We start from the raw sequence: 140,095 nt of genomic DNA, 5'->3' as shown, positions 1-140,095 counted from the left end.
CCTCCACGGCATCCAAAAGGCATTCCAGTGTTGCGTCACTGAACCTGGGGGCTGCAGTCTTTTTGCCTTTTGTTGACATCCTCCCTGCAGCAGTTATGGACTGGAAGCTTTGAGATGTGTGCACGCAGCTGGTCTTTAAAAATGGCGCCCGGCGTGATGAATTGGCACGGTGATGGAGTGGCGAATGAGAGCCCGCCCGCCATGGAAATGGCGTGTTTCCTTGGACGGCATAACTAATGCGGCGGGTTTGGGACGATACGGCACGAAAACCCACCATTCCTGCCGGCGGGTAACACATTGCTTCACCCTCCCGCTACCGCATTTAGGGTGGAATTGTCCCTGATTTACAAACTCCTGGGAAGGGGGAGTTATCTTATAAGGAAAGGTTGGACATGCTGGGCCTATGTCCATTGGAGTTTAGAAGGATAGGAGCTGATCTTATTGATGCATATAAGACGCTGAGGGGACTTTACAGGGTGGATGCTCAAAGGATATTTCCCCTTGTGGGAGAGACTAGAACTGGGGGGCACAGCTTTAAAAAATAAAGGGTCTCCCATTAAGACGGAGATAAGGAGAACTTTTTGTCTCGTAGAGGGTGGTACTCTGCCCAGAGAATGGTGGAGGCAGGGCCATTGAATATTGTCATGGCCATTTTGGAGAGAGGCTGAATTAGATAGATTCTTGACGAACAAGGGAGCCAAAGGTTATGGGGGAAGGCGTAAATGTGGAGTTGAAGCCAAAGGCCTACTCCTGCTCCTAATTTGCATGTTCGTATATGTAGCTCAGCTGGCTAAAATAAAAGTTTAATAAAAAATACTGCCGTTGCTGGAAATTGGAAATGTGAACTGTAAAAGCTGGAAGCAGACCTGGCAGTGTCTGTGGTGAAAGAAACTGAGATAACGTTTCAATTTCAACATGACTCTTCTTTCAGAAACGTCTTGCCTTTTCTTTTTTTCAGCACCTTGGGTAATTTTCCAATACACTGGGAGATCCCCAGGTCGCCCAGAGCAGGTTCAAAAACACCAAGAAAGAATTTCACCCAGGGGCAGGGCAAAGGCGCTAGGATCAACAACTGGATCCCCTGTAGTTGGATTTTAGGTTTAAGGCTGCTTGTGTTCGGGTCACTGTTCAATGGAGTCAGCAAAAACTCCATCAAGTCCTTTTTATGCTTAACTTCCTGAATTTCAGCATAATGCAGGAAAGCTATAGTCAGAACAATAAGGCGTGACTAATTGTTTACCATGGATTCACAACGACCACAGAGAAGGACGAGTTTGGGTGTTTTCAGTTTAACATTGACATAGTTGCCAAAAAAATAAATAAAAACAAAAAAAAAGCAATAGTTTCCATGAAGCGATATTAACACTCCCTGGAGAGGTGAGCTGAAAGGTTACAAACGGTTTTTTAAAAATTCTTTCATGTGGGATGTGGGCTTCACTGGCTGGGCCAGTATTTATTGCCCATCCCTAATTGCCCTTGAGAAGGTGGTGGTGAGCCGCGTTCTTGAACCGCTGAAGTCCATGTGGTGTGGGTACACACACAGTGCTGTTAGGGAGGGAGATCCAGGATTTTGACCCAGCGACAGTGGAGGAATGGCCGATGTATTTCCAAGTCTGGATGGCAAGTGACTTGGAGTAGAACTTCCAGGTGGTGGTGTTCCTATGTATCTGCTGCCCTTGTCCTTCTAGATTGTAGTGGTCATGGGTTCGGAATGCGCTGTCGAAGGAACCTTGGCGAATTGACTGGTCGGATGGGTGAACCTGCAAGTCGCTGGTTCTTTGTTAATGCTCCGCTGTTTCTGCAGATTCATGGGACAAGGTGGCTCTTGTCAGTGGGTCCATCAGTACATGGCGGCTGCATAGATCATACACTGGAAAGCGTATCAGCGTATTATATTTATAAACATGAGGCTGTTAGGAATTAATAGAAAGAGGCTGGACCGCTTTTAGACTTTAGAACTATATTTCGAACTGCAATCAATTCTAAACAGGTCCTGGAAATGTTGGATGGAACTGAAATTACTGAACAGATGAAATGGATGTTTCCAACACTGAGACTGATTTTTTTGAGGTTCTCGTATCAAAGCTCCAAGAAGCCTGTTTGAGCTGCATCAACAATTTTAAAAGAATGGTAAAGAACTTTATGGGTAAATGATTTCCTGACCTTTCTAACGGTGGGAGAGGCCAGATGTGGGAGTGTGGAAGTTCTGATCGGAGCGGGGGAGAAAAAAAGATCAAATTCAGAGGTTTGATCGAGATGGTCGAAACAGGATTCTCCCGCAGGGAATGGTTCAAAGGACAGAGTTTAATAACGGAATAAATATGGATTTTGAGGGCAAGATGCTTATCACAAAATGTCCGAGAGTCATGAAGTGAAACAGCATTGACAGAGGCCATTTGGCCCATAGTACATGTGCTAACTCTTTGGTGGAACTATCAACTTAGCCCCACTTCCCCGCTCTGTCTCTATAACCCTGTATTTTTCTCCCTTTCAAGTAGCTGTCAATTCCCTTTTGAACGTTACTGTTGAATTTAATCCCCCAGCCTGTGTTTTGCAAATTATAAGAACGCATTGCACCATGTTTTGTTTCCTCATTTCACTCCGAGTCCTTTTCGCAGTGACATTAAATCTATGCCCTCTTATTGCCAATCCTTTGGGCCATGGGATCAGTTACTGCTTTTTTACTCTATTAAAACTATTCATGATTTTGAAGACCCACTATCAATTGTCTCCTTAACCTCCCCTGGCCAAAGGAGAATAACCCCAGCTTCTCCAATCTGCCTATATCACTGAAGACCCTCACTCTGCCCAATTCCAATAAGTTGTCTCTGCATCCTCCTCAACACCTTGAAACCTCCGTTACAAGTGTGGTGCTCAGGATGGAACACAGTATTCTAGTTGAGGCCCAACTGGCATTTAATCAAGTTTAGCACAACTTCTTTGATCTTTTAATATACGGCTCTTATTAATGCAAGCATCAAATATGCTTTTTTTTCAAAAAAAACATTATTTTATTAACTTATGCAACCGCCTTGAACTATTTGTTTACATTCACCCCAGCTTTCTCGTATCATTTAAACTTCTGCCATTTATTTCACATTGCATCATCTCATTCCTCCTACCAAAATGTATCACTTCACATTTGTGTTAACTTTCATCTGCTGTGGCTCTGTCCATTTCACCAGTCTGTCTCTTTTCTTTTGAAGCCTGTTACCTTCTCATGGTTGACTACATTTTCAAGTTTTATATTACAGTATCTGCAAACTTTCAAATTATGTCATTCAAGCACAGCTTTTTAACTTTTTCTCTAGCTCCTGAAACTCTGATGACACACCCTCAATCCCCTCCATCCTGTGTCACTGGTTCCAACATCCACTATGATTTGTGGCTGTTTCCTTTTGCCCCTGAAACTGTTTTGGGCCCTCTGGGTGATATCCAATGCAGTTGCAGGAATGCTTGTTCATCTCCATGCCATTCGAATTCCCTACAACCATTACATTCCTAAACTTGGAATTATATCCCCGTTCCTTCACTGTTGTTGGGTCAAAATCTTGGAACTCCCTCCCTAACAGCACTGTGGGTCTACCTACACCACAGGGACTGCAGTGGTTCAAGAAGGCAGCTCACCGCCACCTTCTCAATGTCAATTAGGGATGGGAAATAAATGCTGGCCTAGCCAGTGACACCCACATCCCTTAAGTGAATAAAAAAACATTGCTGAGTGCCCCTTTCCCATGGTCCTTTGTTACACAATGCCATGTAGAATAGGATACAGGAAGAAATAAATGGGGCATGTTAAAACAGTGTCACAATAATAATGGTGGACTTTAATCGACATGTAGATTCGATGAATCAGATTGGCAAAGGTAGACTGGTAATTGAACTCATAGAGTGTATGTGGGACAATCTCTTAGAGCAGTACGTTCTAGAGCCAACCAGTGAGCAGGTATTCTAGATCTGGTAATGAGCAATGAGACAGGATTAATCAGTAACCTCATGTTAAAGGAGCTGCCAGGTAACAGAGATCACAATATGATAGAATTTTATGTTCAGTTGGAAGGAGTTTCAGTTTGGGCCTAGGACTAGTGTTTTAAGCCTGAATAATAGTAATTTTAAGAGTATGAATGCAGAGTTAACTAAAGTGAACTGGGAAATGAGTTTAGAAGGAAGGACAGTCGAGTTGCAGTGGCAGACTTTTAAGGAGATATTTAATAACTTTCAGCAAATATTTATCCCAGTGAGAAAGAAGGACTCTTTGAGAAGGATGCATCATCCATGGATCATCCTAAAAAAGTTCAGGATCGTATCAAGTTGAACAAAACATTGTATAAATCTGCAAAGGTTAGTGGTAGGTCAGAAGATTGGTCAGATTTTAAGAACCAACAGAGAATGACTAAAAAAATAAAGAGGGAGAAAGTAGAGTATGAGAGAAAGCTAGGTAATAATATAAAAACAGATAGAAAGCGAGTTTGGACAAGTATTTGAAGAGGAGAAAAGTAACTAAAGCAAGTGTTGGTTTTCTAGAAATTGAGTCTGGAGAATTAATAATGGAAAACAAGGAAATGGTGTGGGCATTGAACAGGTATTTTGTGTCTGTCTTCACTGTAAAAGACTTAGAAAACTTCCCAAAGATACTTGGAAATCAAAAGGTGAACAGGAGGGAGTAACTTAAAACAATCACCATCACTAGGGAAAAGGTGCTGGGAAAATTTTTATACCTAAAGGCTGACATGTCCCCAGGATTAGACAACCTTCATCCTAGAGTTTTAAAAGAAGTGACTGCAGAAATAATATATGCATTGGTTATAATCTTCCAAAATTCCTTAGATTCTGTTAGGGTCTGAGTGGCTTTGAAAACAGGTAATGTTTTATTTAAGAAGGGAGGGAGACAGAAAGCAGGAAACTACAGGCCAGTTTGCCTAACATCTGTATTAGTAAATGGCTAGAATGCATTATTAAGGATGTCATAACAGGATACTTAGAAAATCATAATGTGACCAGGCAGAGTGGCTTTGTGAAGGGGAAATCCTGTTTAACTAATTTATTTTTTGAGGAAGTAATGAGCAAGGTGGATAAAGGGGAACCTGGTGCAGTTGGATTTCCAAAAGGCATTTGATAAGGTGCCACATCAAATGTTACTACACAAGATAAGAGAACATGGTGTTGGGGGTAAGATATTAGCATGGATAAAGGATTGGTTCACTAACAGGAAACAGAGAGTAGGCATAAATGGGTCTTTTTCGGGTTGGCAAGATGTGATGAGTGCTGCAGGGATCAATGCTGAGGACTCTCCAATTTACAATCTACCTCGATAATTTGGATGATGGGACCAACTGTATGGTAGCTAAATTTGCCAATGCGTCCAAGACAGGTAAGAAGATAAGTTGACATGAGGAAGCCGAGAGGGAGTCTACAGAGAGATATAGACAGGTTAAGCGAGTGGGCAAAAAATTGGCAGATGGTGTATAATGTGGGAAAGTGTGAACTTGTCAACTTTGGCAGGAAGAATAAAAAAAGTATACTATTTAAATGGAGAAAGATTGCATAGCTCAGTGGTACAGGGGGATCTGGGTGTCCTGGTACATGAATCACAAAAAAGTTAGTATGCAGGTACAGGAAGTGATTAAGAAGGCAAATGGAAGTTGGTGTTTATTGCAAGGGAAATGGAATATGAAAGTAGGGAGGTTTTGCCCTAGAAGTGCAGGGCATTGGTGAGACCACAACTGAAATACTGTGTGCAGTTTTGGTCTCCTTATTTGAAAACAGACATAATTGCATTAGTAGCAGTAACAGAAGGTTCACTGGACGCATTCCTGGGATGAAGGTCTTATCCTACGAAGACAGTTTGAACAGATCAGGCATATACCCATTAGAGTTTAGGAGAGGTAATCTTATTAAAATATGTAAGACTCTGAGGGAACTTGACAGGTTAGATACCAGGAGGATGTGTTCACTTTGTGGGATGACTAGAAATAGGGGATACAGTTTAAGAATAAGGTGTCTTCCATTTAAGGCTGAGATGAGCAGATTGTTTTTTCTCTCCGAGTGTCATTTTCTTTCAGTGAGTGGCATTTTCTTCCCCATGGAGCAATGGAGGCTGGCTCATTGAATCTATTCAAGGCTGAGTTCAACAGCTTTTTGCTAGACAAAGGAGTGAAGGGATTTTGGGAGTTGACAGGAAAAGTGGAGTTGAAACCACAACCAGATCAGCCATGATCTTATTGGATAGCAAAGTGGGAACGATGGGCTGAATGGCCTACTCCTGCTGCTAAGTTCTGTGTTCCTACCTGGTCATTATCACCTTGGTGCCTGGTCAAGCAATGCCACAATTTTAAAATTCTCATCCTTGCTTTCAAGTCCCTCCATGCCCTGGCCCCTTCCCTATCTCTGTATTCTCCTCCTGCCCAGCAATACACTGAAATATCCCCACTCCTCTAATTCCAGCGTTTTGAGCATCCTCAGTTTTAATCATTGCATCATGAGGGCCTGTGCCTTAGGTTATCTAGGCTCTAATCTCTGGCATATCCTCCCTACACCTCTCCTCCTCTACACCTTGCTTCCCTCGTTTACGTGCTTTTCTGAAACCTACCTTATTAACTAAGCTTTTGGCCATCTGCCCTAGATGTCCTCCTGTTTTATGGTGTCAAAATTTGCTTCAAAATGTTCCTGTGAATTACCCTGGGAAGTTTTATTATGGTAGAAGTGCTCTCGAATTGCAAGTTGTTGCTGTTGTTTGTGGGAATTTAACGTGTGATAATTGGCTGCTGCATTCCCCTCCATTCACTAATATTTCATTGGCCATAAGGTCAAGAGGTTGCGAAAGTCATTACGTGCAAGACGTTATTTTTAACATCTCCTAACATCCTCTAACTTCTAATTTTACAAACAGGAAACAGAATCAGTGAGTGATTGACTCAGGAATATTATTATCTCTCAGCTGACACGCCTGACAGAATGTGCTGCTTACTTTGGCTGTCCCTTGTACTGAGTTACTTGATAGAAGTTAACAAGGGTGAGTATTGGCTCTGGGATAAAAGAACTGCTTTTAGTTGTAAGAGTTACATTACGTGGTTGCATTATGAATATTTCCTTTTGTACTGAGATGGTGTTCAGAGAGATACTGAATTACAATACAATTCACAGGATGTGGTTGTTGCTTTCAGGGCCTTTCCTTAATTGCCGTCATGAGCTGCCTTCTTGAATGGCTGCAGTCCGTGTGCCGCAATGCTATTAGACAGGGGCTTCTAGGTTTTTGACCCAGTGACAGTGAAGGAACGGCGATATATTTCCAAGTCAGGATGGTGTGTGGCTTGGAGGGGGACTTGCAGGTGGTGGTGTTCCCATGTATCTGCTGCCTTTGTCTTTCTAGATGGTGGAAGTCACAGCTTTGGAAGGTGCTCTCGAGCCTTGGCAAGTTGCTGCAATGCATCTTGTATATGGTATGCGATGCTGCCACTGTGCGTCAGAGATGGAGGGAGTGAATGTGGATGGGGTGCCAATCAAGTGAGCTGCTTTGTCCTGAATGGTGTTGAGCTTCTTGAATGTTGTTGGAGCTGCACTAACCTGGGCAAGTGGAGAGTATTCCATCGCACTCCTGACTTGTGCTTTTTAAAATGTCACGTTGTTTTCTACATTACTAACTCTTTTCTGGGAAATTTCATTATATTTTTCTCAAAGTGAGTGTGGGATAGATATGTTTACATTTCTACCGATCTTGTCTCTTTGCTTGGCCTCAGTTGGTGTGGGTTGTGTTTTACATCTCTGCCAGAGCCTGTGTCAGTGTCACTCATGGTCTTAACATGGCCTTGAAACAAGCTCTGCAAGTGAGCACCCAGACCTATCCAGGTACTTGTGTTGGAGGCAATGATGAGGCTGAACGCCTCAGTGAAACCCAGCACATCACCTCCTGCATCTCTGACACTGGCGATGCAACACAGGGTGATAGTAAATACCCCTGAACACTCTGGAGTGGGGTGGGTAGGGAAGTGCAGGGTTGCAGTTCCAGAATGGAAGCTCCAGAAAGCATGAGTTTGTTTGAATGAGATCCACAGAATGAGGAAGGACTAACTTTGGGGAAAGTTGTTTCGCAATGACAAAGTAACAGTCAACAGTTTGTAACAATGCAGCACTAAGCATATAGAGAACAGAAGCAAGGATATTATGGTAAATCTTTATGAATCACTGATTAGGTCACAGCTGGAGCATTGTGTCCAATTCAGGGCGCCACAATTTAGGAAGGATGTTTGGGCCGAGGAGAGAGAGAGCGAGAGTGCAGAGGAGATTTACGAGAATGGTGTGAGGATTGAGGAACTTCTGTTTTATGGAGAAACTGGAAGAACTGGCATTGTTGTCCTGAGAGCAGAGATGGTTTAGGAGAGATTTAATTGAGGTGTTAAAAGGGATTTGGGAGAATTGATAGGAATAAACTCTTTCCAGTGGTGGGAGGATGTAGATTTAAGGTAATTGGCAAAAAACACAATGGAGTGATGAGGAAACATTTACATATGCAGTGACTTGCCACCTTCTGGATTGCAGTGCCTGAAAGAATGGTAGACGCAAATTCAATTGCACCAGCATTAAACCTGCCACATGAATAAACTCTTGAGAAGGATTGAAGCTGCAACGTAGAATAAAACTTTGCAGGTCGAATAGTCACATTTTCCACTCACTGATATTATTTGATAGGAAATCGTGGGCTATGCTCCAGGATCTTTTCCATTCACCTTTCTGCTGCTAATGAGGCCATCCAGTGATTTAGTACTTGGGGAAAGTAAACTCAACACTTCGCAACTCAGTTACACAGTGGCAATGTGAACTGGTGGACATTTTACTCTCATCAATGTCATAACAAGTCCCCTTAGGCTGTGTTTCTGTACATTCATTACTTGTATTATTTCATTCATATAAGCAAGATCTACTCTCAGCACATGGAACAATACTAAACACTCACTCTACACTGTACAGAGGCTGGGTTAACCATTGCTTCAACTGTATTATTTTTCATAGGCCAAGAGGAAATGGAAGTTTACCGTGCCTCTGGGAGCTCCATGTTCTTCCCCGGAGTGCCTGAAGATGACCGGGATCTGGCAAAGTTTTTCCAATGGGAGGTCTGCAGGGGAAATGCAGAGAATGAAACCACAACGGGAGTGGTGCAGTTTCAGGCAGGGGATACAAAACCTTCCTTATTGAAAAAGTACATCGGTCGCCTTGCCTTCTTCCCATCTAATGGATCCTTTGTCCTTCATAACTTAACTTCTTCAGACGAGGGTATTTATACGCTTTTCATTAATCTACGAAAAGCCATTGCCCAAACTGTGCGGCTACAGATAACAGGTATGTTTCCCTTATGGGTTTGTGTAGCAATGATTTGTATCATGGCAAAGTACATGATCCCTACTCTCCTGGGCTTTAGTGGCTGAAAAACCTGGGACAGCAATGGTGGAATTTCCCAAATGGCTGTCCCAAGCTGTACCTGGGAAAAGTGAAGAGCAAAGTCCTGATAGTAGTCAAAGTCCAAACCAATCAGATGCTGAAAAAGGTGGAAAGAGATTTTCCCCTTCACTCCAATGTCTGATTCTGGAATCTGACTGTATTTATACAAGAACTTCAGTGCCTGGGAAAAGCAAATCCACTTCACCCTTAATGCTACGTTGCATAGCATATGTGACCTAAAGGCTTTCAATTTAATAGGTGCTTCACTGTCAATGAGAGCACAGGGTGCTAATTTGGGAGCACTGGCTCCCAAAAGCCATATTCATGAGTCAGCTTGAGATTAGTGACAATATATTAATGAAATATTTTGCTATCAGTGACATAGAAACTAAAGTAGATAAGGAAAAGGGTAAAAGGGGAGGAGGCGCCTTAGTAATTAAGGATGAAATCACTTCAGTGATAAGAGAGGATATAATGAGAGATAAGCACACACCCTGGGATAGATCCCTTCCCCAGTACAGCCCTCACCCTACAGCCTCCCTCCTCACCTGAGGCCACTTCTCCCCCTTCCCCAAGCAAGGCTTAGCCCTGCAGCCGTACAAAGCCACCCCCACCTTATGGCTGATCTGGTAGGTAGAGACCTGCCCATGAGCACCCCCTAAAAGTGATGAGCAGCTGTCTGCGGAGTCTGGCGCTGATGACCGCGAGTGCTGCCTGAAACCAGGTAGGCAAACAAACCTCAATGTCCGGAGTGAAGATGCAGGTCGCTTATGTACAGTTGTGAAACATGTCAGCGTGGTGAACAATCCAGCGTGGAGGGATGATTCTGGCGGGCTAGCCGTATAATGAGATGCAGATGTATTACAATGAGTTTCCCGACATCTGACAGTAGGAAATGCGACCCACTGAAGACGCCGATCTCAATCCGGTTTCACGACGTCATAAAACCGATTTTTGGCCTTCTCGTCATTTTGTCCACTCACGCTGCCGAACACGTCCGACACCAGAGGGCACAGAAAATTCTGCCTCTTGCAAAACTATCACTCAGAAAGGCACAGAGGAATCAAGAACAGTCAGCATTGATTTGTTAAGGGAAGATCATGACTGACTAATTTCATTGGATTTTTTGAGGCAGTAACGAGGAGGATTGATGAAGGTAGTACATGGATTTTAGCCAGGCTTTTGAAAAGATCCCACATGGCAGACTGATTAAGAAAATAAAAGCCCATGGGATCCAGGGGGATGTAGCAAGCTGGATACAAAATTGGCTCAGTGGCAGGAAACAAAGGGGAATTGTGGATGGATGTTTTTGTGACTGAAAGGCTGTTTCCAGTGGGATTCCGCAGGGCTTAGCACTAGGACCCCTGCTTTTTGTAAATGTGGAATCAAGAAGTTTGCAGGCACCACAAAAATTGGCTGCACAGTTGATAGCAAGGAGGATTGCTGTAGACTGCAGGAAGATATCAATGGACTGGTCAGGTGGGCAGAAAAGTGGCAAATGGAACTCAACCCAGAGAAGTGTGAGGTGATGCATTTCAAACAAAGCAAAATAATACACAATAACTGGGAGGATACTGAGATTTGTAGAGGAAGTGTGGGACCTTGGAGCGCACATCCACAAATCCCTGAAGGTAGCAGGACAGGTCGATAAATTGGTTAAAAAGACAGTATTAAACAGCATAACATTAATTAGGTCACAGCATGAGTACTGTGTGCATTCTGGTCACCTCATTACAGAAAAGATGTCATTGCACTAGAGAGGGTACGGAGGAGATTTACCAGGACTACCTCAGGATAACCGAGGAGGTTGCCAGGACTAGAAAATGCAGCAATGAGGAAAGATTGAATAGGCTGGGGTTGTTTTCTTTGGAATAGAGGAGACTGAGGGGAGATTTGATTGAGATGTACAAATTGTGAGGGGCTTGGATAGAGTGGATGGGAAGGGCCTATTTCCCTTAGCAGAGGTCAGTGACTTGGGGGGCATAGATTTAAAATGATTGGTAGAAGGATTAGAGGGGAGCTGGGGAAAAATGTTGTCACCCAAACTGTAATAGGGGCCTGGAACTCACTGCCTGAGAGGTAAAAAACCTCAACTCATTTCAAGGGCATCTGGTCACACACCTGAAGCCCTGTAACCTCCAGGGCTACTGATCAAATGTTGGAAAATGGGATTAGGCTGGGTGGCTAATTCTTTGGCCGGTTTAGACATGATGAGCATGATGTGGCCTCCTTCTGTGCCACAAATCTTTCTACATTTTCTAAATACCAGAAAAGGACGAATGTGCAGGGTTGTGGGGAGAGGGCTGGGAACATGAATTGCTCCTCAGAAGAAACAGCCTGGACACGATGGGCCAAATGGCCATCACCTTTCTTGAAATGATTTCATGATTCTGAGTGAAATTAAGAACTACTTCTTCAAGCAAAGGGTGGTGGAAGTTTTGAACTCTCTTCCAAACGGACTCTCTGACAAACGGTCAGCTGTAAATTTTAAATCTGAGATTGATGAGTTTTCATCAGCCACACGATATGGGGCAAAGCTGGGTAAATGCAGTTTAGTCAGAGAGCAGCCAGAGTCTTCTTGAATGGTGGAACTGGCTTCAGGGGCTAAATGGCTTCCTCCTGTTCCTGGCCCCTCAAAACTGTTTTGCCATTCAGTGAGATCATGGCTGATCTGTGATTCCAAATTCTATATTTTTCATGGAATATGGGCATGGGCATCATTGGTAAAACCAGCACTTATTGCCCATCGCTTCCTGCTGAGTGGCTTGCTACAGCATTTCAGAAAGCAGTCAAGATTCAACCACATTGCTGTGGGGGTCTGGAGTCACATGTCAGGCAGACCAGGGGAAATTAGTGAGCCAAATGTTTTTTTTAAATGACAATTGGCAATGGTTTCCTGGTCCCATTACTGAGAGTAACTTTCAATTCCAGTTTTTATTAATTGAATTCTATCAGCTGCCATGATTGTATTTGAGCCCATGTCTTATATTAGGCTGGGTCCCTGGTTCAGTAGTCCAGTGATGTCACCACTACACCACCATCTCCCCACCTTTAGACTATCTCCCTTAATACCCTTGGTTAACAAAAATCTATTAATCTTGGACTTTTAATTAACAATTGACCTGACATCAGCTCCATTTCTGGAAGCAAGATCCAAACTTCAACCAGCCTTTCTGTATAGAAGTGTTTCCTAAATTTACTCCTGAGAGTCTTTAATTTTTAGGCTAAGTCCCCTAATTCTTTCTTGCCCAATCAGCAGAAATAGTTTCCCTCCAAATCTATCTTATCAGTGATATTAATGAGAGATACCACTAATGATATGTTAATGAGACAGTTTGATATCAGTAATTATGAATTAATGACTCTATCAGCAATTATACATTAATGTATTAGCCTGCTATCAGAGTCAGTACATTAGTGTGTCTGCCTGATATCCATGACAATACAATGATGAATCAATAGAAATTAATTTATTTCAATCAACAGCTTAACCCTTTAACATAAAATGGTTTAACCCTCTTGCAAAATTATCAAGTTACGGAATATCTGGCAGACAGATTATTGCAAAATGAAACAGAAAGTGCTAGAAATACCCAGCAAGTCTGGCATCTTACGTGGAGAGAGAAACAAAGTCAATATTTTGAGTCGAATATGAGTCTTCAGGGATTTAAGTAATGGCACAGCAGCGCATTGCTGAAGGAGCGCTATATTGTTGAAGGTGCCATTTTCCTAATGACACTCATTAAGCTATGGCTGCTCTAGTGGTTTAGGTGGAGACTGAAGACCCCTATTACACTTTACAGAGAAGAGCAGAAAATTCTTCTGTTGTCCTGGTTAACATTCTTCTAACTCCTTTAAAGTCACATCGACTGGCCATTCATTACATTCCTATTTGTGACAAAACTGTGGACAAAATCACTACCACGTTCATCACACAACAGCTGCACTTTAAAATGGCTGTGAAACACGTTGGGACATGCTGTGTGTGCCATAAGGTGCTGTGCAAACATGGGTCCTTTCTTTTGCTGCCATGTTGTACGGGGCGATTTCATTGCAAATAAAGATTTTAATATCAGTTCTTTAATCAGTAATTTTCCCCTTCAGATCAGCTGTCGAAAGCTTCGATATTAAGCAACTCCAGCTCCTTCGCTTCCACCATCAGTCTGACCTGTGATGTTTCTGGAAAACCTCATGGGTATCAATGACAGAAAGACGGAAAGGAAATCTCTCGGCCTCACCAGCTAATGAACAGGATACAGAAGCCTCATCATCCCGAGCGCTAGGAAAGGTGATTGTGGGACGTACACCTGCATCGCAATCAACCCCGTCAGCTTCACACAGGCAGATTACACAATAACTATTTATGGTGAGCTTGATTTACGGATGGCACTTTGAAGGTGAAGTTTGAGACGTCTTTCTACTTGCTATTGGTGAGTTTTCTAAATCAGCCAGTACAAATTAGCGCTGCAGCAGAGAATACTGAGCAGAATAAAGGTATATGTTAAAATAAATTATAAAAGGTTTTGAAAAGAGTGAAGAAGTAAAACATTTTTAAAACGATGTCGAGATTTAATGCTTTGGTACACCCTGGGAGCACATATCAGATTGAAACTAATGGTAAAATTGGCTTTGGGCAACATCGTGGATCAGGCAGTGGTGAATTGGCTTACAACCCACCTTCTTTTCCATGCACTTCAATAAAAACAGGATTTAAGCTGTAGTATAAATGGGTCACTGATTAACCTTGGCCCATTTGCCTTCCCGCCCAAGGCCTTTGTACTTCCCCGCGCGCCAGAGACTGTAAAAACATGTAACAGTTTGGGATAACTGAGTGACTTCCCAAGCCATTCAGAGTCAACCACCTTGCAGTCACAGGTAGGCCAGACAGCAGATTCCCTTCCCTCGAGAGCATTTTAATCCACTGGTTACATGGTCATCGTTACTAGGACTGGCTTTTACTTCCAGCTGTATTAATTATTCATCTTTAAATTTCATCAGATGGCATGGTGTGATTTGAACTAAACCACACCCCCCCCCCGCCCCCCCCTCCTCCTCCTCCAACATTTGCCTGGGTTTCTTGATTACTAGCCCAGTGTCATTACCACTATGCCACAATACCTTGGGTGCTTGGCTTGTGCAATTTCAAGATGTTCTCTCCTTTCACTTAAAGGTTCAGAGAAATGGACAGGTTCCCTTCGCAGCCTGTGTTCCTCTATTCTCCCCCACCTAACTTTCCTGTACGTGCAAATGATTCAATATTCTCATGCGGAGGAACAGTGGGATCTACTGTCATGGATTTATAGCTATGCTCACACTCAACCCTGGACCAAAATGCCATGTTTTCCCAGTTAACTAATAACGTTCCAATAACGTCACCTTTGAAAGCACAAGAGGCATTTTTTATTAGTCACGTAGCAAATTTTCACCTCTTCCATTCTACGAGTACAGTCTCATCCCTTTGTAAACGCGCACTATGCAGTGCTTATTTTAATCAGGGTGTGCTCCAGTCTCATTCATTGAAAACCCAGACTAATAATCAAAGCATTCATTCCACAGTTCTGCATCCCATGGATAACTAGGCCTCTGCATCCTGAGACAGGCTCCCGGTGGAGGAGGACCCCTCATTGATGAATATTTTTCTATAGCACGTTTTAACGTGTATTTTGATTGTATCCAAAGAATCATGGGACTGTCGGCAACAAAATTGGCTTTACGTTGCTGCGCACTTTAACCCTTTCCTTAAGTGTCATCTGTGCCTCAGTGAGTTGCCACTTCCGTCAGAAGCTTATAAATTACTTTCCAGAGTCCTGAGCGCTTAATCCAGACTGACACTCTAGTGCAGTAGCGAGGGCGTGTTGCACTGTTGGAGGTGCCCGTTTTTGCCAGGCATTGACTGAGGCCCTGTCTTGCCTTTGCAGGTGGATGTAAAAGATCACACGACACTATTTCAAAAAAGAGTTCTTTCCTTTGCCCTTGCCTTTGGGCGGAGTTTTATGGCCCCTCCCACTGGCGGGGTTTTCCAGTCTTGCTGGAGTCAATGGACTTTTGAATGGCTCGTCGCATTTTACGCGCCCCCCAACCACCCACCCACCCCAAGACCGGACCGTCAAATTCAGCCCTATATTTATTACATTATCAACTTCACTAAAAACAGATTACCTGTTCATTGTCACATCGCTGTTTGTGGGAGTTTGCTGTGTGCCAATTGGCTGCGATGTTTCCTACAATAAAACAGCGGCTACACTCAAAAGTACTTCACAGGCTGCATTTCAATTTGGGATGTCCGAAGGCTCTTTCTTTTTTCTCTTAGACCATAAGACCATAAGATATAGGAGCAGAAAATAGGCCATTCGGTCCATCGAGTCTGCTCCACCATTCAATCATGGCTGATAAGTTTCTCAACACCATTCTCTCACCTTCTCCCCATAACCTTTGATCCCCTTACCAATCAAGAACCTATATATCTCGGTCATAAATACACTCAAAGACCTGGCCTCCAGAGCCTTCTGTGGCAATGAATTCCATAGATCCACCACTCTCTGACTAAAGAAGTTTCTCCTAATCTCTGTTCTAAAAGGTCTTCCCTTTACTCTGAGGCTGTGCCCTCGGGTCCTAGTCTCTCCTACTAATGGAAATGTCTTCCCCACGTCCACTCTATCCAGGCCTTTCAGTATTCTGTAAGTTTCAATCAGATCCCGCCTCATCCTTCTAATCTCCATCGAGTGTAGACCCAGAGTCCTCAAACGTTCCTCATATGTTAAGCCTTTCATTCCTGGGATTGTTCTCGTGAACCTCCTCTGGACCCTCTCCAGGGCCAGAACATCCTTCCTGAGATACGGGGCCCAAAATTGCTCCCAATATTCTAAATGTGGTCTGACCAGAGCCTTATAAAGCCTCAGCAGCACATCCCTGCTATTATATTCTAGTCCTCTCGAAATAATTGCCAACATTGCATTTGTCTTCCTAACTACCGACTCAACCTGCAAGTTCACCTTAAGAGAATCCTGGACTACGACTCCCAAGTCCCTTTGCACTCCAGATTTCTGAATTCTTTCCCCTTTTAGAAAATTGTCTATGCCTCTATTCTTTCTACCAAAGTGCATGACCTCACACTTCCCCACATTGTATTCCATCTGCCACTTCTTTGCCCATTCTCCTATCCTGTCTGAATCCTTCTGCAGCCTCCCTGACTCCTCAATGCTACCTGTCCCTCTACCTATCTTTATATCAGCTGCAAACTTAGCCAGAATGCCCTCAGTTCCTTCATGTAGATCATTAATGTGTAAAGTGAAAAGTTGTGGTCCCAACACTGACCCCTGTGGAACTCCACTAGTCAAAGGCCACCATCCGGAGAAGGACCCCCTTATCCCCACTCTCTGCCTCCTGCCAGACAGCCAATCTTCTATCCATGCTAGTACCTTGCCTCCAACATCATGGGCTCTTATCTTACTGAGCAGCCTCCTGTGCGGCACCTTGTCAAAGGCCTTCTGGAAGTCCAAGTAGATAACATCCATTGGCTCTCCTTTGTCTAACCTACTCGTTACCTGCTCAAAGAATTCTAACAGATTTGTCAGGCATGACCTCCCCTTGATGAAACCATGCTGACTTTGCCCTATTTTACCATGCACTTCCAAGTATTCTGAAATCTCATCCTTAATAATGGACTCTAAAATCTTATCAACGACTGAGTTCAGGCTAATCGGCCTGTAATTTCCCATCTTTTGCCTCACTCCCTTCTTAAATAGGGGGGTTACACTAGCGATTTTCCAGTCCTCTGGGACCCTCCCTGACTCCAGTGATTCTTGAAAGATCACCACTAACGCCTCCACTATCTCTTCAGCTATCTCCTTCGGATCTCTGGGGTGTAATTCATCTGGTCCAGGTGATTTATCCACCTTCGGACCTTTCAGTTTTCCTAGCACCTTCTCCTTGGTAATGGCCACCATACTCACCTCTGCCCCCGGACTCTCTTGACCTTTGGGGATGTTACTCGTTTGTTCCACCGTGAAGACTGATGCAAACTATTTATTCAGTTCCTCCGCCATTTCTTTGTTCCCCACTACTAGTTCGCCAGTGTCATTTTCCAGCGGCCCAATGTCCACTTTTGCCTCTCTCTTACCCTTTATATATCTAAAAAAACCTCTTGTAATCTCCTTTTATATTACTGGCTAGTTTACCCTCATATTTAATCTTCTCCCTCCTTATTTATTTTTTAGTTGTCCTCTGTTGGTCTTTGTGGGCTTCCCAATCGCCTGGTTTCCCGCTACTCTTCGCCGCATTGTATACTTTCTCTTTAGCTTTTATGCTGTCCCTGACTTCCCTTGACAGCCATGGTTGCCTCGTCCTCCCTTTCGTATGCTTCTTCTTGCTAGGGATGAATTTTTGCTGTGTCACCCAAATTACTTCCAGAAATTCCTGCCATTGCTGTTCCACTGTCTTTCCTACTAGGCTCATCTACCAGCCAATTCTGGCCAGCTCCTCCCTCATGCCTCTGTAGTTGCCTTTATTCAACTGTAATACCGTTACTTCTGATTCCAGCTTTTTCCTCTCAAATTGCAGGGTAAATTCTATCATATTATGGTCACTTCCTCTTAAGGGCTCCTTCACCTTAAGCTCACTTATCAAATCTGCCTCATTACAGATTTGAGAGAGAGGAGACTGGGCAGAAACGGTGCTCAGGTCTAAGAGGCTCCTGGCCAGGGTGCTCACCAAATGCACCTTACATTTTTTCTGCAATTTAAAATGCCACCGATGATTCTACAATGTTTACTTGCTGAGGCTTACAAGTCACCTTGCTCAACAAATACCAAATATTACATGTCATTACTTGACCATGTTTACCCATTAATTCAACCAGATCAGTTTTCAATGTTTTTGGATTGAATTACTTGGGTGGGGGTGGGGTGATGGTGGTGGTGGAGGTGGAATTATCTATACAGTCAGGCTTTCTTTAAAATCGGAGTGTGCTACTCGTAAGACTTGCGTCTCAGTTTCAGAATGGACGGCGGGACAATGATGTGACAAAAATGAAGCTTCCTGGGCAAAGGCAAAGGATTTCAAAAGCTAGGCCCGTGTTCCCGTGGAGTAGTTTTATTCAGGACTACTGACTGTCCCTCAGAGGCGGACTGACTGTGGGGAAATTTCCACCAGTGCCTCTCGAAATGCTGAATGCCTGCATCTTAATGTTGCCCCTTCCTGGGCTCTGCACCCATCCACTGATCCTTCCATCGCAGCCTCATCTTTGACTGCTTTCTCTGGCCCCATGTAACCGCACCCTCCCCCATTGTTTCAGTGATCAACACGCGCCTCTGCTCTGGTGATACACCCCCCAGGAAAATGTTAACAGAGGCTGTGGAGAGTGCACCAACACGTGTTAAGGGTACTAAGGGCAGGCTGACTGTCCTTGGTTGTGCCAATGCAGCCGGCAGACACAAATGCAAATTGGCTGCAATTGGGAAGTGCAAATGTCGCAGATGCTTCGAGAGGATTTGGACATTACCTGTTCACTATTCTGCCAATGAGGGTAACCAGGGACATGTTTTCTGATTGGTTTCACAACCACTTTGTACCAGAGGCACGTTGGGTCGCTGTGAAATCATGTTGCTCCCGGACAATGGTTAAGCACATCCTCCTGCTGAACTCCTGGTGAAGAACAATGTTTTCGCTGTTTACTTTCCCCCCAAAGTAACGTCATTAACTCAGTCAATGGACCAAGGCAATTTTCGGTTCATGAAATGTAAATATAAAGATTCCTCCTTGAATAGTATATTTGGCGCTATGACAGAGGCCTGGGGGGTGGAAGGCTTCCAAAAGGAGTTTACAGTTTTTTCGAAATTCATTCACGTGATGTAGGTATTGTTGATTAGACCAGCATTTATTGACCTTGTTCAGGGTCACATGTAGGCCAGGTGACGACAGCAGAATTGCTTCCCTAAAGGACCTTAGTAAACCAGATGGGTTTTTACAGCATTCAGCAATGGCTGAATTGTTAAAAGTTAAATTCCACATTTTGATCGAATTCAAATTTCACCATCTGTCTTGGTGGGATTATGACCTGGGTCCCCAGAGCATTACCCTCGGTCACTAGAGTATTAGTCCAGTGACAATACCACGATGCCACCAGCTCCCCCTGACACCATCTACGCATCTGCTAATGTGTGGTGCTTTGTTGATAAAGACACTGACCAACACTTGTAAAAACTTCGACCTGCAGCAGTGTTCATCGAAATGATAATATTGACAAAGACTTTGAAGATTTTCCGGTGACCAAGGGAAAAAAATCTGGTAAACTAACTCCTTGATTGCTCAAGATGCATATGAATGGAATGTGTGAATATACTGGAGGCTGAAAATATTGAAGAATTATTTAACACAGTTAACAGTGCTCCCAAAGTGCATCCTTCGACTGACAGGGAGATTGTAGGAATGGTGCTACATCAAGATCAACTGTATAAAAACAGTGTTGATGAATGAACCCAGTAGAGAAAGTGCCCATAGACAATATTATTAAGATGTGTGACAGGTTGATAGAGGCACTCGAACAACGTGCAATTATAAGTGAGCAAGAAATAACGTCAATCAAATGACAAACTTATGAAAGAAAAGCCAATGTTGATGAGGCAAATGAAGCTGGGGGAACTATTCAAGAATGCCTCCCAGGAGAGAACGTCGATATTCTGAACCCTCTCGTACAAGCAGAATTGCAGACGGTGCCATGGGCGAGTATAATTACAGGTAGCCTGCATTTGTTATTCAGTGATACATTTAACTTTTCTAGCCATTTTATTCCATTTAGGCTTGGACTATTGTGATGTATGTAGGCCCAGTCCTATATGTGGTATCCCGAAAATCGATATGATCTGAAATCCGAAACGCGATTGGCCCCGAGGATTTCGGATAACAGATACTCAACCTGTAGAATATTGCGTAATGAAATTCTAGCTACGCTAGAGATGAATGATTTGAAATACCACACAGTAGAAAATAAAATGCCCACTGCCCACCGGCAGAAATATTTTTCACTTAAAAATCATAGCTTTAGTGATTTTTGGGTACTCAAAAAATTAATATGCAGGAAAATGACGTAATAATAGGTTTAGAAATGATATGGTCAACATATTTTATTGGAGCTCTGCACCTCAGAATTTGGCAGTACACCCTTGAAGCAGAGAGCATTAGGCCTTTATGGGTCACAGGTAATAGTCGTGAAGACGGCCAGTTGTGGTTGTAAAACAGAGCAGGAATGGAGGAGTTTAACAAGACGGGTGTATAGTTCACCCGAAAGTTAGGTGGCTCAGTCCTAGGTCTATTCTGACTTTGTACCCTTTCTGTTAGGATTGAACCATCTCAAATCAACAGATGTTCCAGGTCGATAGCATACGAATGATTAAATTATGCAAAAATGTAATGGGATAGACAGCAGCAGGTTATTTGCAGTGAACGGTAAACACAAAGGACCATAGGTACAATATAAAATGTATGAGATTTGGAACAGTAATCAAGAGAAACTTCTCTATGCAGAACGGTGAGGCTCTGGAATTCACTTCCGGGGTTGGAACAAAACGTTCCATCGTGACAAGGGGTTTACCCAGGTCAGGCCTCAGCCCAATCATTTTTCGCCAAGATTTGATGCATTGATTCAAGCTAAGAGATGTCAGAGATGAATTTCAGTGCTGGTGTGATATAGTTATGAATGCCATATGTCTCAGTGATTAGCTGCTGGAATCAAACAGCCTGTTCCTTTGGTTGTTCATAATAGGCAGAGTACGGACCGTACGCAACCAGCCCACACTTGCAAAACTGTCCGATGTGATTCCGTGATTGGGCAGCACTTACTGAACAATCCTGAGTGTGCTAATAGCTACACTAACAACCAGTTTACATGAACAATCGAGCTCATATTGTGGCTCATTTATGTTTGTTAAAAGCAACACATTTTCACATATAGAAATCTGTTCTCTGCAAACAAAAGGAATAAGTTCAAGCTTTGCGCTTTTCTGAATTACCCGGCAGCTTGGGGAGCTGATAGTTCCCTGTTGCTTTCTCAGAGACAATGGGCAGAATTGTCCCAGATTTGCACCAAGTGCGGTAGCAGGAGGAAAAAACAATGTTTTACCTGCCAGCGGCAATGGTGGCTTCTTATCACATATCATCCCAAACTTGCCACTTTTAACTATGCATTCCCGGGAAACATGCCATTTCGATTGTGGGTGGGTATTGATGCGCCCGCCACGCCATCACCTCACCGCTTCATCACACCAGTTGCCACATTCAAAGTACAGCCACACGCATATCTCTCAGTGCTTCCAGCCCAGGACAGCTGCAAGTAAGACCTGGGCCTGAAAGGCAAGAAGACTGCAGCCCCCAGGTTTAGTGATGCGTCTCTCGAGCGTCTTTTGGACGCCGTGGGGGCCCGCTGTGATGTACTCTACCTCCACTCCGGCCACAGGAAGGGCAGCAACATTACCACCTCTTCCCCTGTGGTATAATTGTTTTGGCTGTTTGAAATTTGGCATTCTTGAGTATGTCCTGAGGAGTGTAAGACAAAAGGCTTCAGTAATATTCAAGATGCCAATTATTGCAGAGCAGTAACAGTAGTAATTCAAATCTAAATAAATACCAATATAGTTTAAATTTCATTTCTATTTTAATAACTTTTGCCAAGATATTGGATCAGGCCCACCAAAGAAAGTGAGTTTGACATCCTAGTTTAAGATTTAAGTTTTGTAATTGTTTGTTTAAATCATCGAAGCAGCGTGTTTCCCGGGAATGCATAGTTAAACGCGGAAAGTTTGGGATGATATGGGATAAAAAGCCACCTTTGCGGCGGCAGATGACACATTGTTTTTCCCTCCTGCCACCGTACTTAGTGAAAATCTGGGACAATCCTGCCCATTGGCTTGGTGGACAATGGCCCTGGTGATCAGAGTCCGTGCTGCACAGAAGAGGTTGGCCATCCAATGCAGATAAAGGATAAATGCTCTCACCCGTACCGCCAGGGTATGGCAACCATCTCATTGCTCTAAAGTCACAAACTCAACCCCATCATTCATGCACTGGCATCTCACTCACTGCCAGCTGAAGGGACACCACCACTCGCCCTTTCACACACACCCTCACATCTCCATCTGGCCTCATCTTCTCTGGAGACTGCTTCCTCAGCCCTCACCATCTTGAGTCACTTGCACAGTTCAACTGGTGCCCCCACACAAACCCTGGCATACCCACCACTTCCCCAGTACAGGTCTCACCCTGCACCCTCTTCCCCTGTGGTATAATTGTTATGATTGTTTGAAATTTGGCATCCTTGAGTTTCTCCTGAGGAGTGTAAGATGAAGGGTTTCAGTAATATTCAAGATGCCAATTATTGCAGCGCAACAGTAATAATTCAAATCTAAATGTAAATAAGTACCAATCTAGTTCAAATTTCTATTTTAATAACTTTTGCCAAGATATTGGATCAGGCCCACCAAAGAAAGTGAGTTTGACATCTTAGTTTAAGTTTAAGTTTTGTATTTGTTTGTTAAATCTGTGAATATATAATTTTATTTTCATTTATCATATATCAGTTCATTGAGTGCAATGTTGTGCTAATTGTTTAGTTCTGAAATCTTAATTCAGGGAAGAGGCATTTACTGACCTATCAGCCTCCATCTTCCATTAATTTAGCGATGGAAGAAATAAAAATGGCTCATTTATAAAATGTATTTCGCAGCTTCAGTGCTTCCAAAGTGCTTGACAGCCAATGAAATACTTTTGAAATGTAGTCACTGTTGTGATGCAAGAAGCTCAGTCGACCTTGGGCAGGATTTTCCCGTTGGCGAGCGGGCGGAGCTCCCGATGTCACCGCACCCCATTTAAATTTTCAGGTAGCCGGGGGCTCAGCACAATCAGCTGCACACCCGCCGACCTGTCAATGGCAAATTGAGGCCATTGACAGAGTAATTAAACTAATTAATGGACCTGCCCATCCAACATTAAGGCTGGCGAGCAGGCCAGAAGGCCCGGCGGGAAATAGAAAAAACATGAAACCTCATCCACGGGCGGGATACGGTTGCATGTAGGTTTTAAAAAATGCTATTAAAGTTTTTAAAAAAAATTATGGACATGCCCCAATTCATGTGACATTGTCACATGAGGGGACACATCAGGATTTTTTTTCTATTTTTAATGTCGGAGAATGGCGGGGGGGGTGGATAAGGAGGTCGGGGAATGGGGGGTAAAGAGGTCAGGGGATGGGGGTGAGGAGGAGGGGGGATGGGAGTGAGGAGGGGAGATGGGGTGAGCAGGAGGGGGAATGACGGTAAGCAGAAGGGGGGACGGGGTAAGGAAGAAGAGGGCATGCGGGGTAAGGAGCAGGGGAGATCTGGGTTAGGAGGGGAATGGCGTGAGGAGGAGGAGGTATGAGGGTGGGGAGATGGGGGATTGGGGGTGAGAAGGAGTGGGATGAGGTTGAGGAGGTGGGGGATGGGGATGTGGAGGATGTTGAATGAGGGATAGGGGAATGGGTGGGTGAGGAAGGGGAATGGGTGGGTGAGGAGGAGGGGGAATGGGTGGGTGATAAGGAGGGGGAATGGGTGGGTGATAAGGAGGGGGAATGGGTGGGTGAGGAGGAGGGGGAATGGGTGGGTGAGGAGGAGGGGGATGGGGTAAGAAGGAAGGGAATGGGAGATCAAGAGGAAGGGGCATGGTGAGGGTAAGGAGGAGGGTGCGATGGGGAGCTGAGGAGGAGGGGGATTCTGGGGGCTGACGAGGGGGAGGTTGAGAAAAGGGGGATGGGGTGAGGAAGAGGGAGGAGGGGGATGGTATAAAGGGAGATGGGGTGAGGTGGAGGGAGGAGGGGGGAGGGGAAAGGAGGAGGGGTGAATGGTCGCTTAGGAGGAGGGGAAGGGGTTGAGGAGGAGGTGAGTTGGGGTGTTGCGGAGACAAATCAAGGAAAATTAGCGAGAAATACAAAGCAATTGACAAGAAACTATTTGGTATATAATAAATTGGACTTGGTTATAAAAATTACACTTTTAAAATTTGCAGATGATATTAAACTTGGCTGCAGGCTAAATAGTGAAGAGAAGAGTAGTTGACTTCAGAAGCATATGGACTGGTGAAATGGACAGGCTCAAGGCAAATGAGATTTAATGTGGATAAGTGTGAAGTGATGCATTTCCATAGTGGAAAGATGGAGAGACATCATAACCTCAATGGACTTATTTGGACATGGCCGGTCTTAATGTTGGTTGACTGCCTGGGGAGAGCCTGATAATACTGAAAACAACCTCTGCAAAGAATTTGGCTAACTCCAAAATCTGCTTCCAACTCACACTAGTGCCAGTTAAACAAAACAAACTTCAGGTTTCTGAACACATGGATAACACTCAAGACCCTGTTAACTCACATCAGTGGTGAGCAGTCAACAGTTGTAGCTTAGAAAATCACATTAGTGATTGAATATGGGTGAGGACAGACTATCTTCACTTGTGACCCTGTCTATCGAAAATGATGTGATTCAAAATATCTTGGTGAACAAGGTTTTTTTGAAATGGGTGTTATTATTTATTAGTTCAGTGTGTAATGTGTAGATTATTTGCCACTTAAGTGCAATGTTATTCTTATAATTCAGATAATAAACAATCGTAGAGAAACTTCCGAGATTGCAGTTTTCTTTCTGAAACTATCACCAAACACTACTATAATCAACTCAAAGGGCATCAAAATACATATTTGTCCAGGCCATCATTTTCCTAAAGGAACATAGGAACAGCAGAGGGGTTATTTAGCCCCTTGAAACTGTTCTGTCATTCAGTGAGATCATAGCTGAGCTTCGATCTAACTCCATATACATGCCTTTTCCCTTATCCCTTTGCTGACAAATATCTATCTCTGACTTGAAATTCAGAATTGATCTAGCATCGATTGCCGTTTGGGGAAGAGAGTTGCAGACTTCTACCAGTCTTTTTATCTTGAAATATTTCCTAATTTCAATCCTGTAAGGCCTGGCTCTATTTTCCTGAATAACTTCCAGAATTTCTTACTTTATTATTTAGTCCTTCCCGCTCCTCTAATACCCTTTCTCATTCATCCTCAATGTACACATATCTATCTCTAGATACTCATCATCATTCCCACACTCATCACTACTCACAGCCAGAATCTACCTGCACCTTCCCAACAGCAAGTTTGTCCTCACGACGTTCTCTAGCTTCTGAACTTCTACCTCTTCCATGACTGGATCTTCTGTATTAGGCATTAGTGTGTGATTTGATGAAATGGTGAGGAGATTCAAGAGGCTTAAAGGCCGACTCCTGTTTCTGTAGCTTCCCATTGTTTTGGCTTTACCAGGGTCTTTACAAGTGTTCTCCCTGTCGTCAGTGCATCCTCTATTATTTTATGTGTTTGGTTTGCCGCTGCACTTATTTGTGTTTCCGCTGACTCTGTCTGTTAGTAAAAATCAATATTGAATACCAGCCCGTCCACTGAACTTTTACACAGTTAGTCCTGTATTATTCACTCTCCTTTTCTAATTAGCTTTTCAATCACTTCCTTCTATTAGTTCACGTCCACTCCTGTCTAAGACACAAAGCTCTCCCTTCAGGTTCTTTGCAGCTGAGATCAGCAATTTGCTCATCATTTTACTATTAACTCTTGTGCTCTTTCCTGCTGGAAAATCAAAGCTTTTTTAGTCTATTTTTGGACTTTCATCAGTCTACAATGTGTTAACATTTGAATTTTGTATGTTCCAGGACAGTACATCTGATGACATGCTCTCGAAAAATTACTGAGCAACATTATGAAGTGTTTGTTTCAGGTTCTGTGATGAAATATATCTCATTTACATAATAAGTGAAAAAGTCTGTCAGCCAATCAAAGCAGAAGGCCATCTGTCTCTGGGAGCATTTAATGGATGCACCCAGGATGGAGAATGGAGTGATGTATTAGACCTTCTCAAAACTGGTGTGGAGATATTTTGCTGTTTGCTTAATTAACCCACAAACTCCTCAAGTGTGCACATCTACCAAATGCCATATGTAGGTGATGTGGGAGTGACTGCCCTTGACATCGAGGCGGCATTTGACTGAGTGTGGCATCAAGGATCCCTAGAAAAACTGGAGTCAATGGGAGTCAGGGGGAAAATGCTCCACTGGTTGGAGTAATACCCAGCACAAAGGAAGATATTTGTGGTTGTTGGGAGGCCAGTCATCTCAGCTCCAGGGCATGATTGCAGGAGTTCCTTAGGATAGTATCCTAGGCCAAACCATCTTCAGCTGCTCCATCAATCTACTTCCTTCCATCATAAGGTCAGAAGTGGGGATGTCCGCTGATGATTGCACAATGTTCAGCACCATTCATGACTTCTCAGACACTGGAGAAGTCCATGTCCAAATGCAGCATGGCCTGGACAATATCCAGGCTTGTGCTGACAACTGGCAAGTAACATTTGCACCACACAAATGGCAGGCAATGACCATCTCCAACAAGAGAGAATCGAAGCAACATCCCTTGATGTTCAATGGCATTACCATCACTGAATTACCCACTATTAACACCCTGGGGGTTAACATTAACCAGAAACTTAATTGGACCAGCCATATAAATAATGTGGCTAGAAGGGCAGTTAAGAGACTAGGAATCCTGCGATGAGTAACTCATCTCCTGACTCCCCAAAGCCTGTCCACCATCTTCAAGGCACAAGTCAGGAGTTTGATGGAGTGCGACCCACTAGCCTGGATGAGTGCAGCTCCCACAACACTCAAGAAGCTTGACATCATCCAGGACAAAGTGGCCTGCTTGATTGACCCCGCATCCATAAATATTCAGTCCTTCCAACACCGACGCACATTAGCAGCAGTGTGTACCAACTTCAAGATGTACTACCAAGGCTCCTTAGACTGCACCATCTAATCCCATGAACACTACCATCTAGAAGGGCAAGGGCAGCAGATAGTTTGGAACACAACCACCTGGATGTTCCCCTCCAATTCACTCACCATCATGACTTGGAAATATATCGCCATTCCTTAACTGTCGGTGGGTCAAAATCCTAGAAGCACTGTGGCTGTACCTGCACCACATGGACAACAGCGGTTCAATAAAACAGCTCACACACCAACTTCGCAAGGGCAGCTAGGGATGGGTAATAAATGCTGCCCCAGACAGCGAAGCCCATATCACCTGAATGAATGAAAAAAGTAAATATTATTCATACTGACCTAAAATGAAAAAAAAAAATGGTGGCTTTTATTTGTCTGCTTCATGGCTTTGAATGCAAATAATAATGAAAAATATTTTAGAAGAAAGACAGGAAATAAATATTTTTGTCTCAGCAATTGATCAGCCAGTTACAGTGAAGGATCATTCGATTAGTTCATGTTATGAGAAAGGGTTGTCCGATGATAAAAGGCTCATTAAATTAGACCTATACTGTCTGGAGTTTAGAAGAATGAGAGATGATCTCACTGAAACAGACAAGATTCTGGGCTGGGAATCTAGATCATGGGACACAGTCTCAGCGTAAAGGGTATATCATTTAGGACTGAGATGAGAAACGTACAACATATAATTCAGGAGCAGGAGTAGGCCAGTCAGACCCTCAAGCCTGCTCTGTCACTCAATGAGATTATGGCTGATCTGATTGTGGCTCAACTCCACACCCCGATATCCTTTTACTCCCTTGTTGGTCCAGACTCTATTTATCTCTGCCTTAAAAAATATTCAATGACCCTGCCTCCACTGCTCTCTGCAGAAGTTAATTCCAAAGAAGAGCAAGCCTCTGAGAAAAAGTTTCTCCTTGTCTCAGTCTTAAATGGCAGACCCTTTATTTTAAAATTGTAGCCCTTGGTTCAAATCGCGCACATAAGGGGAAACATCCTTTCAACATCCACCTTGTCAAGTCCCCTCAGGATCTTATGTTCTTCAATAGCATCACCTCTCATTCTTCTAAACTCCAGTTGATACAGGCCCAACCTGCTCAACCTTTCCTGCCAAGATTACTCCCACTCCACCTCCCCAGCCCCAGGTAGCAGTTGAGTGAACCTTCTCTGTCCTGCACCTGCATTTATATTCTTTCTTACGTAAGGGGGCCGAAACTGTACACAATACATCGGATGTAGTCTGACCAGTACCCTGCACAACTGGAGTAAAACATCTTCACTATTATATTCCATCTCCCTTGTAATAAATGCTAGCATTCCATTTGCCTCCCTAATCACTGCTGCGCCCACATACTCACAGGACACCCTTTGCGTCTCAGAGTTCTGCAATCTCTCAGCATTTAAATAATGTACTGCTTTCCTATTCTTCTGAAAAAGTGAATAAGTTCACATTTTGTCACTCCAATTTTTTGTCAACACACTTAACCCATCTATGTGTCTTTGCTGGCTTCTTATGTCATCTTCACAACTCACTTTCCCATCTTTGTGTTATCAGCAAATTTAGCAATCACACATTCAGTCCTTTCAACCAAGTCATTGATATAAATTGTAAACAGTGGATGCCCCAGCACTGATCCCTATGGCACTCCACTCGCCACATCTTGCCAACTCGAAAATGACCCACTATGCCTGCTCTCCGCTTCCTGTTAGCTATCTAATCTTCTACCCTTGCTAATATATTACGCCCGACACCATGAGAAATTTCTTCACTCATAGGATTGTGATGATTTGCAATTCTCTACACCAGAAGGTTGTGGAATCAGTGAATGTATTTAATACTAAGGACAGATTTTTGATCTCTCCAGGAATCACGGCATATGGGGAGTGGGCAGGAAAGTGGAGATGATGCAGAATATCAGCGATGATCATATTGAATGATGGAGCAGTGTTTGGGCCCTATCGTCTACCCCTGCTCATGGTTCTTGTGTTCTTCTGGCCTAATCAAATCAATTCATTAATAAGAAACACTGATCTCAATCATTAAGCTTGTCACAGTGGGTTCTTAAATGGCTTAAGACAGGAAATTTAACACAGACCGATGTTCACAACTGATTTGTCAAATGACGTTTGAGTGATAATAGAGAAAAAAAACTTATAACATGAAATATTTGCACTTGTATTATTAAAGAGTAAGAAACGGATATGAAGGGTGTGGAATTTGAGGAAAGTTGAAAGCATTTGACAACGAAATGAGGAAAATCAGAAAGTAATGGTTCATGTGTGGAATGTGTTTTTAAAACCTATAGGAGAGAGAGATTAGAGATGTTAAATTATAATTTTCCCATCAATGTGATGTAAGAGGTTGACTGATACATTTTCACCGAAAGGAAGGATTACGTTCAAGTGCTCAACGGTGGAGTTTCCCAACGCCTGTCCTTTATTACTGTGAGGCCTTGGAGAGGCTTCTGGAATGTAATTAAACATCAAGCCCTCTTTCTCGAGCAAGTGCTGCTTTTACTGTATATTTTAATAACAGTGCTTGGCAGCAAAGGTATTGCACTGATTCATCTCAAACACGCTGATGCCCACCACCTTCCGCCAGTGGCGCAACATTACAGGCAGAAAGGTCACCGGGTTCCTACAGTTCACAGCTCATTCTACCCAGTAAGTTCCTCTCTACAATTGAGCTTTTATTTAGTTCTCCTCTACCCCTCCTTCTCGCCCCGAGCCCAAAAGAGGTCCTCGCTGTTCTTCCAGTTCCTCGTTCCGGGTTTACACCCGGAATGTTAACCTGGCTTCTCTCTCCACCTGTGACTGAGACCGACACCCATCAGTTTACAGCAGGCAGGAGGCAGGGAGACGGTGTGAAATTATGGGGTCGTCTTGTTAGTGACCTTAAATACCACGGAATGCCAGCGGTGTGGAATTTTCCTGTTGTTATTCCATCCCGGACTGAAGAAGGGAAAGGTTCTCACAGTGAAAGTGTGGGTGAAAGTGTGCAGATGGGACACGTTGTCCACATTGTAAAACTACATTGTCCATCCTCATAGTCCAGGAAAACCCCGATTTTCCGGGGATTCACTCTCGGGGTGAAGGGGGTCGATGAGTGGATGGTTGCGCCAAAATAACCAGCTCCTGGTTCGAGCCACACAATCCAGCATCCAGTTTCAAGTCTCTGGTTGATCACCTTTTTTACTGCTGGCAGACTCTTCGACCATTGACAGACCCCACCAAGTCATGTTTCCCACCTTCACCTCCCAGCAATGTCTCCTTTATGTAAATTGCCCCAATCGCAGGACGCAGCCCCAGATGTCAAACTTGTCCGTGCTGCCGTTTGTCTCCGAGCCTCACACTGGTCCGGTTCTCAGGCAGGATAAGCCGGGGATTCGCTGTGTTCAGATCCAGAGTCGGAGAGGCTGGAGCTGGGGGATAGTTAAAATAACACAGTCAGTGATTTAATTTCCTGCTGTGTTTTATTTGAATGCTTTCCTTTTAAAGATCTCACTCAGGTTGCAGTTTAAATTCTTGGAATTTGCTGTTACCTGAGATTTTACACCCTGGGTGTCTGGAGATAAAGACCTGAAATTCACTGGAAACATTGGGTGGACGGGCGGGCTGCGGAGTGTGGGAGAGTGTGGTTGGAGGGCGAGAGTGCTCAGTGGGGAAGGCAAACTGCATGATGATTGGGTAAGGGGTAAGTACATTGCGGCAAGGGGAGAGTGAGCAGGGGTAAGGAGGATGGTGCAGGGAAAAGTCCATGGGGGGCAGGGTAGAATAAGTAAGGTGGGGGTGTAGAGTGCCCAGGGCGTGGGAGGTGGGAGAGATTGCACATTTGGAGTTGGTGCGAAGTGGTGGTGGAGAGTTTGCAGGGGGAGCAGAGTTGAGAATGGTTGAGTGCGGGGGTCGATGTTTGGCAGTGCACAGGGATTGGGAGAGTGCAACGGTGGAGAGGAGAGGGAACGGCTGAGATAGAAAAGGGCAAAATAAAGTATGAGCCCGGGAGTGTGCAATGTGAAATGAGCTACTGATTTGCGAAGGCACATGTTGCTTTACCACTTCGGCGAATTTAACCTGCAATCTCTGGAGGCATGACTAGGGTGTCACTCATTAATGCTTTTGAGGTGAGGAGAGGGAGAAATTCACAACATCAGAGCGAAGGGAAGGAAAAAAGGAAAAAGGGAGGTGGTGAACGAATGGAGAAATGAAGAAATCCAAAATCACCCTAAGAAACTAAATTTTAAAAAAAACACTCAGCAGAGGAGATTGGAAAGACGGGATACACCATGTACTCCAGAGAATGTCCCAGACACTCTTAGTTTGATCATAACCAGCAGTGCGATTCCAGATTGAATAGGACGGCAAGGGTTTGGTTCAGTCAGTGACAGTCAGAGTCAGACACCGTGGACATGGAGGGGATGGAGAATCGGTAAGGACTTTGTAAGGTAATAACTTAAATCTTCTCAATACTCATTTGAAAGAAATTCCGATTCCTACATAACTGGATTCCAAATAAGCTGCTTGAAAACCAACTGGTGGTGGAAGGTCCAAGACAGGTCGTGGAGAGGTAGAGTTGGTTGTCATTGAAAACTGACCCTGTTTCTGTGGATTAGGTTGACCTGGGCAACATGTGGATGAGTAATAGAGAGAAGAAAAGAATAAATCCTGGGGAGATTCCGGATACAGTGCTGAGGGGGGAAGAGAAACTATTGCTGCAGAAACTCTTCTGTTGATCAAATTGGCAAATGTGGAACCAAATCAATACAGTCACACTGACAATTGAGGAGAGACATTGGAGGAGAATGGTGATGATGAGCATGTCAATGGTTACAGGATGGTCCAAAAGGATGATGAGGTGTAATGCGCTATACTCGCTGTCATAATACATGTTATTTGTGACAATTATTAGACCCACTGACGCTCTGATGGATGAAAATCCTGTTGTTGGTTTAAACATGTAACTGCTGGAAAATGGACATGGATTTCAGAAGTGAGCACACATTCAAGGACTTTGTTAAGGTAAGGTTGGAGATCAAGTGCAAGAACAGCGATTGATGGTCGGTATTTTTGAAATGGGCCTTATGAAAGTGGGGGAATTTGAAAATTAGCTGGACAGGAAGTGAGGAGATGCCCCCATCTACATTGTGAGCTAACATGGGAACAGGACGGGAAGTTGGATAGCAGCAGTTCAGTGGGAATGTGCTTAATGGAGCTCGGAGGAGGGTCCAGAAGAGGATACAATCTCAGTAAAAAGCTGCAACAAATACAGAGATCACAGTACAACTGGAATTCAGCTCAGATGAAAGCCAATTCCTGACCAGAACCCAGAAAAGTAGCAGAGTGAAGCTCAGAGACCAGCTGTGCAGTGAAGTATTGTTCTGACCAGGAATTTATAACAAATGACGTTAAACTTGAAGCGATTGAGTGGAAGAGCAGAGTCACCGTAGCCAGTCAACATTGGGGGTGATATTGGAAATTGGTGAGGACGCAAAACAGTAGAATCACATTTTTTCAATTGTTCATGGGATGTGGGTCTGGAGTCACATGTAGGCCAGACCAGGTAAGGACGGCAGATTACCTTCTCTAAAGGGGCATTAGTGAATCAGATGAGTTTTTAAAACAATCGGAAATGGGGCAATGTAATAGTCATCATCAGACTTTTAATTCCAGATTTTTATTGAATTTAAATTTCACCAGCTGACGTGGTGGAATTCGAAACTGACTCCCCAGAGTATAACCCTGGGTCTCTGGAATACTAGTCCAGTTACAGTACCACAATGCCACCTTTCACTCCCTTCCTATCTGCCTTCTCCACTCCCCTCCCCTCCTCCTTTCACTAACAGGGTGGATATTATGTTTTGTTCAAGTCAGTGAAAGTGAATATGGGTCGGAGAGCAGATCAGCTAACCAATTGGGTACGGTCTGTATTGACCACCAACCTAAACCCATTTATCTGGCTGGAGCATTTCTCAGCAGGGCGGCACAGTCCAAATGGCTCAGGGATTCCGGAGTTCAGGAAATCTAATGGGGGCAGCGTTCCAGCCATTGAAAAGAGCAGAGGTTCAAACACAGAACAGACAGAGGAGAGGATGGACAATGTGTTCTGTACCTAGATTTACCTTGTAGCTTAGGCTTTGTAGCCGGAGCTAAACTGTAACAACCATTAGGGGCATGAATCTTAAACGGTGCAGGAGAGGAGACTGGGGCTCCATTCTGCAGCCCGGATTCTGATTGGATATCAACTTGTGACAATATGCTTTGCAAAGAGAACAGTGGAGTGAGAATAAAATAAAAATATCAAAAGATTGATCCGAATTATGCCGCTTTTTTCCAATAGGGATATTGGTTTAAAATATCAGAACAGAGATAGATGTGTATTTAATTGGTGAACTAAGAACTGTAAATAACTGAAACCAGATCAGTGAAAGTGGGTGACAGTCTAGGTTGAAGTGAATGACGCTGAGTGTCCTGTTCAATCAATATTTATCTCTCAAACAACATCACAGAAACAGATTATCTGGTCATTATTACATCTGTAGATTATAGATTGCCTGTTGTGTTTCCTATATTGCAACAGTTAACAGACTTTGTAAACAACTCACTGGCTGTAAAGTGCTCTGGGATGTCATGTGGTCGCAAAAGGCGCTGTAGAAATGTAAAGTTATTTATTTTTGTTCTCTTTATTGACAATTTGTGCCCAGGAGATGCATGAATTATCCTGCCTGCTGCTGGCTGCTCCTCACCTTTCCACAACCCCGATATACTGCATTCACCACCTCCCCAACCAACGCCACTCCCACCCTACACACACTTTAAATACCTCCTACTCACTTTCACTGCTGCAAGAGCTGCTGGGTTTTTCCAGCACTTTCTGTTTTTATTACAAGGAGACCTCAGCTTAACTTCGGAAATATTCTCTTTCTGTTTTGTTGCCGTTTACAGAACGGCCGATGTATTTTTTTGTGTGAGATTCTATTGAAGACTTCAATCGATCCTCGGATTGAGAAAGACAATCACAGAATGAAAGTGTTTCTGAAAACATGTGAGTGAATCTCTTGTTGATTGTACCTTGTAGATCTCAACAGCTTCATTGATCAGCAGGAGATGGTGCGACTCGTGATTCTGTTGGTCTCTCCCAGCAGGACATGTCTTGTCAGTTTCACAAAACAGCTTCACTTCTTCCCGATGATCCTCATGTTTAATTTCCTTGTCGCGTCCAGATTGAATTTTCCAGATTTTTTCAGCTGAATCACCATGGTGCCCAGTTCTAAACTCTTAAATCAGATGAAACATCCTTCCAGCATCTACCATGACAAAGCTCTTAACAATTTTAAATGCTGCAATGAGACAAGCTTTCATTCTCCTCATCTCTACGGATTACATGCTAGATTTACACAAACTCTCCGCATAGAAATCCCCCATCAATTAGTTTCATGAAACTTCTTTCCACTCCCTCTATAATAAGCTTATCCTACGATAGTTAAGGAGACCAAGACTGTACACTGTTCCAGTTGACGACTCGCCAAGCCCCTGTATAATTACTGTAAGACTGCTTTACTCTTATACTCTAATCCCTTTGGAATAGAGCGAAAGGCAGGAGTTAACAGTGACCTGATTCGGGGATTAAAAAATATAAGGAAAAGCTTTAGGTGGAAAACACGAGGCTCATAATGACTTTTATTGGCACACGTGTCTCTGTGCTTGTCTGTAGAGTCTAAGGATGGCTGTACAGAGAGTTGACCGTCACATAATTTGCTCCGTAGAGTGAACCCCATTGCGATATTCACTCGAGTACCAGACAAACCAGAAGTGTAGAAGATTGGGAGTTCATCACCACCATCTTCTCAAGGGTAATTAGGGGTGGGCAATAAATGCTGGCCTAGCCAGAGAACCGCACATCGCATGATTGAATTAAAGAAACTGACATCTAAACAAGAGGTTTGACACCATACTGACAGTGATTGTGTCTATTTCCTGAGTTCTTCAATCACTTGGTCCCACCATTACTGAACTTAAATCGTTCTGTTTGAACTACACCGTCTTGATGTCAACCATGTTCTTGAGGCTGAAGTTAAAGTCAGTTAAATACTACAGTATATATCAAAGGTTAGACATTAATGGAAAATCATGCTGATTATATCTATCCCACATAATTGTGGATTTCAGTGTGGGGCTGCCCAGTTAAACTTTCCCAATGATGGTCACGGAACATACAACCAAACAAGGGGATTGGATGAATTCAATTTGAGAAGGTGGTATCGATTAGATTTGAGTAGCAGAATACATGATAATCATTGTATGATCCAGCACAGAAGGAGCCCAATCGATCGATATGGCACATAATTTCCACGCACACACAAACCAATAAATTGGTACTAATATAATTTTATGCTATTGCTATGTTGCCATTAAAATTTCGAGCACTTCCATTTGCCAACTGTGTAAACTTGTAAGCTTGAGGCCTTCTGATCAAGGTCCCCATCCTTAAATAAATCTAAATGCCTATAAAGCATCTTTCTTGTCCAGGGAATTTTTGTACAGTTTTCTACTGATACTTTGATGTTTAATACTGAAAAAATATGTGCGATTTGGCTGGGAGAGAGTTTCAATTTGTATTAATTGGAGCTGTTATAATTTAAAATACTGTGGCTGGATTAACCCTGCTGTACTGCAATTACATACCAGCAACAGTCTAGAAGCTAGAAGTAATAAAGCTGCTACACCTTCTGAGACCTAACTTCTGTATTTTAACCTTGTAATTTGGATATTTTATTTTATTGAAGCTTTTGCTTACTTTACTCCACTTGTAGCCTTCCTTTGCAAAGTCACATTATCAGACTTTCTACAAAAGAAGAAAGCAAAATTACAATGCACTCCTGTTCTTTATAGTTGGATGATCAGCCATGATCATAATGAATGGCGGAGAAGGCTCGAAGGGCCGAATGGCCTACTCCTGCTCCCATTTTCTATGTTTCTATGATCCGAGGTGCCTGTGAACCTTTAAAGACAGCCCCCACTTCTCGGGTCCTTTTTCTTTCCTGCAGCACCGAGCTTCAGTCAGCAGGTGGCAGCGGTGCACTTTGTATCAATGAAAAACTTGCGTACATTCAGAGTCTCAAGCCATCCCAGAAACTAATGCGGTCCACAGTGAATTACTCACAAGCGCACATTCACCCGTCACAGTAAAATCCCACAAAATGCCCTCTGATAACGATACTCAATGATAATCTTCAGTAATCCTGCAAATAAAAAAATCTGACACCATAAATTCACAGCAAGCACTTAAATGGCTCGTAGCAAGGTGCAAAGTGCATATGGCAAATACTGCTGCCACCGAACACTGGTGGTGAAGGGGGGTGAATGTTTAAGGTAGTGGATGGGCAGTCGATAAGGCGGGCTGCGTTGTTCTGGATGATGCCGAGTTTCGTGAGTGTGGTTTGAGCTGCGCTTTACCAGGCAAGTGGAGAGTGTTCCTTCACACTCTTGACAAAAAACTAGCATGCAGATGCAGCAAGAAATTGGGAAGGTAAATGCATGCTGGCCTTCATCGCGAGGAATACAGGAGTAAGGATGTCTTGCTGCAGTCATGCAGAGCCTTGCTGAGACTTCACCTGTAGTAATGTGCACAGTTTTGGTCCTCTCATCTAAAGAGGAATATACTCGCTACAGAAGTAGTGCAGCGGAGCTTCACTATATTAATCCTGGAGGGATTGTTTTATGAGGAGAGATTGAGGAGACGGTCTGTATTCTCTAGAGATTCAAAGAATAAGGGGTGACCTCATTGAAACTTACAAAATTCTTACAAGGTGTGATAGGGTGGATGTAGATAAAATGCTCCCCCTGACTGGTGAGTCTAGATCCAGGGGAGATAATTTCAAGATAAGAGGTAGACTATTTAAGGTTGAGATGAGGAGGAATTTCTTCATTCAGAGGGTGGTAAATCTTTGGAATTCTCTACCCCAGAGGGCTGTGGAAACTCAATCATCAAGCATGTGCAAGACAGAGATCGACAGATTTCTTGAGACCAATGTCATCAAAGAATATGGAGTTATTGCGGGGGAGTGGCATTGAAATAGATGATCAGCCATGATCTAATTGAATGGCAGAGCAGGCTCGACAAGCCAAATGGCCTCCTCCCGTTCCTGTGTTCTTAGGCTCATAAGCTGGTTCCAGAGCACGTGTTAATGGTTACAGCAGAACGGTGGTTAAAATCTGAAATTCCTGAATTCAATGCTGAGGCTGAAAGGCTGTAAAGGGCAGGATGGCAACATTCCTAATTCCTGTCAGGAACAACTAACACTACATTCCCTGCGGCTGTTTGAAAGGGAGTCGTGTAGGTTTCATTTCAGAAACGAAGACAACAGTTAACAGTGGAGTCAGTAAAAGAGGAGTAATAATTACATAAGAACACACTTTAGAATGAAAATACAAGGTTCATGGACGATTTTACTGGGTTAAACGGACCCTATGGTCCTTTGTGGAGTCTAACAAGTTCCGTAGAGAGAGTTTAATGTCCAACATTTCATCCCGCAGAATGGATCCCATTGTGATATTCACCAGATGAACCGACAAACCAGGAGTTCAGTAGATTGGGGTTGATCTGCACAAACCAGAGTCTTGATATCAAGACTGACTCCGATGCTGTTCAGCTCCGGAGATCTCCAATCACTTGTTTCCCACCATTACTGTTTTTAAATCCCTCTGTTAGCGCAGCAATGCCAGGATGACAACCATGTTGGTTTATATAGCCGATTTCAAAACCAGCTAAATACTGCAGCATATATCACATTAATGCAAAATCTTAATTCGTAAATATTTCCCGGATAATTGTGGATATTAATGTGACATTCTCCAGCTAATCTTTCCCACTAACACCCCTGGGAACAAATCACGAAGCAATGAGATTGATTGAATCGACTTTGAGAATCTGAATTTGATCGGATCCAAGTCTAAGAATGCTTGAAAGTTGCAACCTCATACAACACAGAAGGAAACCACTCAGCCTTTCGAACCTATGAACCTTCAAAAACCATACTCAGCAATTCTTGGGCCGCTTTGAATGCTCAAATCTTTCATTCAGCACTGAAATTCTGTCAGAAAATAAAAACAGAAATTTCCTGGAAAAACTCAGCAGGTCTGGCAGCATTTGTGGAGAGAGAAGGAGAGTTAACATTTCGAAATTGCACTTTGGTGCTGCTTTGGGCTGCAGTAGAGTGCTTAAGTTGGAGTTTAGTGACTGAGGGAGAGCGGTGAGCAAGGGAATTAGGTGATCCTTTGAGGACTGTGTGTACATTCAGGTAAGTATTTACTACTTTTAACACTTATAGTTTTCAAAGTCTTATTTTGTGGTTCATCGTTTGTAAGGGCTATATTCTGTAACAACGAGGAGCGGAGAATAAGTAACCGAGAGTAATTGATATATCTGGTATTAAGTATAAGGTACAATTTAATTTAAAGTGGTAAGTCATGGCAGGAGAGCTCAAAGCCGTGGTTGCTCCTCCTGCTCCATGTGGGAAGCTGGGAACATTTCCTGTGCCCGGGACCAGCATGTGTGCGGGAAGTGTCTCCAGCTGCAGCTCCTGGAAGCCCAGGTTTCGGAGCTTGAGCGGCGGCTGGGGACACTTTGGAGCATCCGCAAGGTGGCGAGTATTGTGGATCGCATATATAGAGAGGTGGTCACACCGCAGGCTAAGAGTCCACAGGCTGGAAGGGACTGGTTGACCACCTGGCAGAGCAAGAGGATTAGGCAGGCAGTGCAGGAATGTCCTGTGGCTATACCTCTGCAAAACATATATACAACTTTGGATACTGTTGGGGGAATGGCCTCTCACGGGAAAGCAGCAACAGCCAAATTCGTTGCACCACACTTGGCTCTGCTGAACAGGGAAGGAGGAAAAAGTGTGGGAGTGCAATAATTTTAGGCGATTCAATAGTGAGGGGAATGGACAGGTGTTTTTTTGGCCACAAACGAGACTCCAGGACGGTTTGTTGCCTCCCTGGTGCTAGGGTGAAGGATGTCTCAGAATGGCTACAGGACATTCTGAAGGGAAAGGGTGAACAGCCAGTGGTCATGATAAATATTGGTACAAACGACATAGGTAAAAAAAAAGGTTGAGGTCCTAAAAGTAGAATATAGGAGAGTTCTGAAGTAATTTGAAAAGTCGGACCTCAAAGGTTGTGATCTTAGGACTGCTACCAGTGCCACGTGCTAGCCAGAGTAGAAATAGCAGGATATTTCGAATGAATACGTGGCTGAGGTGATGGTGTGAGGAGGAGTGTTTCACATTCTTGGGACATTGGGTCCGGTTCTGGGGCACGTGGGGCCAGTACAAACTGGACAGGTAGCACCTGGGCAGGACCGGGACTGATGTCCTGGGGGGAATATTAGCAAGAGTGGTTGGGTAGTGTTTAAACTAAAATATCAAGGGGATGGGAACCTATGCAAGGAGTCAGAGGAGGGGGGATTATGGACAATAACAAAAGACAGAAAGGGGAATAAGAAAAGAGATAGAGAAATCAATGGCAAGAATCAAGCAGGGCCTCAGTGAAAAATAATGGGAATGGGACAAGTAATGTTAAAAAGATAAGACTTAAGGTTTTGTGCCTTAACACAAGAAGCATTCGCAATAAAGTGGGTCAATTAATTAATAGATGTAAACAGGTATGATATAGTCGTGATTTCGGAGACATGGCTGCACGGTGGACAGGGATGGGACCTGAACATCCAGGGGTATTTAGGAGGGACAGACAAAAATAAAAAGATGGTGGAGTTGCATTGCTGGTTAAAGAGGAAATTAATGCAATAGTGAGGGGAGATATTAGCTCCAACGATGTGGAACCTGTATGTGTAGAGCTGAGAAACGCTAAGGGGCAAAGAACGTTGGTAGGGTTTTTATATAGATCCCCAAATTGAAGCGGTGATGTTGGGACTAGCATTAAACAGGAAATTAGAGAGGCATGCAATAAAGGAACGTCTGTAATTATGGATGACTTTAATCTGCATTTAGATTGGGCCAACCAAATTAGTAACAATTCCATAGAGGAGGAATTCCCGGCGTGTATTTGGGATGGTTTTCTAGATCAATACGTTGAGGAACCAACTAGAGAACAGGCCATCCTAGGCATGGTATTCTGTAATGAGAAAGGAATTATTGGCAATCTAGTTGTGCGATGCTCCTTGGGGATGCGTGACCATAATATGATAGAATTCCTCATCAAGCTGGAGAGTGATGTAGCTGAGTCTGAGACTAGGGTCCAGAATCTCAATAAAGGAAACTACGATGGTATGAGACGTAAGTTGGCTCTGATTGATTGGGAAAACTTACTTAAAGGGATGATGGTGGATAGGTAATGACAAATATTCAAAGAGCGCATGGGTGAACTGCAAGAATTTTTTTATTCCTAAACAAAAACAAAAATACCTGCAAAAACTCAGCAGGTCTGACAGCATCTGTGGAGAGGAACACAGTTAACGCTTCAAGTCCACATGGCTCTTCATCAGAACTAAGGAAAAATAGAAAAGAGGTGAAATATAAGCTGGTTTGGGGGTGGGGTTGGGGGGCGGGGGTGGGGGGTGGGGTGGGGACAGGTAGAGCTGGATAGAGGGCCAGTGATAGGTGGAGATAACCAAAAGATGTCATAGACAAAAGAACAAAGGGGTGTTGACGGTGGTGATATTTGCTAAGAAATGTGCGAATGGTTAAATTAAGGGTAGAAAGCAGGGCGATCAAGTGACAGAAAACCCGAGTGGGGGTGGGGTGGGGGTAAGGGATCGAAATAGGCTAAAAGGTAGAGGTAAAATAATGGATGGAAATACATTTTAAAATAATTGAGGTCGAGACAGACTAGATGCAGGAAGGATGTTCTCGATGGTGGGGGAGTCCAGGATCAGGGGTCACAGTCTGAGGATACCGGGTAGACCATTTAGGACTGAGATGAGGATGAATTTCTTCACTCAGGGAGTGGTGAGCCTGTGGAATTCGCTACCATAGAAAGCAGTTGAGGCCAAAACATTGTATGTTTTCTAGAAGGAGTAAGATATAGCTCAATACCCGACAGGGATCCAAGGATATGGGGAGAAAGTGGGAGCAGGCTATTGAGTTGGATGATCAGCCATGATCATAATGAATGGCGGAGCATTCTCGAAGGGTCCAATGGCCTACTCCTGCTCCTACTTTCTATGTTTCTTTGTTTACTAGGCTCTTCTTCGGAACTGATATTCTGTTAGCAGGTGGCAGTGCTGCACTTTGTATGAATAAAAGAGACGATCACACAGAGTCTGAACCCATCCCAGAAACTGACTGCACCCGAAATTCATTACTCGCAAGTGCAGTAACCGCCGTTTTTCAGGGAAATGAATGAGTCATATTACACCCAGCACGACCCTACAGAAAGGAAATTAGATGAATTACAGGTTAATCTGTCCTTGGTGGCGTTGGTTGAGATAGGAATGTTGTCCAGGGCACCGGGAGAACTTCCCTGCTCCACTTTACCGTGGGATCTGAAACTCCCACTTGAGGCCTTGGTTGAGTGTCTCATTGGAAGGTCTCAGGCTGTCGGAGGGGGACAGGAAAAGGATTGGAACGTTCAGCCGCCTGAATCCCTTCCACCTTTCGATTAGATATGACTGACATGTACCTCAACTCCATTTATCCGCCTCAGCTCCGTATGTTTTGATACCCTGGAAAATTACATTATTCCCAGTATTCCCCCTTAAAGGAGAGACAATTCCACATTTCCCCGACACTTGGAGGCGAAAAGTTGCTTCGAGATTTCACTCCTGAATGGCCTCGGTCAAATTTTAATGATGATGACAGAACTCTCCTCATGTTGATGATGGGTGAAAGTATTTTCCAAAATCGAGTCGAATTCCGACCGGTGGGGAGGAATGTCTCCAATGACAGAAACTTCCCAGGTTTTCCCATCGTTGAAATGAATGTCAGTAATTTCCGCTGGGCTGTGTAAGGGGTGTTCATGTCCCCCAGGCCAGATTGTCCTTTCTGTGCCTCACACAGGAGCTGTTTAACACCCAGACAGTGACATTAAAATCCAATGTTCAATACTGTCAAATGTATGAAACATTTTGCGCTAGAATATCAGACAATATCTCTGCAATAAAACAAGACATTTTTTTTTTCCAATCGACATTGATCTCTCCACTTCCCCTCTGCCGCCTTAACTCTTTGGCCAGAATTTTTCCGTCGGCGAGTTGGGGGCGGGTCCCGCTCGCCCATCGAGGGCTAAATTCTGACCTATATTTTTCCAACTTTACTGAATTGTCTGTTTATAATCCTGATGTATCTCAAAACTTTAATAGCCTGTGGTTTTCCTTTCTGGCGGAGCACGTGTGTCGGGGGAAGCTCTTCAAGTTTAACCCCAAAAGGATGCCGTTTGATCCCCTCCCATTTTCCATTGGCCTGTCCCACAGCCCTGCCCCCACACCCTGTGATGTCCTTCCTCTTTATCAAGGACTGGGAGGGCAGCACTGCCTGAGACATGAATGCACAGAGCTCAAAATCCCCGAGGCGGAGTTTGAATATCTTTTTTTCTATTTCCGAAACTAAATCTTATTTTCTCAAGCACTTACAAAGAAACTCCAAATACATTCTGCATAAAAACATATTTCAAGCCTCCTTGTTAATGCATTAATGCTCTCGACCTCAGCCGCATCATGTGGCAGCGAGTTACACATTGTGACCAATCGCCAGATGGACAAATTCTCCCTAATAATGGGGGAAATAAGTCACCCCAAAGCTTTCCTGCATCAGTTGAGGTGTCCCTGGGAAGGATCCATGAAGCACAGAGGCCTGTGCTACAGAGTTACCTGGGAGGAGACGCCCTCGCCAGTAAATCCGCTGCTTCATCTCTCCACACTCCTGCAAAGAAACATTCCGGAAACAAGTGAAAAATATCTAATTTTAGTGCCATCTGTCAGCTGTGGCTCGTTGGTAGCTTATTTACCTCTGAATCAGAAAGTGGTGGGATCGCGTCTCATTCCAGATGCTTCGGTACAGAACTCAGACTTGTTCTCATGTTGACTGATGTATTTTCCAACGTGACACCAGTGACTCCCCTTCTAAAGTACTTCCTCTGCTTCAAAGCGCGTTGGGGCGTCCAGCGGCTGCGAAAGGCGCTATTAAAACATAAGATTTTCTTTTATTAAATATAAAGTAACTTGACAGGTCGAACCCTCTAAATTCTCTGTAACTATCTCTCGATATGCTTTCTTGAAGTTATGGTACTTTTTGCCTTAGTGTGAGCGACTGCAATCAGGAATGCATTTTAAGGATCTGGATCTCACAACTTGTTTCACCAGAGGGTTTGTAATCGGCAGCGAGTTCAGACTGGAGAGAAGTGCAATGGAATCTCGATTCCACCGATTTCCCCCTCCTCTCTCCCTCCCTCTCTCTCTTTCTCTCTCCACTGTCAACATTCCCTGGAGCCCAACCCGCCCTCGACAGGTTTCAATTATTCCCCTCCGTGCTTCAACTCTGCTTTTCCCCCTTTAGACTGGGCGTGTTATGTTTACTGTCCTGTGTGAAAGTCGCGAGGACTTAGACTACGAAGGAATAATAATTCCCTGAGGATCGAAGTGAACGTTATAAGAAATAAGCTGAACTGAGGGTGTGCGGCAGCAACATCGAAACTGAAAGCGGTTTGAATCAGGAAGTGCTGAGTGTGAACATGGCTTTCAGAAAACAGGTCCAGAGTTTGACCGAGGAGGCAATTTGTTCCATTTGCCTTGATTTCTTCACTGATCCGGTTTCACTGCAGTGTGGACACAACTTCTGCCGCTCCTGTATCACCCAGTGTTGGGAAAAGAAGGAGAAAAACTCCTGCCCGGAATGTAGAGAGGAGTTTCCAGAAAGAAACCTCAGGGCGAATCGGGCCTTAGCGAATCTGGCCGAGAAAGTTCGAAAATTAAAGCTGGATCTGAAAGAGAAGGAAAGCAAACTTCACTGTGAGAAACACCAGGAAGAACTGAAGCTGTTTTGTGAAACTGACAAGAAATTGATCTGTGTGATTTGTAGAGATTCGCGGGAACACAAATCTCACAACTTCCTACCGATTAAAGAAGCTGTTGAAATCTACAAGGTAAAAGGGGATATATTTTCTAAGTTGATAGTTATATCATATTTTCATGGTCTAACACTTCAATTCTGTGATTTTCTCTCCCAATCCCAGGGTCAGCTGAAATCTTCCTTAGATTCTCTCACACAGAAGAAATCGGCGGTTCTAGAAACGGAACAGAAACAGAAGCGGAAGATTTCCGAAGTCAGGGTAAGGTCTCCCTGTGCTGGTTTTCTGGGATCTCGGTCAGTTTTGCTCCCTTTATCGCGGGACATTAATTATGTTTCACATTTCATTTGGTAGGAACAGTCGAGCAGTCTGCAGACCCACATCACATCCGAGTTCACTAAAATGCATCAGATTCTCACTGAGAAAGAGCAGCGACTACTCAGAGATCTCAGGGAAGAAGAGGAGAGGATTCTAGAAAGAATGGAGAAAAACCTTCGAGAGATTGAGGAGAATTTAAATTCTATTGAAGAGAAGCTCTCAAAGTTGCAGAAACAGACGGAGCAAAAGGTCGAGTTGATATTTTTAAAGGTGAGGGAATATATTGCGGGTCAGTTCAATGAAACTTCACAGTCACAAAATAACTGATAACTGTGGAATAAATATCGAATTTACTGAATAAATAAAAACTGAGTTAAGCACATTTCTGCGGTCTCCCCGAAATAATCGGCTTCCACATTGCCTGCAGATTCCCGAGAATACCTGTAACCTCCAGAGAATCAGTTTTCTTGATCTTCACACTTGCTTTGTGATTATTTCCGCGTTGCCAAGTTTAATTTTCACCTGGACCGCCCATTGTAATCCAGTTCCAGTTCATGTTGTGAGTGTGTGGGTGTGTCTGGTACGGTGTGTGAGAGTCACTGTGTCTGTGAGCGGGACTGATGTTGAGTTCCAGTTTATTTGACTCTCCACAACCTTCCTGCCAAAATGCATCACTTTACACTTCCGTGTTGAATCTAACATGCTCTGAGTCTGCTCATTTCACCAGCCGCCCTGTTTATGTCCTCCTGAAATGTGTGCGGTTCTGGGTACCTCTTAACAGAAAAGTAATTGAATTAGAGAGGGTACAGAGGAGATTTACAAGGATGTTACTAGGACTAGAAAATTGCAGCTATGAGGAAAGATTGGAAAGGCTGGGGTTGTTCTCCCTGGGACAGAGGAGACTGAGAGGAGATTTGAGATAAACCGAATTGTGAGGGGCCTGATAGAGTGGGTGGGGAAGGGCCTATTTACTTAGCAGAGAGGTCAGTGACCAGGGGGCACAGATTTAAAGTGCATAGAAAGATGAGAGGGAAGATGATGAAAAACCTTTACACCCAGGCGGTTATGGGATCTGGAACTCACTGCAGAAACCCTCAGCTCATTTACAAGCTGTCTGGATATTGACATGAAGTGCTGTAAACTGCAGGGCTGGGGATCAAATGATGCAAAGTGCGATGAGGCTGGGTGGCTTGTTTTTCATCTGGCGCAGACAGGATGGGCCGACTGGCCTCTTTCTGTGCCATAAACTTTCTATGATTCTAAATCTGTTACTGTTCTCCTCACTGTTCGTGATTCATTTATTTCAGGAGGAAGCTTGTCGGAAGAGAAGGTAGGACATGTTTTCTGCTGAAACTCTGCACAATTTGGTAAAATAACTCAGAAAGGTTTTGTTATGAATTTCTTTTCTACTTACAATCGCAACATTAAAGTGCCGTTCATCGGGCGACAATAACTCTGCTTATGGTTTAAGCACTAGTCTTTTATTTTGTTGACATGTTTTATTGCAGATATTAAATTAGATTTCTTATAACTGGTCCGCATGATTGTATTAAATTGCAAGATGCCATGCAGTCCTGAAGTGCTCACTTGCAGGCTGCAGACTGCTGTTAGTGCGGCTGTGGCCTTCCGACTGACCCCGAGAGAGCCACACCGTCCATGTTTCCATGGTGTCGACCATCCATGTCCCTGCAAGGCTCCAGACCAAACCGAGACAGTCACATGTTAAGTGGGAACAGGTTTTGTTTTTATTCCAGTATAGAACCTTGACCTGTATCCTTAACACCGACAAGACAGACCCAGCAGAGGTGGCGGCACTGTGGTATAAAATTTGGAGGGAGTTGCCCTGGGAGTACTTAACATCGACTCAGAACCCGATGAAGTTTCATGGCATCGGGTGAAATATGGGCAAGGAAACATACTGATGATGACCACGTAGCAACCCGTTTGCCAACACCCTCCCCCCACCCCTCCCTCACATACTCTTTGGCTGATGAATCAGTACTCTTCCATGTTGAACGCCACTTGGAAGAAGCACTGAGAGTGGCAAGGGTGCAGGATATACACTGGATCGGGCACTTCAATGACCATCACCAAGAGTGACTCGTTAATGGAACTCCCTCCCTAACAGCACTGTGGCTGTACCTACACCACATGGCATGCAGCAGTTCAAGAAGTCAGCTCACCACCAACTTTTCAAGGGCAATTAGTGATGGGCAGTAAATGCTGGCCTAGCCAGCGATGCCCACATCTCATGAATGATTTTTTCATAAAGCCCCACTACTGGCCGAGCTGGCTATGTCCCAAAGGACATAGCTGCTAGACTGGGTATGTGGCAGGTGATGAGGTAACCAACAAGAGGATAAAAACGTACTTGATCTCATCGTCACCAATCTGCCTACCGCACATGCATCTGTTTATGACTGCAGCAGTAGGAGGGACCACTGCACAGTCCTTGTGGAGATGAACTCCTGCCTTCAGATTGATGATACCCTCATTCAAAATTGGGCATCCATGAGGCGCTGCTGGCCATCAGCAGCAGCAGATTTGTACTAAACCACACTCTGCGACCTTATGGCTCAGCATATCCTGCACTCGACTATTATCTCCAAGGCAGGGAATTAACCCTGGTTGAATAAGAGTGCAAGAGGGCATGCCGGAAGCAGGACTATGCATGCCTAAAAATGAGGTGTCAACATGGTGAAGCTACAACCCAGGGCTCCTTGCATGTCAAACAGCGGAAGCAGCAATGGATAGACAGAGATAAGTGATCTCACAACCAATGGATCAGATCAAAGCTTTGCAGTCCTGCTACATCCAGCGTTGCATGGCGGTGGACAATTAATCGACTAACGTAAGGAGAAGAGTCCACAAATACCCCACCCTCAATGATGGGGAGCCCAGCGCATCAGTGCAAATGATTAAGGCTGAAGTATTTGCAACCATCTTCAGCAAGATGTGCCCAGTGGATGACCCATCTCGCCCTTCTCCAGAAGTCCGCAGCATCACCGATGCCTGTCTTCAGCCAATTTGATTCACTCCACGTAATATTAAGAAATGGCTGAAGGCACTGGATACTGCAAAGGCCATGGGGCTTGACAATATTCTGGCCATAGTACTAAAGGCTTGTGCTCCAGGACTTATCGCACCCCTAGCGAAGCTGTTCCAGTACAACTGGCATGTACCCGGCAATGTGGAAAATTGCTCAGGTATATCATGTACACAAAAAGCAGGACAAATCTAACCTGGCCAAGTACTGCCTCGTAGGTCTACTCTCGATCATCAGTGAAGTGACGGAAGGGGTCTTCAACATTGCTATCAAATGGCACTTACTAAGCAATAACCTTCTCACTGACGCTCAGTTTGGGTTCTGCCAGGGTTGCTCAGCTCCTGACCTCATTTTAATCTTGGTTCAAGCATGGACAGCAGAGCTGAACTCCAGAGGTGAGGTGAGAGTGACTGAACATTACATAATTTGACCGAGTGTGGCATCAAGGAACCCTAGCAAAACTGGAGTCAATAGTAATCGGAGGAAAACTCTCCACTGGTTTGAGTCATAACTATCTCAAAAGAAGATGCTAGTGGTTGTTGGAGGTCAATTATCTCATTTCCAGGAAATCACTGTAGGAGTTCTTCAGGGCACTGTCTTATGCCCAACCATCTTCAACTGCTTCATCATTGACCTTCCGTCCGTCATAAGTGGTCAGAAGTGGGGACTTTCGCTGATGATTGCATTATGTTCAGCACCATTTGTTACTCCTCAGATACTGAAGCACTCCATGTCCAAATGCAGCAAGACCTAAACAATATCCAGGCTTGGGCTGACAACTGGCGAGTAACATTTTCCCCACACAAGTGCCAGGCAATGGCTATCGCCAGCATGAGAGAATCTAACCATCGCCACTTGATATTCCGTCACTTGCTATTACCATTACAGAATCCCCCACTATCAACATCCTGAGGGATACCATTGAGCACAAACTGAACTGGACTAACCATATAAATACAATGGCTATAAGCACAGGTCAGAGGCTAGGAATCCTGCGATGAGTAACTCAGCCTGCCCATCACCTACAAGCCACATTTCAGGAGCATGAAGAACTTTCCACTTGCCTGGATGAGTGCGGCTCCGCTAACATTCAAAAAGTTTGACATCATCCAGGACAATGCAGCCCACTTGACTGACACCCCATCCACAATCATTAACTCTCTCCACCACCAACGAACAGTGGCAGCAGTGTGTACCATCTACTAGATGCACTGCAGGAACTCACCATGCCTCCTTAGACAACACCTTCCAAATCCATGACTGCTACCATCTAGAAAGACACGTGCAGAAGATGTGTGGGAGCACCACTAATTGGAAGCTCCCCTCCAAGCCACTCACCATCCTGACTTAGAACTATATCATTATTCCTTCACTGCCACTGGATCAAATTCCTGGAACGCCCTCTCTTACAGCACTGTGGGTGTACCTAGACCACTTGGACTGCAGGGGTTCAAGAAGGCAGCTCACAACCACCTTCTAAAGGGACAGTTAGTGATTGGCAATAAATGCTGGGCTATCCAGCGAAGCCCACTCCATGTGAATGAATGAAAAAGATCAACGCAATAGCAGAAACGTGCTTTAAGATATAAAGCAATATTTGCACCAAAACAAAAGGAGATATTAATACCAAAGATGAGGTACATTTTAAAATGTCTTAAAGGAAGAAAGAGAAATAGAGAGGCAGAAAGGTTTAGAGAAGGAATTTCAGAGCTCAGGGCCTCGGCAGATGAAGGTCCAGCTGCCAATGGTGAAGTGATTAAAATCAGGGATATGCAATTGGCCAGAAGTAGAGGAGAGCAGGTGTCTCGGAGAGTTGGGTTGATGTTTTCAACCTTTGCTTTTATTCTACAAGCTTTGTTTGTAATAGAGCAAGTGGACAGGCTAAATGTTCATCTTTTCCTGTGATCTGTGATATACAAGCAACTAATTTGTTATCAGGCTGTGGGCCTTCTGCAGGACATGAGTGTTTCCATCCTCTGCCCTTGCGTTTCCAAGTTATCTTTTGCTCAGTTATAGAGAGAAATTTCACTTTCTATCACATTTGTTCTAATATTAAAAATGCTGAAAGATATGCATTTTGGGGTAGCTTCACCATTTAAATCATGTCTAAAATGCTCAAATGGGATGAATTTATAGCATTAATTCTTTGATATTTACAGGATTAGTGATGACACTCCGAAACTCTCAGTAGCAGATGTTGCAGACCTGTCTATCAGAAAGTTCATAGGACCTTTACAGTACAGAGCTTGGTGGGAAATGATCAATTCCATTGACCCTGGTAAAACTTTTATATTAATTTTCCTAACTATAATTCCAGTTGTGATGGAAATAAATGAGCTCCAAAGTTCCAGGGGTGTGAGGGAAACAGGAAATCCAACGTTCCTCCAGTGAGGGGTTGTGGTCGTATGATCATCATAAGATTATAAGAAATAGGAGCAGCAGGAGGCCTTTTGGCCCATTAAACCTGTCCCGCCATTTGATAAGATCATGGCTCATCTAACTGTGGCTTTAACTGCCCTTTTTCCCTGTTCCCTATAGCCCTTAACTCCACTGTCGTTCAAAATTATGTCTAATTCAGCCCTGAGTCTATACAACAGTCTCTTCTCCATTGCTGTATGTGGAACAGAATTCCAAAGGCCAACATCCCTCAAAGAGAAGAAATTCCTTCTCATCTCTATCTCAAAAGGGAGACAGACCCCTGATTTATAAACCATGTCCACTGCTTCTAGATACCCCCACAAGAGGAATCATCCTCCCACTATCAACACTATCAAGCTCCCTCAGAATCACATATGTTTCACTAAGATCACCTCTAATTTTTCTAAACTTCAAGAGTATAGGGTTAAATGTCTCAACCTTTCTTCATCAGACAACTCCTTCATCCAGGAATCAGCCTAGCGAACCTTCCCTGAACTGCTTCGAAGACATAAATATAACTCCCTTAAGTAAGGAAATGAAAACTGTGAAGTGAAAGTCAACATTGTCCCAGAGGACCATTGGCTGCGCTCTCATTAGAGAGAGACGACTGGTGGTGAGTTTAACCTGAGGGTCACCACACCTCAGGTGTGGGGTGAGGTTGAAAAGGCAGGGCCTTCATGGATGTTCAAAACCTCTCCACACATGAACAATTCCTCCCCCTCCCCCACTCTTTAGGTTAAAGTCCTCTCCACAGACCTAGTTGTACAATTTGCCAGGACACTGGTTCCAGCGTGGTTCAAGTGAAGGCCATTCTAATAGTTTCACTCACTTTTTCCCCAGCGTTGGTGCCAGTGCCCCATGAATTGAAACACATTTTTCCAACACCAATCTTTGAGCCACACATCCAATTCTCTGATCGTATTCACTCCATGCCAATCAGCTGATGCCTCAGGCAGAGATTATTACCTTTGAATTTAGTGCCTAACTGCACATACTCTCTCAGTAGAACCTCTTTCTTAGTCCTATCAATATAAGTATCCACGGGGACTATAAGAACTGGATGCTTTTCCTCCCACTCCAAGTTCCTCGCCAGCCCTGAGAGGATTACTTTGACTCTGGCACAGGACATGCAACACAGCCTTTGGAATGCATGCACTTGCCTGAAGTGAAGAGTTTCTATCCCCCTAACTAACCTGTCCCCTACTACAATGACATTCCTTTTTGCATTTGGATAGCTTCCTGCACCACTGTGCCATAGTCAGTTTGCTCATCCTCCCTGCATTCATGCTCTCGTCCACATGAGGTGCCAGGGCTTTGAATCTGTTGGGCAATTGCAAAGGCTGGACTTTCTAACCTGACTTTCTTCCCTTTCCCTGACCACTGAACAAATCGGAATGCCTAAGGGTGTCACTGCCTCCTGGAACAAAATGTGCTGGTAACTTTACCCCTCTCCAGTGCATTGCACTGTCCAAATCACGGATTCCAGTGGATCAGCTCGGAGCTGAGGTTCCTCAAGCTGCAGACACTTACTGCAGATGTGTTTGCCGTGAATCAGACGGGTAGCCTCTGGTTCCCACCTGCTGCAACTGCAACACATCACCTGTCCATCTTTATTTCATTTTTATCTAACTGATTCGATTTCAAGTGGCTCTGGTGGAACGCAAACAGAGGATTATAAGCATTTTATTGCTGTGTAAGTGCCACTTGATGTCATTGTCAACATCACATTCTACAACTTGCCTGAAGATTGAGAGTAGGCTGTTGGACCATTGATTGTCTGCATTGTATTTGTCCTGCTTTTTGTCGGCAGGATATACTTGGGCAATTTCCCACATTGTCGAGCAGATGGCTGTGTTGTAAGTCGACTGGAACAATTTGTGTCACTAATTTCAGAGTTAAAATCTTCAGTACTACAGCTGGGATGTTGTTAGTGTCCATTGCCTTTGCTGTATCCAGTGAGTTCATCCCTTACTTGTGATCATGTGCAGTCAGTTGCCTCAGCTGAAGACTGGCATCTATGACATTGGTAACGTTGGAAGGAGACCAAGATGGATCATCAAGGTTTTTGTTTCTCCTGCAGCTGTTGCCCTGATGTGAGATGTGGTGGTTGCCACGAGTACTCAATCAGTGTTAAATCTGCTATGTGAGTGGCACGGATGCAGTTTTAAGGCTAAGAGACTGAAGCTCTACGCTGTCTTCTTAACAGTAGAAAATCAGAGGCTGCACATTATTCTTGACTGCAAGAGGGATTTGGGTGTAATATTAACGAGATGTTTGTGCATTTGCCTAAATCCTTTGTCGACCGCACATGGAGACTTTGGTGGCGTGCTCATCTACTTTATCTCCATTATCAAAGGTGGCAGTAGGCCTCACATAAAAGGTTTGCAACCATAGAATGATAGAAAAGTTACGGCACAGTAAGAGGCCATTCAGGCCATTGTGCCTGCACCAGCCAAAGAAAAAAGAAACTAGCCGCTCATTTTAATCCCAATTTCCAGCTCCTGGTACATAGCTGTGCAGTTTACAACACTTCAGGTGCAGATCCAGGTACCTTTCAAATGAGTTGAGTATTTCAGCCTAAATCACCAACCAGGCCAAGACTTCCAGATGCCCATCACCCTCTGGGTGCAAAATATTTTCCTCATTTCCCCTCTAATCCTTTTACCATTCACTGTAAATCTGTGCCCTGTGGTAACCAGCATCTGATACAGTTCCATCACAACGTCCTTGCCTTGGACTTAAATACCTCATCCAATAAAGAAAAGCATTCCATATGCTTTCTAGACCACTGTACCCACTTGTACTGCCACCTTCCAGGATATGCGGCATGCACGCCAACGTCTCTCACTTCCTCAGCCCCACCTCAAATGCATCACTCACACTTATCCGGATTGAATTCAATTTTTCCACTCAACAAAACCATTGATATAATTCTGGAGATAACAGCTACCCTCTTCACTTCCAACTACAGGGAAAATGTTTGTGTCATCAGCAAATTTCCCAATCATACCTCCCACATTTACGCCCAAACCATGAATATATGCAACAAGCAGCAAGGACTCCAACACTGAGCCCTGTCAATCACCACTGGAAACCATTTTCCATTTGTAAAAATATCTATCGACCATGACCTTTTGTTTCCTGTTGCTGAGCCAATTTTGGATCCAACTCGCCTCCTTCCCTGTGACCCATATGATCTCACTTTCCTGACCAGTCTGCCATGTGGGACCTTGTCAAATGCATCACTAAAATCCACGTGGACAATGTCTGCTCCACTACCCTCATCAATCCTCCTTGTTGGTTCCTCAAAAATTTCAATTAAGTTAGTAAGACATGATCTTCCCCTACAAAACCATGCTGGCTATCCCAGATCAATCAATGCCTTTCTAAGTGACACTTTATCCTGCCTCTCAGAATTGATTCCAATAATTTGCCCACAACTGAAGTCAGGCTGACCAGCCTATCATTTTCTTGCCAATCCCTCACAACCTTTTTAAATAATGGTACAATGTTCAAAGACCTCCAACCATCTGGTACCTCACCTGTCTCTAGTGAGGATTGGAACATAATCCTCAGGGCATCCATTATTTCCTCCCTGGCTTCGTTTAACAACCCGGGATACAATCCATGTGGTCCTGGTTATACATCCACGTTCAAGGATGTCAGTTCCTCCATTACTTCCTCTCTCACTATACTTATTTTATCTAATATTTCACACTACTCCTCTTGAACTAGAATGTTTGCATCATCCCTCTCTTTAGTGAAGACTGAGACAAAGTACGCATTGAGAACCCTGCCCACGTCCTCAGCATCAACGCACAGGTTACCATGTACATCTCTGATAGGCCCTACCCTTCCTCTAGTTATTCTTTTGCTCTTAATGTACTGGCAAATCTCCTTAGGGTTTTATATGATTTTACCTGCCAACATTTTTGCAAATCCTCGCTTTGCTTTCCTAATTTACATATTTACTTCACCCATGTACTTTCTATACTCCTCTAGACTTGCTTTTTGTGACTGCCATGAGACTTCTTTTTTTGCTTCATCTTGACCTGTCTGCTTCTGTGTAACCTGGGGGCTCTAGATTTGTCAGTATTACCATTCGTTTTATGGGGACATGTCTCCACTGTGCCCATAGAATCTTGCTTTTGAATAACCCCCACTGATTTGACAACATTTTCCCGTCTAATAACTCTACCCAATCCACTTTCGCCAATTAACCTCTCAGCTTTGTAAAAGTTGTCTCCCCCCAATTTAGAACTTTTATCCCTGCTTTCTATTTGCCCTTTTCCATAATGGTGTTAAAGCTAACTGTCTTATGGTCAGTATCTTCAAAATGGTCACCCACTGCTACTTCATCCACTTGCCCAGGTTCATTGATAAGACTAAATCTAGAATTGCGCCCCCTCACGTTGGGCTTGTTATATGCTGGCTAAGAAAGTTCTCTTGAATGCAGTTCAAGAATTTTGTGCCCTCTGTGCCCTTCACACTGTTTGCATCCCAATTCATATTAGGGTAGCTAAAGCCTCCAAATATTGCCATCCTATTGTTTTTGCACTTAGAAATTTGCCTACATATTTGCCCCATTCCACCATTTGGGGGCCTGAGTACACTCCTAGTAGTGTGCCTGCCCCTTTTTAATTTCTGAGCTCCACCCATAGGGCCTTATTTGATGCTTCATTTTGGATGTCATCCCTCCTTTCAGCTGTCATTGATTCTTTAACCGATAATGCTATACCCCCACCTTTTTTATCCCCCTCTCTACCCTGCCTGAAAACTCTATATCCAGGGATGGTAATCTGCAATTTTTGCCCCTCCGTATGCCAGGTTTCTGTTATTGCGATGATATCATGCTGCCATGTGTCTAACCAAAGTGCATTGGATATCATTGAAGGATCGTTGCTTGTTTAGAGCACGAGGAGAGGGAGTGTCGATTGGACCTGTGCTGAGGACTGTGAGGAGATCCATGTGAATGATCAGCAGCTTTAACTGTCCTGTGCAGGGTCCATGCAGGAAAGAAGTTTTCCCTGGCTGTGGGTGCCACAATGACAGATCACGGTCTTCCACTTAAGCTAAAGTCCATCTGAGACTCAGACTTGTAGGGGTCTCTGTGACTGGAGGGTCAGGGGCCTTCCACCTCAGCAAAGCATAGTGCAGGTGAGGCACTCAGTGAGTGGACTACAAAGTAACCCCTAAACTTGTTGGCATGATAAACATGTCAAGGGATATGCGATTATGATGTGTGAGTGGTGACCGGGGTGGGGGGGCAGGAACATGATAATCTCTCATCAATATGCAAGGAGCAGCGATTTATAGGGGTCAAACGTTCTCATGTTGCTCCTCCCTGTCTGGTTATGGTTGAAAGAGCTCTCTGCTAGGTCGGCTCCCCTTTGAGAGCAGGTGTCAGGGTTAGCAAGAACCGGCCTCAGGGAAGTCAAGATGGCGGCCATTGGCCTGACCACAGGTGTATCACAGGCGGTGCTCTTATCCACAAATGGGTGAAAGGCAATGCTGGAGGTGGCTTCGTAGATCCCGGGATCTATCTGCCAGCTTCTCCACAATGAGCTGCGGCCACAAGGGCTTGGAGGGAATCCAATGCTGGTGGCGTTGAAGGTCACCCCCGCCTTGAACTTCTTTAATAATGGACCCATCTAGGGCTTCACTTGGGACCAATGCGTCAGCTTTCAGTCAGTGACACACAAGTGTATTCAGAATGCCCAATCAGGATAGTGCATCTCTGGAAAGTTTAGATTTGACATTCCTTCCAATCTGTCGTGTTCAGGACGTTGTCAGTGCATTGCTGAAATCACAATTCTACTTACAGGTGCCTGAGGTTGCAGGAGATGGTGCAGATCCTAATAAGCGCATTTGGCGCCAGGGTTCAGCATTTTATTATAGTTGAGCACATGCAAGGCTCAAACCAACTGCAGGGAAGATGTCACTACTGCAATTTAATTCTGCTCTCATAAATAAAGGTACATTTGAGAAACCTATGGTCAGTAAACAAGAAGGTGCTGGGGCCTTCCAGCCTCCAAAGGATAGAAAACCAAAAAGTTCAACAAATGTCCCGGAAGCTTACTCTGCCTGGAATCTGGTAACTATCAGATTGGTATGGGCCTGTCTACCACATCATATTCCAGCTATAGCCTCTGCATGTGGTTTGGCCACATCCTGGCCCTCCCATCCCCTTCATTGTCCTTCTCATCGGAGCAGACATTTTGTTTCCCCATGTCTCGCTCAGGCAACACATCCCCCTTTTGTATCACGAGGCTGTGCAGGGTGCAGCAGACAATGATGATCTGAGACATTCTCAGTATGGGAAAGCACTGCCTGAGCCATCCAAACATCTGAACCTCATCTTTAGGAGCTCAATCACCTGCTCAGTCAGGGACCTGGTGGGGGTATAGCCATCATTGTATCTCCTCAGCAGTACTCTGCGGGTGGTGAACTGGCATCATCAGTCATTTTTGCTGGGGGTATCCCTTGTCCCTGAGGATCCTGCCCGGCAATCACCGAGATAGTTCCTTTAATACCCTCCACTACCCTCGAGTCCCTACAGAGAGACCATTGCCTTGGTAACATAGAAAGACTAAACACATGAGCCCTTGTCAGGCATGACCATTCAGCTGGGGGGAAGGATTTTTGGAGTCATGAGTTGGCCACCACCCGTGCTCCTTGGAGGCTTCCACCCCTCGCTCTCCATTCATCCCTGCCTCTGACTGCAGCTGATGGCGAATGGACAGAATAAAAGGAAGCTCCATACCTTGCTGGGATCTCGATGTGATGAGATGGGCATAAACCTGCTGATGTGTAGGCTTCACCATAGAGGGGAGAACACGACTGAACATGGATGACATCCAGTTACCTCATAATTATTAGGGTGTTCCTTTCGTCGGCCATTTCTGCTGACCTTGAGCACCACCCACCAAAAAGACCTTGCTCCCACTTCGAGGCATCTTACTTACTGACTAACTGCGTGGTCAACGTCAGATTTGAAGAATGGTGAGTGTCACTTTCCAAACTTCATCCACCAACTTCTACCCTTCCCCCTGCCACCCACCAACTTCCCCCCATCACATTAACCCACCCAATATCAGCTTTCCACTCCCCTCTGTCACCCTTGAACCTCCCTTCGTTCCACTGGGCATTATTCTGATCCACTGCCACATGCTCTCCCGACCCTGAGATCTAATGAGTACAGGCCCAACCTAAACAACCCCTCAAAACATTTATTAACCAAACATGCAATAATATACACTTCCAACACCAGTTGTTCAGTGAGATCCGCATGTCGGAGCCCATTCCCACGTGGTCACTCTGCTGAATGACTTCTCCTGCACGACTTCCTGTGACTGACCACGTCACGCTTTCCTGGCTGTCCTTGTGGCTGTGGCTTTATATCCCTTTCTGACCCTGGTCCCTTGATATATAAGTTAATACCTTGATTCGGGTCATCCAATTGTGTTTCATGCCTTATCAATCCCTCCACCTGCATGTGGTCATTTTCTGCTCTCAGCAGGGGATATCTCCAGGTGTATGCCAGCTATGGATGTAATATCTGTATCTTGAAAAGGCAGTAAGAAAGCTATTCACACATATCCAGAGAGGCCATTGTCTATGAAAGTTGCTGTAGACGGAGTGCCTGTTGGTGAGCCATCACTTCAATGACATGTCCTGAAATGTCTGTGTGTTTAGTTAAAACTGTCTTTATTTTTAAACAGTTGAAAAAGAGTTTCAGAAAGAGTAAACCTTGTTTGGATGGTAACGCAATATGTGAAAATCAGACAGTAAATCAGTAACCCAGCTTACATCGTGCTCAATATCAATCTCCATCGGAGTTAATGGATACAGATATTGAGAGGAATGTGTTCCGAGCTGCTACTTCAGTGTTGTCCAAGTCACACAACCGTCCATGACAAATTTCACCCCATGTGTCTCTATGTCACCTTGGAGCATCTGTTGGTGACTCTTGATCACCTTCTGGATTAGAAAATCAGGATAGTGAACTTGTCCCTCGTGTGCAAGTGCACGGGTATAGAAAGGAGCAGTTTCAGGTGCAGTGTTTGCACCGATGAGCACTTCAAATAGGCCTCTGGAGGAGTAATTTCTGCATTTCTGGGCACCACACTTTGGGAAGGATGTCAAGTCCTTGGAGAGGGTGCAGGGGGCACTTACCAGCACAACAGCACTGATGAGGGACTTCAGTTTACAGGGTAGTTGGATAAGCTGGTAACGTTGGATAAGTTGGATAAGCTTCTCTAGGACAGAGAAGTTTAAAGGGAGATTTAATGCAGGAATTTCAATTATGAGGGCTTAATTGAGCAGATCAGGAGAATCTGTTTACTCTGGTAAGTGTGTCTGTAACTAAAGGTTAAGATTTAAAATAATCACCAAAAGAATTAGAGGGGTAATGAGCAAAAATGAAATCTCACAGACTATGTTCATGATCTGCAATTCATTGTCTGAAAATGTGGATTTCATAGGAACTTTCAAAAATGAATTGAACATGTTCTCAAATGGACTAATATGCAGGGTTCCGGGCAAAAAGCTGGACTAGACGATTAAATTGGACAGCCTGAACAAGTACGATGGACTGAATGGCCTCCTTCTGCGCGAGAAGATTCCGTTATCTAGTCCAACTCATAATTGGGCTCGGATGTTTTTAAGGGACTAGGACAGTTACGAAAACAGGCGTTAGGCGCCATCCATCTGCTAATGTTGGTGCTGTTTTGGAGTCTGTCCAACAATTGGGATGTCCTGAGACTCAAGCCCTGAGCCTTGGGTTTCCTGGACATGGATGTGGGCGACAGTGAAAAGCTGAGCACATTTATTTTCCTGATAACAATATGGAGATGGGGGAGGCAGCAGTCTTTTTCTCAGCTCCTCAATGCTCCTGTCCACGCTGGATGACACAATGCCCACCCCCCTCCCACTGCTGCCTGGCTCCTTCACACTCTACGCTCACCCACCCACTGTCTCCCCAATATCACCCACCCAAATCTGCACTTGCTCCTCCCGCATCTCTGCTCTCTCCCCTCCCCCACTCTCTATACTCACCACCCACTCCCTCTACCCACCCCCCCAGTCCTCCCTTCCTCGATTTCTTGCTCCCATGCTCCCTCTGCCTCCCCCCACCCCCACCCTGTACATTTTCCTCACAACCTCCTTCCTGCTTTCTCTCTCATCTCACTTTCCTGGTCCCCTGCTCCCCGCCACCTCCCTTCCCGTTGCCTTTGTTCTCTCCCTCCGCCCATTCCTACACATACTCCACTCCCCATCCTTCCCCTCTCTCACTCACTTACCTCCAGTCAGTCTTCCCTCCCCATTCCGCACTTCTTCCCTCATCTCGGTCCGATACTCTCCCTGTCCTCCCTGTCCCGCACACTGTCCCTCGCAATCCCTCCTCCTTTCCCTTCAGCTTTCTTTCTCCCCTCCCCATCCCATGCTCTCTCTCCGCTCCACCTCCCAACCTCACTCCCCTCCCCCTTCCACCATCTCAGCCCTCCCCTTCCACCATTGTCACTGTCCCCTCCAGCTAACTCTGGCTCCACTCTGTCCACTCACTGACCACACCCCCACCCCTCCCAATCTTTCACTCCTTCATCACCCTTTCTCCCTCCCCTCCCCCTCCCTCTCCCCTCTCTATATTCACACGTTTTTTTTTCTCTCTCTCTCCCAATCCCGCTCCTGTGTTTGGGTTGCTGAGCTGTAACTAGTGGAGTGACACAGGGATGATCGCTGGGAACTCAACTATTTACAATCTATATCAATGACTTGGATGAAGGGACCGAATGTCTGGTAGTTAAATTTGTTCATGACACAAAGATATTAGGAATTTAACTTGTTAAGAGCACATGAAGAGTCTACAAAAGGATTTAGATAGATTAATTGATAGTTAATTTAGCGGGTGGATTATAATGTCCAAATTCATCAACTTGTCCACTTGGCAGGAAGAATATCAAGGCAATGTATTATTTTAATAGAGAGGATGATTAAACCTATATTGTTAGAGTTCTGACTGTGTATTTTCGGTGTGGAGCGATTGTAAGTTCACACCTGTGGGAATAACCTTTGTGTTGTCTGGAGATTGTAACATTTAAGGTTCAGAATGTCCCAAGGGTTGATACATTCAGTTCCTGTCTCAGGGCAAGGGGGCTGAACCCTGCTGGGAGATCACAGGTTAACAGGTGAATTCAAAGGTCAGTTAACAACCATTTGTGTTCATTTGTATTGAGTTTAAAGAGTTGGGAGCAGCAGTTGGTGCAGCAGCTCAGCTGAGGAGCTGGGACCGTGCCTGTGTTGAGATGCTGGAGTGGAACTGCTGTCGGCATGTTATAATTTGCCTTACAAACTACCAGGAGATGCAGGAACAGGCCAAGATCTTTCATTAGTGATTCAAGTGTATGCAGGGAGAGACAGCGTTGGGCAGTCCAAGACCGAGCTGTGCAGATTACAGCGAAATCTTGTTTTTATACACAATTAGTCACAGACTCGTAATCTAATCTTGTCAATTCACAATCACATGCTTAAAGAGGCCTTCGGCTTTTGTCACTTATTTCCCGTGTGTACAGACACTCGACATTGTTCTGATCCTCGCAAGACCACCATCTCTTGCTGATTGTCCAGGAGTCTGTGCCTCCTGACTTCAATGCCCACTCACTCCCTGAACTTGTTCTTTGTTCTCCTGCCTTGCCCATCTCCTTTCTTATTCTGTCTGAAACACATATGCTATTCTCCCGTTCTGCTTATATTTTATTGTTACTAACAGGCAATTCTAACTAAAATTGTTTAACCCTTTCAAGATACTGGAGTAGAACTGCTCTTGGCAGGAGTAGATCGTCCAGCCCTTCCTCTGGCATTCAATGAAATCATGGCTGATTCTCTACTTCAACACCATTTTCCTGCTCTATCCCCTTATCCATTGATGTTTTTAATATGTAGAAAACTATCCATCTCAGTCTTGCGCTTACCCAATGACTGAGCCTCCACAACCGTCTGGGACAGAAACTTACAAAGATTCATCACCCTCTGAGTGAAGAAATTCCTCCTCATCTTGGCCTTAAATGACCTGCCCCTTAATCTGAAACTGTGTCCCCTGGTTCTCGACCGCCCCACCACCGCAACCAGCGAAACATCCTTTCTGCATTTATCCTGTCAAGTCCTGTTAGAATTTTGTATGTTTGAATGAGATCACCTTTCATTTTTCTAAACTCCAGAGAGCAAAGGACCCGTCTATTTAATCTTTGCTCACAGGACTGAAAGGTCCGAGGAATACACTGGTACAAAATTTCAACACTCGGAGTCCAGATGCAATATTCAAGTGGTTCCTTTATTACACATGTGGGCAGCTAACGCTGGGCAATCCAGGCGCTTCTCCACCGAGATTCAACTGAGCACAGTTAATATATTTTTTACTACCAGTTACAACTTAATGGTGCTAGTTAGACAAATGCCACAACACAATAATCTGATCATTGTGTTCTTGTACAGTAATTGCAGTGCAGATACTGGGCATTGTCCTTTTGGGAGAGAACAAAGAATGTGCGTTTGTTCTAGACAAAAGGTTTATGGGGGCTGACTGGGTGTGGTTCAAGGCTATCAGACGGTGTTAAATGGCCTTCCCCATGTTTTGATCCAGTCATCCTGAGTCCCTGCCCATGTGTGTCTCCCATTTCCTAATTGCAAATTTACAGCTGAACCCTTTGTACAAGTTTTTAGCTTTCATGTAAGGCTGTGATTGTCTGTGTATGCTTTGGAAACCTAGATGCTGGTCCTAGCTGGCACTTTAAAATAAATCCAAATTTTCTGCATCTTCAGGACAATCCCTCCATTCCAGGAATTTATTTGTGAACCTTCATTACACTCAGTCTATGGCAAATATACCTTTCCTCATGTTCGGAGACCAAAGCTGCACATATTAGTCCAGATGCAGTCTCACCAAGGCTATATATAATTGTAGTAAGACACCTTTACTCCTGTAACCAAATCATCTTGCAATAAAGGCCAACATAGCATTTGCCTTCTAAATTCCTTGCTGTACCGGCTTTCAGTGACTCATGAACATGGACACATAAGTCCCTTTTATGCTTGACATTTCCCAGCCTCTCTCCATTTAAGAAATACCCTACATTTCGGTTTTTCCCACAAAAGTGGATATACTCACATTTCTCCACCTTGAATTCCATCTGCCACATTTTTGTCCACTCATGAACATGGACACATAAGTCCCTTTTATGCTTAACATTTCCCAGCCTCTCTCCATTTAAGAAATACCCTACATTTCGGTTTTTCCCACAAAAGTGGATATCCTCACATTTCTCCACCTTGAATTCCATCTGCCACAGTTTCGCCCACTCACTGAGCCTCTCCAAATCTCCTTCAATCATCTCTGCATCCTGCTCACAACTGACACTTCCATCTGCAAACTTGGAAATATTACATTTAATCCCAACATCCAAATCATTGATATGGATTGTGAATATCTGGGGCCCAAGCACTGACCCTTGCGATACCCCACTAGTCACAGCCTGTCCACCTGGAAATGACCAATTTATTTCTACTCTGTGTTTTCTGTTCATAAACCAGTTCTCAATCCATGCCAGTAAATTCCACCGAATTGCATTTGCTCTGATTTTGTTTGCAAACCTCTGGTGTGGGACCGTATCTAAAGCTTTCTGAAAACCTGAATAAATGACATCCTCCAGTTACCCCTTCCCTATTCTCGTAGTTACATCCTCCAAAAACTCCAACAGGGGTTTGTTAAACGTGATTTCCCTTTCATCAAGTCCATGTTGATTCTGCCCAAGCTTCCCATTATTTCTCAGTGTCCTGTTATCACATCCTTTATTTTAGGCTCTAGCATTGCCCCTACGACTGATGTTAGGCTAACAGGTCTGTAATTCCCTGTTTTCTCTCTTCCTCATTTCTTAAATAGTGGGGTTACATTTGCCACCTTCCAATCTGCAGGAACAATTCCAGAGCGTCTCATATTTTGAAAGTTGACCACCAATGCACCGACTTTCTCTACAGCCACCTCATTCAACATTCTGGGATGTAGATCATCAGGTCCAGGGGATTTATCTCCTTTAAGTCCCATTAATTTCTCTTGTACTTTTTTTTTAACTAAAAATATTGTGTTGCAGTTCCTTGTTGATATTTGTCCTTTGATCCTCCATTATTCCGGGGGGTTTTTAATGGTGATAATTGACATTTGGGCAGATTCTGAGCAGGTTCATGTGATTTGCCTTGCTCGTCTCTGTCATTAAACATGTGGTTTGTGGTGTGTTCGACCGCAGTTTTCCTGTTAATTAATGTTTACCTCATGTTAATTCTTTATGATAGAATATAAGAGATAATATTATCTGTTTGCATTGTTGACTCTTGTTTAGTAAAATTCTTCTGTTTGTTTCAAAGCATGGAATCTTATGGATTTATCCTGTTAGTAAGCAACTGGGATTTCAAATTTGGTCGACTAACATAAAAAAGTTAATGGTCACTAAGCAGATCATAACCAAATTTGAGGGTCTTGCCTGGGACTGTAACACATTTTGGGGTCTGGCCTCGCAATGTACCAAGGGAGACAGCAGAACTCTACAGTAGAGAGGGATCTGGACAATCTGGTACATGAATCACAAAAATTAATTGCAGGTACAGCAAGTGATTAGTAAGGTAACTGGAATGTTCATGTTTATTGCAAGTGGAATCGAGTATTAAACTATGCAATTGTTGCTACAGCTGTACAGGATCTTAGTGAGACTGCATCTGAAGTCTGTGTACCATTTTGCTCTCCTTACTTAAGAAATGAGATACTTACATAAGACGCAGTTCAGAGAAGATTTGCTCGACTGATTCTTGGGATGAATGGATTATCTTATGATAAAAGGTTGAACAGGTTTGGCCTTTACTCATTGGAGTTTAGAAGGATAAGAGGTGATCTTACTGAAACATGTAAGACGCTGAGGGGATTTGACAAGGTGGATGCCAAGAGGACATTTACCTTGGAGAGGCATCTGGAACTAGGGGGCAGTTTTAAAATTAGGAGTCTCCCATTTAAGACTGAGATGAGGAGAATTTGTTTTCTGTCAGAGGGTGGTTAGTGTTTGGAATTCTCTTCCCCGGTGAGCAGTGGAGGCTGGGTCATTGAATATATCCAATCAGATCAGCCATTATCGACCGAATGGCCTACCCCTGCTCCTAATCATAGCGTTCTTGTAATTTAATTTCCTTTGGTACCTTACAGGATCAGATTGTAAACAATCTGTGTGGTGACATTTTCATACCTGTTTCGCAGAAGTATCACTCCCCACCTACTCTCTCCAGCTCTCTTTCTCTCCAGCCTGCTGTTTCCTCCCCGCTTTCTCCCAAACTTAATCTTTCCCCTTCCCGCTCTCCTTCTCACAATCTCTCTTCCCTCTCTCATACTCTCTCTCTCCCTGCGTCACTATATCTTTCCACACCCTGTCACTCATGCTCTCCCGTCCTTACGCTCTCCCTCTTCTCCCCCATCCTTCTCTCCACCCACACTTTCTCACTCCCCTTGTCCCCACACTCTCTCACTCACCTCCCACTCTCCCTTTCTCTTTGCCTCTTTAACTTCTGCGCTCATTATTACCTCTGCCCTTCCCACAATCTTTCTCTCTCCCCTTCCACACACACTCTCCCTCTTCCTGCCATGCACTCACCCTCTCAACAATGCTCCTGCTCGATCTAATATCAGTCCCTCCCGCCCTCTACCTCCATTCCCCACCCATTGTCCCTGTCAGGCCCATTTCGCCCTCTCTTCCACCGATCCAGGCACTCTCTCTCCTTCCCCCTTTCCTCATCATTCCGCTATACCTCTCCCACGCCCTCCCCTCCTCCCACGCTCTCCCTTTCCTCTTCTGCACTTTCGCCCCTCCCCTTTCTGCTTTCGTTCACATTCTCAGCAGTCTCCCACTCTCTCTGAGACCTTCACATTCTCTCTCCCACCCTTGTAAGCCCTCCCCTTCTCTCTTTTTCACTCTGCCCGATTTGCGTTCACCCTCCAGTTCTTGCTCACTCTCTCTCACACCTTTAAACTCTCCCTGCCCCCTGCACTCTCTACCTCTCCATCTTGTTCTCCCTCTCACACCATCACACTCTCCCTGCCCCCCTGCACTCTCTACCCCTCCATCTCGTTCTCTCTCTCACACCATCTCACTCTCCCTGCCCCCTGCACTCTCTACCCCTCCATCTCTCTCTCACATCTACCCTCTCTCCCAGCCACCCTGCACTCTAGACCCCTCCATCTCACTTTCACCCTCGCACTCTCCCTGCCCCCTGCACTCTCTACCCCTTCATCTCACTCTCACATCCGCACACATTTCCTACCATCCCCTGCTCTCTTTACTCCACCCTCTCTTTCTTACCCACTCTCCCAATCTCTGTCATGCTGGTCTCTCTCTCTCCTGCTCCCATGTTCTCAAACCCTCCTGCTCTCACTCTCTGCCACCTCTTCCTCTCCATCAGTCCACCAACACTCTCCCTCTCCACGTTCCTGCTCCCTCCTCTGCTGCCATTTTCTCTCCCCAACTTCACCTCCCCCCTCCATCTCTTTCCAGCTCCCTCTCCCCCTCTCTCTTTCTCTCTCCCCACCTCCTTCTCTCTCTCTCTCCCGCTTCCTCTCCCCGCCTCCCTCTCTCTCTCTCTCCCCGCCTCCCTCTCTCTCTCTCTCTCTCTTCCACTTCCTCTCCCCCTCTCCCCCTCCGGGCTCCTTCCTCACACTCTCTCCCCCTCCCCAGCCCCTCTCTCTAAATCATTGACTGTGTTATTTTAACTTTCCCCCAGCTCCAGCCTCTCTGACTCTGGATCTGAACACAGCGAATCCCCGGCTCATCCTGTCTGAGGACCGGACCAGTGTGAGACAAGGAGGCAAACGGCAGCGGCTCCCTGACACCCCGGAGAGGTTTGATCCCTGGGAATGTGTCCTGGGATCAGAGGGATTCACATCAGGGAGACATTACTGGGAGGTGGAGGTGGGGGAGAAGACTCGGTGGGGGCTCGGAGTGGCCCGAGAGTCTGTGAACAGGAAAGGGGGAATCTCCCTGATCCCCGAGTCCGGATTGTGGGTTGTGGGGCTGGTTCCCGGATTTGGTTATTTTGCCGCCACCTCCCCCTCACGGACCCCCCTCACCCCGAGTGTGAATCCCCGGAAGATCGGGGTTTTCCTGGACTATGAGGGTGGACAGGTGTCATTTTACAATGCGGACAACATGTCCCATCTCCACACTTTTACCCACACTTTCACTGGGAGAATCTTTCCCATTTTCCGCCCGGGATGGAATGACGACGGGAAAAACTCGGCCCCGTTGAGAATCTGCGGGATTCAAGGTCACTAACAGATCCATCCCATAATTTCACACCGGCTCCCTGCCTCCTGCCAGCTGTAAACTGATGGGTGTGGGTCTCAGTCACAGGTGGAGAGAGAAGCCAGGTTAACATTCCGGGTATAAACCCTGTGTGGGAACTGGGAACTGAAAGATCAGCGAGGACCTCTGTAGGGCTGGGGGAAAGAAGGAGGGGGAGAGAAGAAACAAATAGAAGCTCAATTGTAGAGAGGAACTTACTGGGTAGAATGAGCTGTGAACTGCAGGAACCCGGTGACCTTCCTGCCTGTAATGTTGCTCCACAGGCGGAAGGTGGTGGGACATCAGCTTGTTTGAGATGAATCAGTTCAGTGATTCTCAAACTGGGGTCCGGGGAGTCTTTCCCGGGGGTCCAGGAAATAATTTCTCCAGAGGGTGGGAGAGAGAGAGAAAAGCACAAGAGGGTGAGGAAGTGAAGTGGGGGAAATAACAAGCTCCCCGCTTTGTATAAATTCCCAGGAGTGAGTGTTATTCCTGCATGAGCAGCTGTCAAGATTTCCAACCACAAACCTCCCGAATTCTCTCCCTTCTTCACGGTGATGGACATTTCGGCTGTCATGGTTTTCAGCGGTGAGTCTGATATTTCCTTTCGGTAGGAGGGGAGGTGGAAGTCCAGCTGCTGCTGTGATACTCGTCCGTCTTCAATTTGGACTCAGTGAGCAAGTGCCGTTATCATGCTGTCTGGCCTGCTGAGTATTTCCATCATTTTCTGTTTATATTAATCTCTTATTGGTTTGTTTCTTGTAACCGCGATAAAACTGTTATCTTGACTTTCTTCAAACTCTCACCATGTTTCAATAACACTGAGAAACTGGACTCGGTTGGTACACGCCTGTAAATATTGCCCAGACTGTCAAATTCAAGTGGGTACTCTGTAATAAAATTGGAGGGGTGTTTCCGGTTTGTTTTACACTAAAATGTGAACGTGCTTTGAGACTGTTTGAGCATGTAAATGATGTGACACTGTTGTGAATACTGATGTGATAGTCTGTCTGTATTGAACGTGATGTGTGAACTGATCGGGTATGTATGCCATTAACAGGCAGTGTTAACCACGTGAAAAGTAGTTCAGTTGCTGCATTATAATGTTTGTCATGGGCTTTCTCTTGTACTGACGCACCTTTGAGTGCAACATGATCATTTGAATATCATTGCAATTTCTGTGATGGTCATTTTGAAATGTTCTTTCAGATATTTTAGGAATAAAGTATACTTTGCAAAAAGAAGTGGAGTCACAGTTATCATTTATCTGTGGTTTGTCTGCTCTGTCTCATCACTTTCCCCGTCAGTGAAATAGTCCTTAAATAACTAGTATGTAGTTACATATTTTATTAAAAACATTATTAAGTCTCTCTGTACATGTAACCTGTTCATATTATCATTTTTATATAGAATTATAATTTACATTGGAAGTCCATGATTACATTTGTAAATTTGTTCTTCAACCAAAAGAACCTGAAAACGAGTGGAATAGAAGCAGTTTTCTAAAAAAAGGACACAGTTCATCATTAAATCTGAGAAGCAGAAACTAAACATGTTGTTTGTTTTATTTACAAATTGTTCCAGAGTCTGGATTCTTACAGCCCCCATTCCAAATTTACCTGGATGATTTGAAGAGCTTCTGGCTGGATTAAATGGAGTGACTGTTGCCTGTAAATTGTTCGGAAGTTTACTCTGGTACTTCAGCCATCACTACTGTGGATAGGGACCTGAGATGGGCAGTGGGAATGCCAGCCTGCTTCAGGTGGGAAGCAATGCAAAATCATAAAATCACAATGCACAGACTGTGGTCAGTCAGCCCTCTCTGTATAGAGAGGCACTCTGATAGAGCTATTCAACTGGTCCCAGTCCAGTTCCTTTTCCCCCACAGCCAATCCCTTTTTGAAAGTTAGTTTTGAATATTGTTTCCACCACACTGGCAGGCAGTAAATTCCAGATAATAACTGGCTGCGGGAAAATCTGTATTCATCTCACTCTGGATTTTTTTTAAACAATACCTTACATCTGTATCCTTTGGTTGCTGAACCTTCTGCCACTGGAAACAGTTTCTCCCTATTTTCTCAAAACCTTTCATGATTTTGAACTTCTCTATTAAATTTTCCATTAAAGTTCCCTGCAGAGACACTGGTCATAATCTTCCAATCCCCTTAGGTAGAGGAGAGGAGCCAGAGGACTGGAGATATGTAAATGTTTCATCCTTGTTCAGAAACGGTCTAAGAATAAATCCAGCCTCTCCAGGTAAGACAGTTTAACCCCTGTGCTGGGAAAGCTTTTAGAAGTGATAACCTTGGACACAGTTAAAAAACACGTAGACAATTGTGTGGAGTACTTAAGGAAAGCCAGCCCGGATTTCTCAAAAGAAATGTGTCCAACCAACTTGACTGAGTTTTCTAATGTGGTAACAGGTAGGATTGATAGGGTAACATGGCTAATGTGCTATTTCTAGACTTCCAAAAAGGCATTTGAAAAAAGTCACATAATATGCTAACACGAAAATTTGAAGCCCGTGGGATAAAATGGGCAGTGACAGTATGAATATGAATTTGCCTCAGCAGCAGAAACAGGTATGGTGAATGGTTATTTTTCAGACTGGAGTAGTTTTACAGTGTTGTTCCCAAGAGGTCGGTGTTATGACAAGGCAGATGATGTGTGCCGGGCGGACCACATCCACACGGGAAACTTGGTCACTCTATCACAATGATTTTACAATTTGTATTTATTACGAGAAGATGTGTGCACTAAATTCAGAAATAATGTGTCCACTAAGACTTTAGAGATCTTAAAAATGAAATTAGAGTATTTATTAACAAAATAAAAGATTTTAAACACATAAATCAGACTACAAATTACTTACTCCTATACCAACTCCTAACATTCCTAATATTAACCTGATTCCCAGCTACACATCCCCCTTTAAGGCAACAGAACAAAACAGATTTTAGAATTTAAAAAAACCAGCAAGTTAACACAGTACCCACTAGACAGTGGAATTCCAAATGGCCTCCCCAACTTCAGTTACTTTACATAGCAGACTTATGCACAAATGGCTGGGGGCTTCTTGAAGGCAGGAATGTGAGCGGTGAGTAGGATGTTTAGAGGCTTCAAGGCAATTTAGACGAATTGAGTGATTGGGAAAATATATGTCAGATGTAGTATAATGTGGATAAGTGTGAAGTTAACCACTTCCCTAGGAAAAACAGAATGACAGAATATTTTTTAAATGGTGTCAGATTGGGAAATGTTGATGTACAAAAGGACCTGGGTGTCCTTGCATACCAATCACTGAAAGCAAGCATGCATGTGCAGCAAGCAGTTGCAAGAGGACTTCAGTACAGGGGTAAGTATGTATTCCTGCAGCTATACAGGGCCTTGGTGAGACCACAACTGGAGTATTGTGTGCAGTTTTGATCTCCTGAGCGGAGAAAGAAAACTTGCCATACAGGCAGTGCAGCGAAGGTTCACCAGACTGATTCCTGGGAATACCGTATGAAAAGACATTGGGTCGAGTGGGCCTGTATTCACACGAGTTTAGAAGAATGAGAGGGGATCTCATCGAAACATGTAAAATTCTGACTGGGCTGGACAGGCTGGATACAGGGATGATGTTTCCTCTGGCTGCGAGGTCTAGAACAAGGGTTCTCAATCTTAGGATGCAGGGTATGCCATCTAGGACTGAAATGAGGAGAAACCTCTTTGCACAGAGGGTGGTGAATTCTCTACCACCGAGGGCTGTGAAGGCCAATTCACTGAATATGTTGAAGAAGGAATTAGATAGACATCTGGACACTAAAGTCGTCAAAGGGGCTGGGGAGAGATCTGGACTATGACGTTGAGATTGAGGATCAGCCATGATCATATTGAATGGTGGAGGAGGCTCGAAGGGCGAATGAGCTACTCCTGCTTCTATTTTTCTATGTTTTTCCACTCCTGTTAGATCTTACATGGCCCTCTCCTCACATAGCCTTTCATTCTCCTTTAATTTTCCCTTTGATATGTAAATTCAACTGTTTGATATTACTCTGAAACGTTAAACTCTGAAAAGGAAGGTAAAAAACAAAATATTTTTCAGGCACATAAATAAAAATAGGAAGGCTGGGATGGAAATAGGACCATTAAGGGATAGATAGGATAATGCCACAGATAAGGATAGAGACAGGGCAGAAATATTAAATGATTACTCGACCCCTCAGGCTGTATGGCTCACAATGAATGTATGTAGTGAATACTAAATGTATCATGATTGTATTGAAGCACCTCAGAGTGCAACATGATGTAGGTTGATAACTCCAATACCATTGCACTGTCTGACTGTCATGACCAGGTTGAAATGATTGTAATATTCATGGATTGTATTGAAACACCTCATGATCCATGTGTTAAAGTTGAATCTGATTGCACTTTTTGTGATGGCGATTTAGAAATGTTTGTAATGTGCTTTCAGATATTTTATGAATAAAGTATATTTTTCTAAGTAAATTAAATGATTATTTAATTTCAGTATTTAACAGGGAGCTAGAACAGGTAGACATGATATTGATTAATAATCTAAGTCTTCAAGTAAGTGCAATTAAAATAAGCGAAAAGGGATCGAATCAAACTCAAAGAGGATAAAACCCTGGCCCAGAAGTTTCACGCCCAGACATTTAAAGTAAATCTAGGGAATAGATAGCAGAGGTATTACTGCAGATTCAAAATATTTTTTTGAGGAAAAGGTGTAGTGCTAGAGGACTGGCGGATAGCGAATGTAATTCCTGTTCTTAAAAAGGCAGGACAGAATGTGACTAGGGAATAGTCGATCAGTCAGCTTAATGTTGGTGCTAGAAGAAATAATGTAATCCCTACTAGAGACAGGAAGAGCTTCGAACAAAAAAAAAGAATCATGAGCATGGATTTCAAAAGGGAAAATCTTTCTTGACCAAAGTAATGAAATTTTAGGAGGAGGTAACAGAGACAGTAGACAATGGTAATGTAGTAGATGCAATTTACCTGGATTTTCAAAAGGCCTTTGACAATGCCTCTTACAATAGGCTACTGAATAAAGTCAGAAAATATGGAGGTCAGGGGAGAAGGGAAGAATGGATTGCTAGCAGGTAGTAAGCAGAGGGCAGTTATTCAGAGTGGCAGAAAGTGGGAAATAGTATTTGACAAGGATCAGTATTGGCCCCACTGCAGTTGATAATTTGCATTAATATTTTGAACTTCAGAATCAGAAACACAATTTATAAATGGATGACGTGTCTTTATATGTGCATGTGTGCATACGTGTGTGTCTGTGTGCACGCGCGTGCGCGCGCATATATGCGTCTGTGTACGTGTGTCTGTGAGAGAAACAATTAGTCAGTCAGTCAATACTGGGGAGGGAAAGGCTGAAGAGAAACAAACCAACCAGGAGGGCTTCTTTTTGAAGGGATCAAATTGATAATTAGGGAAGTTAAACTAAATTTATTTCAAACTTTGGTTAGATCATACTTACAGTACTGCACGTGGCTCTGGTCAATTTATTATTAAAAATGAGAGAGGAACTGGGGAGAGTGCAGAGAGGATTTAAAATTTCTGCCATTTCCGCCAACTCCAGCATGATGCCACCACCAAAGACATCCTCCCTCCACCCACCCTGACGACATTCCGTAGGGACTGTTCCCTCCGGGACACCTTGGTCCAGTCCTCCATGACTCCCAACACCTTAACCCTCCTCCCATGGCACCTTCCCATACAATCACAGAAGGTGCAATGCCTGTCCCTTTTGTCCCCCCCACTCCTCACCGTCCAAGGGCCCAAATACTCCTTTCAAGTGAAGCAGTGCTTCACTTGCATTTTCCTCAATTTGGTCTACTGCATTCGCTGCTCCCAATGATGTCACATCTACAATGGAGATACCAAACGCCGACTGGGTGACAGCTTTGTGGAACACCTTCAGTCTGTCTGCAGACAAGACCCAGAACTTTCTGTCGCTAGCCATTTCAACACACCATCCCACTCTCATGCCCACATGTCCATCATGGGCCTGCTGCAATGTTCCAGTGAAGCTCAACGCAAAATTGAGGAACAGCGCCTCATCTTCCGACTAGGCACTTTACAGCCTTCCGGACTTAACAAGGAGTTCAACCACTTCAGATCATGAACTCGCTCCTCCATCCTTACCCATTTTAATCCCCTTTTCCCCAAATATCTAATTTTAAATTTTAATTTATATACATTCATTTTTTCCTACCCATTACTATTATTATTTAAAAAATTTATTTCCATTCATTGTTTTATCCCCACCTTTTAGCCTATTTTGATCTTTTCGCCCACACCATCACCCCACCCCCCCACCCCACCCCCATTAGGGCCAAATGTAACTTGCTTATCCTGCTTTCTTTCATTAATGCCACCATTAGCACTTCCTTTAGCCAGTATTAAGACCATAAACACCCCATTTGAAATTTTGTTTATGACATCTATTGCAATACCTCCTTTGCCTCCACCTATCACTGACCTACTATCCAGCTTCATCTGTCTCACCCCCTTAAACAGTATATATTTCACCACATTTCTACTTCTCTTCAGTTATGAAGAAATGTCACCATGGACTCGAAACGTTAACTCTATCCTTCTCTCCACAGAAGCTGGCAGACTTGCTGAGTTTTTCCAGCAATTTTTGTTTTTATTAACCAAAATGAACGTTAATCCTACAGAAAGTGAGTCTGGGGAATTAATAATAGAAAATAATGAGATGGCAGATGAATGGAACCGACATATTGCATTAACCTTCACTATTGAGGATATAAGTAACCTCCCAGAAATCACTGTATCTCAGGAAATGGAGGGGAGTGAGGAACTCAGGAAAATTACAATCACCAGGGAAGTGGTATTGAGCAAACAGTTGGAGCTGCGGTCTGACAAATCCCCGGACCCTGTGGATTTCATCCTAGGGTCTTAAAAGAAGTGACTAGTGAGATAGTTGATGCATTGGTTGGTGGGGTGGGTGGGGGAGATGAACAGAAGGGAAGGTCTCTGATAAAATAGAAAACAGGACAGATTAAATGCTGCAAAGTGTCTTTACGAAGTAAGTCTGGAATGAGATGCAGTGGTTTCTGTCGAGTTTCTTCCTGAGCAGTTCAGTGACACAGGACCCTGTGCTCTACAGGTTGTTCCCAGGGACGCACACCGAGATAAACATCAATTCCTGTTCGACAGGTACTAGAAACTGTACTACTATTGTTTTCAAAATATGAACTTTATTCATAAAGTTAAGGTAAATTACATGACAGTTCCAATTTGACATCACATAAAGTGCAACACAGATCTATTTTGTTTAATGCAGCCTATGACATTCTGAGATACTTCAGCACGCTCACAAACAGATTACAAATAGATTTACAATTCTCGTTTCATATCAAACATTCCCTGGTACGTTGTCTGGGGAAAAGAAAATTAAATGACAGGACAGAAAATAATTGAGGGGAAAATGCACAAACATTGAGGAAAACCAGACACTGAGTATCACTCACCTGTACATCATGTGACACAGCGCTCTCTCCCCCTCATTCACTTTGTGAACCACATAGGGACACCCGGCAGACACAGCCTGTGCTGATGGGGAGCCTTGCTCGCCTGTACACATACATTATCTTGTACTCCATGTCGGTGATTTTACAATGATATAAAGGCATCAATTGCACATAAGTGATTGTGTAAATATGCTGTGGGTTCATTTATTGAGGCGAGGAACATGGGGACAGATATACATGGCTAGAAACATTGAAGGCATCAGCAGCAGAACTGTCTGTTGTGTGCTCTGCTCACTATCAAAAGTGAAACTAAAGCTAGATTGCATGACACACTTCCCTTCTAGCGATGATAGGCAGCTATCTCGTAAAGACATATTACAGCATTCCCCCTTTTTAAAGGTACTTTAACCCCTTCCAAAGAAGTGTAACTACTTACAATACTTGTTCATGTTTAGTTACCTAATGGTATAACATGAGCGTATCGAACGGATGAATCTATGAGTCCCTGAAGGGTAAAGGCAATCTGCTGGTACGCCCAGATCCTATGATGGTAACTTTATCTGGAGGTGTATTTAATTGCTCACAGTGACCTGCGGGATTGTCAGACTTGCATTTTGTATTTTGGTTTCATTAGGGATCTTTTCCTAAATGCAATATGAATGTACGGTGGTTGAGGAACTGGAATAGATCTGATTTCTCCTCAGCTACGTCTCACCATTGTGCCTTTTTGTGTCATGACTTCATAGGACCCTGGTTCTGAACCAATCTTTGACGCGTCGGCTGGTTGCCACGTACCCTTCTGTGGGCCCCTGGACGTGAACTTGTCCCAACTGTAAACTTGGCAGTTCTGTACCCACATTTTTATCAAGACATTGGCCGTCTTCTCTTGCAGTTTTAAAAGTTGCTCTCTAGTCTTTTAGACAGTAGAATGGGTAAGAGTCCGTAAATTGGTATGCACTGGACGGCCAAACAAGATCTGTGCCAGTTACAGAATAATTCCACTTAAAGGTGTCACTCTTGGATGTAACATTGCAATGGGCAGATCTTGCTTGGTCTGTCTACATTTGAGAATTAGGGATTTCACTGTGCAAATCATTCATTCATCTGGGCCATTAGATAAAGCTAATATCAGGTCATAAAGATTCCAGTTTGATGAGCTGCCTGCCTTTAGAAATGACTTACCGGGAGGTGCCTGACTTATCCCAATATGGCCAAAATGATCTTATGTGCTCGTGGAGGTACTGAATTGAATCAGGCCATCCGTTTTGCACAGTTTCTGTAGTGTCAACTTTCACCATTTCTTCTTGTAGCTGCTAGCATTTGTTTTGCACAAAATGTTCTGGATCAATTCACAGACTTGCAGACTTGTTCTGGATCAATTGACAGACTTGCATTCTCCTGCAAGCATAATGTTGCAGCTCACTTTTAATTGACAATTATGTCTAAACATCCTGGATATTTCGATTTTAGTTCATGAACTGAGGTGACAGGCGTAGTTTCTGAGTTTGATCTGCCTTGTGAGGTCTGATTGATTCCATGGATTGTTGCTAGTGTGTGGTCATGGCATGCTGGTACACCTATGGACTCAGGGCCTTTAGTCTCCATGATGTAGAACATCTGTGTCACCAGGAGGATTGACTGTACTTACAGTCCAGGAGTATGATCCTGCACATGGAATTCGTGAGTTGTTGTATGCTGAGTGTTTCACAGCAGTGGGTTTTGCCATGTCTACAGATATGTGTCTTTTAGAATTAGTAGGGGTAGCATGTTGGCACTTGCCCCTGTGTCAATCTTGACCAAGAATGAATCCTTACCAACTTTCTTAGGGCAGCTAATTCAAATCTTGGCAAACACTTCAGATGGAGAGATGGCATCAATGCTTTCCACAAGATTGACGGTGTGAAATAGGTGCTCTTCACTCTCCATCTCATTGTGCACATCGTCATTTTCTTGTTTGTCAATCACTTCGTGTATATGTTTCTGGCGGGATACCAGCTGGCCATCCTCATTGCTGAAAAGTACCTGTTGCATGCAGGTTGTTTGGATCAGCGCACGGCTCTTTGTAGCTGCATCAGCCTTTGCTCAAGTGTACAGCCTCTGCCAACGGCCCTTTCTACACCACATGCCTTACAGAATCAATGAAAAGTTGAGCATTACCTTGGTGCATGCAGAAGGCTACACCCTCCACATGTCCTGCTAGGTTTGGGTTTCCTAGTGAGTGCTTCAACAACTGGGTTGTACTTTGGACCTGTAAGTTTCATCAAACTGTGAGGATCGCTTCGTACTTACATCCGTCCTCTTCAGCCGCTCTTGAATGCTACACCTTTTTGGCTTGTCTAACAGAACTTCCTGGAATCCTTCCATGGGAGTGGATGTGATCAACAACTCAACAATTCTGCCTGCTAGCTCTGCATTTGAAAATCACAGAACGTACCCTTTTCTCTGCACCTGCTGATGAAGTGGTCTATGGATTCTGTAAATAAAACAAAAATAGCCGGAAAAACTTAACAGGTCAGACAGCATCGACGAAGTTGAATACAGTTGTAGTGTCGAGTCCATATGACTCTTCATCAGAACTAAAGAAAAATAGAAATGAGGTGAAATATAAGCTGGTTGATGGGGGTGGGACAGGTGAAGCTGGATAGAGGGCCATTGACAGGTGGAGGCAAAGAAGAGATTGCCAAACATGTCATAGACAAAGGGACAAAGGATTTTTATGGTAATGATATTATCTAAGGAATGTGCTAATGGTGACATTAAGGGTAGAAAGCAAGACGAGGAAGTGACAAATGGCCCGAGTGGGGGTGGGGTGAGGGGAAGGGATCGAAATAGGCTAAAAGCTGGAGATAAAACAATGGATGGGAATAAATTTACCATTAATAGAAATTGGTGGGAAAAGGAAAATATACTTAAAAAAATATATTTTAAAAATGACAAATTATTAGAAAAAAGGGGGATCGGAAAGGGGCTGAGGATGGAGGACAGAGGTCATGCGCTGAAGTTGTTGAACTCAATGTTAGGCCCGGAAGGTTGAAAAGTGCCTAATCGGAAGATGAGGTGCTGTTCCTCCAGTTTGCGTTGAGCTTCACTGGAACATTGCAGCAGGCCAGGGACGGATATTTGGGCATGGAGGGTGTTGTCGAAATGACATGAACTCTAATTGATGAAGCCAGAAGTTGAACCTGATTCTGCACCAGTCACCCAATATCTTTCGGGGATCCTTTAGCTCTTCTGCTGTTGATCCTGACGTGTTCAGCCTGTGTAGACCGACAATAACATTATCTTGCCCCCTCACATTCTGTGAACCAGATGCTGATCAAAAGGGAATTGAATAAATAATAAAAGAAAAATGAAAAATATCATTTCAGGAGCCGATTTGGCATTGGGATTTAAAAGCCTAAAGACATTTTAGAAGCAGCTCGCTGCTGCAATGGAGGACTCATTTATTTCTGGGTGAATGAATTTAAAAAGCGTCTCTTCCTCAAAACCGTTTCTCTTGCTTATGCCACCCTCTGCTGGCTGTTGGACGTTAGTACACAAGCATAGAGGAAATCATGATAAATGCAGTGAGTGCAGAGCGACCTCAAATGCCAATGTTAAAATAAAAGCAAAACACTGCGGATGTTGACGATCTTGGACTTCGAAACGTTAACACTGTTTGCTTCTCCACATACATGTGTCCTTTATGTGTTAATTTTTCGAGTACTTTGTAGAACATGCAACAGCGGTCTCTGTTGGTGAACAAATATGTTACAGTAAATTCTGACATTAATTAGTTAATCAGAGGAGAGCGCAAATGCAGTCCTCCAGCTCACACAAATTTTACAGTCGAGAATCCCGCATTTGGAGACATCGCAGGTGTCAGCACACTCGAAGTGCAATGGGCTGACCTCGTCCTGTGAGAACCATCTCTTTTTTGGACAAATATACTTTATTCATTAAATATCTGGAAGAACATTACAAAACATTTCTAAATCGCCATCACAAAAAGTGTATCAAATTCAACTTTTAGACATGGATCACGAGCTGCTTCAATACAATCAATGAATATTACAGTCATTTCAATATGGTCATTACAGACAGTCAGACAGTGCAATGATATTGGAGTTATCAACATACATCCTGTTGCACTCTGAGGTGCTTCAATACAATTATGATACATTTAGTATTCACTGCATACGTTCAATGTGAGCCGTACAGCCCAAGGGATCTATACAATTCCCAGTCTCTCGGTGCACTATGGCAGAAAGGTCTTAGTCAGCGACCTTTCCCCATTGGGCCTTTGCAGCGGCTGCCCCAAGCTTTAGTGCGTCTCTCTGCACATAGCCCTGGGACCTTGGAATGTGCCAGTCTGCAACACACGGTCGGGGACAACTATGCACTGGAAGACCAACAAGCTTCGTGCAGACCAAAGAGTGTCTTTCACCGAGTTGATGATCCTCCAGCTGCAGTTGGTGATTGTCTCGGTGTGTATCCCTGGGAACAGCCCTGAGAGCACAGAGTCCTGTGTCACAGCACTGCTCGGGATGACCTCGGCAAAAACTACGGCATCTCTCTCCAGACCTTCTTTGCAAAGGCACAATCCACAAGGAGGTGAACAAAAGCCTCCTGCCCGCCACACCCACCCCCCCCCCCCCCCCACCCCACCACCACACAGCCACCTCGAGGGCAAGTTGCAGAGAGGGTGAGATTCTTGGCCTGTAGGAAGGATCTGACGGGGAGGCACCTTGGTGCCTGTTGGAAAGTTCTGGCGATGAGGCATTCTGCCAAATGACTTTGACAGTCTGCTCGGGGAACCATCGGACAGGATCCAACATCTCCTTTTCCTGCAGGGCCTCTAAAACATTACGTGCCGACCACTGCCTGATGGAATTGTGGTCAAAGGAGTTTCTCTGCATCAATTTTTCCACAAGGGACAGGTGGTACGGCACGGTCTAACTACTTGGAGCATTCCGCGGCAGCGTAGCCAGACCCATCCTTCGCAACACGGGGGACAGGTAGAACCTCAGCAAGGAGTGACACTTGGTGTTTGCGTACTGAGGGTCTACGCACCGCTTGATGCATCCACACACAAAGGTGGCCATCATGATGAAGGTGATGTTGGGCACGTTTTTTCCCCATTATCTAGAGGCTTGTACATCGCATCCCTGTGGACACGATCCATTATCGAACTCCAGATAAAGCGAAAGATGGCTCGGGTGATCGCCATCGCTCAGGAGTCTGGAATGGGCCAGGCCTGCGACACGTACAGCAACAGCGAGAGTGTCTCACACCTGATGACCAGGTACTTACCTGAAATGGAGAGGGAGAGTTGCTGCCACATGCCCAGTTTTCTTTCCACCATAGACACTCGCTCCTTCCAGTTTCTAACACATGCCCCGTTCCCTCCGAACCATATCCCCAGCACCTTCAGGCCGTCTGACCTGACGGTGAAGGGGACAAAGGATCAGTCAGCCCAATTCCCAAAGAACATGGCCTCACTATTCCCATGATTTACCCTGGCTCCCAAGGCCAGTTCAAACTGGTCGCAGATGTTTATCAGTCTGCGCACCGACAGCAGATCCAAGCAGAAGACGGTGACATCGTCCATGTACAGGGAGTCTTTGACCTGAGTGCCTCCACTGCCTGGGATCGTCACTCCTCTTATGCCCTGATGGACTCAGCAAATGGTTCTATGCAACACACAAACAGAACAGGGGAGAGAGGGAAGCCCTGCCTGACTCCAGATTTAATTGGAAAGCTTTCTGATTACCACCCATTGACTTGAGACTGCGCTACTGATGTTAGTGTAGAGCAGTTGGATCCAGTTGCGGAATCCCTCCCCAAACCCCATTTTGGAAAGCACATCCACCATGTAGGTGTGTGATATTCTGTCAAAGGCCTTCTCCTGATCCAGGCTGATGAGGCAGGTATCCACACCCCTGTCCTGCACATAGGTAATCGTATCCCTGAGCAGTGCAAGGCTGACTGAGATCTTCCTGCCGGGCACAGTGCAGGTCTGGTCAGGGTGGATCACCAACTCCAGAGCAGACTTGGCCCGATTGGCGATGACCTTGGATAGAATCTTATAGTCCACTTTCAACAGTGAGAGGGGTCGCCAATTTGTAATTTCCTCCCTTTCCCCCTTGTGCTTGTAGATGAGGGTGATGATGCCTTTCCTCATGGATTCTGACACACTACCAGCCAGGAGCATACTCTCGTACACTTCTAGCAGGTCTGGGCTGATCCAGTCCCACAGAGCCGAATACAACTCAGCCGGTAAGCCATTGCTTCCGGGAGTCGTACACTTCTCGAAGGACTCAAGGGCCTTAGTCAGTTCGTCAGGTAATAGCGGTTTGTCCAGGCTCTCCCGCTTGGAGCAACAGTTAGAACTTGGTGGTTGGGGTAAGGTTGCTGAGGAAGTTTTTGGAGTCACAAAGATGTTGTTTATTGTAAAAGCTAAATACAGCTCTGAAGAAGGGTCATAGAGACTCGAAACATTAACTCTGTCTGTCTCTCCACAGATGCTGCCAGGCTTGCTGAGATTTTCCAGCATTTTCTGTTGTTTCTGATGTAGTTTTTTGTCTCCAGGAGAGGTGATTAGAGCCCTGGGGAGCATCCAAGCAGAGAATTAAAAGGTCCATTATTGGGGTTTATGTGGGGGTTATTGGTTTTCAGGATAATGTTAGTGGGGAAACAGGGGTGGTTATTGGGGTTCCGGGTAATGTTAGTGGGGACTGGGCGATTATTGAGGTTCAGGGTAATGTTATTGGGGGCAGGGGCTATTGGGGTTCAGGAAAATATTTTTGGGGGCACTGGTGGATTATTGGTGTTCAGGGTAATGTTAGTGGGTAGAGGGGGTTATTGGTGTTTAAGATAATGTTAGTGGGGGCGGGGAATTATTGGGGTTCAGGGTAATGTTGTTGGGATGGGGGGTTATTAGGGTTCAGGATAATGGTATTGGGGGCACCGGGGTATTACTGAGATTTAGGATAATGTTCCTGGGGACACCGGGGTATTATTGGGGTTCAGGATAATGTTAGTGGGGACACGGCAGGGGGTTTATTTGACATCACGGTGTGGTCGTGGGCGTGATGGGGTGTGAGGCAGACTCGCTCGAACTCACTGAGGGAATGCTGCCTGCACTATGGATATTCCCCATTTGGTGGCGTCACTCCCTCACCTCTCAGGCTGACTCCTCATTCTGCTCTCTCCAAAACTCAGGCATCTTCACTGCAAAACAGTCCTGAGCTGTTCCCAAGGCATTCTCAACGCTTCACTCAGTTTGTCTCCTTCAATATTTTTTTTTCAAAAAGAGAAGTCTTTTTCTCCCTTCCTTTCTGTCCCACCCCTCTGTGCCGCCCAAATTTCTCTTTGAATTGCTGGGTGGCCCTGGGGTTAACCCCCACTGGTTTTGAGGTTAGGTTGGAGAAGCTAGGCTTGTTCTCCCTGGAGCAAAGGTGGTGGGTCTAATAGAGGTGGACAAGATTATGACAGGTTTAGATAAGTTAGGCAAAGGAAGGCCGCTGCCATTAGCTCCCATATACAAGGACTAGTGTCTGTAAGTGTGGCGGGAAGCAGAGACAGAGATTCCGTTTGACTGGGGATCTGACAGGCCACTCACTTCGTTCCCCTGTAGACTAGTGAGGACGGGGATGATGTGTAACAGGGACTTGGCAAGAGATGGGATATATGCTGTAGCGTTACAGATGAATTGAAGTTTATGTTTGGCAGTGGGCGGGTTACTGGCGATGGGAACATTGGAATAGTCAGGACTGGAGTCAGAGTGATGGCTGAGTGTGTCAGTCAGGCTGAAGTCTGGGCAAAGCTGGACAATGTTACAGGAATGGAGTTTTTGTGATCACAGGGTCAGCAGTTCATTTCCGGGTTGGAGCATCATCGATATGTGTGAAAGACAGCGCACTGATTAACTAGCCTAACATAGTGCAAATTAATAATGTTGTCTTATCTCTTTGTTCATTATCTCCCATTTAACCAGTGTCAAAACTTGTACAGAATCCAAAAGTGCTGTATCCTCAAGAACATTTCCCTTGCATGAAAACAGGTTTTGGAACTTATGGTGTAAACAAAAATCTTCACTTGGAAGCATATACTTACGCAAAGACATGTGGCAGGTCAGAATATTGGAAAGAATATAAAGAACAGCAAAAATGACAAAAAAAATAATGAGGAGGGAAAAATTAGAGTTTGAGGGAAAGCTCGCTAGTAATATAAAGACATATAGTTAGAATTTCTATAGACATTTAATTAAAAGAGTTTAGAAAGTGAGTGTTGGTCCATTAGAGAGTGAGTCTGGGGATTTGATAATGGAAAGTAGGGAGTTGCTGGATGAATTAAACAGATATTTTGCTTTGGTCTTCAATGTGGAGGACATAAGTAACATCCTGGAAATAGCTGTAAATCAGGAAATGGAAGGAAGGGAGTAACTTGGGAAAATTACAATCACCGGGCAAGTGGTATTGAGCAGATTGTTGGGGCTGCGGGCTGGCAAATCCCCATGTCCAGATGGACTTCAACCTAAGGCCTTGGAAGAAGTGGCTAGTGAGATAGTTGATGCATTGGTTTTAATTTTCCAAAATTCCCTAAATTTGGGGAAGGTTCCAGTAGATTGGAAAATAGTAAATGTAACTCCTTTATTCAAAAAAGGAGGGCAAGAGAAATCAGGAAACTATAGGCCAGTTAGCCTAGTATCTGTCATGGGTTAAATGTTAGAAGCTATTACTAAAGATGTTATAGCAGGGCACTTAGAAAAATTCAAGGCAATCAGACAGAGTCAACATGGTTTTGCAGAAGGGAAATCATGTTTAACCAATCTATTAGAGTTTTTGAAGGAATCACATGTGCTGAGGATAAAGGGGAACCGGTGGATATACTGTACTTAGATTTCCAGAAAGCATTTGCTAAAGTGCCACATCAAAGGTCGTTGCAGAAAATAAAAGCTCATGGTGAGGGTGTTGACATATTGGCAAGGGTAGAAGATTGGCTGGCTAACAGGAAGCAGAGAGTAGGCATAAATGGGTCTTTTTATGGTTGGCAGGATGTGACGGGTAGTGTGCCACAGGGATCAGTGCTGGGGCCTCATCTGTTTACAATTTAGATAAATGACTTGGATGAAGGGACCAAAGGAATGGTTGGTAAATTTGCTGATGACACAAAGATAGGTAGGAAAGTAAATTGTGAAGAGGATGTACTGAAGCTACAAAGTGACACAGATAGGTTAAGTGGGCAAAGATCTGGCAAATGGAGTATGATGTGGGAGAATGTGAAATTATTCATTCTGGCAGAAAGAATAAAAAAGAAGCTTATTATCTCAATGGTGAGAGATTGCAGAGCTCAGATTCAGAGGGATCTGTGTGTCCTTGTGCATGAATCTCAAAAGGTTAGTATGCAGTTACAGCAGGTAATTAGGAAAGCTAATAGAATGCTATCATTTATTGTGAGGGGAATTGATTACAAAAGTAGGGAGGTTATGCTTCAGTTGTACAGAACACTGGTGAGACCATATCTGGTGTATTGTGCTCAGTACTGGTCTCTTTATTTAAAGAATGTCGTAAAAGCATTAGAAGCATTTCAGAGAAGATTTACTAGACTAATGTCAGGAATGGGAATGCTGTCTTATGAGGAAAGGCTGGACAGGTTAGGCTTGTATCCACTGGAATTTAGAAGAGTAAGAGGTGAATTAATTGAAACCTTTAAGATCCTGAGGAGTCTTGACAGAGTGCATGTGGAGAGAATGTTTTGTCTTGTGAGAGAATCTAGAGCTAGGAGTCAATGTTTTAAAATAAGGTGTCTCTCATTTAAGACAGAGGTGAGGAGAATTTTTTTTCTCTCAGAGGGTGGTGAGTCTTTGGAACTCACTGCCTCAAAAGGTGGTGGAAGAAGTGTCTTTGAATAATTTTAAGGCAGAGGTAGATAGATTCTTGATTAACAAGGAGGTGAAAGGTTATCGGGGGTAGGCAGGAATATGGGGTTGAGGTTACATTCAGATCAGCCATGATCTTATTGAATGGCAGAACAGGCTCGAGGGTCTGAGTGGCCTACTCCTGCTCCTGATTCGTATGTAGGTTCTAAGAAAATATAAATAAACAAAAGCATGAACAGGAAACTCAAATGTGGAAGATCGGTTATGCATTTCCTTGGGGCCTGTCCTGCAGAAAAGTATTCACAATTTTAATTCCTTTTATACTTCAGAATTACCGGATTTAAGATTTTGTTAGAAATGGGAGAGACAATGTGACATTTCTACTCTCAACAAATAACGCTTATCCAAAAGTAGCGCACCAGTTACTCCAAGTATCCTATCTCCTCTGGACCCAGTTCACACAGACGCTGAACCCCATCTGACTCATCAGCCTTTCACACTGACACTGAATCCCTTTCTCACCTAAATGTCTGCACAGGTCCACATTAAGAGGAACCACATCAGGTCATTTTGAGCTAGTAACCCGGGACAATTACCAAAATGATGCTGGATTATAACCAGCATTGCGGTGTGAAGCTGGGAGCTGGGTTTTGACTGACAAACCAGCTTCACATGGGTCCTCAGAGAGAGGAGACTGGGTAGAAACGGTACTCAGGTCTTAGAGGCTCCTGGCCAGGGTGCTCACCAAATGCTCCTTACATTTTTTCTGCAATTTAAAATGCCGCCAATGATTCTGCAATGTTTACTTGCTGAGGATCACAAATCACATTGCTCAACAAATATCAAATATTACATGTCATTACTTGACCATTTGTACCCAGCAATTCAACCAGATCAGTGTTCAATGTTTTGGGTTTGAATTACTTGGGTGGGGGTCAGGTGATGGTGGTGGAGGAGGTGGAATTATCTATACAGTCAAGCTTTCTTTAAAATCGGAGTCTCCTAATTGGAAGACATGCGTCTCAGTTTCAGAATGTACAGTGGGACAATGATGTGACAAAAATGAAGCTTCCTGGGCAAAGGGAAAGGATGTCAAAAGCTAGGCCCGTGTTCCCGCGGAGTAGTTTTGTTCAGGGCTACTGACTGTCCCTCAGAGGCGGACTGACTGTGGGGAAATTTCCGCCAGTACCTCTCGAAACGCTGAATGCCTGTGTCTGAATGTTGCCCCCTCCCGGGCTCTGCACCCATCCACTGCTCCTTCCATCACAGCCTCATCTGTGACTGCTATCTCTGGCCCCATTTAACCGCACCCTCACCAATTGTTTCAGTGATCAACACGCAACTCTGGTCTGGTGATACATCCCGAGGAAAATGCTAAAAGCGGCTGAGGAGAGTGCACCAACAGGTGTTAATGGTGCTAAGGACAGGCTGACTGTCCTTGGTTGTGCCAATGCAGCCGGCACACGCAAATGTAAATTGTCTGTAATTGGGAAGAGCAAACGTCCCAGATGCTTCAAAGGATTCGGACATTACCTGTTCACTATTCTGCCAATGAGGGTAACCAGGGACATGTTTTCTGATTGATTTCACAACCACTTTGTACCAGAGGCACGTTGGGTAGCTGTGAAATCATGTTTCTCCTGGACAATGGTTAAGCACATTCTCCTGCTGAACTCTTGGTGAAGAACAATGTTTTCGCTGTTTACTTTTCCCCCAAAGTGACATCATTAACTCAGTCAATGGACCAAGGTAATTTTCAGATCATGAAATGTAAATATAAAGACTCCTTCTTGAATAGTATATTTGGCGCTATGACAGAGGCCTGGGGGGTGGAAGGCATCCAAAAGGAGTTTACAGTTTTTAAAAAATTCATTCATGTGATGTAGGCATCACTGATTAGACCAGCATTTATTGTCCTTGTTCAGAGTCACATGGAGGCCTGGTAAGGACAGCAGATTTGCTACCCTAAAGGATATTAGTGAACGAGATGGGTTGTTACAACAATCAGCAATGGTTCCATGACTATTATCAGACTTTAAATTCCACATTTTGATTGAATTTAAATTTCACCATCTGTCTTGGTGGGATTTCAACCTGGGTCCCCAGAGCATTGCCTTGGGTCACTAGAGTATTAGTCCAGTGACAATACCAGTAAACCACCAGCTACCCCTGACACCATCTATGTATCTGCTAGTGTGTGGTGCCTTGTTGATAAAGACACCGATCAACGGTGGGACAACCTTTGGCCTGCAACGGTGTTCATCGAAATGATAATATTGACAAAGAACTTTGAAGATTTTCATGTGAACAAGGGAAAAAATTCTGGTAAACTAGCTCCTTGAGTATTCAAGATGCATATGAATGGAATGTGTGAATACACTGGAGGCTGAGGATATTGAGGAAGTGTTTAACACCGTTAACAATGCTCCCAATGTGCATTCTTTGACTGACAGGGAGATTGCAGGAATGGTGTTACATCAAGATCAACTTGATAAATACAGTACAAAAACAGAATTACCTGGAAAAACTCAGCAGGTCTGGCAGCATCGGTGGAGAAGAAAACAGTTGACGTTTCGAGTCCTCTTGACCCTTCGGCAGAACTGAAGTATAGTTAGGAGAGAGGTGAAATATAAGCTGGTCTAAGGTGGGGGGCGGGGGGAGAGAGACGTTGAGGGTGGGGTGGTTGTGGGGATAAGCAAGCAGTGATAGGAGCAGATAATCAAAAGATATCACAGACAAAAGGATCAAAGAGGTGTTGAAGGTGGTGATATTATCTAAGAAAAGTGCTAATTAAGAATGGATGGCAGGATACTCAAGGTACAGCTCTAGTGGGGGTGGGGTGGAAAGACTAACAAAGTATTAGTTGTAGATTTAAAAATAATGGAAATAGGTGGGAAAAGAAGAATCTATATAAATTATTGAGAAAAAAAAAAGGGAGGGGGAAGAAACGGGGTGGGGATGGAGGGAGGGGGAGTTTAAGATCTAAAGTTGTTGAATTCAATATTCAGCCTGGAAGGCTGTAAAGTGCCTAGTTGGAAGATGAGGTGCTGTTCCTCCAGTTTGCGTTGGACTTCACTGAAACAATGCAGCAAGCCAAGGACATACACGTGGGCAAGAGAACAGCGTGGAGTGTTAAAAAGGCAAGCGACAGGGAGGTTTGGGTCTTTCTTGAGGACAGACCGCAGGTCAGGATAAATACAGTGTTGATGAGTGAACCCAGTAGAGAAAGTGCCCATGGATGATATTATTAAGATGTGTGACAGGTTGATAGATGCACTCGAAGAACGTGCAATTATAAGTGAGCAAGAAATAACGTCAATCAAATGACAAACTTATGAAAGGAAAGCCAATGTTGATGACGCAAATGAAGCTGGGGGAACTATTCAAGAATGCCTCCCAGGAGAGAACATTGACACTCTGAATCCTCTCCTCCAAGCAGAATTGCCATGGATGGGTATTATTACAGGTACCCTGCATTTATTATTCAGTGATACATCTTACTTTTCTGGCCATTTTATTCAATTTAGGCTTGGACTATTGTAATGTAAGTCAGCCCAGTCCCATATGTGGTATCCCGAATATCAAAATTATCTGAAATCCGAAATGCGATTGGCCCCGAGGATTTCGGATAACAGATACTCAACCTGTAGAATATTGCATAATGAAATTCTAGCTACGCTAGAGACGAATGATTTGAAATACCTCACAGTTGAAAATAAAATGCCCACTGCCCACCGGCAGAAATATTTTTCACTTAAAAATCATAGCTTTAGTGATTTTTGGGCACTCAAAAATTAATATGCAGGAAAATGACGTAATAATAGATTTAGAAATGATATGGTCAACATATTTTATTGGAGCTCTGCACCTCAGAATTTGGCACTACACCCCTGAAGCAGAGAGCATTAGGTCTTTATGAGTCACAGGTAATAGTCGTGAAGGCGGCCAGTTGTGGTTGTAAAACAGAGCAGGAATGGAGGAATTCAACAAGACGGGTGTATAGTTCACCTGAAAGTTAGGTGGCTCAGTCCTAGGTCTATTCTGACTTTGTACCCTTTCTGTTAGGATTGAACCATCTCAAATCAACAAATGTTCCAGGTCGATAGCATACGAATGATTAAATTATGCAAAAATGTAATGGGATAGACAGCAGCAGGTTATTTCCAGTGAACGGTAAACACAAAGGGCCATAGGTACAAAATAAAATGTATGAGATTTGGACAGCAATCAAGAGAAACTTCTCTATGCAGAACGGTGAGGCTGTGGAATTCACTTCCGGGGTTAGTGGTTGGAACAAAACGTTCCATCGTGACAAGGGGTTTACCCAGGTCAGGCCTCAGCCCAATCATTTTTCGCCAAGATTTGATGCATTGATTCAAGCTAAGAGATGTCAGAGATGAATTTCAGTGCTGGTGTGAGCTAGTTATAAATGCTATATGGCTCAGCGATTAGCTGTTGGAATCAAACAGCCTGTTCCTTTGGTTGTTCATAATAGGCAGAGTATGGACCGTACGCAACCAGCCCACACTTGCAAAACTGTCCGATGTGATTCCGTGATTGGGCAGCACTTACCGAACAATCCTGAGTGTGCTAATAGCTACACTAACTACCGGTTTACGAGAACAATCGAGCTCATATTGTGGCTCATTTATGTTTGTTAAAAGCAACACATTTTCATATATAGAGATCTGTTCTCTGCAAACAAAAGGAATAAGTTCAAGCTTTGCGCTTTTCTGAATTACCCGGCAGCTTGGGGAGCTGATAGTTCCCTGTTGCTTTCTCAAAGGCAATGGGCAGAATTGTCCCAGATTTGCACCAAGTGCGGTAGCAGGAGGAAAAAACAATGTTTTACCTGCCAGCGGCAATGGTGGCTTCTTATCACATATCATCCCAAACTTGCCACTTTTAACTATGCATTCCCGGGAAACATGCCATTTCGATTGTGGGTGGGTTTTGATTCGCCCGCCACGCCATCACCTCGCCGCTTCATCACGCCAGTTGCCACATTCAAAGTACAGCCACATGCATATCTCTCAGTGCTTCCAGCCCAGGACAGCTGCAAGTAAGACCTGGGCCTGAAAGGCAAGAAGACTGCAGCCCCCAGGTTTAGTGATGTGTCTCTTGAGCGTCTTTTGGACGCCGTGGGGGCCCGCTGTGATGTACTCTACCTCCACTCCGGCCACAGGAAGGGCAGCAACATTACCACCTCTTCCTCTGTGGTATAATTGTTTTGGCTGTTTGAAATTTGGCATTCTTGAGTATGTCCTGAGGAGTGTAAGACAAAAGGCTTCAGTAATATTCAAGATGCCAATTATTGCAGAGCAGTAACAGTAGTAATTCAAATCTAAATAAATACCAATATAGTTTAAATTTCATTTCTATTTTAATAACTTTTGCCAAGATATTGGATCAGGCCCACCAAAGAAAGTGAGTTTGACATCCTAGTTTAAGATTTAAGTTTTGTAATTGTTTGTTTAAATCATCGAAACAGCGTGTTTCCTGGGAATGCATAGTTAAACGCGGAAAGTTTGGGATGATATGGGATAAAAAGCCACCATTGCAGCGGCAGATGACACATTGTTTTTCCCTCCTGCCACCGTACTTAGTGAAAATCTGGGACAATCCTGCCCATTGGCTTGGTGGACAATGGCCCTGGTGATCAGAGTCAGTGCTGCACAGAAGAGGTTGGCCATCCAATGCAGATAAAGGATAAATGCTCTCACCCGTACCGCCAGGGTATGGCAACCATCTCATTGCTCTAAAGTCACAAACTCAACCCCATCATTCATGCACTGGCATCTCACTCACTGCCAGCTGAAGGGACACCACCACTCGCCCTTTCACACACACCCTCACATCTCTATCTGGCCTCATATTCTCTGGAGACTGCTTCCTCAGCCCTCACCATCTTGAGTCACTTGCACAGTTCAACTGGTGGTCCCACACAAACCCTGGCATACCCCCCACTTCCCCAGTACAGGTCTCACCCTGCAGCCTCTTCTCCTGTGGTAAAATTGTTGTGATTGTTTGAAATTTGGCATCCTTGAGTTTCTCCTGAGGAGTGTAAGATGAAGGGTTTCAGTAATATTCAAGATGCCAATTATTGCAGAGCAACAGTAGTAATTCAAATCTAAATGTACATAAATACCAATCTAGTTTAAATTTCTATTTTAATAACTTTTGCCAAGATATTGGATCAGGCCCACCAAAGAAAGTGAGTTTGACATCTTAGTTTAAGTTTAAGTTTTGTATTTGTTTGTTAAATCTGTGAATATGTAAGTTTATTTTCATTTATCATATATCAGTTCATTGAGTGCAACGTTGTGCTAATTGTTTAGTTCTGAAATCTTAATTCAGGGAAGAGGCATTTACTGACCTATCAGCCTCCATCTTCCATTAATTTAGCGATGGAAGAAATAAAAATGGCTCATTTATAAAATGTATTTCGCAGCTTCAGTGCTTCCAAAGTGCTTGACAGCCAATGAAATACTTTTGAAATGTAGTCACTGTTGTGATGCAAGATGCTCAGTCGACCTTGGGCAGGATTTTCCCGTTGGCGAGCGGGCAGAGCTCCCGATGTCACCGCGCCCCATTTAAATTTTCAGGTAGCCGGGGGCTCAGCACAATCAGCTGCGCGTCCACCGACCTGTCAATGGCAAATTGAGGCCATTGACAGAGTAATTAAACTAATTAATGGACCTGCCCATCCAACATTAAGGCTGGCGAGCAGGCCAGAAGGCCCGGCGGGAAATAGAAAAAACATGAAACCTCATGCACGGGCGGGATACGGTTGCATGTAGGTTTTAAAAAATGCTATTAAAGTTTTTAAAAAAAATTATGGACATGCCCCAATTCATGTGACATTGTCACATGAGGGGACACATCAGGATTTTTTTTCTATTTTTAATGTCGGGGAATGGGGGGGGGGGTGGATAAGGAGGTCCGGGAATGGGGGGTAAAGAGGTCAGGGGATGGGGGTGAGGAGGAGGGGGGATGGGAGTGAGGAGGGGAGATGGGTTGAGCAGGAGGGGGAATGACGGTAAGGAGAAGGGGGGACGGGGTAAGGAAGAAGAGGGCATGCGGGGTAAGGAGCAGGGGAGATCTGGGTTAGGAGGGGAATGGGTTGAGGAGGAGGAGGTATGAGGGTGGGGAGATGGGGGATTGGGGGTGAGAAGGAGTGGGATGAGGTTGAGGAGGTGGGGGATGGGGATGTGGAGGAGGTTGAATGAGGGATAGGGGAATGGGTGGGTGAGGAAGGGGAATGGGTGGGTGAGGAGGAGGGGGAATGGGTGGGTGATAAGGAGGGGGAATGGGTGGGTGATAAAGAGGGGGAATGGGTGGGTGAGGAGGAGGGGGAATGGGTGGGTGAGGAGGAGGGGGATGGGGTAAGAAGGAAGGGAATGGGAGATCAAGAGGAAGGGGCATGGTGAGGGTAAGGAGGAGGGTGCGATGGGGAGCTGAGGAGGAGGGGGATTCTGGGGGCTGACGAGGGGGAGATTGAGAAAAGGGGGATGGGGTGAGGAAGAGGGAGGAGGGGGATGGTATAAAGGGAGATGGGGTGAGGTGGAGGGAGGAGGGGGAAGGGGAAAGGAGGAGGGGTGAATGGTCGCTTAGGAGGAGGGGTAAGGGGTTGAGGAGGAGGTGAGTTGGGGTGTTGCGGAGACAAATCAAGGAAAATTAGCGAGAAATACAAAGCAATTGACAAGAAACTATTTGGTATATAATAAATTGGACTTGGTTATAAAAATTACACTTTTAAAATTTGCAGATGATATTAAACTTGGCTGCAGGCTAAATAGTGAAGAGAAGAGTAGTTGACTTCAGAAGCATATGGACTGGTGAAATGGACAGGCTCAAGGCAAATGAGATTTAATGTGGATAACTGTGAAGTGATGCATTTCCATAGTGGAAAGATGGAGAGACATCATAACCTCAATGGACTTATTTGGACATGGCCGGTTTTAATGTTGGTTGACTGCCTGGGGAGAGCCTGATAATACTGAAAACAACCTCTGCAAAGAATTTGGCTAACTCCAAAATCTGCTTCCAACTCACACTAGTGCCAGTTAAACAAAACAAACTTCAGGTTTCTGAACACATGGATAACACTTAAGACCCTGTTAACTCACATCAGTGGTGAGCAGTCAACAGTTGTAGCTTAGAAAATCACATTAGTGATTGAATATGGGTGAGGACAGACTATCTTCACTTGTGACCCTGTCTATCGAAAATGATGTGATTCAAAATATCTTGGTGAACAAGGCTTTTTTGAAATGGGTGTTATTATTTATTAGTTCAGTGTGTAATGTGTAGATTATTTGCCACTTAAATGCAATGTTATTCTTATAATTCAAATAATAAACAATCGTAGAGAAACTTCCGAGATTGCAGTTTTCTTTCTGAAACTATCACCAAACACTACTACATACAACTCAAAGGGCATCAAAATACATATTTGTCCAGGCCATCATTTTCCTAAAGGAACATAGGAACAGCAGAGGGGTTATTTAGCCCCTTGAAACTGTTCTGTCATTCAGTGAGATCATAGCTGAGCTTCGATCTAACTCCATGTACCTGCCTTTTCCCTTATCCCTTTGCTGACAAATATCTATCTCTGACTTGAAATTCAAAATTGATCTAGCATCGATTGCCGTTTGGGGAAGAGAGTTGCAGACTTCTACCAGTCTTTTTATCTTGAAATATTTCCTAATTTCAATCCTGTAAGGCCTGGCTCTATTTTCCTGAATAACTTCCAGAATTTCTTACTTTATTATTTAGTCCTTCCCGCTCCTCTAATACCCTTTCTCATTCATCCTCAATGAACACATATCTATCTCTAGATACTCATCATCATTCCCACACTCATCACTACTCACAGCCAGAATCTACCTGCACCTTCCCAACAGCATGTTTGTCCTCACCACGTTCTCTAGCTTCTGAAATGCTACCTCTTCCGTGATTGGATCTTCTGTATTAGGCATTAGTGTGTGATTTAATGAAATGGTGAGGAGATTCAAGAGGCTTAAAGGCCGACTCCTGTTTCTGTAGCTTCCCATTGTTTATCAGGGTCTTTACAAGTGTTCTCCCTGTCGTCAGTGCATCCTCTATTATTTTATGTGTTTGGTTTCCCGCTGCACTTATTTGCGTTTCCGCTGACTCTGTCTGTTAGTAAAAATCAATATTGAATACCAGCCTGTCCACTGAACTTTTACACAATTAGTCCTGTATTATTCACTCTCCTTTTCTATTTAGCTTTTCAATCACTTCCTTCTATTAGTTCACGTCCACTCCTGTCTAAGACACAAAGCTCTCCCTTCAGGCTCTTTGCAGCTGAGATCAGCAATTTGCTCATCATTTTACTATTAACTCTTGTGCTCTTTCCTGCTGGAAAATCAAAGCTTTTTTAGTCTAGTTTTGGACTTTCATCAGTCTACAATGTGTTAACATTTGAATTTTGTATGTTCCAGGACAGTACATCTGATGACATGCTCTCGAAAAATTACTGAGCAACATTATGAAGTGTTTGTTTCAGGTTCTGTGATGAAATATATCTCATTTACATAATAAGTGAAAAAGTCTGTCAGCCAATCAAAGCAAAAGGCCATCTGTCTCTGGGAGCATTTAATGGATGCACCCAGGATGGAGAATGGAGTGATGTATTAGACCTTCTCAAAACTGGTGCGGAGATATTTTGCTGTTTGCTTAATTAACCCACAAACTCCTCAAGTGTGCACATCTACCAAATGCCATATATAGGTGATGTGGGAGTGACTGCCCTTGACATCGAGGCGGCATTTGACCGAGTGTGGCATCAAGGATCCCTAGAAAAACTGGAGTCAATGGGAGTCAGGGGGAAAACGCTCCACTGGTTGGAGTCATACCCAGCACAAAGGAAGATGTTTGTGGTTGTTGGGAGGCCAGTCATCTCAGCTCCAGGGCATGATTGCAGGAGTTCCTTAGGATAGTGTCCTAGGCCAAACCATCTTCAGCTGCTCCATCAATCTACTTCCTTCCATCATAAGGTCAGAAGTGGGGATGTCCGCTGATGATTGCACAATGTTCAGCACCATTCATGACTTCTCAGACACTGGAGAAGTCCATGTCCAAATGCAGCATGGCCTGGACAATATCCAGGCTTGTGCTGACAACTGGCAAGTAACATTTGCACCACACAAATGGCAGGCAATGACCATCTCCAACAAGAGAGAATCGAAGCAACATCCCTTGACGTTCAATGGCATTACCATCACTGAATTACCCACTATTAACACCCTGGGGGTTAACATTAACCAGAAACTTAATTGGACCAGCCATATAAATAATGTGGCTAGAAGGGCAGTTAAGAGACTAGGAATCCTGCAATTAGTAACTCATCTCCTGACTCCCCAAAGCCTGTCCACCATCTTCAAGGCACAAGTCAGGAGTTTGATGGAGTGCGACCCACTAGCCTGGATGAGTGCAGCTCCCACAACACTCAAGAAGCTTGACATCATCCAGGACAAAGTGGCCTGATTGATTGACCCCGCATCCATAAATATTCAGTCCTTCCAACACCGACGCACATTAGCAGCAGTGTGTACCAACTTCAAGATGTACTACCAAGGCTCCTTAGACTGCACCATCTAATCCCATGAACACTACCATCTAGAAGGGCAAGGGCAGCAGATAGTTTGGAACACCACCACCTGGATGTTCCCCTCCAATTCACTCACCATCATGACTTGGAAATATATCGCCATTCCTTAACTGTCGGTGGGTCAAAATCCTAGAAGCACTGTGGCTGTACCTGCACCACATGGATAACAGCGGTTCAATAAAACAGCTCGCACACCAACTTCGCAAGGGCAGCTAGGGATGGGTAATAAATGCTGCCCCAGACAGCGAAGCCCACATCACCTGAATGAATGAAAAAAGTAAATATTATTCATACTGACCTAAAATGAAAAAAAAAATGGTGGCTTTTATTTGTCTGCTTCATGGCTTTGAATGCAAATAATAATGAAAAATATTTTAGAAGAAAGACAGGAAATAAATATTTTGGTCTCAGCAATTGATCAGCCAGTTACAGTGAAGGATCATTCGATTAGTTCATGTTATGAGAAAGGGTTGTCCGATGATAAAAGGCTCATTAAATTAGACCTATATTGTCTGGAGTTTAGAAGAATGAGAGATGATCTCACTGAAACAGACAAGATTCTGGGCTGGGAATCTAGATCATGGGACACAGTCTCAGCGTAAAGGGTAAATCATTTAGGACTGAGATGAGAAACGTACAACATATAATTCAGGAGCAGGAGTAGGCCAGTCAGACCCTCAAGCCTGCTCTGTCACTCAATAAGATTATGGCTGATCTGATTGTGGCTCAACTCCACACCCCGATATCCTTTTACTCCCTTGTTGGTCCAGACTCTATTTATCTCTGCCTTAAAAAATATTCAATGACCCTGCCTCCACTGCTCTCTGCAGAAGTTAATTCCAAAGAAGAGCAAGCCTCTGAGAAGAAGTTTCTCCTTGTCTCAGTCTTAAATGGCAGACCCTTTATTTTAAAATTGTAGCCCTTGGTTCAAATCGCGCACATAAGGGGAAACATCCTTTCAACATCCACCTTGTCAAGTCCCCTCAGGATCTTATGTTCTTCAATAGCACCACCTCTCATTCTTCTAAACTCCAGTTGATACAGGCCCAACCTGCTCAACCTTTCCCGCCAAGATTACTCCCATTCCACCTCCCCAGCCCCAGGTAGCAGTTGAGTGAACCTTCTCTGTCCTGCACCTGCATTTATATTCTTTCTTACGTAAGGGGACCGAAACTGTACGCAATACATCGGATGTAGTCTGACCAGTACCCTGCACAACTGGAGTAAAACATCTTCACTATTATATTCCATCTCCCTTGTAATAAATGCTAGCATTCCATTTGCCTCCCTAATCACTGCTGCGCCCACATACTCACAGGACACCCTTTGCGTCTCAGAGTTCTGCAATCTCTCAGCATTTAAATAATGTACTGCTTTCCTATTCTTCTGAAAAAGTGAATAAGTTCACATTTTGTCACTCCAATTTTTTGTCAACACACTTAACCCATCTATGTGTCTTTGCTGGCTTCTTATGTCATCTTCACAACTCACTTTCCCATCTTTGTGTTATCAGCAAATTTAGCAATCACACATTCAGTCCTTTCAACCAAGTCATTGATATAAATTGTAAACAGTGGATGCCCCAGCACTGATCCCTATGGCACTCCACTCGCCACATCTTGCCAACTCGAAAATGACCCACTATGCCTGCTCTCCGCTTCCTGTTAGCTATCTAATCTTCTACCCTTGCTAATATATTACGCCCGACACCATGAGAAATTTCTTCACTCATAGGATTGTGATGATTTGCAATTCTCTACACCAGAAGGTTGTGGAATCAGTGAATGTATTTAATACTAAGGACAGATTTTTGATCTCTCCAGGAATCACGGCATATGGGGAGTGGGCAGGAAAGTGGAGATGATGCAGAATATCAGCGATGATCATATTGAATGATGGAGCAGTGTTTGGGCCCTATCGTCTACCCCTGCTCATGGTTCTTGTGTTCTTCTGGTCTAATCAAATCAATTCATTAATAAGAAACACTGATCTCAATCATTAAGCTTGTCACAGTGGGTTCTTAAATGGCTTAAGACAGAAAACTTAACACAGACCGATGTTCACAACTGATTTGTCAAGTGACGTTTGAGTGATAATAGAGAAAAAAAACTTATAACATGAAATATTTGCACTTGTCTTATTAAAGAGTAAGAAACGGATATGAAGGGTGTGGAATTTGAGGAAAGTTGAAAGCATTTGACAACGAAATGAGGAAAATCAGAAAGTAATGGTTCATGTGTGGAATGTGTTTTTAAAACCTATAGGAGAGAGAGATTAGAGATGTTAAATTATAATTTTCCCATCAATGTAATGTAAGAGGTTGACTGATACATTTTCACCGAAAGGAAGGATTACGGTCAAGTGCTCAACGGTGGAGTTTCCCAACGCCTGTCCTTTATTACTGTGAGGCCTTGGAGAGGCTTCTGGAATGTAATTAAACATCAAGCCCTCTTTCTCGAGCAAGTGCTGCTTTTACTGTATATTTTAATAACAGTGCTTGGCAGCAAAGGTATTGCACTGATTCATCTCAAACACGCTGATGTCCCACCACCTTCCGCCTGTGGCGGAACATTACAGGCAGAAATGTCACCGGGTTCCTACAGTTCACAGCTCATTCTACCCAGTAAGTTCCTCTCTACAATTGAGCTTTTATTTAGTTCTCCTCTCCCCCTCCTTCTCGCCCCGAGCCCAACAGAGGTCCTCGCTGTTCTTCCAGTTCCTCGTTCCGGGTTTACACCCGGAATGTTAACCTGGCTTCTCTCTCCACCTGTGACTGAGACCGACACCCATCAGTTTACAGCAGGCAGGAGGCAGGGAGACGGTGTGAAATTATGGGGTCGTCTTGTTAGTGACCTTAAATACCACGGAATTCCAGCGGTGCGGAATTTTCCTGTTGTTATTCTATCCCGGACTGAAGAAGGGAAAGGTTCTCACAGTGAAAGTGTGGGTGAAAGTGTGCAGATGGGACACGTTGTCCACATTGTAAAACTACATTGTCCATCCTCATAGTCCAGGAAAACCCCGATTTTCCGGGGATTCACACTCGGGGTGAAGGGGGTCGATGAGTGGATGGTTGCGCCAAAATAACCAGCTCCTGGTTGGAGCCACACAATCCAGCATCCAGTTTGAAGTCTCTGGTTGATCACCTTTTTTACTGCTGGCAGACTCTTGGACCATTGTCAGACCCCACCAAGTCTTGTTTCCCACCTTCACCTCCCAGCAATGTCTCCTTTATGTAAATTGCCCCAATCGCAGGACGCAGCCCCAGATGTCAAACCTGTCCGTGCTGCCATTTGTCTCCGAGCCTCACACTGGTCCGGTTCTCAGACAGGATGAGCTGGGGATTCGCTGTGTTCAGATCCAGAGTCGGAGAGGCTGGAGCTGGGGGAAAGTTAAAATAACACAGTCAGTGATTTAATTTCCTGCTGTGTTTTATTTGAATGCTTTCCTTTTAAAGATCTCACTCAGGTTGTAGTTTAAATTCTTGGAATTTGCTGTAACCTGAGATTTTACACCCTAGGTGTCTGGAGATAAAGACCTGAAATTCACAGGAAACTTTGGGTGGACGGGCGGGCTGCGGAGTGTGGGAGAGTGTGGTTGGAGGGCGAGAGTGCTCAGTGGGGAAGGCAAACTGCATGATGATTGGGTAAGGGGTAAGTACATTGCGGCAAGGGGAGAGTGAGCAGGAGTAAGGAGGATGGTGCAGGGAAAAGTCCATTGGTGGCAGGGTAGAATATGTAAGGTGGGGGTGTAGAGTGCCCAGGGCGCGGGAGGTGGGAGAGATTGCACATTTGGAGTTGGTGCAAAGTGGTGGTGGAGAGTTTGCAGGGGGAGCAGAGTTGAGAATGGTTGAGTGCGGGCGTCGATGTTTGGCAGTGCACAGGGAGTGGGAGAGTGCAACGGTGGAGAGGAGAGGGAGCGGCTGAGATAGAGAAGGGCAAAAGAAAGTATGAGCCCGGGAGTGTGCAATGTGAAATGAGCTACTGATTTGCGACCGCACATGTTGCTTTACCACTTCGGCGAATTTAACCTGCAATCTCTGGAGGCTTGACTAGCGTGTCACTCATTAATGCTTTTGAGGTGAGGAGAGGGAGAAATTCACAACATCAGAGCGAAGGGAAGGAATAAAGGAAAAAGGGAGGTGGTGAACGAATGCAGAAATGAAGAGATCCAAAATCACCCTAAGAAACTAAATAAAAAAAAAACACTCAGCAGAGGAGATTGGAAAGACGGGTTACACCATGTACTCCAGAGAATGTCCCAGACACTCTTAGTTTGATCACAACCAGCAGTGCGATTCCAGATTGAATAGGACAGCAAGGGTCTGGTTCAGTCAGTGACAGTCAGAGTCAGACACCGTAGACATGGAGGGGATGGAGAATCGGTAATAACTTTGTAAGGTAATAACTTAAATCTTCTCAATGCTCATTTGAAAGAAATTCCGGTTCCTACATAACTGGATTCCAAATAAGCTGCTTGATAACAAACTGGTGGTGGAAGGTCCAAGACAGGTCGTGGAGAGGTAGAGTTGGTTGTCATTGAAAACTGACCCTGTTTCTGTGGATTAGGTTGACCTGGGCAACATGTGGATCAGTAATAGAGAGAAGAAAAGAATAAATCCTGGGGAGATTCCAGATACAGTGCTGAGGGGGGAAGAGAAACTATTGCTGCAGAAACTCTTCTGTTGATCAAATTGGCAAATGCGGAACCAAATCAATACTGTCTCACTGACAATTGAGGAGTGACATTGGAGGAGAATGGTGATGATGACCATGTCAATGGTTACAGGATGGTCCAAAAGGATGATGAGGGGTAATGCGCTATACTCGCTGTCATAGTACATGTTATTTGTGACAATTATTAGACCCACTGACGCTCTGATGGATGAAAATCCTGTTGTTGGTTTAAACATGTAACTGCTGGAAAATGGACATGGATTTCAGAAGTGAGCACACATTCAAGGACTTTGTTAAGGTAAGGTTGGAGATCAAGTGCAAGAACAGCGATTGATGGTCGGTATTTTTGAAATGGGCCTTATGAAAGTGGGGGAATTTGAAAATTAGCTGGACAGGATGTAAGGAGATGCCCCCATTTACAATGTGAGCTAACACGGGAACAGGACGGGAAGTTGGATAGCACAATTCAGCGGGAATGTGGTTAATGGAGCTCGGAGGAGGGTCCAGAAGAGGATACAATCTCAGTAAAAAGCTGCAGCAAATACAGAGATCACAGTACAACTGGAATTCAGCTCAGACGAAAGCCAATTCCTGACCAGAACCCAGCAAAGTAGCAGAGTGAAGCTCAGAGACCAGCTGTGCAGTGAAGTATTGTTCTGACCAGGAATTTATAACAAATGACGTTAAACTTGAAGCGATTGAGTGGAAGAGCAGAGTCACGGTAGCCAGTGAACACTGGGGGTGATATTGGAAATTGGTGAGGACGCAAAACAGTGGAATCACATTTTTTCAATTGTTCATGGGATGTGGGTCTGGAGTCACATGTAGGCCAGACCAGGTAAGGACGGCAGATTTCCTTCCCTAAAGGGGCAATAGTGAATCAGATGAGTTTTTAAAACAATCGGCAATGGGGCAATGTAATAGTCATCATCAGACTTTTAATTCCAGATTTTTATTGAATTTAAATTTCACCAGCTGACGTGGTGGGAATCGAAACTGACTCCCCAGAGCATAACCCTGGGTCTCTGGAATACTAGTCCAGTTACAGCACCACAATGCCTCCTTTCACTCCCTTCCTAACTGCCGTCTCCACCCCCCTCCCCTCCTCCTTCCACTGACAGGGTGGATATTATGTTTTGTTCAAGTCAATGAAAGTGAATATGGGGCGGCGAGCAGAACAGCTAACCAATTGGGTATTGACCACCAACCTAAGTCCATTTATCTGGCTGAAGCATTTCTCAGCAGGGCGGCACAGTCCTAATGGCTCAGGGATTCCAGAGTTCAGGAAATCTAATGGGAGCAGCTTTCCAGCCATTGAAAAGAGCAGAGGTTCAAAAACAGAACAGACAGAGGAGAGGATGGACAATGTGTTCTGTACCTAGATTTACCTTGTAGCTTAGGCTTTGTAGCCGGAGGTAAACGCTAACAACCATTAGGGGCATGAATCTTAACCAGTGCAGGAGAGGAGACTGGGGCTCCATTGTGCAGCCCGGATTCTGATTGGATATCAACTTGTGACAATATGCTTTGCAAAGAGAATAGTGGAGTGAGAATAAAATAAAAATATCAAAAGATTGATCCGAATTATGCCGCTTTTTTCCAATAGGGATATTGGTTTAAAATATCAGAACAAGATAGATATGTATTTAATTGGTGAACTAAGAACTGTAAATAACTGATACCAGATCAGTGAAAGTGGGTGACAGTCTAGGTTGAAGTGAATGACGCTGAGTGTCCTGTTCAATCAATATTTATCTCTCAAACAACATCACAGAAACAGATTATCTGGTCATTATCACATCTGTAGATTATAGATTGCCTGTTGTGTTTCCTATATTGCAACAGTTAACAGACTTTGTAAACAACTCACTGGCTGTAAAGTGCTCTGGGATGTCATGTGGTCGCGAAAGGCGCTATAGAAATGTAAAGTTATTTCTTTTTGTTCTCTTTATTGACAATTTGTGCCCGGGAGGCTGCATGAATTATCCTGCCTGCTGCTGGCTGCTCCTCACCTTTCCACAACCCCGACACACTGCATTCACCACCTTCCCAACCAACCCCACTCCCACCCTACACTCACACTTTAATACCTCCTACTCACTTTCACTGCTGCGAGAGCTGCTGGGTTTTTCCAGCACTTTCTCTTTTTATTACAAGGAGACCTCAACTTAACTTCGGAAATCTTCTCTTTCTGTTTTTTTTGCAGTTTACAATGTATTTTTTTGTGTGAGAATCTAATGAAGACTTCAACCGATCCTCAGATTGAGAAAGACAATCACAGAATGAAAGTGTTTCTGAAAACATGTGAGTGAATCTCTTGTTGATTGTACCTTGTAGATCTCAACAGCTTCATTGATCAGCAGGAGATGGTGCGACTCGTGATTCTGTTGGTCTCTCCCAGCAGAACATGTCTTGTCAGTTTCACAAAACAGCTTCACTTCTTCCTGATGATCCTCATGTTTAATTTCCTTGTCGCGTCCAGATTGAATTTTCCAGATTTTTTCAGCTGAATCACCATGGTGCCCAGTTCTAAACTCTTAAATCAGATGAAACATCCTTCCAGCATCTACCATGACAAAGCTCTTAACAATTTTAAATGCTGCAATGAGACAACCTTTCATTCTCCTCATCTCTACGGATTACATGCTAGATTTACACAAACTCTCCGCATAGAAATCCCCCATCAATTAGTTTCATGAAACTTCTTTCCACTCCCTCTATAATAAGCATATCCTACGACAGTTAAGGAGACCAAGACTGTACACATTACCAGTTGACGACTCGCCAAGCCCCTGTATAATTACTGTAAGAATGCTTTACTCTTATACTCTGATCCCTTTGGAATAGAGCGAAAGGCATGAGTTAACAGTGACCTGATTCGGGAATTAAAAAATATAATGAAAAGCTTTAGGTGGAAAACACGAGGCTCGTAATGACTTTTATTGGCACACGTGTCTCTGTGCTTGTCTGTAGAGTCTAAGGATGTCTGTACAGTGAGCTGACCGTCACATAATTTGCTCCGTAGAGTGAACCCCATTGCGATATTCACTTGACTACCAGAGAAACCAGAAGTGTAGAAGATTGGGAGTTCACCACCACCATCTTCTCAAGGGTAATTAGGGGTGGGCAATAAATGCTGGCCTAGCCAGAGAACCGCACATCGCATGATTGAATTAAAGAAACTGACGTCTAAACCAGAGGTTTGACACCATACTGACAGTGATTGTGTCTATTTCTTGAGTTCTCCAATCACTTGGCCCCACCATTACTGAACTTAAATCGTTCTGTTAGAACTACACCGTCTTGACGTCAACCATGTTCTTGAGGCTGAAGTTGAAGCCAGTTAAATACTACAGTATATATCAAAGGTTAGACATTAATGGAAAATCATGCTGATTATATCTATCCCACATAATTGTGGATTTTAGTGTGGGGCTGCCCAGTTAAACTTGGAAACAATGATGGCCACGGAACATACAACCAAACAAGGGGATTGGATGAATTCAAATTGAGAAGGTGGTATCGATTAGATTTGAGTAGCAGAATACATGATAATCATTGTATGATCCAGCACAGAAGGAGCCCGATCGATCGATATGGCACATAATTTCCACGCACACACAAACCAATAAATTGGTACTAATATAATTTTATGCTATTGCTATGTTGCCATTAAAATTTCGAGCACTTCCATTTGCCAACTTTGTAAACTTGTAAGCTTGAGGCCTTCTGACCAAGGTCCCCATCCTTAAATAATTCTAAATGCCTATAAAGCATCTTTCTTGTCCAGGGAATTTTTGTATAGTTTTCTACTGATACTTTGATGTATAATACTGAAAAAATATGTGCGATTTGGCTGGGAGAGAGTTTCAATTTGTATTAATTGGAGCTGTTATAATTTAAAATACTGTGGCTGGATTAACCCTGCTGTACTGCAATTACATACCAGCAACAGTCTAGAAGCTAGAAGTAATAAAGCTGCTACACCTTCTGAGACCTAACTTCTGTATTTTAACCTTGTAATTTGGATATTTTATTTTATTGAAGCTTTTGCTTACTTTACTCCACTTGTAGCCTTCCTTTGCAAAGTCACATTATCAGACTTTCTACAAAAGAAGAAAGCAAAATTACAATGCACTCCTGTTCTTTATAGTTGGATGATCAGCCATGATCATAATGAATGGCGGAGAAGGCTCGAAGGGCCGAATGGCCTACTCCTGCTCCCATTTTCTATGTTTCTATGATCCGTGGTGCCTGTGAACCTTCAAAGACAGCCCCCACTTCTCGGGTCCTTTTTCTTTCCTGCAGCACCGAGCTTCAGTCAGCAGGTGGCAGCGGTGCACTTTGTATCAATGAAAAACTTGCGTCCATTCAGAGTCTCAAGCCATCCCAGAAACTAATGCGGTCCACAGTGAATTACTCACAAGCGCACATTCACCCGTCACAGTAAAATCCCACAAAATGCCCTCTGATAACGATACTCAATGATAATCTTCAGTAATCCTGCAAATAAAAAAATCTGACACCATAAATTCACAACGAGCACTTAAATGGCTCGTAGCAAGGTGCAAAGTGCATATGGCAAATACTGCTGCCACCGAACACTGGTGGTGAAGGGGGGTGAATGTTTAAGATAGTGGATGGGCAGCCGACAAGGCGGGCTTCGTTGTTCTGGATGATGCCGAGTTTCGTGAGTGTTGTTTGAGCTGCGCTTTACCAGGCACGCGGAGAGTATTCCTTCACACTCTTGACAAAAAGCTAGCATGCAGATGCAGCAAGAAATTGGGAAGGTAAATGCATGCTGGCCTTCATCGCGAGGAATACAGGAGTAAGGATGTCTTGCTGCAGTCATGCAGAGCCTTGCTGAGACTTCACCTGTAGTAATGTGCACAGTTTTGGTCCTCTCATCTAAAGAGGAATATACTCGCTACAGAATTAGTGCAGCGGAGCTTCACTAGATTAATCCTGGAGGGATTGTTTTATGAGGAGAGATTGAGGAGACGGTCTGTATTCTCTAGAGATTCAAAGAATAAGGGGTGACCTCATTGAAACTTACAAAATTCTTACAAGGTGTGATAGGGTGGATGTAGATAAAATGCTCCCCCTGACTGGTGAGTCTAGATCCAGGGGAGATAATTTCAAGATAAGAGGTAGACTATTTAAGGTTGAGATGAGGAGGAATTTCTTCATTCAGAGGGTGGTAAATCTTTGGAATTCTCTACCCCAGAGGGCTGTGGAAACTCAATCATCAAGCATGTGCAAGACAGAGATCGACAGATTTCTTGAGACCAATGTCATCAAAGAATATGGAGTTATTGCGGGGGAGTGGCATTGAAATAGATGATCAGCCATGATCTAATTGAATGGCAGAGCAGGCTCGACAAGCCAAATGGCCTCCTCCCGTTCCTGTGTTCTTAGGCTCATAAGCTGGTTCCAGAGCACGTGTTAATGGTTACAGCAGAATGTGAACGGTGGTTAAAATCTGAAATTCCTGAATTCAATGCTGAGGCTGAAAGGCTGTAAAGGGCAGGATGGCAACATTCCTAATTCCTGTCAGGAACAACTAACACTACATTCCCTGCGGCTGTTTGAAAGGGAGTCGTGTAGGTTTCATTTCAGAAACGAAGACAACAGTTAACAGTGGAGTCAGTAAAAGAGGAGTAATAATTACATAAGAACACACTTTAGAATGAAAATACAAGGTTCATGGACGATTTTACTGGGTTAAACGGACCCTATGGTCCTTTGTGGAGTCTAACAAGTTCCGTAGAGAGAGTTTAATGTCCAACATTTCATCCCGCAGAATGGATCCCATTGTGATATTCACCAGATGAACCGACAAACCAGGAGTTCAGTAGATTGGGGTTGATCTGCACAAACCAGAGTCTTGATATCAAGACTGACTCCGATGCTGTTCAGCTCCGGAGATCTCCAATCACTTGTTTCCCACCATTACTGTTTTTAAATCCCTCTGTTAGCGCAGCAATGCCAGGATGACAACCATGTTGGTTTATATAGCCGATTTCAAAACCAGCTAAATACTGCAGCATATATCACATTAATGCAAAATCTTAATTCGTAAATATTTCCCGGATAATTGTGGATATTAATGTGACATTCTCCAGCTAATCTTTCCCACTAACACCCCTGGGAACAAATCACGAAGCAATGAGATTGATTGAATCGACTTTGAGAATCTGAATTTGATCGGATCCAAGTCTAAGAATGCTTGAAAGTTGCAACCTCATACAACACAGAAGGAAACCACTCAGCCTTTCGAACCTATGAACCTTCAAAAACCATACTCAGCAATTCTTGGGCCGCTTTGAATGCTCAAATCTTTCATTCAGCACTGAAATTCTGTCAGAAAATAAAAACAGAAATTTCCTGGAAAAACTCAGCAGGTCTGGCAGCATTTGTGGAGAGAGAAGGAGAGTTAACATTTCGAAATTGCACTTTGGTGCTGCTTTGGGCTGCAGTAGAGTGCTTAAGTTGGAGTTTAGTGACTGAGGGAGAGCGGTGAGCAAGGGAATTAGGTGATCCTTTGAGGACTGTGTGTACATTCAGGTAAGTATTTACTACTTTTAACACTTATAGTTTTCAAAGTCTTATTTTGTGGTTCATCGTTTGTAAGGGCTATATTCTGTAACAACGAGGAGCGGAGAATAAGTAACCGAGAGTAATTGATATATCTGGTATTAAGTATAAGGTACAATTTAATTTAAAGTGGTAAGTCATGGCAGGAGAGCTCAAAGCCGTGGTTGCTCCTCCTGCTCCATGTGGGAAGCTGGGAACATTTCCTGTGCCCGGGACCAGCATGTGTGCGGGAAGTGTCTCCAGCTGCAGCTCCTGGAAGCCCAGGTTTCGGAGCTTGAGCGGCGGCTGGGGACACTTTGGAGCATCCGCAAGGTGGCGAGTATTGTGGATCGCATATATAGAGAGGTGGTCACACCGCAGGCTAAGAGTCCACAGGCTGGAAGGGACTGGTTGACCACCAGGCAGAGCAAGAGGATTAGGAATGCAGGAATGTCCTGTGGCTATACCTCTGCAAAACATATATACAACTTTGGATACTGTTGGGGGAATGGCCTCTCACGGGAAAGCAGCAACAGCCAAATTCGTTGCACCACACTTGGCTCTGCTGCACAGGGGAGGAGGAAAAAGTGTGGGAGTGCAATAATTTTAGGCGATTCAATAGTGAGGGGAATGGACAGGTGTTTCTTTGGCCACAAACGAGACTCCAGGACGGTTTGTTGCCTCCCTGGTGCTAGGGTGAAGGATGTCTCAGAATGGCTACAGGACATTCTGAAGGGGGAGGGTGAACAGCCGGTGGTCATGATAAATATTGGTACAAATGACATAGGTAAAAAAAAAGGTTGAGGTCCTAAAAGTAGAATATAGGAGAGTTCTGAAGTAATTTGAAAAGTCGGACCTCAAAGGTTGTGATCTTAGGATTACTACCAGTGCCACGTGCTAGCCAGAGTAGAAATAGCAGGATATTTCGAATGAATACGTGGCTGAGGTGATGGTGTGAGGAGGAGTGTTTCACATTCTTGGGACATTGGGTCCGGTTCTGGGGCACGTGGGGCCAGTACAAACTGGACAGGTAGCACCTGGGCAGGACCGGGACTGATGTCCTGGGGGGAATATTAGCAAGAGTGGTTGGGTAGTGTTTAAACTAAAATATCAAGGGGATGGGAACCTATGCAAGGAGTCAGAGGAGGGGGGATTATGGACAATAACAAAAGACAGAAAGGGGAATAAGAAAAGAGATAGAGAAATCAATGGCAAGAATCAAGCAGGGCCTCAGTGAAAAATAATGGGAATGGGACAAGTAATGTTAAAAAGATAAGCCTTAAGGTTTTGTGCCTTAACACAAGAAGCATTCGCAATAAAGTGGGTCAATTAATTAATAGATGTAAACAGGTATGATATAGTCGTGATTTCGGAGACATGGCTGCACGGTGGACAGGGATGGGACCTGAACATCCAGGGGTATTTAGGAGGGACAGACAAAAATAAAAAGATGGTTGAGTTGCATTGCTGGTTAAAGAGGAAATTAATGCAATAGTGAGGGGAGATATTAGCTCCAACGATGTGGAACCTGTATGTGTAGAGCTGAGAAACACTAAGGGGCAAAGAACGTTGGTAGGGTTTTTATATAGATCCCCAAATTGAAGCGGTGATGTTGGGACTAGCATTAAACAGGAAATTAGAGAGGCATGCAATAAAGGAACGTCTGTAATTATGGATGACTTTAATCTGCATTTAGATTGGGCCAACCAAATTAGTAACAATTCCATAGAGGAGGAATTCCCGGCGTGTATTTGGGATGGTTTTCTAGATCAATACGTTGAGGAACCAACTAGAGAACAGGCCATCCTAGGCATGGTATTCTGTAATGAGAAAGGAATTATTGGCAATCTAGTTGTGCGATGCCCCTTGGGGATGCGTGACCATAATATGATAGAATTCCTCATCAAGCTGGAGAGTGATGTAGCTGAGTCTGAGACTAGGGTCCAGAATCTCAATAAAGGAAACTACGATGGTATGAGACGTAAGTTGGCTCTGATGGATTGGGAAAACTTACTTAAAGGGATGATGGTGGATAGGTAATGACAAATATTCAAAGAGCGCATGGGTGAACTGCAAGAATTTTTTTATTCCTAAACAAAAACAAAAATACCTGCAAAAACTCAGCAGGTCTGACAGCATCTGTGGAGAGGAACACAGTTAACGCTTCAAGTCCACATGGCTCTTCATCAGAACTAAGGAAAAATAGAAAAGAGGTGAAATATAAGCTGGTTTGGGGGTGGGGTTGGGGGGCGGGGGTGGGGTGGGGACAGGTAGAGCTGGATAGAGGGCCAGTGATAGGTGGAGATAACCAAAAGATGCCATAGACAAAAGAACAAAGGGGTGTTGACGGTGGTGATATTTGCTAAGAAATGTGCGAATGGTTAAATTAAGGGTAGAAAGCAGGGCGATCAAGTGACAGAAAACCCGAGTGGGGGTGGGGTGGGGGTAAGGGATCGAAATAGGCTAAAAGGTAGAGGTAAAATAATGGATGGAAATACATTTAAAAATAATGGAGGACGAGACAGACTAGATGCAGGAAGGATGTTCTCGATGGTGGGGGAGTCCAGGATCAGGGGTCACAGTCTGAGGATACCGGGTAGACCATTTAGGACTGAGATGAGGATGAATTTCTTCACTCAGGGAGTGGTGAGCCTGTGGAATTCGCTACCACAGAAAGCAGTTGAGGCCAAAACATTGTATGTTTTCTAGAAGGAGTAAGATATAGCTCAATACCCGACAGGGATCCAAGGATATGGGGAGAAAGCGGGAGCAGGCTATTGAGTTGGATGATCAGCCATGATCATAATGAATGGCGGAGCATTCTCGAAGGGTCCAATGGCCAACTCCTGCTCCTACTTTCTATGTTTCTTTGTTTACTAGGCTCTTCTTCGGAACTGATATTCTGTTAGCAGGTGGCAGTGCTGCACTTTGTATGAATAAAAGAGACGATCACACAGAGTCTGAACCCATCCCAGAAACTGACTGCACCCGAAATTCATTACTCGCAAGTGCAGTAACCGCCGTTTTTCAGGGAAATGAATGAGTCATATTACACCCAGCACGACCCTACAGAAAGGAAATTAGATGAATTACAGGTTAATCTGTCCTTGGTGGCGTTGGTTGAGATAGGAATGTTGTCCAGGGCACCGGGAGAACTTCCCTGCTCCACTTTACCGTGGGATCTGAAACTCCCACTTGAGGCCTTGGTTGAGTGTCTCATTGGAAGGTCTCAGGCTGTCGGAGGGGGACAGGAAAAGGATTGGAACGTTCAGCCGCCTGAATCCCTTCCACCTTTCGATTAGATATGACTGACATGTACCTCAACTCCATTTATCCGCCTCAGCTCCGTATGTTTTGATACCCTGGAAAATTACATTATTCCCAGTATTCCCCCTTAAAGGAGAGACAATTCCACATTTCCCCGACACTTGGAGGCGAAAAGTTGCTTCGAGATTTCACTCCTGAATGGCCTCGGTCAAATTTTAATGATGATGACAGAACTCTCCTCATGTTGATGATGGGTGACAGTATTTTCCAAAATCGAGTCGAATTCCGACCGGTGGGGAGGAATGTCTCCAATGACAGAAACTTCCCAGGTGTTCCCATCGTTGAAATGAATGTCAGTAATTTCCGCTGGGCTGTGTAAGGGGTGTTCATGTCCCCCAGGCCAGATTGTCCTTTCTGTGCCCCACACAGGAGCTGTTTAACACCCAGACAGTGACATTAAAATCCAATGTTCAATACTGTCAAATGTATGAAACATTTTGCGCTAGAATATCAGACAATATCTCTGCAATAAAACAAGACATTTTTTTTTTCCAATCGACATTGATCTCTCCACTTCCCCTCTGCCGCCTTAACTCTTTGGCCAGAATTTTTCCGTCGGCGAGTTGGGGGCGGGTCCCGCTCGCCCATCGAGGGCTAAATTCTGACCTATATTTTTCCAACTTTACTGAATTGTCTGTTTATAATCCTGATGTATCTCAAAACTTCAATAGCCTGTGGTTTTCCTTTCTGGCGGAGCACGTGTGTCGGGGGAAGCTCTTCAAGTTTAACCCCAAAAGGATGCCGTTTGATCCCCTCCCATTTTCCATTGGCCTGTCCCACAGCCCTGCCCCCACACCCTGTGATGTCCTTCCTCTTTATCAAGGACTGGGAGGGCAGCACTGCCTGAGACATGAATGCACAGAGCTCAAAATCCCCGAGGCGGAGTTTGAATATCTTTTTTTCTATTTCCGAAACTAAACCTTATTTTCTCAAGCATTTACAAAGAAACTCCAAATACATTCTGCATAAAAACATATTTCAAGCCTCCTTGTTAATGCATTAATGCTCTCGACCTCAGCCGCATCATGTGGCAGCGAGTTACACATTGTGACCAATCGCCAGATGGACAAATTCTCCCTAATAATGGGGGAAATAAGTCACCCCAAAGCTTTCCTGCATCAGTTGAGGTGTCCCTGGGAAGGATCCATGAAGCACAGAGGCCTGTGCTACAGAGTTACCTGGGAGGAGACGCCCTCGCCAGTAAATCCGCTGCTTCATCTCTCCACACTCCTGCAAAGAAACATTCCGGAAACAAGTGAAAAATATCTAATTTTAGTGCCATCTGTCAGCTGTGGCTCGTTGGTAGCTTATTTACCTCTGAATCAGAAAGTGGTGGGATCGCGTCTCATTCCAGATGCTTCGGTACAGAACTCAGACTTGTTCTCATGTTGACTGATGTATTTTCCAACGTGACACCAGTGACTCCCCTTCTAAAGTACTTCCTCTGCTTCAAAGCGCGTTGGGGCGTCCAGCGGCTGCGAAAGGCGCTATTAAAACATAAGATTTTCTTTTATTAAATATAAAGTAACTTGACAGGTCGAACCCTCTAAATTCTCTGTATCTATCTCTCGATATGCTTTCTTGAAGTTATGGTACTTTTTGCCTTAGTGTGAGCGACTGCAATCAGGAATGCATTTTAAGGATCTGGATCTCACAACTTGTTTCACCAGAGGGTTTGTAATCGGCAGCGAGTTCAGACTGGAGAGAAGTGCAATGGAATCTCGATTCCACCGATTTCCCCCTCCTCTCTCCCTCCCTCTCTCTCTTTCTCTCTCCACTGTCAACATTCCCTGGAGCCCAACCCGCCCTCGACAGGTTTCAATTATTCCCCTCCGTGCTTCAACTCTGCTTTTCCCCCTTTAGACTGGGCGTGTTATGTTTACTGTCCTGTGTGAAAGTCGCGAGGACTTAGACTACGAAGGAATAATAATTCCCTGAGGATCGAAGTGAACGTTATAAGAAATAAGCTGAACTGAGGGTGTGCGGCAGCAACATCGAAACTGAAAGCGGTTTGAATCAGGAAGTGCTGAGTGTGAACATGGCTTTCAGAAAACAGGTCCAGAGTTTGACCGAGGAGGCAATTTGTTCCATTTGCCTTGATTTCTTCACTGATCCGGTTTCACTGCAGTGTGGACACAACTTCTGCCGCTCCTGTATCACCCAGTGTTGGGAAAAGAAGGAGAAAAACTCCTGCCCGGAATGTAGAGAGGAGTTTCCAGAAAGAAACCTCAGGGCGAATCGGGCCTTAGCGAATCTGGCCGAGAAAGTTCGAAAATTAAAGCTGGATCTGAAAGAGAAGGAAAGCAAACTTCACTGTGAGAAACACCAGGAAGAACTGAAGCTGTTTTGTGAAACTGACAAGAAATTGATCTGTGTGATTTGTAGAGATTCGCGGGAACACAAATCTCACAACTTCCTACCGATTAAAGAAGCTGTTGAAATCTACAAGGTAAAAGGGGATATATTTTCTAAGTTGATAGTTATATCATATTTTCATGGTCTAACACTTCAATTCTGTGATTTTCTCTCCCAATCCCAGGGTCAGCTGAAATCTTCCTTAGATTCTCTCACACAGAAGAAATCGGCGGTTCTAGAAACGGAACAGAAACAGAAGCGGAAGATTTCCGAAGTCAGGGTAAGGTCTCCCTGTGCTGGTTTTCTGGGATCTCGGTCAGTTTTGCGCCCTTTATCGCGGGACATTAATTATGTTTCACATTTCATTTGGTAGGAACAGTCGAGCAGTCTGCAGACCCACATCACATCCGAGTTCACTAAAATGCATCAGATTCTCACTGATAAAGAGCAGCGACTACTCAGAGATCTCAGGGAAGAAGAGGAGAGGATTCTAGAAAGAATGGAGAAAAACCTTCGAGAGATTGAGGAGAATTTAAATTCTATTGAAGAGAAGCTCTCAAAGTTGCAGAAACAGACGGAGCAAAAGGTCGAGTTGATATTTTTAAAGGTGAGGGAATATATTGCGGGTCAGTTCAATGAAACTTCACAGTCACAAAATAACTGATAACTGTGGAATAAATATCGAATTTACTGAATAAATAAAAACTGAGTTAAGCACATTTCTGCGGTCTCCCCGAAATAATCGGCTTCCACATTGCCTGCAGATTCCCGAGAATACCTGTAACCTCCAGAGAATCAGTTTTCTTGATCTTCACACTTGCTTTGTGATTATTTCCGCGTTGCCAAGTTTAATTTTCACCTGGACCGCCCATTGTAATCCAGTTCCAGTTCATGTTGTGAGTGTGTGGGTGTGTCTGGTACGGTGTGTGAGAGTCACTGTGTCTGTGAGCGGGACTGATGTTGAGTTCCAGTTTATTTGACTCTCCACAACCTTCCTGCCAAAATGCACCACTTTACACTTCCGTGTTGAATCTAACATGCTCTGAGTCTGCTCATTTCACCAGCCGCCCTGTTTATGTCCTCCTGAAATGTGTGCGGTTCTGGGTACCTCTTAACAGAAAAGTAATTGAATTAGAGAGGGTACAGAGGAGATTTACAAGGATGTTACTAGGACTAGAAAATTGCAGCTATGAGGAAAGATTGGAAAGGCTGGGGTTGTTCTCCCTGGGACAGAGGAGACTGAGAGGAGATTTGAGATAAACCGAATTGTGAGGGGCCTGATAGAGTGGGTGGGGAAGGGCCTATTTACTTAGCAGAGAGGTCAGTGACCAGGGGGCACAGATTTAAAGTGCATAGAAAGATGAGAGGGAAGATGATGAAAAACCTTTACACCCAGGCGGTTATGGGATCTGGAACTCACTGCAGAAACCCTCAGCTCATTTACAAGCTGTCTGGATATTGACATGAAGTGCTGTAAACTGCAGGGCTGGGGATCAAATGATGCAAAGTGCGATGAGGCTGGGTGGCTTGTTTTTCATCTGGCGCAGACAGGATGGGCCGACTGGCCTCTTTCTGTGCCATAAACTTTCTATGATTCTAAATCTGTTACTGTTCTCCTCACTGTTCGTGATTCATTTATTTCAGGAGGAAGCTTGTCGGAAGAGAAGGTAGGACATGTTTTCTGCTGAAACTCTGCACAATTTGGTAAAATAACTCAGAAAGGTTTTGTTATGAATTTCTTTTCTACTTACAATCGCAACATTAAAGTGCCGTTCATCGGGCGACAATAACTCTGCTTATGGTTTAAGCACTAGTCTTTTATTTTGTTGACATGTTTTATTGCAGATATTAAATTAGATTTCTTATAACTGGTCCGCATGATTGTATTAAATTGCAAGATGCCATGCAGTCCTGAAGTGCTCACTTGCAGGCTGCAGACTGCTGTTAGTGCGGCTGTGGCCTTCCGACTGACCCCGAGAGAGCCACACCGTCCATGTTTCCATGGTGTCGACCATCCATGTCCCTGCAAGGCTCCAGACCAAACCGAGACAGTCACATGTTAAGTGGGAACAGGTTTTGTTTTTATTCCAGTATAGAACCTTGACCTGTATCCTTAACACCGACAAGACAGACCCAGCAGAGGTGGCGGCACTGTGGTATAAAATTTGGAGGGAGTTGCCCTGGGAGTACTTAACATCGACTCAGAACCCGATGAAGTTTCATGGCATCGGGTGAAATATGGCCAAGGAAACATACTGATGATGACCACGTAGCAACCCGTTTGCCAACACCCTCCCCCCACCCCTCCCTCACATACTCTTTGGCTGATGAATCAGTACTCTTCCATGTTGAACGCCACTTGGAAGAAGCACTGAGAGTGGCAAGGGTGCAGGATATACACTGGATCGGGCACTTCAGTGACCATCACCAAGAGTGACTCGTTAATGGAACTCCCTCCCTAACAGCACTGTGGCTGTACCTACACCACATGGCATGCAGCAGTTCAAGAAGTCAGCTCACCACCAACTTTTCAAGGGCAATTAGTGATGGGCAGTAAATGCTGGCCTAGCCAGCGATGCCCACATCTCATGAATGATTTTTTCATAAAGCCCCACTACTGGCCGAGCTGGCTATGTCCCAAAGGACATAGCTGCTAGACTGGGTATGTGGCAGGTGATGAGGTAACCAACAAGAGGATAAAAACGTACTTGATCTCATCGTCACCAATCTGCCTACCGCACATGCATCTGTTTATGACTGCAGCAGTAGGAGGGACCACTGCACAGTCCTTGTGGAGATGAACTCCTGCCTTCAGATTGATGATACCCTCATTCAAAATTGGGCATCCATGAGGCGCTGCTGGCCATCAGCAGCAGCAGATTTGTACTAAACCACACTCTGCGACCTTATGGCTCAGCATATCCTGCACTCGACTATTATCTCCAAGGCAGGGAATTAACCCTGGTTGAATAAGAGTGCAAGAGGGCATGCCGGAAGCAGGACTATGCATGCCTAAAAATGAGGTGTCAACATGGTGAAGCTACAACCCAGGGCTCCTTGCATGTCAAACAGCGGAAGCAGCAATGGATAGACAGAGATAAGTGATCTCACAACCAATGGATCAGATCAAAGCTTTGCAGTCCTGCTACATCCAGCGTTGCATGGCGGTGGACAATTAATCGACTAACGTAAGGAGAAGAGTCCACAAATACCCCACCCTCAATGATGGGGAGCCCAGCGCATCAGTGCAAATGATTAAGGCTGAAGTATTTGCAACCATCTTCAGCAAGATGTGCCCAGTGGATGACCCATCTCGCCCTTCTCCAGAAGTCCGCAGCATCACCGATGCCTGTCTTCAGCCAATTTGATTCACTCCACGTAATATTAAGAAATGGCTGAAGGCACTGGATACTGCAAAGGCCATGGGGCTTGACAATATTCTGGCCATAGTACTAAAGGCTTGTGCTCCAGGACTTATCGCACCCCTAGCGAAGCTGTTCCAGTACAACTGGCATGTACCCGGCAATGTGGAAAATTGCTCAGGTATATCATGTACACAAAAAGCAGGACAAATCTAACCTGGCCAAGTACTGCCTCGTAGGTCTACTCTCGATCATCAGTGAAGTGACGGAAGGGGTCTTCAACATTGCTATCAAATGGCACTTACTAAGCAATAACCTTCTCACTGACGCTCAGTTTGGGTTCTGCCAGGGTTGCTCAGCTCCTGACCTCATTTTAATCTTGGTTCAAGCATGGGCAGCAGAGCTGAACTCCAGAGCTGAGGTGAGAGTGACTGAACATTACATAATTTGACCGAGTGTGGCATCAAGGAACCCTAGCAAAACTGGAGTCAATAGTAATCGGAGGAAAACTCTCCACTGGTTTGAGTCATAACTATCTCAAAAGAAGATGCTAGTGGTTGTTGGAGGTCAATTATCTCATTTCCAGGAAATCACTGTAGGAGTTCTTCAGGGCACTGTCTTATGCCCAACCATCTTCAACTGCTTCATCATTGACCTTCCGTCCATCATAAGTGGTCAGAAGTGGGGACTTTCGCTGATGATTGCATTATGTTCAGCACCATTTGTTACTCCTCAGATACTGAAGCACTCCATGTCCAAATGCAGCAAGACCTAAACAATATCCAGGCTTGGGCTGACAACTGGCGAGTAACATTTTCCCCACACAAGTGCCAGGCAATGGCTATCACCAACATGAGAGAATCTAACCATCGCCACTTGATATTCCGTCGCTTGCTATTACCATTACAGAATCCCCCACTATCAACATCCTGAGGGATACCATTGAGCACAAACTGAACTGGACTAACCATATAAATACAATGGCTATAAGCACAGGTCAGAGGCTAGGAATCCTGCGATGAGTAACTCAGCCTGCCCATCACCTACAAGCCACATTTCAGGAGCATGAAGAACTTTCCACTTGCCTGGATGAGTGCGGCTCCGCTAACATTCAAAAAGTTTGACATCATCCAGGACAATGCAGCCCACTTGACTGACACCCCATCCACAATCATTAACTCTCTCCACCACCAACGAACAGTGGCAGCAGTGTGTACCATCTACTAGATGCACTGCAGGAACTCACCATGCCTCCTTAGACAACACCTTCCAAATCCATGACTGCTACCATCTAGAAAGACACGTGCAGAAGATGTGTGGGAGCACCACTAATTGGAAGCTCCCCTCCAAGCCACTCACCATCCTGACTTAGAACTATATCATTATTCCTTCACTGCCACTGGATCAAATTCCTGGAACGCCCTCTCTTACAGCACTGTGGGTGTACCTAGACCACTTGGACTGCAGGGGTTCAAGAAGGCAGCTCACAACCACCTTCTAAAGGGACAGTTAGTGATTGGCAATAAATGCTGGGCTATCCAGCGAAGCCCACTCCATGTGAATGAATGAAAAAGATCAACGCAATAGCAGAAACGTGCTTTAAGATATAAAGCAATATTTGCACCAAAACAAAAGGAGATATTAATACCAAAGATGAGGTACATTTTAAAAGTCTTAAAGGAAGAAAGAGAAATAGAGAGGCAGAAAGGTTTAGAGAAGGAATTTCAGAGCTCAGGGCCTCGGCAGATGAAGGTCCAGCTGCCAATGGTGAAGTGATTAAAATCAGGGATATTCAATTGGCCAGAAGTAGAGGAGAGCAGGTGTCTCGGAGAGTTGGGTTGATGTTTTCAACCTTTGCTTTTATTCTACAAGCTTTGTTTGTAATAGAGCAAGTGGACAGGCTAAATGTTCATCTTTTCCTGTGATCTGTGATATACAAGCAACTAATTTGTTATCAGGCTGTGGGCCTTCTGCAGGACATGAGTGTTTCCATCCTCTGCCCTTGCGTTTCCAAGTTATCTTTTGCTCAGTTATAGAGAGAAATTTCACTTTCTATCACATTTGTTCTAATATGAAAAATGCTGAAAGATATGCATTTTGGGGTAGCTTCACCATTTAAATCATGTCTAAAATGCTCAAATGGGATGAATTTATAGCATTAATTCGTTGATATTTACAGGATTAGTTATGACACTCCGAAACTCTCAGTAGCAGATGTTGCAGACCTGTCTATCAGAAAGTTCATAGGACCTTTACAGTACAGAGCTTGGTGGGAAATGATCAATTCCATTGACCCTGGTAAAACTTTTATATTAATTTTCCTAACTATAATTCCAGTTGTGATGGAAATAAATGAGCTCCAAAGTTCCAGGGGTGTGAGGGAAACAGGAAATCCAACGTTCCTCCAGTGAGGGGTTGTGGTCGTATGATCATCATAAGATTATAAGAAATAGGAGCAGCAGGAGGCCTTTTGGCCCATTAAACCTGTCCCGCCATTTGATAAGATCATGGCTCATCTAACTGTGGCTTTAACTGCCCTTTTTCCCTGTTCCCTATAGCCCTTAACTCCACTGTCGTTCAAAATTATGTCTAATTCAGCCCTGAGTCTATACAACAGTCTCTTCTCCATTGCTGTATGTGGAACAGAATTCCAAAGGCTAACATCCCTCAAAGAGAAGAAATTCCTTCTCATCTCTATCTCAAAAGGGAGACAGACCCCTGATTTATAAACCATGTCCACTGCTTCTAGATACCCCCACAAGAGGAATCATCCTCCCACTATCAACACTATCAAGCTCCCTCAGAATCACATATGTTTCGCTAAGATCACCTCTAATTTTTCTAAACTTCAAGAGTATAGGGTTAAATGTCTCAACCATTCTTCATCAGACAACTCCTTCATCCAGGAATCAGCCTAGCGAACCTTCCCTGAACTGCTTCGAAGACATAAATATAATTCCCTTAAGTAAGGAAATGAAAACTGTGAAGTGAAAGTCAACATTGTCCCAGAGGACCATTGGCTGCGCTCTCATTAGAGAGAGACGACTGGTGGTGAGTTTAACCTGAGGGTCACCACACCTCAGGTGTGGGGTGAGGTTGAAAAGGCAGGGCCTTCATGGATGTTCAAAACCTCTCCACACATGAACAATTCCTCCCCCTCCCCCACTCTTTAGGTTAAAGTCCTCTCCACAGACCTAGTTGTACAATTTGCCAGGACACTGGTTCCAGCGTGGTTCAAGTGAAGGCCATTCTAATAGTTTCACTCACTTTTTCCCCAGCGTTGGTGCCAGTGCCCCATGAATTGAAACACATTTTTCCAACACCAATCTTTGAGCCACACATCCAATTCTCTGATCGTATTCACTCCATGCCAATCAGCTGATGCCTCAGGCAGAGATTATTACCTTTGAATTTAGTGCCTAACTGCACATACTCTCTCAGTAGAACCTCTTTCTTAGTCCTATCAATATAAGTATCCACGGGGACTATAAGAACTGGATGCTTTTCCTCCCACTCCAAGTTCCTCGCCAGCCCTGAGAGGATTACTTTGACTCTGGCACAGGACATGCAACACAGCCTTTGGAATGCATGCACTTGCCTGAAGTGAAGAGTTTCTATCCCCCTAACTAACCTGTCCCCTACTACAATGACATTCCTTTTTGCATTTGGATAGCTTCCTGCACCACTGTGCCATAGTCAGTTTGCTCATCCTCCCTGCATTCATGCTCTCGTCCACATGAGGTGCCAGGGCTTTGAATCTGTTGGGCAATTGCAAAGGCTGGACTTTCTAACCTGACTTTCTTCCCTTTCCCTGACCACTGAACAAATCGGAATGCCTAAGGGTGTCACTGCCTCCTGGAACAAAATGTGCTGGTAACTTTACCCCTCTCCAGTGCATTGCACTGTCCAAATCACGGATTCCAGTGGATCAGCTCGGAGCTGAGGTTCCTCAAGCTGCAGACACTTACTGCAGATGTGTTTGCCGTGAATCAGACGGGTAGCCTCTGGTTCCCACCTGCTGCAACTGCAACACATCACCTGTCCATCTTTATTTCATTTTTATCTAACTGATTCGATTTCAAGTGGCTCTGGTGGAACGCAAACAGAGGATTATAAGCATTTTATTGCTGTATAAGTGCCACTTGATGTCATTGTCAACATCACATTCTACAACTTGCCTGAAGATTGAGAGTAGGCTGTTGGACCATTGATTGTCTGCATTGTATTTGTCCTGCTTTTTGTCGGCAGGATATACTTGGGCAATTTCCCACATTGTCGAGCAGATGGCTGTGTTGTAAGTCGACTGGAACAATTTGTGTCACTAATTTCAGAGTTAAAATCTTCAGTACTACAGCTGGGATGTTGTTAGTGTCCATTGCCTTTGCTGTATCCAGTGAGTTCATCCCTTACTTGTGATCATGTGCAGTCAGTTGCCTCAGCTGAAGACTGGCATCTATGACATTGGTAACGTTGGAAGGAGACCAAGATGGATCATCAAGGTTTTTGTTTCTCCTGCAGCTGTTGCCCTGATGTGAGATGTGGTGGTTGCCACGAGTACTCAATCAGTGTTAAATCTGCTATGTGAGTGGCACGGATGCAGTTTTAAGGCTAAGAGACTGAAGCTCTACGCTGTCTTCTTAACAGTAGAAAATCAGAGGCTGCACATTATTCTTGACTGCAAGAGGGATTTGGGTGTAATATTAACGAGATGTTTGTGCATTTGCCTAAATCCTTTGTCGACCGCACATGGAGACTTTGGTGGCGTGCTCATCTACTTTATCTCCATTATCAAAGGTGGCAGTAGGCCTCACATAAAAGGTTTGCAACCATAGAATGATAGAAAAGTTACGGCACAGTAAGAGGCCATTCAGGCCATTGTGCCTGCACCAGCCAAAGAAAAAAGAAACTAGCCGCTCATTTTAATCCCAATTTCCAGCTCCTGGTACATAGCTGTGCAGTTTACAACACTTCAGGTGCAGATCCAGGTACCTTTCAAATGAGTTGAGTATTTCAGCCTAAATCACCAACCAGGCCAAGACTTCCAGATGCCCATCACCCTCTGGGCGCAAAATATTTTCCTCATTTCCCCTCTAATCCTTTTACCAATCACCTTACTTCTGTGCCCTGTGGTAACCAGCATCTGATACAGTTCCATCACAACGTCCTTGCCTTGGACTTAAATACCTCATCCAATAAAGAAAAGCATTCCATATGCTTTCTAGACCACTGTACCCACTTGTACTGCCACCTTCCAGGATATGCGGCATGCACGCCAACGTCTCTCACTTCCTCAGCCCCACCTCAAATGCATTACTCACACTTATCCGGATTGAATTCAATTTTTCCACTCAACAAAACCATTGATATAATTCTGGAGATAACAGCTACCCTCTTCACTTCCAACTACAGGGAAAATGTTTGTGTCATCAGCAAATTTCCCAATCATACCTCCCATATTTACGCCCAAACCATGAATATATGCAACAAGCAGCAAGGACTCCAACACTGAGCCCTGTCAATCACCACTGGAAACTATTTTCCATTTGCAAAAATATTTATCGACCATGACATTTTGTTTCCTGTTGCTGAGCCAATTTTGGATCCAACTCACCACCTTCCCTGTGACCCATGTGATCTCACTTTCCTGACCAGTCTGCCATGTGGGACCTTGTCAAATGCCTCACTAAAATCCATGTGGACAATGTCTGCTCCACTACCCTCATCAATCCTCCTTGTTGGTTCCTCAAAAATTTCGATTAAGTTAGTAAGACATGATCTTCCCCTACAAAACCATGCAAGCTATCCCAGATCAATCAATGCCTTTCTAAGTGACACTTTATCCTGCCTCTCAGAATTGATTCCAATAATTTACCCACAACTGAAGTCAGGCTGACCAGCCTATCATTTTCTTGCCAATCCCTCACAACCTTTTTAAATAATGGTACAATGTTTGCAGACCTCCAACCATCTGGTACCTCACCTGTCTCTAGTGAGGATTGGAACATAATCCTCAGGGCATCCATTATTTCCTCCCTGGCTTCTCTTAACAACCCGAGATACAATCCATGTGGTCCTGGTTATACATCCACGTTCAAGGATGTCAGTTCCTCCATTACTTCCTCTCTCACTATACTTATTTTATCTAATATTTCACACTACTCCTCTTGAACTAGAATGTTTGCATCATCCCTCTCTTTAGTGAAGACTGAGACAAAGTACGCATTGAGAACCCTGCCCACATCCTCAGCATCAACGCACAGGTTACCATGTACATCTCTGATAGGCACTACCCTTCCTTTAATTATTCTTTTGCTCTTAATGTACTGGCAAATCTCCTTAGGGTTTTATATGATTTTACCTGCCAACATTTTTGCAAATCCTCGCTTTGCTTTCCTAATTTACATATTTACTTCACCCATGTACTTTCTATACTCCTCTAGACTTGCTTTTAGTGACTGCCATGAGCCTTCTTATTTTGCTTCATCTTGACCTGTCTGCTTCTGTGTAACCTGGGGGCTCTAGATTTGTCAGTATCACCATTCTTTTTATGGGGACATGTCTCCACTGTGCCCATAGAATCTTGCTTTTGAATAACCCCCACTGATTTGACAACATTTTCCCGTCTAATGACTCTACCCAGTCCACTTTTGCCAATTAACCTCTCAGCTTTGTAAAATTTGTCTCCCCCCAATTTAGAACTTTTATCCCTGCTTTCTATTTGCCCTTTTCCATAATGGTGTTAAATCTAACTGTCTTATGGTCAGTATCTCCAAAATGGTCACCCACTGCTACTTCATCCACTTGCCCAGGTTCATTTGCTAAGACTAAATCTAGAATTGCGCCCCCTCTCATTGGGCTTGTTATGTGCTGGCTAAGAAAGTTCTCTTGAATGCAGTTCAAAAATGTTGTGCCCTCTGTGCCCTTCACACTGTTTGCATCCCAATTCATATTAGGGTAGCTAAAGTCTCCAAATATTGCTGTCCTATTGTTTTTGCACTTAGAAATTTGCCTACATATTTGTCCCATTCCACCATTTGGGGGCCTGAGTACACTTCTAGTAGTGTGCCTGCCCCATTTTTATTTCTGAGCTCCACCCATAGGGCCTTATTTGATGCTTCATTTTGGATGTCATCCCTCCTTTCAGCTGTCATTGATTCTTGAACCGATAATGCTACACCCCCACCTTTTTTATCCCCCTCTCTACCCTGCCTGAAAACTCTATATCCGGGGATGGTAATCTGCAATTTTTGCCCCTCCATATGCCAGGTTTCTGTTATGGCGATGATATCATGCTGCCATGTGTCTAACCAAAGTGCATTGGATATCATTGAAGGATCGTTGCTTGTTTAGAGCACGAAGAGAGGGAGTGTCGATTGGACCTGTGCTGAGGACTGTGCGGATATCCATGTGAATGATCAGCAGCTTTAACTGTCCTCTGCCGGGTCCATGCAGGAAAGAAGTTTTCCTTGACTGTGGGTGCCACAATGACAGATCACGGTCTTCCACTAAAGCTAAAGTCCATCTGAGACTCAGACTCGTAGGTGTCTCTGTGACTGGAGGGTCAGGGGCCTTGCACCTCAACAAAGCATATTGCAGGTGAGGCACTCAGTGAGTGGACTACAAAGAAACCCCTAAACTTGTTGGCATGATAAACATGTCAAGGGATATGCGATTATGATGTGTGAGTGGTGACCGGGGGGGGGCAGGAACATGATAATCTCTCATCAATATGCATGGTACAGCGATTTATAGGGGTCAAACGTTCTCATGTTGCTCCTCCCTGTCTGGTTATGGTTGAAAGAGCTCTCTGCTAGGTCAGCTCCCCTTTGAGAGCAGGTGTCAGGGTTAGCAAGAGCCGGCCTCAGGGAAGTCAAGATGGCGGCCATTGGCCTGACCACAGGTGTATCACAGGCGGTGCTCTTATCCACAAATGGGTGAAAGGCAATGCTGGAGGTGGCTTCGTAGATCCCGGGGTCTATCTGCCAGCTTCTCCACAATGAGCTGCGGCCACAAGGGCTTGGAGGGAATCCAATGCTGGTGGCGTTGAAGGTCACCCCCGCCTTGAACTTCTTTAATAATGGACCCATCTAGGGCTTCACTTGGGACCAATGCGTCAGCTTTCAGTCAGTGACACACAAGTGTATTCAGAATGCCCAATCAGGATAGTGCATCTCTGGAAAGTTTAGATTTGACATTCCTTCCAATCTGTCGTGTTCAGGACTTTGTCAGTGCATTGCTGAAATCACAATTCTACTTACAGGTACCTGAGGTTGCAGGAGATGGTGCAGATCCTAATAAGCGCATTTGGTGCCAGGGTTCAGCATTTTATTATAGTTGAGCACATGCAAGGCTCAAACCAACTGCAGGGAAGATGTCACTACTGCAATTTAATTCTGCTCTCATAAATAAAGGTACATTTGAGAAACCTATGGTCAGTAAACAAGAAGGTGCTGGGGCCTTCCAGCCTCCAAAGGATAGAAAACCAAAAAGTTCAACAAATGTCCCGGAAGCTTACTCTGCCTGGAATCTGGTAACTATCAGATTGGTATGGGCCTGTCTACCACATCATATTCCAGCTATAGCCTCTGCATGTGGTTTGGCCACATCCTGGCCCTCCCATCCCCTTCATTGTCCTTCTCATCGGAGCAGACATCTTGTTGCCCCATGTCTCGCTCAGGCAACACATCCCCCTTTTGTATCACGAGGCTGTGCAGGGTGCAACAGAAAATGATGATCTGAGACATTCTCAGTATGGGAAAGCACTGCCTGAGCCATCCAAACATCTGAACCTCATCTTAAGGAGCTCAATCACCTGCTCAGTCAGGGACCTGGTGGGGGTATAGCCATCATTGTATCTCCTCAGCAGTACTCTGCGGGTGGTGAACTGGCATCATCAGTCATTTTTGCTGGGGGTATCCCTTGTCCCTGAGGATCCTGCCCGGCAATCACCGAGATAGTTCCTTTAATACCCTCCACTACCCTCGAGTCCCTACAGAGAGACCATTGCCTTGGTAACATAGAAAGACTAAACACATGAGCCCTTGTCAGGCATGACCATTCAGCTGGGGGGAAGGATTTTTGGAGTCATGAGTTGGCCACCACCCGTGCTCCTTGGAGGCTTCCACCCCTCGCTCTCCATTCATCCCTGCCTCTGACTGCAGCTGATGGCGAATGGACAGAATGAAAGGAAGCTCCATACCATGCTGGGATCTCGATGTGATGAGATGGGCATAAATCTGCTGACGTGTGGGTTCACCATAGAGGGGAGAACACGACTGAACATGGATGACATCCAGTTACCTCATAATTATTAGGGTGTTCCTTTAGTCGGCCATTTCTGCTGACCTTGAGCACCACCCACCAAAAAATCCTTGCTCCCACTTCGAGGCATCTTACTTACTGACTAACTGCGTGGTCAACGTCAGATTTGAAGAATGGTGAGTGTCACCTTCCAAACTTCATCCACCAACTTCTACCCTTCCCCCTGCCACCCACCAACTTCCCCCCATCACATTAACCCACCCAATATCAGCTTTCCACTCCCCTCTGTCACCCTTGAACCTCCCTTCATTCCACTGGGCATTATTCTGATCCACCTCCACATGCTCTCCCGACCCTGAGATCTAATGAGTACAGGCCCAACCTAAACAACCCCTCAAAACATTTATTAACCAAACATGCAATAATATACACTTCCAACACCAGTTATTCAGTGAGATCCGCATGTCGGAGCCCATTCCCACGTGGTCACTCTGCTGAATGACTTCTCCTGCACGACTTCCTGTGACTGACCACGTCACGCTTTCCTGGCTGTCCTTGTGGCTGTGGCTTTATATCCCTTTCTGACCCTGGTCCCTTGATATATAAATTAATACCTTGATTCGGGTCATCCAATTGTGTTTCATGCCTTATCAATCCCTCCACCTGCATGTGGTCATTTTCTGCTCTCAGCAGGGGATATCTCCAGGTGTATGCCAGCTATGGATGTAATATCTGTATCTTGAAAAGGCAGTAAGAAAGCTATTCACACATATCCAGAGACGCCATTGTCTATGAAAGTTGCTGTAGACGGAGTGCCTGTTGGTGAGCCACCACCTCAATGACATGTCCTGAAATGTCTGTGTGTTTAGTTAAAACTGTCTTTATTTTTAAACAGTTCAAAAAGAGTTTCAGAAAGAGTAAACCTTGTTTGGATGGTAACGCAATATGTGAAAATCAGACAGTAAATCAGTAACCCAGCTTACATCGTGCTCAATATCAATCTCCATTGGAGTTAATGGATACAGATATTGAGAGGAATGTGTTCCGAGCTGCTACTTCAGTGTTGTCCAAGTCACACAACCGTCCATGACAAATTTCACCCCATGTGTCTCTATGTCACCTTGGAGCATCTGTTGGTGACTCTTGATCACCTTCTGGATTAGAAAATCAGGATAGTGAACTTGTCCCTCGTGTGCAAGTGCACGGGTATAGAAAGGAGCAGTTTCAGGTGCAGTGTTTGCACCGATGAGCACTTCAAATAGGCCTCTGGAGGAGTAATTTCTGTATTTCTGGGCACCACACTTTGGGAAGGATGTCAAGTCCTTGGAGAGGGTACAGGGGGGACTTACCAGCACAATAGCACTGATGAGGGACTTCAGTTTACAGGGTAGTTGGATAAGCTGGTAATGTTGGATAAACTGGATAAGGTTCTCTAGAACAGAGAAGTTTAAAGCGAGATTTAATGCAGGAATTTCAATTATGAGGGCTTAATTGAGCAGATAAGGAGAATCTGTTTACTCTGGTAAGTGTGTCTGTAAATAAAGGCTAAGATTTAAAATAATCACCAAAAGAATTAGAGGGGTAATGAGCAAAAATGAAATCTCACAGACTATGTTCATGATCTGCAAGTCATTGTCTGAAAATGTGGATTTCATAGGAACTTTCAAAAATGAATTGAACATGTTCTCAAATGGACTAATATGCAGGGTTCCGGGCAAAAAGCTGGACTAGACGATTAAATTGGACAGCCTGCACAAGTACGATGGACTGAATGGCCTCCTTCTGCGCGAGAAGATTCCGTTATCTAGTCCAACTCATAATTGGGCTGGGATGTTTTTAAGGGATTAGGACAGTTACGAAAACAGGCGTTAGGCGCCATCCATCTGCTAATGTTGGTGCTGTTTTGGAGTCTGTCCAAAAATTGGGATGTCCTGAGACTCGAGCCCTGAGCCTTGGGTTTCCTGGACATGGATGTGGGCGACAGTGAAAAGCTGAACACATTTATTTTCCTGTTTACAATATGGAGATGGGGGAGGCAGCAGTGTTTTTCTCAGCTCCTCAATGTTCCTGTCCACGCTGGATGACACAATGCCCATCCCCCTCCCACTGCTGCCTGGCCCCTTCACACTCTACGCTCACCTACCCACTGTCTCCCCAATATCACCCACCCAAATCTGCACTTGCTCCTCCCGCATCTCTGCTCTCTCCCCTCCCCCACTCTCTATACTCACCATCCACTCCCTCTACCCACCCCCCCAGTCCTCCCTTCCTCGATTTCTTGCTCCCATGCTCCCTCTGCCTCCCCCCACCCCCACCCTGTACATTTTCCTCACAACCTCCTTCCTGCTTTCTCTCTCATCTCACTTTCCTGGTCCCCTGCTCCCCGCCACCTCCCTTCCCGTTGCCTTTGTTCTCTCCCTCCGCCCATTCCTACACATACTCCACTCCCCATCCTTCCCCTCTCTCACTCACTTACCTCCAGTCAGTCTTCCCTCCCCATTCCGCACTTCTTCCCTAAACTCGGTCCGATACTCTCCCTGTCCTCCCTGTCCCGCACACTGTCCCTCGCAATCCCTCCTCCTTTCCCTTCAGCTTTCTTTCTCCCCTCCCCATCCCATGCTCTCTCTCCGCTCCACCTCCCAACCTCTCTCCCCTCCCCCTTCCACCATCTCAGCCCTCCCCTTCCACCATTGTCACTGTCCCCTCCAGCTAACTCTGGCTCCACTCTGTCCACTCACTGACCACACCCCCACCCCTCCCAATCTTTCACTCCTTCATCACCCTTTCTCCCTCCCCTCCCCCTCCCTCTCCCCTCTCTATATTCACACGTTTTTTCTCTCTCTCTCTCTCCCAATCCCGCTCCTGTGTTTGGGTTGCTGAGCTGTAACTAGTGGAGTGACACAGGGATGAGCGCTGGGAACTCAACTATTTACAATCTATATCAATGACTTGGATGAAGGGACCGAATGTATGGTAGTTAAATTTGTTCATGACACAAAGATATTAGGAATTTAACTTGTTAAGAGCACATGAAGAGTCTACAAAAGGATTTAGATAGATTAATTGATAGTTAACTTAGCGGGTGGATTATAATGTCCAAATTCATCAACTTGTCCACTTGGCAGGAAGAATATCAAGGCAATGTATTATTTTAATAGAGAGGATGATTAAAACTATATTGTTAGAGTTCTGACTGTGTATTTTCGGTGTGGAGCGATTGTAAGTTCACACCTGTGGGAATAACCTTTGTGTTGTCTGGAGATTGTAACATTTAAGGTTCAGAATGTCCCAAGGGTTGATACATTCAGTTCCTGTCTCAGGGCAAGGGGGCTGAACCCTGCTGGGAGATCACAGTTTAACAGGTGAATTCAAAGGTCAGTTAACAACCATTTGTGTTCATTTGTATTGAGTTTAAAGAGTTGGGAGCAGCAGTTGGTGCAGCAGCTCAGCTGAGGAGCTGGGACCGTGCCTGTGTTGAGATGCTGGAGTGGAACTGCTGTCAGCAGGTTATAATTTGCCTTACAAACTACCAGGAGACGCTGGTACAGGCCAAGATCTTTCATTAGTGATTCAAGTGTATGCAGGGAGAGACAGCGTTGGGCAGTCCTAGACCGAGCTGTGCAGATTACAGCGAAATCTTGTTTTTATACACAATTAGTCACAGACTCGTAATCTAATCTTGTCAATTCACAATCACATGCTTAAAGAGGCCTTCGGCTTTTGTCACTTATTTCCCGTGTGTACAGACACTCGACATTGTTCTGATCCTCGCAAGACCACCATCTCTTGCTGATTGTCCAGGAGTCTGTGCCTCCTGATTTCAATGCCCACTCACTCCCTGAACTTGTTCTTTGTTCTCCTGCCTTGCCCATCTCCTTTCTTATTCTGTCTGAAACACATCAGCTATTCTCCCGTTCTGCTTTTCTGCTTATATTTTATTGTTACTAACAGGCAATTCTAACTAAAATTGTTTAACCCTTTCAAGATACTGGAGTAGAACTGCTCTTGGCAGGAGTAGATCGTCCAGCCCTTCCTCAGGCATTGAATGAAATCATGGCTGATTCTCTACTTCAACACCATTTTCCTGCACTATCCCCTTATCCATTGATGTTTTTAATATGTAGAAAACTATCCATCTCAGTCTTGCGCTTACCCAATGACTGAGCCTCCACAACCGTCTGGGACAGAAACTTACAAAGATTCATCACCCTCTGAGTGAAGAAATTCCTCCTCATCTTGGCCTTAAATGACCTGCCCCTTAATCTGAAACTGTGTCCCCTGGTTCTTGACCGCCCCACCACTGCAACCAGCGAAACATCCTTTCTGCATTTATCCTGTCAAGTCCTGTTAGAATTTTGTATGTTTGAATGAGATCACCTTTCATTTTTCTATACTCCAGAGAGCAAAGGACCCGTCTATTTAATCTTTGCTCACAGGACTGAAAGGTCCGAGGAATACACTGGTACAAAATTTCAACACTTGGAGTCCAGATGCAATATTCAAGTGGTTCCTTTATTACACATGTGGGCAGCTAACGCTGGGCAATCCAGGCGCTTCTCCACCGAGATTCAACTGAGCACAGTTAATATATTTTTTACTACCAGTTACAACTTAATGGTTAGACAAATGCCACAGCACAATAATCTGATCATTGTGTTCTTGTACAGTAATTGCAGTGCAGATACTGAGCATTGTCCTTTTGGGAGAGAACAAAGAATGTGCGTTTGTTCTAGACAAAAGGTTTACGGGGGCTGACTGGGTGTGGTTCCAGGCTATCAGACGGTGTTAAATGGCCTTCCCCATGTCTTGATCGAGTCATCCTGAGTCCCTGCCCATGTGTGTCTCCCATTTCCTAATTGCAAATTTACAGCTGAGCCCTTTGTACATGTTTTTAGCTTTCATGTAAGGCTGTGATTGTCTGTGTATGCTTTGGCAACCTAGATGCTGGTCCTAGCTGGCACTTTAAAATAAATCCAAATTTTCTGCATCTTCAGGACAATCCCTCCATTCCAGGAATTTATTTGTGAACCTTCATTACACTCAGTCTATGGCAAATATACCTTTCCTCATGTTCGGAGACCAAAGCTGCACATATTAGTCCAGATGCAGTCTCACCAAGGCTATATATAATTGTAGTAAGACACCTTTACTCCTGTAACCAAATCATCTTGCAATAAAGGCCAACATAGCATTTGCCTTCTAAATTCCTTGCTGTACCGGCTTTCAGTGACTCATGAACATGGACACATAAGTCCCTTTTATGCTTGACATTTCCCAGCCTCTCTCCATTTAAGAAATACCCTACATTTCGGTTTTTCCCACAAAAGTGGATATCCTCACATTTCTCCACCTTGAATTCCATCTGCCACAGTTTCACCCACTCAATGAGCCTCTCCAAATCTCCTTCAATCATCTCTGCATCCTGCTCACAACTGACACTTCCATCTGCAAACTTGGAAATATTACATTTAATCCCAACATCCAAATCATTGATATGGATTGTGAATATCTGGGGCCCAAGCACTGACCCTTGCGATACCCCACTAGTCACAGCCTGTTCACCTGGAAATGACCAATTTAATTCTACTCTGTGTTTTCTGTTCATAAACCAGTTCTCAATCCATGCCAGTAAATTCCACCAAATTGCATTTGCTCTGATTTTGTTTGCAAACCTCTGGTGTGGGACCTTATCTAAAGCTTTCTGAAAACCTGAATAAACGACATCCTCCAGTTACCCCTTCCCTATTCTCCTAGTTACATCCTCCAAAAACTCCAACAGGGGTTTGTTAAACGTGATTTCCCTTTCATCAAGTCCATGTTGATTCTGCCCAAGCTTCCCATTATTTCTAAGCGTCCTGTTATCACATCCTTTATTTTAGGCTCTAGCATTGCCCCTACAACTGATGTTAGGCTAACAGGTCTGTAATTCCCTGTTTTCTCTCTTCCTCCTTTCTTAAATAGTGGGGTTACATTTGCCACCTTCCAATCTGCAGGAACAATTCCAGAGTGTCTCATATTTTGAAAGTTGACCACCAATGCACCGACTTTCTCTACAGCCACCTCATGCAACATTCTGGGATGTAGATCATCAGGTCCAGGGGATTTATCTCCTTTAAGTCCCATTAATTTCTCTCATACTTTCTTTTTAACTAAAAATATTGTGTTGCAGTTCCTTGTTGATATTTGTCCTTTGATCCTCCATTATTCCGGGGGTTTTTTAATGGTGATAATTGACATTTGGGCAGATTATGAGCAGGTTCATGTGATTTGCCTTGCTCGTGTCTGTCATTAAACATGTGGTTTGTGGTGTGTTCGACCGCAGTTTTCCTGTTAATTAATGTTTACCTCATGTTAATTCTTTATGATAGAATATAAAAGATAATATTATCTGTTTGCATTGTTGACTCTTGTTTAGTAAAATTCTTCTGTTTGTTTCAAAACATGGAATCTTATGGATTTATCCTGTTAGTAAGCAACTGGGATTTCAAATTTGGTCGACTAACATAAAAATTTGATGGTCACTAAGCAGATCATAACCAAATTTGAGGGTCTTGCCTTGGACTGTAACAAATTTTGGGGTCTGGCCTCGCAATGTACCAAGGGAGACAGCAGAAATCTACAGTAGAGAGGGATCTGGACAATCTGGTACATGAATCACAAAAATTAATTGCAGGTACAGCAAGTGATTAGGAAGGTAACTGGAATGTTCATGTTTATTGCAAGAGGAATCGAGTATTAAACTATGCAATTGTTGCTACAGCTGTACAGGGTCTTAGTGAGACTGCATCTGAAGTCTGTGTACCATTTTGCTCTCCTTACTTAAGAAATGAGATAGTTACATGAGACGCAGTTCAGAGAAGATTTGCTCGACTGATTCTTGGGATGAATGGATTATCTTATGATAAAAGGTTGAACAGGTTTGGCCTTTACTCATTGGAGTTTAGAAGGATAAGAGGTGATCTTACTGAAACGTGTAAGACGCTGAGGGGATTTGACAAGGTGGATGCCAAGAGGACATTTACCTTGGAGAGGCATCCGGAACTAGGGGGCAGTTTTAAAATCAGAGTGAGATGAGGAGAATTTGTTTTCTGTCAGAGGGTGGTTAGTGTGTGGAATTCTCTTCCCCGGCGAGCAGTGGAGGCTGGGTCATTGAATATATCCAATCAGATCAGCCATTATCTCGTCGAATGGTCGAGCAGGCTTGAGGGACCGAATGGCCTACCCCTGCTCCTAATCATAGCGTTCTTGTAATTTAATTTTCTTTGGTACCTTACAGGATCAGATTGTATACAATCTGTGTGGTGACATTTTCATACCTGTTTCGCAGAAGTATCACTCCCCACCTACTCTCTCCAGCTCTCTTTCTCTCCAGCCTGCTGTTTCCTCCCCGCTTTCTCCCAAACTTTATCTTTCCCCTTCCCGCTCTCCTTCTCACAATCTCTCTTCCCTCTCTCATACTCTCTCTCTCCCTGCGTCACTATCTCTTTCCACACCCTGTCACTCATGTTCTCCCGTCCTTACGCTCTCCCTCTTCTCCCCCATCCTTCTCTCCACCCACACTTTCTCACTCCCCTTGTCCCCACACTCTCTCACTCACCTCCCACTCTCCCTTTCTCTTTGCCTCTTTAACTTCTGCTCTCATTATTACCTCTGCCCTTCCCACAATCTTTCTCTCTCCCCTTCCACACACACTCTCCCTCTTCCTGCCATGCACTCACCCTCTCAACAATGCTCCTGCTCGATCTAATATCAGTCCCTCCCGCCCTCTACCTCCATTCCCCACCCATTGTCCCTGTCAGGCCCATTTCGCCCTCTCTTCCACCAACCCAGACACTCTCTCTCCTTCCTCTCCTTCCCCCTTTCCTCACCATTCCGCTATACCTCTCCCACACCCTCTCCTCCTCCCATGCTCTCCCTTTCCTCTTCTGCACTTTCGCCCCTCCCCTTTCTGCTTTCGTTGACATTCTCAGCAGTCTCCCACTCTCTCTGAGACCTTCACATTCTCTCTCCCACCCTTGTAAGCCCTCCCCTTCTCTCTTTTTCACTCTGCCCGATTTGCGTTCACCCTCCAGTTCTTGCTCACTCTCTCTCTCACACCTTTAAACTCTCCCTTCCCCCTGCACTCTCTACCTCTCCATCTTGTTCTGCCTCTCACACCATCTCACTCTCCCAGCCACCCTGCACTCTAGACCCCTCCATCTCACTTTCACCCTCGCACTCTCCCTGCCCCCCTGCACTCTCTACCCCTTCATCTCACTCTCACATCCCTACACATTTCCTACCATCCCCTGCTCTCTTTACTCCACCCTCTCTTTCTTACCCACTCTCCCAATCTCTGTCATGCTGGTCTCTCTCTCTCCTGCTCCCATGTTCTCAAACCCTCCTGCTCTCACTCTCTCCCACCTCTTCCTCTCCATCAGTCCACCCACACTCTCCCTCTCCACGTTCCTGCTCCCTCCTCTGCTGCCATTTTCTCTCCTCAACTTCACCTCCCCCCTCCATCTCGTTCCAGCTCCCTCTCCCCCTCTCTCTTTCTCTCTCCCCACCTCCTTCTCTCTCTCTCTCCCGCTTCCTCTCTCCACCTCCCTCTCTCTCTCTCTCTCCCACTTCCTCTCCCCCACCGGGCCCCTTCCTCACACTCTCTCCCCCTCCCCAGCCCCTCTCTCTAAATCACTGACTGTGTTATTTTAACTTTCCCCCAGCTCCAGCCTCTCTGACTCTGGATCCGGACACAGCGAATCCCCGGCTCATCCTGTCTGAGGACCGGACCAGTGTGAGACACGGAGACAAACGGCAGCCGCTCCCTGACACCCCGGAGAGGTTTGATCCCTGGGAATGTGTCCTGGGATCAGAGGGATTCACATCAGGGAGACATTACTGGGAGGTGGGGGTGGGGGAGAAGACTCGGTGGGGGATCGGAGTGGCCCGAGAGTCTGTGAACAGGAAAGGGGGAATCTCCCTGATCCCCGAGTCCGGATTCTGGGTTGTGGGGCTGGATCCCGGAAGAGGTTATTTAGCCGCCACCTCCCCCTCACGGACCCCCCTCACCCCGAATGTGAATCCCCGGAAGATCGGGGTTTTCCTGGACTATGAGGGTGGACAGGTGTCATTTTACAATGCGGACAACATGTCCCATCTCCACACTTTCACCCACACTTTCACTGGGAGAATCTTTCCCATCTTCCGCCCGGGACGGAATGACGACGGGAAAAACTCGGCCCCGCTGAGAATCTGCGGGATTCAAGGTCACTAACAGATCCATCCCATAATTTCACACCGGCTCCCTGCCTCCTGCCAGCTGTAAACTGATGGGTGTGGGTCTCAGTCACAGGTGGAGAGAGAAGCCAGGTTAACATTCCGGGTATAAACCCTGTATGGGAACTGGGAACTGAAAGATCAGCGAGGACCTCTGTAGGGCTGGGGGAAAGAAGGAGGGGGAGAGAAGAAACAAATAGAAGCTCAATTGTAGAGAGGAACTTACTGGGTCGAATGAGCTGTGAACTGCAGGAACCCGGTGACCTTCCTGCCTGTAATGTTGCTCCACAGGCGGAAGGTGGTGGGACATCAGCTTGTTTGAGATGAATCAGTTCAGTGATTCTCAAACTGGGATCCGGGGAGTATTTCCCGGGGGGTCCAGGAAATAATTTCTCCAGAGGGTGGGAGAGAGAGAGAAAAGCACAAGAGGGGGAGGTAGTGAAGTGGGGGAAATAACAAGCTCCCCGCTTTGTATAAATTCCCAGGAGTTAGTGTTATTCCTGCATGAGCAGCTGTCAAGATTTCCACCCCCAAACCTCCCGAATTCTCTCCCTTCTTCACGGCCATGGACATTTCGGCTGTCATGGTTTTCAGCGGTGAGTCTGACATTTCCTTTCGGTGGGAGGGGAGGTGGAAGACCAGCTGCTGCTGTGATACTCGTCTGTCTTCAATTTGGACTCAGACAGTGAGCAAGTGCCGTTATCATGCTGCCTGGCCTGCTGAGTATTTCCATCATTTTCTGTTTATATTTATCTCTTATTGGTTTGTTTCTTGTCATAGCGATAAAACTGTCATCTTAACTTTCCTCAAACTCTCACCATGTTTCAATAACACTGAGAAACTGGACTCGGTTGGTACACGCCTGTAAGTATTGCCCAGACTGTCAAATTCAATTGGGTACTCCGTAATAAAATTGGAGGGGTGTTTCCGGTTTGTTTCACATTGAAATGCGAACGTGCTTTGAGACTGTTTGAGCATGTAAATGATGTGACACTGCTGTGAATACTGATTTGATAGTCCGTCTCTATTGAACGTGATGTGTGAACTGATCGGGTATGTATGCCATTAACAGGCAGTGCTAACCACGTGAAAAGTAGTTCAGTTGCTGCATTAGAATGTTTGTCATGGTCTTTCTCTTGTACTGACGCACCTCCGAGTGCAACATGATCATTTGAATATCATTGCAATTTCTGTGATGGTCATTTTGAAATGTTCTTTTAGATATTTTAGGAATAAAGTATATTTTGCAAAAAAAAGTGGAGTCACAGTTATAATTTATCTCTGGTTTGTCTGCTCTGTCTCATCACTTTCCCCGTCAGTGAAATAGTCCTTAAATCACTAGTATGTAGTTACATATTTTATTAAAAACATTATTAAGTCTCTCTGTACATGTAACCTGTTCATATTATCATTTTTATATAGAATTATAATTTACATTGGAAGTCCATGATTACATTTGTAAATTGGTTCTTCAACCAAAAGAACCTGAAAACGAGTGGAATAGAAGCAGTTTTCTAAAGAAGGACACAGTTCATCATTAAATCTGAGAAGCAGAAACTAAACATGTTGTTTGTTTTATTTACAAATTGCTCCAGAGTCTGGATCCTTACAGCACCCATTCAAAATTCACCTGGATGATTTGAAGAGCTTCTTGCTGGAGTAAGTGGAGTGACAGTTGCCTGTAAATGGTCCTGAAGTTTACTCTGGTACTTCAGCCTTCGCTCCCGTGGGTAGGGACATGAGATGGGCAGTGGGAATGCCAGCCTGCTTCTGGTGGGAAGCAATGCAAAATCATAAAATCACAATGCACAGACTGTGGTCAGTCAGCCCCCTCTGTCTGGAGAGGCACCATGATAGAGCTATTCAACTGGTCCCAGTCCAGTTCCTTTACCCCCACAGCCAATCCCTTTTTGAAAGTTAGTTTTGAATATTGTTTCCACCACAGTGGCAGCCAGTACATTCCAGATAATAACTGGCTGCGGGAAAATCTGTATTAATCTCACTCTGGATTTTTTTTAAACAATACCTTACATCTGTATCCTTTGGTTGCTGAACCCTCTGCCACTGGAAACAGTTTCTCCCTATTTTCTCAAAACCTTTCATGATTTTGAACTTCTCTATTAAATTTTCCATTAAAGTTCCCTGCAGAGACACTGGTCATAATCTTCCAATCCCCTTAGGTAGAGGAGAGGAGCCAGAGGACTGGAGATATGTAAATGTTTCATCCTTGTTCAGAAACGGTCTAAGAATAAATCCAGCCTCTCCAGGTAAGACAGTTTAACCCCTGTGCTGGGAAAGCTTTTAGAAGTGATAACCTTGGACACAGTTAAAAAACACGTAGACAATTGTGTGGAGTACTTAAGGAAAGCCAGCCTGGATTTTTCAATAGAAATGTGTCCAACCAACTTGACTGAGTTTTCTAATGGGGTAACAGGCAGGATTGATTGGGTAACATGGCTAATGTGCTATTTCTAGACTTCCGAAAAGGCATTTGAAAAAAGTCACATAATAGGCTAACACGAAAATTTGAAGCCCATGGGATATAATGGACAGTGACAGTATGAATATGAATTTGCCTCAGCAGCAGAAACAGGTATGGTGAATGGTTATTTTTTAGACTGGAGTAGTTTTACAGTGTTGTTCCCAAGGGGTCAGTGTTATGACAAGGCAGATGATGTGTGCTGGGCGGACCACATCCACACGGGAAATTTGGTTGCTCTATCACAATGGTTTTACAATTTGTATTTATTACGAGAAGATGTGTGCACTAAATTCAGAAATAATGTGCCCACTAAGAATTTAGAGATCGTAAAAATGAAATTAGAGTATTTTTTTAACAAAATAAAAGATTTCAAACACATAAATCTGACTACAAATTACTTACTCCTATACCAACTCCTAACATTCCTAATATTAACCTGATTCCCAGCTACACATCCCCCTTTAAGGCAACAGAACAAAACAGATTTTAGAATTTAAAAAAAGCAGCAAGTTAACACAGTACCCATTTGACAGTGGAATTCCAAATGGCCTCCCCAACTTCAGTTACTTTACATAGCAGATTTATGCACAAATGGCTGTGGGCTTCTTCAAGGCAGGAATGTGAGCGGTGAGTAGGATGTTTAGAGGCTTCAAGGCAATTTAGACGAGTTGAGTGAGTGGGAAAATACATGTCAGATGTAGTATAATGTGGATAAGTGTGAAGTTAACCACATCCCTAGGAAAAACAGAATGACAGAATATTTTGTAAATGGTGTTAAATTGGGAAATGTTGATGTACAAAAGGACCTGGGTGTCCTTGCATACCAATCACTGAAAGCAAGCATGCACGTCCAGCAAGCAGTTGCAAGAGGACTTCAGTACAGGGGTAAGTATGTCTTCCTGCAGCTATACAGCGCCTTGGTGAGACCACAACTGAAGTATTGTGTGCAGTTTTGATCTCCTGAGCGGAGAAAGAAAACTTGACATACAGGCAGTGCAGCGAAGGTTCACCAGGCTGATTCCTGGGATTGTCGTGTGAAAAGACATTGGGTCGATTAGGCCTGTATTCACACGAGTTTAGAAGAATGAGAGGGGATCTCATCGAAACATGTAAAATTCTTATTGGGCTGGACAGGCTGGATACAGGGATGATGTTTCCTCTGGCTGCGAGGTCTAGAACAAGGGTTCTCAATCTTAGGATACAGGGTAGGCCATCCAGTACTGAAATGAGGAGAAACCTCTTCACTCAGAGTGTGGTGAATTCTTTACCACCGAGGGCTGTGAAGGCCAATTCACTGAATATGTTGAAGAAGGAATTAGGTAGACATCTGGACACTAAAGGCGCCAAAGGGGCTGGGGAGAGATCGAGACTATGACGCTGAGATTGAGGATCAGCCATGATTATATTGAATGGTGGAGGAGGCTCGAAGGGCGAATGAGCTACTCCTGCTTCTATTTTTCTATGTTTTTCCACTCCTGTTAGATCTTACATGGCCCTCTCCTCACATAGCCTTTCATTCTCCTTTAATTTTCCCTGTAATATGTAAATTCAACTGTTTGATATTACTCTGAAACGTTAAACTCTGAAAAGGAAGGTAAAAAATAAAATATTTTTCAGGCACATAAATAAAAATAGGAAGGCTGGGATGGAAATAGGACCATTAAGGGATAGATAGGATAATGCCACAGATAAGGATAGAGACAGGGCAGAAATATTAAATGATTACTCGACCCCTCAGGCTGTACGGCTCACAATGAATGTATGTAGTGAATACTAAATGTATCATAATTGTATTGAAGCACCTCAGAGTGCGACATGATGTAGATTGATAACTCCAATACCTTTGCACTGTCTGACTGTCATGACCAGGTTGAAATGATTGTAATATTCATGGATTGTATTGAAGCACCTCGTGAGCCATGTGTTAAATTTGAATCTGATTGCACTTTTTGTGATGGCAATTTAGAAATGTTTGTAATGTCCTTTCAGATATTTTATGAATAAAGTATATTTTTCTTAGTAAATTAAATGATTATTTAATTTCAGTGTTTAACAGGGAGCTAGAACAGGTAGACATGATATTGATTAATAATCTAAGTCTTCAAGTAAGTGCAATTAAATTAGAGAAAATGGATCGAATCAAACACAAAGAGGATAAAACCCTGGCCCAGAAGTTTCACACCCACACATTTAAAGTAAATCTAGGGAATAGATAGCAGAGGTATAACTGCAGATTTAAAATACTTTTTAAAGGAAAAGGTGTAGTGCTAGAGGACGGGCGGATAGCGAATGTAATTCATGTTCTTAAAAAGGCAGGACAGAATGTGCCTAGGGAATAGTCGATCAGTCAGCTTAATGTTGGTGCTAGAAGAAATAATGCAATCCCTACTAGAGACAGGAAGAACTTCTAACAAAAAAAAAAATCATGAGCATGGATTTCAAAAGGGAAAATCTTTCTTGACCAAAGTAATGAAATTTTAGGAGGAGGTAACAGAGACAGTAGACAATGGTAATGTAGTAGATGAAATTTACCAGGATTTTCAAAAGGCCTTTGACAATGCCTCTTACAATAGGCTACTGAATAAAGTCAGAAAATATGGAGTCAGAGGAGAAGGGAAGAATGGATTGCTAGCAGGTAGTAAGCAGAGGGTAGTTATTCAGAGTGGCAGAAAGTGGGAAATATTATTTGACAAGGATAAGTACTGGGCCCACTGCAGTTGATAATTTGCATTAATATTTTGAACTTCAGAATCAGAAACACAATTTATAAATGGATGACGTGTCTTTATATTTGCATGTGTGCATACGTGTGTGTGTGTGTGCGCGCGCGCGCGCGTATATGCGTCTGTGTGCGTGTGTCTGAGAGAGAAACAATTAGTCAGTCAGTCAATACTGGGGAGGGAAAGGCTGAAGAGCAACAAACCAACCAGGAGGGCTTCTTTTTGAAGGGATCAAGTTGATAATTAGGGAAGTTAAGCTAAATTTATTTCAAACTTTGGTTAGGTCATACTTACAGTACTGCACGTGGCTGTGGTCAATTTATTATTAAAAAGGATAGAGGAACTGGGGAGAGTGCAGAGAGGATTTAAAATTTCTGCCATTTCCGCCAACTCCAGCACGATGCCACCACCAAAGACATCCTCCCTCCACTCACCCTGTCGGCATTCCGTAGGGACTGTTCCCTCCGGGACACCTTGGTCCAGTCCTCCATCACTCCCAACACCTCAACCCTCCTCCCATGGCACCTTCCCATACAATCACATAAGGTGCAATGCCTTTCCCTTTAGTCCCCCCCACTCCTCACCGTCCAAGGGCCCAAATACTCCTTTCAAGTGAAGCAGTGCTTCACTTGCACTTTCCTCAATTTGGTCTAGTGCATTCGCTGCTCCCAATGATGTCACATCTACAATGGAGATACCAAACGCCGACTGGGTGACAGCTTTGTGGAACAACTTCAGTCTGTCTGCAGACATGACCCAGAACTTTCTGTCGCTAGCCATTTCAACACACCATCCCGCTCTCATGCCCACATGTCCATCATGGGTCTGCTGCAATGTTCCAGTGAAGCTCAATGCAAAATTGAGGAACAGCGCCTCATCTTCCGACTAGGTACTTTACAGCCTTCCGGACTTAACAACGAGTTCAATCACTTCAGATCATGAACTCTCTCCTCCATCCTTACCCATTTTAATCCCCTTTTTTCCAAATATCTAATTTTAAATTTTAATTTATGTACATTCATTTTTTTCCTACCCATTACTATTATTATTTAAAAAAATTATTTCCATTCATTGTTTTAGCCCCACCTTTTAGCCTATTTTGATCTTTTCTCCCACACCATCACCCCACCCCTCCACCCCACCCCCATGAGGGCCAAATGTCACTTGCTTATCCTGCTTTCTATAATTAATGCCACCATTAGCACTTCCTTTAGCCACTATTACCACCATAAACACCCCATTTGAACATTTGTTTATGACATCTATTGCAATACCTCCTTTGCCTCCACCTATCACTGACCTACTATCCAGCTTCATCTGTCTCACCCCCTTAAACAGTATATATTTCACCACATTTCTACTTCTCTTCAGTTCTGAAGAAAAGTCACCATGGACTCGAAACGTTAACTCTATCCTTCCCTCCACAGAAGCTGGCAGACTTGCTGAGTTTTTCCTGCAATTTTTGTTTTTATTAACCAAAATGAATGTTAATCCTACAGAAAGTGAGTCTGGGGAATTAATAGTGGAAAATAATGAGATGGCAGATGAATGGAACCGATATTTTGCATTAACCTTCACTATTGAGGATATAAGTAACCTCCCAGAAATCACTGT

General features: G+C 44.2%; 1 protein-coding gene across 1 annotated transcript; it reads left to right on the top strand.

The window, feature by feature from the left end:
- Positions 1 to 43,952: 43,952 nt before the first annotated feature.
- LOC144695447 (E3 ubiquitin-protein ligase TRIM69-like) lies at positions 43,953 to 133,277 on the top strand. The gene is made up of 12 exons (XM_078566333.1): positions 43,953 to 44,387; positions 44,478 to 44,573; positions 44,667 to 44,900; positions 45,938 to 45,960; positions 49,836 to 49,954; positions 65,899 to 66,175; positions 111,036 to 111,495; positions 111,586 to 111,681; positions 111,775 to 112,008; positions 113,046 to 113,068; positions 116,943 to 117,061; positions 132,727 to 133,277. The coding sequence occupies exons 1-12, from the start codon at positions 43,977 to 43,979 to the stop codon at positions 133,275 to 133,277; spliced, it is 2,643 nt and encodes an 880-aa protein (XP_078422459.1). The 5' UTR covers positions 43,953 to 43,976.
- Positions 133,278 to 140,095: the final 6,818 nt, after the last annotated feature.

Source organism: Cetorhinus maximus, chromosome 21 (assembly GCF_964194155.1).
Source record: "Cetorhinus maximus chromosome 21, sCetMax3.hap1.1, whole genome shotgun sequence".
NCBI classification, from domain to species: Eukaryota; Metazoa; Chordata; class Chondrichthyes; order Lamniformes; family Cetorhinidae; genus Cetorhinus; species Cetorhinus maximus.
This window is presented reverse-complemented; position numbering and strand designations above follow the sequence as displayed.

What these genes read in the sequence shown, in the direction of transcription:
- LOC144695447 (XM_078566333.1), top strand. Translation starts at nt 43,977, where the DNA reads ATGGCTTTCAGAAAACAGGTCCAGAGTTTGACCGAGGAGGCAATTTGT. An exon ending in GGAAGATTTCCGAAGTCAGG is followed by an intron (nt 111,682 to 111,774) that starts GTAAGGTCTCCC and finishes TTCATTTGGTAG; the next exon opens with GAACAGTCGAGCAGTCTGCA. An exon ending in GATCAATTCCATTGACCCTG is followed by an intron (nt 117,062 to 132,726) that starts GTAAAACTTTTA and finishes ACTTTCCCCCAG; the next exon opens with CTCCAGCCTCTCTGACTCTG.